Source organism: Lacerta agilis, chromosome 2 (genome assembly GCF_009819535.1).
Source record: "Lacerta agilis isolate rLacAgi1 chromosome 2, rLacAgi1.pri, whole genome shotgun sequence".
NCBI classification, from domain to species: Eukaryota; Metazoa; Chordata; class Lepidosauria; order Squamata; family Lacertidae; genus Lacerta; species Lacerta agilis.
Window position 1 is genome coordinate 14,702,742 of NC_046313.1, and position 144,179 is coordinate 14,846,920.

Sequence of the window (144,179 nt, forward strand, 5' to 3'; positions counted from 1 at the left end):
TCACTTTTTAAAAAATCAAATCAAAACAAAGTAAAGCCTCATACAACAGACAAGGAGACTGGTGCGTGGGTGTGATTCCCCTAATAACCTGTGAGTTTGTAGAAACACAATAATAATGATACAAAATTGTTTTGATCTTAAACACCTGGCAACCGGGGAGTCATAGCTAGCGGATGAAGGAAAGGTGTTGCATCTCAGCCCTTTAAATTGAAAGATTTAAAAGTGGGGGCGGGGAGAGAGAAATGTACAAGCAGCTGATTGGAAAAAATAATTTAAAGTGCAAAGCGTAGGCATACTATTACTTTTGTGCAGTGGATGGATTCAGAACTGCTATAAGCCAAGGAGTGGCTTTCCACTGACCTATGTGCAGCTAAAGCCCTAGCACATACTGTTTATGCAGAGACCGTTACAGGTATGCAAGAGACGGCAAAAGGAGGAGAGGACATGGAACACACAGGACCACAGAGCTACCCATTTCCTGTACCAAGGCAAGTGCAATATCAACCTGAGAACCTTCTGGCTTGGAAGGAGTAATAACATACATAGCAGAAGAAGGCCAAGGTTGCAGACGGGACATGATTGAGAGTGCTTACCTGCAATCCCCAGGTAAGGGCCTTTTCATGCTGGTGCATAGTCTTGAAACTGAAGCCCTCAACATGGTGATGGAGCCCAGAGGGTTTCAAACTACCATCTATCTATGGTCTTCATCACCATGATACTTGAGCCCTTCACTTTCATGTCATTCTCCAGTTCATAAGAGCCAGTGCAGGGCTATTTTCCCCATTCATCTCCCCAGAGGTGCATGTGAACTTTCATACATGTTTAGACAGGCTTTTTCGAACCAGCTGGTGCTTAGGAGACTTTGAGCAATGCTTCGGAGCCACACCGGCACCGCAACCTTGCATGTGTGCCAGCAAACACGTAAGAGGTCACATATGCCTCATTGTCAAACATGGCTACGTTCATACTGAAAGTACTTTACAATATGAAATATGAAGCGCCCCCTCGGTCCTGTACAGGAAGCCACCTTTTCGTTCATTGACGACAAGTATCAGTTCACGCTGTTGCCCTGTATTGGTTGCCACGAGGCAGCCAATTTCAAACACCAGACTCTTGGCCCAAGGAAACATTCTCACTGGGCCAAATTTGGGCCTGTTCATTGTACCTGAATGTACCCTGTATGACAGGGGATTTTGTAGCAGAGTAAAAAATAAAATAAAAATAAAGCCGAATCTCTATTTTTCAATGCTCAGGCTGGAGTCTTAACTAAAAATTATTGGCAAGATCACTCCCGGATGCCCAAGCTATCAAGACTTGTCCTTTGCTTCCTGAACTTTGAATTACAAAGTTTTGGAGGATAGCACTAGGTCAACAGTATTTTGCTTCAGAGAATCACCAAAGGTTTTCACGCAGTCTATCAGTGCAAGAAAGAAATGTCAACCATAATTGACGATTTCTGGATGGCCAGACCCTGCTTTTTTGATAATTGCCACAACTACCCATAATTACATGCTAATTCTCAACCTAGGAGGCCCAGTTCCCTTACATTCTTAAGAGTTAACATGATTGCTACAGAAACTTTTTTAACCAGAACACACACATCAAACCAACTTTCCCATGTGCAGTCAAACTAGAAATGTTCATTTCATGTTCTTTGGCCAGCAGCGGCAGCAACATAGGTCATTAAAGTGTGTATAATGACCACAATGAGCCATCAAGCTATCTAATAAGGAGCAGCCAATTTATACGAGGTCAGACTATTTTCTCATTTAGCTCAGTGTTTACTAGTTGGGCTGGCAGTAGCTCTCCAAGACTTTAGGCAGAGGGTCTTTTACAACACATCTTACCTGATCCTTTTATGTGGAGATGTCTAGAACTGAACTTGTAACCTTTACCACTGAATAATGGCTTCTCCCCAAGGATAATTCACTACTGGCAATCTGCAAGAGGGATTACAACAGATATGCAAATCCTAACGGGTCTATGAAAACTTTATGTTATGATCCCTCAGCATTTCCCCTTTATCTTAAAAGTTTAAATAGGACGGTTTAGGGTGAAACTGGGGCAATATCATTTTTGGCCTATGTCTTTACAAAATAGAGAGACACAAACAGGGATATACATATGTATCTTGATGCAACTTCCCACCTGAAGAGCAAAACATTTCCTGCTTTCTAACTTTATGAAAAGCTCCTGATTCCTCCTGGTGAAACAATAATATAGAGATTGGATTGCACATTTTTGCACTGTTAGAAATACTTGAAATTAGGAGTAATATTTATTCTAAACTCTCAATAATAAAAGTGTCGAGTAAAAGAAGCAGGATTTCCTTACATAATACCCTCCAGAAAAATTCCACAGATAAAAGTGACAACATTGATCAGAACGATACTTCCTGTAACACTGGTATTGAATTCTGGATTTCCCCCTTCATGCACAAGTCAGTTTTGATTATCTTCTCAATTACATAGTTTTACTAAGCATTTCCACATCATAAAGTTGTCTGTTGGTTAAGGAAAACTTTAATTCTTGGAGTCTTCGTAAAAACAATCCAAGTAGTTGAAGAAGGAAAACAAAGGAAGTCGGTCATATTATTTTAAAATATCCAGCATTTTCGATATAGGAACTTGTCACGACCTGACCACTGTTCTAAAGAATATTGTCAGAATTATACGTGTCCAAAAAATAAATAAATGCAGTCTTGAAATTATGTTTTCTTCCAAGGCCTATTGCATTTATACCATTCAATTGTATTAACAATAATATCCTCATGTTCTGGTTTTGCTTTTTGTGAGGGAGAGGATGGTTAGAGTGGCATGAGTTTGTGAGAAGCTGCAAGCCCAGCCATAGTATTTATGCCAAATGACTTGATGTATGAGTGTTTTTCCCCCTGGTTGTGACTTGATTGAAGATTTTCCATGTCAATTTCACAAAGCACCTGTCATTCATTGTTGGCTGATTAGAAATCTCCACTACCCATTTAATCAGACAGCCCAGAAAACCAGATTGCTTTTTCTTACTAATTCTACCACTCCAAATAAATAAATAAGAACATAAAAGCAAAAACTAATTTAAATATTCTCAGAAAAATATTTCAACAGAATTCTATACAGCACCTTTTCTGGTGGTGGTGGCAAGTACAAAATGTTGAGCTTAAAAACCAGCACTATCAAAATTAAATGTACATTTTCTAACTGTCCTCAATGATTTTGAGATTTCTTTGATTTCTAATTTTCTAATGCTTTCTCGAAAAAGCATTGGCTATGCCTGTCAAACTAATAGGCTCCTTTCTTTATTGCCAAATTCTTTGATTCTATATAGGTATCTTTATATGCTGTCTGTATGTCTCAAACTACCTTTTTGTGATGGTTCATTTTTGAGTGAGATTTCCCTAATATTCTACGCTTTGCTTAAATTTACGATGCATATAAAAAATACGGAGCAAGTTCCACAATATCTGTGAAGTTTGGCCGGTTGTTTGTTTAAACAATTGTCCCCAAAAAAGAAATGGAAAAAAAATATGTAGTGTAGCAACTAGAAAAAGCAAAAGTATTCACTTTAGTAGGACATAGCCCTCAGCTCTGAAGCTGTTTGTTAATAACTTTTATTTGTTAGTAAAGCTAGTGTAACGTAAGAAAGTTCAAGTATCGCTAAATAATGACCCAATGTAAATATAGATTGCAGGGCATTTTTACTAAAAATTGCTTAGTAAAATTTGACAGCAGAAACACTACATGTACCAAGCTTTCCATATGGAACAATAGTCCAGCTAAAGAACAATTATGACAGTTCGCCAAATCTTGCATAGAAGTGGTCAAAATATATTGCACCTCAGAAACCAAAATATAGTCTAAATATTTCCGTTGTTGTAAAGGTAACTTTGCAATAAAGCTTTGCTCTGTGTCTGTTTGGGAGGCTTTATCTCCTCTCCCTGTGGGGATGTACATAAGTTGACATTGTCTCAAAAGTGGAAAAAAGAAAGAGAGAAAAAAATGTATTATATATAGATATAAAATTAAACATGGACAGTGGCATATGCCAGAAGCCATTCTATTTAATTTTTTGTAGTCCTTTGTTATTTACAAAAAGGCATGCCAATAAAATAAAATGATATATTACAGTATTTATAATATTCTTTTAAAAAGTTCAACCACATTTTTCAGCTTTTGTTGTTGTTGTGCTGTTTACAATGTTGCCTGTACATATGCATGTTTTTTTATTTTTATTTTATTATACACATTGTAGGAGTAAGTGGGGTAAGTCTAACAGGATAGAAATGTTTTGTTCCTTGTGGTATCTGGTACAGCAGAATTCTTCCACTGATTTCACGATAGCTAGACTATGCATTTAAAAAGTCCAACTTGGCACAGATGTCTACCGAATGGCTTGCTTTCTACATGACCCTTGTTGCGGGCATCTAGGCTGCGAGATTCTATAGGTCAAGCCTCTGCCAGCTATCTAAAAGGCATTGCTATTTGTCTGTTTTGCTTTTGGAATATTTTGAGTGATTATTTTGTGTGTGTGTTTTTGCCCTTTTATAGATACAATTTATTTGGTCCACATTCAAACAGCTTGTTTTCTTTCATCGTGCCCTATAAAAAAATTCAGTACACCTCCCTTTTTGCAACCAGGCGTTCTAAACGATTCATAGCAGCCTATGCCTTCTCTTTTCAGCTGCATGATGGAACAGAGTCTTGATTATAGTGCAATACAACCTTTGGCCCATCAGCGAGAAACTACTCCACAAGCCTGTGCCCTTAAAAAACAAAGAAAAAACCCACACAACTGAATTCTCAGTATGATCGACTTGTTGAAGGTGACACAATGAAACATTTCAAAATATTGAGATGCCCAGGTACTAACTAGAAACACAAAACTTAGTTCCCACCCCACCCCCAACCCCCCCGGGGTGAGAATCCCGTCAATTTAGAGTTAAGACTAGTTGAGAGGTAGCTCTTTCATCCCTACCTGAATTTTGCAGGACTGGTTAAAATTATGACAACAATGTGGGATGAAATGCAAAGTTGGTGAAGGCACACGACATATAGGACACTTTCTCTCTCAGCGCTGCACCCATGTCACACGGCTACTTTGCTCATCAAATGTGAGATGTTTCTACTAAACGTTGGTTTTTAACATTATGGTTATTGTTGCTAGCATTTTGGTTTGCTTTTCCTGTAAAAAAATAAACAAACAAATGCAAAAAGCAAAGAAAACCGTGCAAAGTCAAGACTGCAAGCTGCAGGAAATCTGTCAATGGAAGAACACTTAAGTAGAGGCAACTTTTCTGGGAATCTGCTCGTGCCCCGTTGTTGAGTTCCTTGCATCAGAACGATCCCAAAGGACGCAACCGTCGGCATGTAGATACGGCACACAGTGCTGTAAACTTCCCTGTCGTAACCCTACCCTCCTCGATAAAATTGCTTTATAGATCTGCTGAAAATTGCACCTTTGAAAGATAACGTGCTGTTTCCGATAGCACTTTTTCATCTCTAACAGGGGAGGGGGGAAAGTTACCTACGCTGCAGAATGGAGGCTAAAGAGTAATTGCGAGTATTGCAGGAAACAAAACTACCGGGTGGGTTTTCCTGAAGCCCTAAAGCACTCTTTGACAGCAACATTGTATTAAGAAACCATGGCTGCATGGTATTTTTTTTCCATCAGAAGGCTTTTAAGAGCAGCATTTTCTGTTTTTGCCGTGTTTCTTTTAAAAAGTGCAAAACAATATATGGCTGCATGGTTAATAAACATACACATAAACAGGTCTCCGTCGGTTGGTTTCACATTTTTGTTCTTCCTAGAGGAGGTGCATGGAAAGATCTAAGGATTGGTAACTTGGCAGAAGGGCATAGCTAAGAGTAACTCTCCCAATACAGTGTGCCGTAGTCAGTGGAGTGCCTCGAACATATGGCTTAACGCAAGGCCTGGACAGCATATTGAGTGTCTTGTGATTTTATGATTCCTCATGCATGATTCCTGATCACAGCATGCCATCATGCAAATCATTTCTATGCATTGAAACGAGCACAATTTTATTTAATTTTATTTTTGGAATCAGCCTGAGCGAGTTTTGGCAGGCTGAAAACACCTGATTATCCCCATCTCCCAAACCATGGTGAAGCCCATATAATAAAGAAGTATGCAGATAATAAATACCAAAGGAACTATGATGATTAAATGACATGGGCTAAATATGTGTCGTTTCATTTCAGCTTTTTGTCGTTGCTCAATTTGTTTCCCCCCCTTGTTCTAATTTTTTTGTTTTTTTTGTTTTTTTTGGTGCTTAAACTAAATGTCAAGTATGAAAATCTAGTTTTGCATGAGCAACCCAACCCTTCAAAGTGATTTTTGTTTTTTGTTTTTGTTCTGGGTTTCCTTTCAATAAAATGAGAAAAATAAAATCCATTTTGGCTGCTTCAGAAAAAATATATACGAATCCTAAAGCAGCAGGTTTGTTTGTTTTTCCTTAAGTGTGTGTGTGTGTTTGTGTGTGTTTTATTTTGCTTGTTTGTCCTAAGTTGCATTGACTGATGTGGAACATGCAGTATCCACCTGCCCAAACAGTATAAAATCCTTTTTTTTTTACCCCGCCTTTGCATTGTTTCCTGTTTTTTTAAATATATTTGCCTAGATGGGTCCGTTAAACAGGTGGTAGATCACTGCTTTGAGATGCAACATGGTCACACAGTAAGCAGACTATGTTTGGTATAGGATCTTCAGGTAAAGTGTCTCCACAGCTGTTCACTATTGATATATATTTTATCGGGATGTTTGTAAACAATCTTTTCCGTTCATACTTTTTTCCCTAGAGTTATTAATGTTACGGATCATCTCAATATTTGGGTTCCCTGGTGTCTCTTTGCCTTTTCGCTCTTTCCCGTCTCCCTTCCTCGGCTCGCTGTTTCTCCTTTTCAGGCTTAGTCACACTGTCATAGGATGGGAGGGACGCTGTGGACGGGGTACCTTCTTTTTTCTCCCTGTTTGTCCCTCCGTTTTCCATCTTATTGGAGACGTTCTTTCGGTAAATAAAGCCCCTCCTTACTAAGCGAGCCCGGTACGCCCTCTGGATGACCAATGCAGAGACCTCTTCCTGCTTGCGCCGCAGTGTGGTTGTGATAGGTTCGTAAGACACTTTGGATGGATTGGAAGCCACAAACCTCTCCTCCATCTGCTGCCTCAGGATGTCCAGTTCGCCGCTATCGCCCAGCACCCGTTTGGTAAAGGCAAACAGGATGTCCAAGCAGTGGATTCTATCCCCGCTCACCATCGGCAAGTCCATGGCAATGAGTTCAATAGTGTTGGGCTTAGGGACGCGAAGAGGGTGCTCCAAAGCGTCGGCAAAGTCTGCCAGCTTGCAGTACTCAATGAATTGTGTGGCGTCGGGGTCAAACTTCTCCCAGATCTCGTAGAAGGTCTCAAAGTCGTCTTCACTCAGCGGGTCGGCGCTCTCCTCTGTAGCTACACTGAAGTTCTCCAGAATGATGGCAATGTACATATTCACCACAATCAGAAAGGAGATGATGATGTAGCTAACAAAGAAGAAGATCCCCACTGAGGGATTCCCGCAGTCGCCTTTGAAACCACTCCCGGGATGTTCCTTAGTCAAATCACAGTCCGGTGGCCTGTTGAGGATGGGCAAAAGCAAACCATCCCACCCAGCTGAGGTAGTGATCTGGAACAAGCAAATCATACTGTTGCCAAAAGTCTCAAAGTTGAACATGTCATCGATGCCAGCCTCGTGTTTGACGTAGGCAAAGTTGGACATCCCAAAGATGGAAAAGATGAACATAACTAGGAAGAGCAGGAGACCAATGTTGAACAAGGCAGGCAAAGACATCATTAAGGCAAAAAGCAGGGTGCGGATCCCTTTGGCTCCTTTGATCAGGCGCAGGATGCGGCCAATACGGGCCAGGCGGATGACTCTGAAGAGAGTAGGTGACACAAAGTATTTCTCTATGATTTCAGCCAAGAACATACCTTAAATGAGATTGGGGGAAAGAAGAAAAAATAGTGTTACAATTCTTTTAAGCAATCACGTACCATTTCCCCAGAAGCAGGTAGTACTGGCCATATTTGAGAGGAAAATGCCATACTAGGTTCGTTGAGACTGGCAGCCTTCCTATTTCCATATCCTTAGTATTTGAGTCTTTGCAAAATGCCCATGAGCCATATCAGCAAATTTCCTTTTACAAGGGCACCTCGTCTTTTTTATTATGACCATTATAAAATGATAGGCAGTGCTTGTTGTCTCGTTATACCCCATGAATCATAAAATAGTATGATCTCTCTTCCCTTCTGTTTACTTTGCTCTGTTGTTTAGGATCAGGCTAGATGTAACATCCCATTGTGTGTGTGTGTGTGTGTGTGTGTGTACATTTCCCCCTGTGTAACAACAACTTTTATACCTTGCTTTTCTATTCAACAATCCTCTAAATCGCTAAGACAAAAAACAAAATGTTAAAAACGGCAACAATCCAAATTGCATGTTCAAAGTGGGCACCAGGGCTTTCAGCAAATGCCAGCAGCAGCAGAAAATATTGAACAAAACTAGGTCATCCAGAGAACTCCAAAAGCTCAAGAGAACTACCGGCCAATTGTCTAAAAGAGAGCAAGGCAATCCCTAGAAAGAGATTTTCACACCTTTGGTGCCACCAATGACAATGCCCTACCCTGCATAAATGCCCACTGCATTAAAAATAGAGCCATCACACTGCGTGGGGCCTCTAAGGGAGCTCTTAATATGACGGTGGGCTCATATGAGAGAAAGCTGTCCTTCAAGAACAAAGAACATTCAGAATCATAAAGTTCAACACCAGCACTTTAAATTGGGCCCAGGAACTATTTCCATGAAGTATGATTAATTGGTGCAATATGCTCCTGATATCACTCTCCAGCAGTGGCGGAGTAAGGCTCCGCGGTACCCGGGGCGGCAAAGGAAACGCCCCGGGGGCGGGGCGTCGTGACATCACATTGTGACGTCATGACGCTCCGCCCCCAGGGCGGTTCCGGGGTGCCGGCGCCGCTTCTGCAGCCCTCTTTTAAGCCGAAGAGCTCGCTTTTAAGCTCTCCGGCTCAAAAGGAGGCTGTGGAAGCGGCGATCCGATGACAGAGTGCGCCTGCGCGTGCAGGCGCACTCCGTCGTTGGGCCGTGCGCTGCCGCTCCCAGGGTGACGGAGGGAGCGGCAGCGCGTGGGAATGGTGGGAGGGGCTGCCTCTTGTCGCCCCCACCCGCCGCTTCTCGCCCCTGTCGCCCGGGGGCGTACCGCCCCCACCGCACCCCCCTAGCGACGCCCCTGCTCTCCAGTTAATAAAAATCATTACCAAGGCCTTGGGTTTCGCAGATGTCTTCCTCCTGCATTGCTGTGCACTGCTAGTTTGTTACTGCTTTGTGGTTTTGTTTTATTATGCTTATGTAATTTGCATTTGCTTTTAATTGTCATATTTTTGTGATCTGGCATAGGACCATTTGTAGAAGGGTAGTTTATGGGTACAAATGCAATTAGTCAAATGAAAGCAGCCTTAGAAAGTTGCAGAGTTAAAGCAGAAGAACAGGGATGGGTGCGTGGGGGGAAGCAGCTATTTCCCCACTCGAACTTCCTTCCCAAACTATTTCCCCACAGAAACCTGACCTGCTCTGATTTTACAAGCTGGGAAGCAGTACAGTGGTACCTCGGTTTTCAAACATAATCTGTTCCGGAAGACTGTTCGACTTCTGAAACATTCGAAAACTGAAAACTCAATACGGAAAACTCAATATGGAAGCCTCAACACAGAAGCCGCGTTTCCTGTTTGACTTCTGAGGCACGTTCAAAAACCGAATCATTTACTTCTGGGTTTACGGCGTTCGAAAACTGAAACTTTCATCAACAGAGACATTTGAAAACCGAGGTACCACTGTATTAATTGCACAATCCTATGCAAGAGTGGCTGGGGAAACCCAGCCAGATGGGCAGGGTATAAATAAATTATTATTATTATAAGTTTACTCGGAATCCGATGCACGTCTACTCATTTTCTCTTCTCGCAAGTGCAGGCCTTTGCGCTGCATGCGCCCCGCAGAAGGCACCCATATACTCACCCACGATGGAGAGAATGACAACCACAAAATCAAAAATGTTCCAGCCAATAGTGAAGTAGTAGTGACGCAAGGCGAACATTTTCAGCACACACTCGCACGTGAAAAAGATAACAAAGACCAGGTTGATCCAGTAGAGGATTTCTTCCATCTGTTTGCTCTGCGTGTCCGTCTCAACCATCATAGTCACCATGTTGAGGCAGATGAGCAGCATGATCAGTATGTCAAACGCTTGCTGGGTGACAAAGTCGAAAACAGCTCCTTGGACTCTATTCTGTTACACCGGACAGGAAGAACGCAGTTAGGGGGATGCATGTATTTGTAGTACTGGGCAATTCACTGCCCACATCCTCTATTGCAGCTGGTTCATGTGTTTACCTCACGTGGGGATGGGGGGTGGTTTGTTAGGTTGTTTTTATTATGTATTGCATGTTTTTATATTGTGTTTTTATGTTGTAGCCGTTCCGAGACATGCGGGTACAGGCTGGTGTGCAAACTGAATAAATGATAGATAATAATAAATGTATCCTGCCTCACAATCCCATGTTGTAGCGAAGGGTGAAACACACAGCACAATCCTGTTCATCATCAGGTACGTGAGGAAAGGTAAAGGTAAAGGGCCCCTGGATGGTTAAGTCCAGTCAAAGGCAGCTATGGGGTGTGGCGCTCATCTCGCTTTCAGGCCAAAGGAGCTGGTGTTTGTCCACAGACAGCTTTCTGGCTCATGTGGTTAGCATGACTAAACCGCTTCTGGCACAATGCAACACTGTGACGAGTGCCAGAGCGCACAAAAACGGCGTTTACCTTCACGCCGCAGTGGTACCTATTTGTCTACTAGCACTGACGTGCTTTCGAACTGCTAGGTTGGCAGGGGCTGGGACAGAGCAACGGGAGCTCACCCCGTCATGTAGATTTGAAGTGCCAACCTTCTGATCGGCAAGCCCAAGAGGCTCAGGGGTTTAGACCACAACACCACCCACATCCGGGATGCAGATTAACGTTAAAAGGCTCTAGCGCATGGGCGTACCGAAGGGGGGGCAGGCGGGGGCAGCTGCCCCCCCTAGAAGCCAGCTGCCCCCCCCCCAGAAGCAAAAATGATCGGCGCCGGGCAAGAGGAGCCGCATCCCGGGCTGCCCGGCGCGTCCATTTAGGCTGAGGAAGAAGCGGGGCAGGAGGAGAGGAGCAGAGAAGGAGGCTGCTGTCCCTGCCACCCAAGTTCCTCCCTTTGCCCCCGCCCCCCTTGCCCAAGGCAGCTCCTGTCCCAGAGGCAAGGAGGAGCGTGCTCACAGCGGCGGGCTGCTGTGGGGTCGGCTCTGCTCACTGTGCTTTTGCCGCTGCGTCAGGCTTTGCTCTTCCCTCTCACGCCTCCCTCCCTCCCGGTGTTCTGGGAATATTAACACGTTTGTGTGTCATTCCTTCACCCCAACTCCTCTGGTTCGCCCCTTTTAAAGTTACTTTATTGCTCTGAAGTTGGTGTTTCCCTCTGTCCCCCTTTTTCTGAGCTGTTTAAAATCCCTGCTTTTCTACCGCTAGCAAAAATATCTCCTGGGTTGGTGTTTCGCAGCGTCCTTTTACCTGCCCTAGCAATTACTGTTGTTCAGCCCCTGCCTTTTGCTTTGTTAAAACCACCTTGTTGTTAAGACCCTCCTTGTTATGGCTTCTCCCTGTTCCTTAGTTGCTGTTTTGCCCAGCAGCATTTAACCCTTTGTTTTCCACTTTCCTGCCTTCAAGTCTTTATCAAGTTTGCATTCAAGTCTGGTGACTTCTTTTTCAGTGTATCTGAAGAAGTGTGCATGCACACGAAAGCTCATACCAAGAACAAACTTAATTGGTCTCTAAGGTGCTACTGGAAGGAATTTTTTAATTTTTTTTTAATGAATTTCTCAATGCATTTAAAAATGTTACTTTCCTGGGAAGGATTTCCCAGGTGGGCTGGCGGTGATAATAAATACTCATATTGTGAAAATAATAAAAGGTGGGCTGGCGATGATAATAAATACTCATATTGTGAAACTGTACAGCCGGAGGCCATTTCAGGCAATTGCCAACTCATAGATCCTTTTGGACCTGGAAAAAGGCAAAACGGGTGGAACAGTGGCGGGGCAGGAACAAGGCATAACAGGGCAGAACGGGGTTTGAAAGATATAAAATCGACTTCAAAATTCCTGTCCATGAACCTCAGCATTGACCAAGATGCTACATAGTGACCTTCATAGGAATCTGTGGCTGAAGGGGCCAGAGAAGGGTTAAAAAGGCAATGCATTGGGGGAAACACCCCCCTCCCAACAACCTGGAATCAAAGAGGGAGGGGAAGGAGGGAAGTAAAGCTCCATCTCATCCCTCCCAGCCCAGGTCCATGCCAGGTGGGGGAAACAAGAGAAGACTAGATGAGCAAACTTGGCTCTGTTGGAAGAGGGTGCCAACCTCTGTCGCATCCCCCCTTGGCAGAGTGAAGCCCACTCCCCAGTCAGCCAGGTAGGGAAGGGGGAATTGGGTAATGTGGGTAGAGAGGCAAATGGCCCTAAGGATGGCTGGAGTGCCCCCGCCCCACCAGCTAGGCTGGGAATAACTGGTTGTTTCATTTTTTTCTAATTCCCAACATTCCAGCTATTTATTTAATCTGCAAATAAAGCAGGGGGCGGAGTCATAGCTCTGTGGCAGAGCATCTGCTTTGATGCAGAAGGTCCCAGGTTCGATCTTTGGCATCTCTAGTTAGGGCTGGGAAGTGGGAAAGACTCCTGAAGAGCCACTGCCAGTCAGTGTGGGCAATACTGAGCTAGATGGACCAAGAGTTTGATTTTGCATAATGTGGCTTCCAATGTATCTATGTCTTAAGGGGAGGGTCATCCCCTTAAGTGGTTAGAACACCTTGCACCCAAGTTTTCCTCCCTGGCATCTGCATGTACGGCTAAGAATCTCCCCTGCCTGAAACCCTGGAGAGCTGCTGCCAGTCAGTGTATGCAGTACTGAGCTAGATGGTTTGACTTGGGGGAAAGTACCTTTCCAGTAACACAGTCCATATTTGTTTGTTTGTTTGTTTGCTTGTTTTCTTTATTTACTACATTTATACTCCTCCATTTCCCCCAAGGTGTCCAAGGAAGTAAACATGATTTTCTTTTCATCTTTGTAACAACTTTGCAAGGTTGGCAAGGTTGAGAGAGGACAACTGGTCCAAGGTCATGCAATGAGCTTCTTGGCTGAGTGGGGATTTGAACCTGGGCCTCCCTCAGGTCCGACCTAGCCCAACATTCTTAACTGCTATACTTCCCTGGCTCTCTTATTTGCTTAATCCAATTTTTTTCATGCTCCTGCCAACCTAGCGGTTCGAAAACACGTCAAAGTGCAAGTAGTTAAATAGGTAAACAGTGTTTCTGTGCACCAGAAGCAGCTGGTTCGCCAGAAGCGGCTTAGTCATGCTGTCCACATGACCCGGAAGCTGTCTGCGGACAAACACTGGCTCCCTCGGCCTATAGAGCGAGATGAGCGCCGCAACCCCATAGTCGCCATTGACTGGACTTAATCTGTCCAGGGGTCCTTTACCTTTTACCTTTTACTTCAAAAATACAAGGAAGACACTTAATTTTCCAGTAAGTGAGGAAGAAGAATGCCAAGCAAACTTGAGTAAATACTACTGGCTCACTTGGGCTTCCTATGGACAGAGGACTCCAAAAAGTTTGAGAAATTATGAAGCCAACCCCTGACAAATCTGTTTCCAAAATGTTTATGTAAACATCAGATACTGTAATTCTGGAATGAAGCTAGGATTACTTTTACTCATAAAACATATCAAGGTAGTTTAAACCAGGAATGGGTAACCTTTTCCATGAAGGGCCATTTCTCAGGGGTGGCATACTAGTGGTGGGCAGGACAGGTGCAAAAAATGGGGGGGGCCCCTCCTTTTCTGCCAGTTTAACAAGGGACACATGACCTGAGGAAATGAAATATTACTTTTATAGAGGGATAACTTAACCAGAGTTGTATCACTGGCCTACCTAGCTCCATGGTGTCTACACTGACTGACAACAGCCCTCTGGGATTTTTATGCAGTCCTATTCCAGCATACCTGGATATGTCAGGGACTGAACCAGGGACCTTCCGCATGTCAAGCAGATGTTCAGCCGCTGACGCCAGTTCTAGAGTAGACCACACATTTAAAGCACGTGACTTCCTCTAGAGAATCCTGGGAACTGTAGCTCTGTGAGTGGGAAGCTACAGTTTCCAGGATTCTCTGGGTGAAATCATGTGCTTTAAATGTGTGTTGAATGTATGATGTGGGAAATGGGAGGCGCCCTCCGGAGGGATCTTTGTACTCCGGCGCCAGATATGCTTAAGATGCCCCTGCACCTAACCTTACTACGCCTCTGGTTATTGCCCCCTTCATCACGGGAGTCCTGGGCCCATGTCATGCCACCCCGCCAGCCAAAAGGTCGACAACTCTGGGAAAACGGGGGGCGACCATGGCTTGCCCCCCCTAGTTTTGATCCTGGGTACGCCCCTGCTCTAGCGCAAGAACATTCTTCCTAAAAACCCAAACATTCTTCCTAAACCACCTTTGAAGAGTAGTTGCAGCCCCGTAATGCTGCTTCAGGAGATCACTTAAATGTAACAGAAACATAATAATACTGAGTATTCTGGGCTGGCAGTGACTTTTTTGCAACGTGCCATGGTCCAAGAGCCCTGCTTGGTGCTGCCATTTGACCCTTCTGCCTGCTGCTGGTCCCTTGATTATGTAACAGTGCCAGGGAAATTATTCACCATTTTTATTTTTCCTCAGTGCCCTGATGTTCTTGATTTTTGTATCCACTCTGTAACACCACAGGGAGATTAAAATGATGGGTGGCTTGAAGCTCATAACCATGTGACAAGGTGCGGTGGGGCAGTTTGAAAGGGGCGCTCTGAAGTAGCAGTGGGGCCTATAACCTGGTTCCAGCTCTGGGTGTTTCATGCTCATTATTATGTGCATTACAACCATGTAAGATAAATGCATGTTGTTATTCCCACCAGCTTGGGAATGGGGAGCTGAGGCTAAGAGATTGCGGCTGGCCCAAGGCTATCTGCTGGCAGGTGAGATTTGAAGCAGGGGCTTCCTGAGGTAGCTTTGTGCCTCAGCCATGACACGCCAGCTCAAAATAAGAAGGGATCAAACCTCAAAGAGCAAGAGCTGGATGCTGGAAAAGTGTGAAGACTTTATTTGAGTGTACAAGGAGCAGCATATTGGGAATAAGCCCGAAAACTCACCAGAGGCCTTGGAATTGGCTTCTGAGGTTTCTTGGAGCCCAGTTTTTTCATGGCGTTGTAGTATTTCTTCTGCTCCTCTGTCATGAAGATATCCTGACCTCCAAAGTAAAGGAAGGAAAAGGAAATAAAGCTGGTTACAATCTGTTCACCTTTGCTTAAAGATGAAGGTACAACTGAAGTGGGGTAGCCATTTCTCCTTACTCTAGGAGGTAAACAAAAAAAAATATGGAGAAAATTACATTGTCACTGGCAGACAATGAGAGAAGATACGCTAGTTCCTGGTAGTTCAGGACTTAGAATATATTTAGTAGTTTTGAAGAAGCTATTGGATCTAAGTTCAAAGTGTGGCACAATAATTGCTTGAAATGGAACTGTATGATGGCAGCTCCAAGTAGCAAGTCCTTTGTGTGAGGCTAGTGTGAATGTTTTGTTCCAGTATGGTGAAAAATCACTGAAAAAGAAACATTCATTTCAGGGGACAAAAAAAAGTCCTCTCTGTGAAGAAGACACATTCACACAACCATGCCACCATGTGGCAATCGTAGTGGCAACTTGCATGTGTGAATCAGTATCTTTCGTAAGCTGCAAGTTTCAGGGAATTCCATGGATTATTTATTGGAAGTTAATTCAGAGAGTATCCAGGATTTGTGTACGCTCTCTTCATCTTAAAAAAAAAAATGGGGGGGGGGGGTTGAGGGTCCTGTCAGTATGAAAAGTTGACCTATCTTTTTCTTCTGCTGATTGAAATTGTCAATGATGACACCGATAAAGAGGTTCAAGGTGAAGAAGGATCCGAAGATGATGAAGATGACAAAGTAGATGTACATATAGATGTTGTCCTCATACTTGGGCTGCTGATCTTGCTGTGTGCATAAGAGAAAACAATACACATATTTCAGAAGCTGCAACCTGTAAGAGGGATTTAACAAAGGGCTTGGAAAAATCTTTGCAATTCATTCATTCATTTTTTTTTATCATCAAATATGCTCTCTGAAGTTATTGTCCCCCCTGAGTGGCGGACTTTGGTAGCCTTTTGTAATATGGTGCCCTGTGCAAGGCCAAACTTGGGTGTCCCAAAATGGATATTCTTAATTGTAGATCTTAATTTTGTGCCCATCAGCTCTATGCCCTTGCCAGGCTGCTGCCAGCGACTCCCGGGTGGTTGCCCAGGAACATACAAAGACAAGGAATGTTCTGACCGTCCCTTTTATCTCATTCTTTACAGAGAGAGGCTATAGAACCCAGCCTCTTGGATAATGGCGTTGTCCCGAGTGAATCTCCACCCCCCGTCTCTCCCACTTCCTCCTTCATCTATCTCATTGTCTCTCCTACGGGTGCTGCTATGTGCCCTCTGTCTTTGAGCTCTTTGCTTTCCTACTTTCAAGGCTTGTCAGGTTCTGGGAGATGGGGGGGCCTGGAATGCTTTCTAAAGACACTGTGTCCATAAACTGTCGCCTCCCCCCCCCAGTGATTCCTCCTCCTCCTCTCCTATTATTTCCCAACTTATCCCCTCATCTGCATCTGAGCTGTGACCTCCCTCAAACCCCTGTCATAAATCTAAACTGTCTTCCTCTTCTCTAGAAGGGTCCGACTGGGAAGGCATTCTCCACCATTCCTCCTCTGCCCAGTCCCTGACAGCCCTGTGTGAGAGAAACCACCCACGCCACCCTAAAATCCGATACTCGTCCCGACCAAAAGTTCCATAGTAACCCAGAGTGAACATAAAGCTCTGGCAAGATTGGGTTACTCCACCCACTTCAGTGTTGCAGGATTCTGCATCATATATTTCGCATATACAGTGGTAACTCAGGTTGCGCACACAATTGGTTCCGGGATGCCATTCGCACCCCGAACAGTGTGCAACCCGGACGGCGCTTCTGCACATGCGCGAACTGTGCAGGATGCTTCTGCGCACGCACGCACCGCGCAGACATGTGTAGAAGCATCTGTGCTCTGTGTTACACTTCCGGGTTTGCAGAGTACGCAACCCAAACGTACGTAACACGGAGTGTTCACAACCCGAGGCATGACTGTACAGTGGCAGTCCTTGGGGTTCTAGGGACAGCTGGATTGGGATGATGGGGCAATTTTTTTTGCAGCTATGACTTTGCAAGGTGCCATTCTTTTAAAATGGCACGGAAAAAACATTGTTTTAAATACCAGCTCTGTGATAACAGGGACAGAAGTGGATGTACTTTACCTTTCTAGAATCTACTGCTGCATACATTATGTCCATCCAGCCTTTAAAGGTTGCCTATAGAGGGAAACACACATTTTTTGATAGGGGAAAATGATTTTTCTCATTAAAAAACAAAACACCTGTACAGGAGGACTATATAAAAGAGCATCTCTTTGTAGGTCATTTGGCACATAAAATATTCAACAATTTGTTTGGATATAGTGACTGGCTCAAAGTCATCTTCTCTTTTCCACCTGCGGTTTGGGTGAAGGCAAATTTATTAATATGGGCCCTCCTGTCGCCTGATGGTTCCTTCGATTGGTTATGCCATTTCTTATGAATCCATGTTGCTCAGATTGTGGTGAAGTTTATTTTCTCCTTAGGGGGAATTTACTAATGTGCTTGGAAACAACTGATTTCATTCTCTTGAACATTCTCTTGGCCACCAGACTCAGTTATTTACAACAAGAGCCTTCTCTGCAACCTGCGTATAATATACCAGAACCGGCCTGCCCATTAGGCACGTACCCCTCTTGCCGAGTTTTGGTGAGAGGGGGTGCATTTTGGTGCATGGCAGAAATGGTAGGGTGCAGTGTGGGGGAGGGGGGAGGGGAGTCCCATTCCTGTTTTGCCTTGGGTGGCGAAACAGGATGGGCTGCCGCTGCGATATACTAACTACAAATGATCAATCTATCTGATGCGTCTCTTCCATAAATCTACACAATTCAAATTGCATTTACAGTGGTACCTCGAGTCACACCCGATCTGTTCCGGGGTGCCATGTGCACCTCAAAAAGTCCGTAACCCAAGCGGCGGTTTTGCGCATGCGCAAAAGCGCGATAGAGCGCTTCTGCGCATGCATGAACTGCATGCTCGCCGGGGGAAACACGGAAGTAAACACTTCCAGGTTTCCCGCATTCGCAACCCGAAAAAAACGCAACCCGAAGTGAACGTAACCCAAGGTATGACTGTACAGTGATTTGTCTGTAGGAAAAAAGAGCAGTAAAAAGGATTTATGCGCAAGGCTAAATCAAAGAAAGCAAAGTTCAAAAGGTTTATACATAAAAATGCTTTTTTGTTTTGGACCATTTTCCTTCAAATAAATATCCAGTAAATTAATACAGCACACACCATCTCGTCTTCTTCACTCCACTGAAGTTATTACCCTCTGCTGTGTTGTACCTCATATATACCGTAGATCAATATTGGGAACCACCCCATGGGAGTCTCCCTAGGCTACACCCCTTTCCCCATGTCACACACAACACACCATTCCTGTTCTGCACCCTCCCTGAGTGCTTCTGCCTGGCTGCAATGAGTGTTTGAACTGTGATAATGCCTCTTGCTTTCCTGGAAGGTGGAGGGAGAGATCAAGATGTATTTGTGGTGTGTGTAGAAGCCTCTGACATTTGCCCCACTGGAGTGTAACAATAAAACAATGAACAGGATGGTGATGCAATGATTACTGCATTGAACCACTGACATATTAGAAGTTAACTCTTCATTTACTGCATTTGCTATTGTTTAAGACAGGCACGGCCAAACTTGGCCCTCCAGCTGTTTTGGGACTACAACTCCCATCACCCCTAGCTAGCAGGACCAGTGGTCAGGGATGATGGGAATTGTAGTCCCAAAACAGCTAGAAGGCATGGCCATGCCTGGTAAGATAAAACTGATTTGGGAAAGAAACCACTTTTGCCATTTTTTAATGGACATTTACAGATAGGTGCCTTGGTGATGTTATCTTGTGTCAATCACTGGAATGTACAAAGGTCACAATCTCTTGCTTTGTCTACTTTTGCCTCTGACAAAGCCCACTGATGGCATGTAGCTCTCGGAAGGTTCTCCACGGCCCTCAAGACAGAGAATATTCCTCACTCCTGATATATATTGGCTGGGAGGTATGAGAATTACTTGTTGGGCAGCACAGAGGGCTGCAGGAAGGTCTCTGCATGTATGCACGAAACTCACTTGATTGGATGGAAGGCATGCAAATGCACTGGAGGAGGAGAAGAAGAAGAGGAAGAAGAAGAAAAGGAGTTTGGATTTGATATCCCACTTTATCACTACCCTAAGGAGTCTCAAAGCGGCTACCAATCTCCTTTCCCTTCCTACCCCACAACAAACACTCTGTGAGGTGAGTGAGGCTGAGAGACTTCAGAGAGAAGTGTGACTAGCCCAATGTCACCGAGCAGCTGCATGCGGAGGAGCAGGGACGTGAACCTGGTTCACCAGATTACGAGTCCACCAGCAAAATGGACTTCCGCCCACACAAGAGGACTTTCCCTTCCTCCTCTGCACTTCCCACACCCCTCCCAAACCTATTTGGTTGACCCTCTGTAGAAGATACCGGGGCCACAGCAAGAAGGACACAAAACCACAGTCTCATTGTGCAAACTGGAAATTCGCTTGCACAATGCTGGACATCAAGCAAAATATCTGGAACAGTACATCTAAAATGGTCGGGGGAAATTATCAACCAACTATTCTCCCATTTCCTTGCTGCCACATTCCTCTCTTCACAAAGTTTCCCAATCACTTAGCTCAGACTTCACCCTGCTCAGGAGACGATAACCTACCACTGGCGACCCCTACAAGTACCGTAAAGAGCAACCCAACCTCTTGAATCCTGACTGGTAAATGGGAGAGAGGTGGTAATAGTTAAGCTTCTCTCCTCTCCTTGAAACCTAACTAGCCTAAATATGAAAATTGGGTCTTGTTCTCTCTCCATAGGTGAGAAGATACTATTTTCTTGATGAATTTGCATGGGACTTCACACGGGGAAGCCAATATTTGCAACCATCAAACACTGAACAGAGATAACCCATTATTTCCAGGAGAAGTCAAGTGACAAAGGCAGAACTTACAATTTGCAGAAGGGCCAGGTACCCTGCACCAACATTGTCAAAGTTAATCTTCACGTTCTTCCATCGGATCTCCGTTTCGTTGGGATTCATGAGCTTCTCGCAGTCTGACTTGTTGTTGACTTCTTCTATCTCGAATCGATACTCGGACGTCTCATTAAAGCAGTAATGATACTTCCCAGCAAAAAGATTAACCCCCATTATGCTGAAAATCAGCCAGAAGATAAGGCAGACCAACAACACATTCATAATGGATGGTATAGCTCCCACCAAGGCATTCACAACCACCTGTATTAGAAGTGGGGAGGAAGGAGGAGAGAGTTTCAGTACAGAAGAGAGGATGACTTAGAAGCAAAACATAGACATGCCTAGTTTTAATGGGGGGAATCAAAAGCAGGGCTGGTTGCAATAAAAAAAGATACTCTCTCTGTCCACTGTCATTTTTTTTTTTAAAAAAGAAAGCCTTTATATTTCAAGAGATTGTTAGGCAACTTATTCTTTTGGTTTTGCCATTCAGTAAAATATGTGGTGGACGAAGAAAGAGACCATACCTTATCTCAATAACAACAGGACTGCTGGCTGACTCCATCAGCTAAGCCAGAGAATGTGAAATTGAATAGGCTTAAAGAATTTCAGCCAGCAAAAATTTCCCCCTTTAAAACCAGACTTATGGATTTTTATGGGCAAGGTATATCCTACTCCCATATAGAAAAGTGAGGGGTTTTGAGCCATTTATTTCAAATGGGAGTAGGAATGGGTATCGAGGTTGCTCTATGGCTTAGCAGTGGCTTAGTGTAAAAACAATCAAGGCTGTATTTATTGTTTGATAAGCAAGGCCAATCATATCTGAAGAGCTGAGCATGCATGTTTGCAAGCTCAAAAAGAAAAGCCATATTCCCTCCCCTGAAACAAAGCAAATGAAACCAATACTTTTTCAACACGGCTTCCCTCCCACTTTTTTCCCCCTTGTCCCTGCCACTACAGATGATATTTGTGAAAATTCGAAGAAAGTCTAATGGAGTTGTCATTTATTTATTTTTATTAGGATTTCCTATGTTGGGAATGAATGAAAAGTTTAGGCTGCGATGCTATACGCACCTGGGAGAAAACCTCATTGAACTGATTGCACTTTTAAAGCCTTAGAAAGCTGCCTTACATTAAGTCAGACAGTTGGTCCATATAGTTCAGAACTGCCTACTGTTGATGGAAGTGACTCTTTTGGGTTTCAGACAAGAAGTCTTTCTCAGTTCTACATGGCATTGCCAGGGATTGCATCTTGGGCACGCAGAGAAAGTGTGTTCTCTACTACTGATCTGCTTCCTCCCTTTCCATTTTTCTTTCAAAACTGTCTTCAGTCTTCTCTGGGTACTTTGGACTCAAGGCTCTTATCCTTTGATTAAGATGTATATATCGCTCCTTCCGGCGTCTTAAACGGGGGATTAAAAACAACAACATGCATGTCTATTCTACAATGTTTGACATGCATTTTGTCACACAGATTCTGAAAGCGTGCCATTCTGAATCTATGATTCCACAGGATATGGAGCTATTAAATGCTCATTTGGGGACCAAAGCAATTTTTAAAAAGTAACTACAACCTCTCCCGTTTGCAGAGGAAGCGTACATAGCACACCATTATTGCTTGCAAAGGGAATGGCGTTGGGACCTCTTGCTTCCTTTCAGTTTTACAGTTTCTGTGCAGTAGCTATCAAGTCCCCATTACCAAGCAATTACAGTTTCTTCCAAAGCCATTCACAGCTCAACCAGCAGTCTCTGAGGCTTCTTTCGCAGTGAATTAGGATTAACTGGATAGCACTGACATTGCGCGAGCACTTATTTCTTTGCCAGCAGGTGCCACTGTTGCTATACATACGGTATGGAAAAGGCAACCGCTTGCAGTGTCACACACCGCAATCTATATGTACCGGTATGTGCAGCAGAAAAATACGTCATGTGTAAGGCAGAATGCGTACAAAAATCATTACACCCAATAGTCAATTGATTTCTCTGCATATACTTGCAAAGTAATAATAATAATACATACGCTTAAATTCAGAACCTTCAGTCTAAATCTCAGATCCTGATATGAGCTTCAGAATTTGTCCCTTCTATAGCCACAATTTATCTGGAACAGGGCAACTAGTGAAAATGTAAAGCAGTGCAATTATTGGCCAGACATTGTGACTTTAAAACTGCTTTGGCATTTGGGGTTGATCTATTAATCATAAAATAGGACCCAAGTTTTCTCGTTCTTCTACTCATTAACTTAAATATATGTAACCAATATATATACTAAACAAATGGTAAAAAATCATCATCAAGTATTATGAGAGGGAACATGGCTTTTTCATGTGACTGTGTATTAGAAATTGTCAAGAGGTACATGCATGTTTCATAGCAATACTATCAACCTCCCTCCCCCAGAAAAATACAGCTGAGTACATTCTTTGAAATGTAAGTTATTAGAGCATAGAAGAAAGCAAAAGACCTACATTTAGTGCTACTTAGCAAGATCATTTCAGTTCTTATTTTCTTTCATTTTGGCTCAGATTGTTCTTTTTTATTGTTTGAGGGGTATAAGATTAAATCAGTGCTAATAACAAGGAAGGGAAAATGATGCAAAATAGCCCAGTAAGTGGATTTTGATTTGCTAAACTAAGAAAATAACACTTTTCCAACTCTAAAGGTAAAGGGACCCCTGACCATTAGGTCCAGTCGTGTCCGACTCTGGGGTTGCGGCGCTCATCTCGTGTTACTGGCCAAGGGAGATGGCGTACAGCTTCCGGGTCATGTGGCCAGCATGACTAAGCTGCTTCTGGTGAACCAGAGCAGCGCACGGAAACGCCGTTTACCTTCCCGCTGGAGTGGTACCTATTTATCTACTTGCACTTTGACGTGCTTTCAAACTGCTAGGTGGGCAGGAGCAGGGACCGAGCAATGGGAGCTCACCCCGTCGCGGGGATTTGAACCGCCGACCTTCTGATCAGCAAGCCCTAGGCTCTGTGGTTTAACCCACAGCGCCACCCGCTTGTGTATGATTTATGGGTGTAAATCTTTTATTGCTATCTTCAGATTATCTGGCAGAAAATGAAAAAAAACTAGCCTTCATCAGATCTGTGATCCATCTAGTTTATTAACCTTTCCTCAAACATGTCAAATATCCAGCAGTTGAAAGGTGACAGTAAACTGAAGGTGTTCTGGGCTCCCTGAAATTTCTCAGATTTTACGTCCCTTCAGACATGGGCTGCATTTGTGCTAAAGATGGGTTCTCCACTAGAGACACCTGGTCATGCCTTGAAACATCTGAGGTAAGTCCCACTAAGGGGTCTTACTCCCTAGTAAATGGCACTGCAATCCTAAATGTGTACTTACTAGGCAGTAAGCCCTATTCAAAACAGCAGGACTTATTTCTGGGTAAACATGTGAAAAATTGCGCTGTAAATCTAGTTCAACTTCATACCTAAGCGGGCATGGGGACTCAAAACCTAAACACAATTGGTTATATTATGGAGAAGCTTTAAGCCATACTGAAATTAATGGCATTTATCCAGCCACAACTTTCTTAGGATTGCCCACAATTCAGTGCATAGTTACATGCACAGATCTCATCTAAATCAATGGGGCTTAGGCACGATTAACCCTCTGCTGAATTATGAAGGCTCAAGAACAATCTATACTAGGAAATAAACCATGTAGCACATAGTTTCTGGAAAGCCACTTCCACTTTAGGAGGAGGTGAAGTTGCAAGCACTCATGACCCCTTCACGTGTGCAGGGGTGTGGTCAGCCCTGAGCGATTGGGGGGGGATTACCGGCTGCGTCACTGCCCAGGCAACCAAGCCGATTGCTCTGGGGTGTGTGGCCTGCTTGATTTAAGCAGGACGCAGCGGGAATCTCACCCCTTTTCGCGCTTCCAGCTGCTCCGGTTTTCCCACCCTTCCTCCCTTTCGGTTTTTTCATCTCTTGACCTTGCCATGGACTTCGGTTGGTCGCTGTTGAGGGGCCTGGTAGGACTTTTTCCACTTGGCAAATTGGCACCGGCCACTTGGTTTTCGCCTACCTCGTAGCAAATCGCCACAACTTTGTAAGGTTTGGCGGTTAGGCATTGGAATACAGTGGTACCTCGGGTTACATACGCTTCAGGTTACATACTTTGCTAACCCAGAAATAACGCTTCAGGTTAAGAACTTTGCTTCAGGATAAGAACAGAAATTGTGCTCTGGCGGCGCAGCGGCAGCGGGAGGCCCCATTAGCTAAAGTGGTGCTTCAGATTAAGAACAGTTTCAGGTTAAGAACGGATCTCTGGAATTAAGTACGTAACCAGAGGTACCACTGTATTGCTGGAGAGGGGGGGGTAGCGCCATTCCCTCCCCTGCACTTTGAAGGGCATTCCGTTAAAGGATTCCGGGGGTGTGGCCCTGTCCGAAGCCTGGGGAGACTAGGGCCTAAGGCACGACCCCTATCAGTGGCCCCGGGGGAGCTCCTAGTTGATGTGTATCAGCAGGACTCCCCCTACTGGTGGTTAACTCTTCCCAGGCTCCGCACAGACGGGTGGAAGTCAGATATAGTGGGTTAGGTCCAATGCCTAAGCCAATACCGCTCACAATCTGTAACCAATAAAGTTGTGGCCTTTTCATCCCATTAACCTAAAATACTGTTGTCAAGTGTCTTATTCAACCTCGGGGGGGGGGGGGTCGGGACCTTGCCACACAACTGCATTACTGCATCACACTGTGGTGTGTAAAAAACAACAACAACACTCCCTGCATTTCTCCCTAAGCAGGGAAGAAAAGGAAGCTAGAACCCTCTCATTGTACCTGGGTTTCCGCAGACAAGAAAGTTCTGATGCATAAGTGTGGGAAAATTCAAACATGCACAGAGCTAAAGACAGAAATTATGTAGTCTTAGCAAATGTCCTGCTTGCAGGCTTCCCATAGGCTTCTGGTTGGCCACTGTGACAATAGGATGCAGTTCCTAGGTCCTGTTTTCTGGTTTCAGTGGGGCCAGCTTCCATCCAGGAAATGTTTTATGTGGGGGGCATAGTACATAATATTTAGGATGAAAAATTCAAATAGAGAATATCTGTGCTTTCTCTGAATGGCCTGAGCTACCTGTTAATAGCTTTTTTTTCTTATAGAAGTTACCTATACTCTTTGAGGCCGCAATCCTATAAACACTTACTTGGGAGAGCAAATATGATTGAAATCAGCAGGACTTAATTTGCAACCCTAACTCCACTTACCTGGGAGTAAGCCCCATCGAATTAAAATAGTACTCACTCCTGAGCAGACATGGTAAAGATTGACACCTTAAACATGCTGAGGATCATGCTAAACATTGCATCTTTCTAACCCCATTTTGGGATGTGTGAATAGCTCAGATCTCAAACTCTGAAATCAAACACTTTTTTAGGTCTTTGCATAGTAGTTGTAGTTCTTCATTATGTCATCTCCCAATTCTCTCCCCACCTGTATCCCATTTCTATTTATAATGATATTCTTGCTTGACTTATAATGCAGCAGACACCCATAATTCAATGCATGTTTACTCAGAAGTAAGTCTCGTGGTGTTCAATGGAGCCTATTCCTTAATAAGTATGTTTAGGTTTGAAACTGTTGCATTATTTCCTTTGCACACAGACCAAGATGGGTAACCCTGGGCTGGTTTTGCATGAGATTATTTCACACACAGACGTTTTGTTTTAACACAGCAACATCAAAATGGCCATTTCCCATTAAAGCCTGGAAATTACCAGATACACTTGGCAGCGGAATCTTCTAACAATTCCAGGAAAATTCAGGTTCTGTGCTTTTACTTGTGATTTGTTGCTAATATCGCCGTGACAGGACAAGGGGACCGTAAAGCATGGTAAAAGGGGAAAGGAGAATAGGGAGGGAAGCTGAACTACCAGTCAAGGCTGCCAGTCATTGAGGACTGGACTGAGAACAACGAGGTGCAAACGAGAGGAATTAAACCAGTACTCTTTTTCTTTTGGGACGGCTAAGCTCCTCCACCAACCACCAGCGCTTTCCTACCGCCATGAATAACCCCATGCAAGAGATAGAAGCTATACGGGTTTTCAACCTCTTTTGATTGATACCTTTGGCAGTAAGCCTTTTCTTTATGGGGAAGGGGAGAAGAAAAACAACAACAAGGGGCGGTTCAAATTCTGCTTCTTTGCACCTAGTGATTCTCCCTGTTTCAAAACTTACAGCCAGAAAATGCCCCCCCCCCCAAGATGCTAGAGGTATCAGAAGCCAGGCTAAATAAGAGCAGCCAAGTGCCAACAGAGAATCTACAAATGACATGTGGTTTGGGCCAGTAATGAGGCAGCTTGATATATCTCCCTTTTTTTTCTTCTTCTTCTCTTCCAATAAACAATTTTAAAAAAAGGGAGAAGTGTGCAGCAGGGGTGAAGGTGAACCATAAACAGAGGGAGGTGATCAAGTCAGCAGCTGCATCATGATTCTGTTTGTCGTTATGTCTTTCTACCAGTTTGATCAGTTCTAGCATGCTTTTAAAATAAAAACCCCGGTAATCCACAGGCATGCAGAAGGATCAGCTCACTAATGGCATCTTACCCTCATCCCCTCAAATCGGGACAACGCTCTTAAAGGCCTCAAAGCTCTGAGTGTCCTAAGGGATTTAATGGCACCTAGTTCCGAGTAGCCAAGGGCATTAGCTACAAGGCTGACTAAAGAGACCTACACAGAAAACAGAAAAAAGAAAGAGAAAAAAAAGGAAAAAAGGAAGGAAAAAAAAGAGGTTCCAGACTGTTAGAATAAATCCCCTAGCACTGAAGGTTTTTTATTTTTTTATTTTTTAAATCCATCCCCCAAAGTGGACTGCAGGCAGGCCCAAAGTCCACCCCCATTTAGATTGATAGCGAAGACATGACCACACCAGCTGCCTACTTCACTTCACTGAAACGACCTGGAAGGAAATAATGCGGTTGAGAGAGGCATAAGAATAAAACAAAAGGGCGGGAAAATGTGTGAGATAGAGAAAGAGAGAGAGGCAGAGACACACAGACGGAAACGGGGTCTGTCGGAAGGTTAGGAGCCCAAACGGATGACAAGAACCTTACCCTCGCCCTCTTAACAGTCTGCAGGATCCCAGCAGCGCCCATTAAATTAAGCCAGACAAATTTTTAAAGGTACCTATGAGAAAGAATACAGATAAATACACACACTGCACAAGCCGCCTTAGTTCTCTCATTCAGACGGGGCAGATAGTGGGCCTGCCTGGCTCATTTCCATTGGCGTGACACGGCAGAGATTTGAGGGGAGAAGGGGAAGCGTCTAGGTTCTCGCCTCCTTTGGGGGGGGGGGAAGCCAACAGCGAAACACACTGAACAGTGTGCAGCGGTTAAGGGGTGAGGGTAAATCATTTTAAGCTCTTTATTGAGATGCTGGATTGCAATTCATCTACGGGGGCCAGTCCTCCCAGTAAAATGCTATACATTATGGTGAATAAGAATTGTGGTGTACAATTAGAGAGACGTATTTCCTTGTGCCCCGAAACCCACTGCTAAAATGGTTGGGACGGAGCAAACCTTTATGCATTATGGAATCGGTAGGCAAAGCCCATGTATCCCTGCTATATCCTCAAACATTATCAGAGGATTGTTTTTGGCGCCCACTTACAACAATTTCGATTAGGCAAGCCTGTCTAGAAATGTAGAAGTTACATGTGTTTTAATCTCCTTTTAGCTATTGTTTATTTTCATCGTCTTTTGAAAGTTTTAAAATACCTGTTTTAGACTGTTTCATTTTTAATGGAGCATTTTAGTGTTATATTTTATACTTCATTAAATTGCCTAGAGAGGGTTTGGGGGGTTTTTTGGCAGTCAAACGGTATATAAATTGTGTTGACTCAATCAATCAATCAATCAATCAATCAATCAAGTAACATAAAATTTTTTTTACTCTGCATACTGTGTGCGTGTCAGTTGGGGGGCAGTGTGTAGATCACCATTTGCAGTGTGGCTGTTGCTTCTGTGTGGTTAATAATAATAATAATAAACTTTATTTGCATAGCCAGCAGCCATTGCAACAAAAGATACACAATGTACAGTTAAAAACAATAGTGGATAAAAAGATCGATCAAATGGTTATGATTGTCGTTCAAATAGTGGCCCTTAATCTCATTGCGCCCTCAATAAATCTAGCAACGTTTGTTGTCAGCTCATTTTGATCAGTGTGGTTCATTCCTAAAAGGTAAAAAGGTAAAGGACCCCTGGACAGTTAAGTCCAGTCAAAGGCGACTATGGGGTTTCAGGCTTTCAGGCTGAGGGAGCCAGTGTTTGTCCACAGACATCTTTCTGGGTCATGTGGCCAGCATGACTAAACTGCTTCTGGTGCAACAGAACACTGTGACGGAAATCAGAGTGCACGGAAACGCTGTTTACCTTCCCACTGCAGTGGTACTTATTTATCTACTTGTGCTGGTGTGCTTTTGAACTGCTGATTGGCAGAAGCTGGGTCAGAGCAATGGGAGCTCACCCCATCGCGGGGATTCGAACCGCTGACCTTCTGACTGGCAAGCCCAAGAGGCTCAGTGGTTTAGACCACAGTGCCACCCACAGTGTTCATTCCTATACTGCTGTGGTTCAGTTTAAATACAGGAATCATGAGGGCTGGACACACAATGGGGCTTCTTCCCGTCTTAGCATTGTCAGGATTCAGCTGCAACCACTGTTGCTGCATATGAGTGTAATCGGGTCGTTCACCTGTCCCATGAGGTTTCTGCATATAGATATTAACAAGTATAGGACCTGATCATGCCGATAGAGTGACTATGTCTATATGTCGTCTATTCCTCGTGGGACTGGAGTGGTTGAAGCTGGCAGAGAGCAGTTCAGACTCACGAGGCAGAATCAGAGGTTGTAGAGGAAGGGGGATAAGGAGGCAGAGATCAGGTGGGCTGATGATGAAGCCAGGGGGGTCTCCCCCTCCTGATGTGACCAGCTCCCACCCCCACCCTGGTCTCCCCAGAACCTGAGGAGGTATAATAAGGGTGGAACAGGCAAGGCAAAGAAGTCTCAGGTTGCTTGGGACAGACCCAGGGGAGGAGGAGACAGGGAGTTGTGGGAAGGCATGGACCTTCAGTCCTCACAACTGGAGCAAGACCTGCTGGGAAGAGTTGCTGTGTGTACTAGGTCTCAGCTCTCTTGTTTCTTTGAATAAAGAGTTAACTTCACTGACACCTTGTGAGTTATTGATGACCAGATCCTGACTCCTGCCTTGACAACAGATATGAGAATAAGGGTGTTATTCTTTTTTTTTTTTATGTAAGTGAATTTAGAATGGAGAAAGGTTGATTTACTAAATTCTGGTTATAGATGTTTTTATGCTGTTCTGTGATAGAAACAATCTTTGCTCTTCCTCTCTCTCGCTCTCTTTTTAAGGTAACATAAAATGGGACTGTGTATGAACTGACACCAATCTTGATCTCCCATGTTTCCCTTTCACGTGTTATGGTGATGCTGCAAGGTACAGGTAATTTACACACTAATTTTATTTCTTTATACAGGTGGTAAACACACTAAGGTTACAATTTTATACAGGTGGTATATACATGCTAATTTTATACAGGTGGTGTACACATTAATTTTATGATTTTATACAGGTGATATAGACACAAATTTTATATGAAGCATCTCTAAGGGGAATATTATTTTTGCTTACTGCCGCCCCCCTACTTTTCTCCTAGTTTGGGGATTGAAATTCAGGAGGCAAGATGTGCTTTATTAGGGAGCTATTTTAAAATCCCACCTGACAATTCTTTAATATTTATGTTGCGTTAACTGGTAGAAGAAGGAAGGAGGCATTGGTTTTCTTCTTGTTTTGTCTCTTGATATATTAAAATAGACCTGTGGCTCTGGGGAGACAACAGTCTTCAGACGGCTGCCAAAGGTTTATGCCTAAAGGCACCAGCTCATTGAGGACATGTAACTAAGTTTGGGTAAGAGTGCTTTGGAACTGAGAGAATAAGAATAATATGGGTTTTATTTAACCAATTAAGAAAAGGAGGAATGGGCTATACAGTGTTTGGGGGGGGGCACGAGTTACTGTAGAACTGTACCGTATAGTGAAGGCTAAAGTACTGGGAATAAAGGAAGGATTTAGTAGAAGTTAAAGCTGTTTTGAGGACCTAATGGTTGAAAAGTGTGTTACATATCTAAATCAATACAAGCCGGTGGGACTTAAGCTTGCATAAGCACGAGTTTAATGCAAATTAAATTAGGAGCAGGCAGTTCAACATGTATATGTGATACAGACAAAAATAGTATTTGTAAGCCAGGGGTTGGCTGGCCTGTGTCCCTCTAAATGCTGTTGGACTCCAACTCCCATCAGCCCCAGAAACCATGATCAATGGTCAAGGATGATGGGACTTATAGTCAAACAAAAAACAAAACAAAAACAAAATATGGAGGGCCATGGGTTAGCCACTCCTGCTTTAAAAATTTCGCCTGAAATTATAAAAGAAGCTCTACTGTTAAAATAGTAAGCTTCCCAGAATTATATTTCAGCAATGTTTTTGCAGTGTCTTTGAAAAAACGATTGAAGCACAATATATTAATAGTCGGCCACATAAAAAATCTTCCCCCCCAAAAAAGGTGTGTTCACATAGGGCACGTTTAAAGCCAAAATTAAGCTCTTTTAAGTTCCATGGAGTTCAGTGAGTGAAGAAAACATACGTTTAACTCTCTCTAGCTGAAACAAATGAGAAGTAAAAGTGCTTAATAAATGGATCATTTTTGTAATTCATGAAAAAATGTGTTTTAGCCAGTCCTGAATAGATATTGGTAGAAAACCAGAACCCCTCCAGAACTAGTATATACAGATTTCATTTATTTAATTATTATTGCTATTATAAATAATAATAATTTCATTGATGAACTGCTTCCTATGAGGCATCTCAAGTGATTTACAGTAGTTGTCCCTACGTACTTGACACTTACTCTCTTAAACAATGAGAAATTAGTTTAAAGGAAAGAATCTCTGCTTGACTTTTAACAGGAATTTTAGTTTTCCACTTGTCTTTTGAGACAAAGAATAGCAAGGGGAAGTGCAGTCGTGCTAGAGATATGAAATTTCCCCCAACATAAAAACAGACAGTCAACATTTATTACTGAAAAAAACCAAAACACTTTGGGGGAAGAAAAGACAAATAGCACTAAATATATCCAAGACATTTCCTTCTAAAATTATGAATGCTAGCAGTAAACTAACAAGAAACAAACAGATCATTTACATTGGCCTATAATGTTAATTTTCAGAATAATAATTTCAGCAAAAAATGCATAATGGTTGGGTTTCTGATATGGAACTGAAAAGTAATCACATTTTCCCAAACGAAACGAAACAGAACAGTAGGAACAGAACGTATCATTGCTCAGAAAAAGAGACGCACAAATATATCCCACAACTTCAGGAATCAGAAAAGAACTACATGGAAGAACTTTCCCCCCAAAACTCAGAAATACCACTTGCACATGGTTTGAAATAATGCAGCCATTTTAGAGATCTTAATATAATACTATTAGCAAAAGTGGGGAACCTCTGGCTCACCAGATTGCTCTGAACTATAACTCCCACCCGTCTCTGAAAGCATTGCCAATGGCCAGGGATGATGGGAGTTGTAGTTCTTCAACATCTGGAGGACCAAAGATTTCACACACCTGCTATTAGGACAGGATGCTCTTTGCAGATTTTTGTTTCACTTCATTTTAGCCAAATATCATCAAAATATTTTAGTAGCTGTCTCTGAAAGTTTCATTTTCTTTCTTTCTAATCACATAACAGTAGCATCCATGAAAAAGGTATGTGCTGTTAAAAATAAAATCACCTCACTTTCAGATCTTCTTTTCCACGAAGAGAGGGAATGAGTTCACAATAACATTTTGCAATCTTGGCCCATGGAGGTTGCCAGGTATGGTCACAGAGACCCCTGCCATCCATTACAAGCAACAAGCAGAGCCAAACTAATTGTTATATTAAATACATATGGGCAGTTGCTTGTGTCCTTGTGTTGTTGAATGGTGCTGTGCTGCAGGTTAACAGTTTTCCTTGTACTGCAGCCCTGAGGGGAAAATCATCCCTGGTAGCTGCTGTTTTCCTAGGAGGGAAGTTGCAATTGATGCCAATCACAGCTTCCCTTCCAGGGAAATAGCAGTGAGAAGGAGGGGGGTTGTGGGAAAGGGGAAAAGGGAAAAGGGTTTAAAAGCCTTCCACCGATGCCTTGGAGGGGAAAATCATCCCTGGTAGCTGCTGTTTTCCTAGGAGAGAAGTTGCAATGGACGCCAATCACACCTTCCCTTCCAGGGAAATAGCAGTGAGAAGGATTGGGGTTGTGGGAAAGAAGACAAGGACATGTTGTTGTTGTTGTTCAGTCGTTCAGTCGTGTCCGACTCTTCGTGACCCCATGGACCAGAGCACGCCAGGCACGCCTATCCTTCACTGCCTCCCGCAGTTTGGCCAAACTCATGTTAGTAGCTTCGAGAACACTGTCCAACCATCTCATCCTCTGTCGTCCCCTTCTCCTTGTGCCCTCCATCTTTCCCAACATCAGGGTCTTTTCTAGGGAGTCTTCTCTTCTCATGAGGTGGCCAAAGTACTGGAGCCTCAACTTCAGGATCTGTCCTTCTAGTGAGCACTCAGGGCTGATTTCTTTGAGAATGGATAGGTTTGATCTTCTTGCAGTCCATGGGATTCTCAAGAGTCTCCTCCAGCACCATAATTCAAAAGCATCAATTCTTCGGCGATCAGCCTTCTTTATGGTCCAGCTCTCACTTTCATACATTACTACTGGAAAAACCATAGCTTTAACTATACGGACCTTTGTCGGCAAGGTGATGTCTTTGCTTTTTAAGATGTTGTCTAGGTTTGTCATTGCTTTTCTCCCAAGAAGCAGGCGTCTTCTAATTTCGTGACTAATTTCGTGACAAGGACATGGCCCAGGGCAATTGAAGACTGGTGCACTCCCCACCCAACCCATCTCCATTGTGTGCTACCTCTGTCTGTAATCTTTGCAAGGATTCACAACTGGACCCTATTACACAGGGGGTATTTGCAAACATTATGGGACACTTAAAGATTAATTGCCAGTTTTTGGTGCTGTCCCCCCAAGTAAGCCTAACGAAAACTCTGTCGCTCAGCCTCATTCAATGTGGGCTGGGCAGGTCAAGCGAACTTGGGTTGCTTGACATTTCTTACAAGGGAGGGAAAGAAATATTCCTTGCAGAAAGGATACCGTTCCTCCACTGCCTCCCACAGTGCAATTAAAATATGGAGGGAGGCACACAGGTGAGCATCTTACAATACTTGAGGCAGATGGGTGGAAAGATGGAGAAGCTTTAGCGCAAGGGGTGCTTATCTAGCACGTACTCACACCTCCTTCGGTAACACTGAAAGAGAATCCTTGCTTTTGAGGAAGGTGGAATATTGAAGACATGCGATTCTGTGGTTCATTCTTGATCAGTACTGGAACTCCAAGCTCAGATTGGGCATTCTGGGGTGAAGCACAACAATATTCCCTGTTCTGGGTCTTTGGTTTGTTAAATGGATCAGATTGGTTAGATTTCAATTTTCTGCATTTTATTCCCTCTTATTCCCCTGAATAATGCAGCATTACTGGGTACTGACGATTCCAAAAGATTCTGTCAACTGCACCATTCACCAATACTTCGATTGTTGGATTTTCTTGCAAAACTATTTTTGTTTGTCTGCTGTTTCTGTGCCCTTTTCTCGGTTTCAGTCAACATTCCGATTCCAATGAAAAAGCAGGCCTGAAAGTGAAAGTATGGAACCGTGCAATTTGAATCACTGGAGTAGAGAGCATAGAACAATTCTATTTTGATGGATCGGTCCTGTTCACACATGTATACACATATTGGTGAACTCCCAACACTTGGTTCAGGAGTGGAGAAACTGTGCCCCTCAAGATTTTGCTGGATTACAACTCCCATCATCCCTGGCCATGGGCCAAACTGGCAGGGGCTGATGTTACTGGAGTCGGGGGGGGGGGATAGGTTCTCCACCCCTGTCGTTATTGGAGCCCAGATTTAGAAAGCTACAGGAACGGTATCGTCGGGCCTCATTTATCTGTGCAAAGGAATGCCCCAGTCCTGCTTAAAAAACAACAAAACAACCAATGCATGGATTGGAAAAAGCAAAATGATACCTACTGCTACAATGAGGAAATCTAGCCAGCACCAGGCGTTAGTGAAGAACTTCACGAATCCATAGGCACACCACTTCAACAACATTTCGAGGATAAAGATGTAAGTGAAGACTTTGTCTGCATACTCCAAGACAGTCCGTATGGTCTTTCTCTGTTCTATGTAAATATCCTCAAAGGCCTAAGGAGTAACAAGGCAACAAGGTTATCACACTCTTTTCCTGGCAGCAGAGTGAGCTAGAAATAAAAAAAACTGGGTCCAAAAACTTGTGGGAGACACGCAGACTTCTCAAGGAACGTATAGTTCACACATGTCTACAGATATCACACATCTCCCAACGCTTGAAGCATTGTTGGAGAGACACAGAAGCTGCTTCCATGTGGGTGGAATGCCATTTCCAGTCTATCTCTAGGAAGGACACCAGCTGGATTATATGGTGTTTTTTTCTTCTCATGTAAGTGTTCCCCAATCCTTGGGGATGAACAATATAGACATTGGAAAGACGCAGGTAATTTGCCTGGACTTCATTGGTAGATATTACCCTGTATGATCTGGCCATGCAAAAGTGGTTCCAATGTTTTTCTGGTTGTGTAGAAACTGGTTGTTGTTAGTATTTTCTTTTTGTTTTTTAAGTATTGTATCCGAGGCAATGCCAAATAAACGAAATATCTGCTGGAGTCACTTGCTCACTGTGCTTGTCAAAGACACCTAGTGTGTTTTGCACAAGTAATATAGTAAGTGACTCCAGAGTTGACGTCAGCACAAAGCATTCTCAGGCAGCTTTGGGGAGACCCAACACCCAATACTTAAACTTGCGTTTCACCCTGTTAAAAGCAAACATGCATACCAGCTCTAGATAGTCACAATTTTAAGTTCTTAACAAATGTTCCAGTAGCTGTGTTTACTTCGAGAACATTCTGGTGGAAAAAACAACACCACGACCACTACAAAAACATGATTGTTACTGGTGACACAAAGGTAAAGTTCATAGGTCCCTTCATGAACACTAAGGGGGCCCCCATAGAAGAAGGGGGGAAGCACTGGATGGTAAGGTTAAATGTAAAGGTAAAGGACCCCGAATGGTTACGTCCAGTCAAAAGGGACTATGGGGTTGCGGCGCTCATCACGCTTTCAGGCCGAGGGAGCTGCCGTTTGTCCACAGACATCTTTCTGGGTCATGTGATGTGGCCAGCATGACTAAACTGCTTCTGGCACAATGGAACACCGTGGCAGAAACCAGAGCGCACAGAAACACCGTTTACCTTCCCGCCGCAGTGGTACCTGCTGTATTTATCTACTTGCACTGGCGTGCTTTCAAACTGCTAGGTTGGCAGGAACTGGGACAGAGCAATGACAGCTCACTCCATTGCGGGGATTCGAACCGCCAACCTTCTGATCGGCAAGCCCAAGAGGCTCAGTGGTTTAGACCACAGCGCCACCCGCGTCCCTACTGGATGGTAGACAATTTCAACTATTGTGCTGGCCAAGTGACTGTAAGAACAACATCTGAATTTCCCGAGTTTGTAAACTGAGCAAATGCACCAATAGAAACTTCCATCCTTGGGTGACCAGCAGCTTTGAGGACAGGTAATCTTCCCCAGCATGCAGACAAAGGGATAACCTCAATGGTCCCAATCCTTTCCCACTCCTGACAGCAGCTCTTTAACTTTGAAAACAAACACACACTTGGCTGTTTGAAATGCTTTTTACACATTTCGTGTATTGTCTAGTTTGACCCCCAAATTGACACTAAGAGATTACATAGAGAAGAGCCAATATAATATAACTCTGCTCACCAAGGCTCCACTGCTTAGCAAGATCATGAAGATAATGAACGTTTCAAACCAGTTATGCTCCACAATAAGAAAGCATGTCTTTCGTAAGTTCCACCAAGACTTGCCCCACCCTTCTTCAATGCCGACTTCGCAGCACTTGAACCGCTGAACACAGCCTGCAAATGTAAAATTAGCACAGGTTTTCCGTGAGCCGTAACATTTTCTTATTTCTTTTATTAAAAAAATAATAATTAATTTGGCTTCATTACAAAAAAATAAAAGGTCAAAATAGATTATTTCCCCAGCACTGTCATAATCATCAAGGACATTGCTTTACAAAATATTTTTAAATTGAGATGTGCATAATATCTTAAATTTTTCATAGCTAAGAGCCCAAGACCCTGTAGAATAGTTTTGCTCAGGGCATAAGATTTAATTCTCTAATAAAAGGTTGCAGCGAAATTTGCTGCAGTCAGAACATGCATTGGCAGCTCCATATCAACTGGTTCAACAGTACCCTTCAAATTTCTTAATAAGACTTTTAAGAGATCGGCTGAAAAATCTAATAATGGTTATTTTCATTATATTCCTTAAGATACTGAGGTCCAGCTCCGAAGGCCTTCTGGCGCTTTCCTCACTGCGAGAAATGAGGTTACAGGGAACCAGGCAGAGGGCCTTCTCGGTGGTGGTGCCCACCCTGTGGAACGCCCTCCCATCAGAGGTCAAGAAAATAAACAACTATCTGACTTTTAGAAGACATCTGAAGGCAGCCCTGCTTAGGGAAGTTTTTAATGTTTGATGCTGTATTGTGTTTTTAATATTCTGGAAACCTAGCCAGATGGGCAGGGTATTATTATTATTATTAATAATAATAATAATAATAATAATAATAATAATAATAAACAACTTCAGTGTAATTAAGCACAGGGGCTCTGCTTAACCCTAGGAGCTTCTTAACTCTGCTGGATCTGCGAGTTGCCATTTATATTTCCTAGAATGTCCCAGAGTGATGCCAAACTGGGGGCACTGTGAGAAATTAAGAGCATATCTCACAGTGGCTGCCTAAACAGCAGAGGTTTTAGGGGGCACTTTGCTGAAGGCCCCCTCAAACCTGAAGTGAGCCCTACCAAGGGAGGCTCCTCCGCAGACGTGTCTTGAGGTAAAATGCCCTGAGTGGACGCCATCTTGTTAAAAGGTCCATTTTGCCCCACTGTGTTCAAAATCACCTTCTGTGAAACATGCGTCAGGATCCAGATACTCTTCTGGTGCTTCCACAGGAACCTCTTCTGCCTCAGGCTTTATATCGATGGTGCTGCCCTCCGACGAACTCGTATCATCCAGTTTCTTGAACAATGGGAAAGACCATCACAAACACATATATTATGAGCCGGGAGAAATGAAGAGCTCAATTTTTAAAACAACACTGACTTCATGCCAATATGCAGCACAGGAAAGAAATAAAATAAGAACAAAACTCTTTCCCAGTCTAACCCCTGCAGAAACAACTGGAAGGAGCAAATATATCCCAGGAACAGCGCTGGATTTAGATTTGATGAGGCCCTAAGCTACTGAAGGTAATGGGGCCCTTTATATGTCCAGCTGTCCTTTGTCAACAACAATTTTTTTTTGTGTTGAATATATGCTATATGGTAATTTATGGACCTAATAGGTATCTAAAGTCATTTGCACATAACAAAATAGGAGCCTACATAACACAAAACACTGTTGCTGTATGTATGTTTTATTTTAGTTGTTTTTTATCTTATATTTTGGAAATCTACATCCAGTTTTGTTTCCTTCAATTTTTTTGGGCCCCCCCAAGAGAGTGGGGCCCTAAGCTATAGCTTCTTTAGCTTATACGTAAATCTGGCACTGCCCAGGAAGATATTTCTCCCTTTTTTAAAGTGGGCAAACATAGGCAGACCGATTGTGGTGTTAAGCCAAGCACACAATACAGAGGGCCTAGCATTCTGCTCTTATGTAGAAAGCCTATGAACACATGAGGAAGTGATACAGAACTAGAAAGAAAGATATTTATCCCTATCCAATCTGGTTCTCCATTACATGACATAGGATGGACCTTTGGGCTGATACAACAGGTTTTTTTTGTATGTTCTTATTATGAATGACTTAGTCATACATATGACCCATGAAAAGTCTGTGCCACCTTTGTTTTCATCTTGCCAAATGAAGTAAAGAGGACCTACTTTATTTGCACCCAGAAATTTGCTGGCTGCAAAGCCTCGCGCTCTGGCCAGAAGGCCAAATTTGCTTCTCTCTTGCAATGCAATGGGCCACCCAAAACAAAGGCACGAGGGTGCCGCCTATGAGTAAGCATGGCTCCATACCTCTTTGCTGCCATCGGGGTCGGTGTCACTGCTGAAATCTTCCGTGTTCAGGTTCTCAAAGTCAGACTCACCCACAGCTATGGGGACACGGACGGTGAGGTTAGGGTTGTTGATGAAAGACATGTGGTCTTCATCAATTATGTACTTTTCCACGCTGCTGCCAATGCCACTGGTGGTGCCATTGCCGTTCTTCTGGTAATCGATCTCCCGGTTGATGTCGGCGCCGGTGTGGTTGGCGATGCAGTTCATCTTCTTGTCATACAGCTCGTCCAGTGGCTTCACCTCATCCGCCTCCGGCTGCTTGAAGTGGGTCTGCACGAACTCGTGCATTCTGATCTTGGCCCAGGCAATGCCTTTCTTGATCCGGATGACAGAGATCTGCAAGTTGTTCATCTCGCCGTCATCATCTGTCGCTGCAAGGTTGTCTGCGCTGAAAGAGCTCAGCAACAAGGCCAAGAACAGGTTCAATACCTGCAGAAGCAGAAAAAGGTCGATAAGATAAGACTCCTTCTAGCCAGTGAACTGGCAATATCTTCCTCAAAGTGCATCATTCTACTTGGTGCCAGCAGAGGGAGAGGCGGTGGCAGTGGGCCTTGCTCCGTTGGCTCCTCCCATCCCAGTTGGCTCCTCCCATCCCAGAACCATTTCCCTCCGCAGCCATTTATGCCACCTGTTTAGCTATTTATTTATGGAATGTGTATAGCACTTAATTGTAAAAACCTCCAAGCAATTTGCATTATACACAATTGCAATCATTAGGTAATAATCGGTACAACAATTTGCTTATTATCTTCCTTTTTCCTTTTGTGTCATCTCTGTTAGATTGCATGCCATTACTTTAAACTGCAAAGCGCTGTGAATGCCTTGGCATGAATGTGATATATAATGTGATATATAAAGTAAATAAATAAAACTTGAGCACACATAGACAGCCCGGAGCTTACAGACAGCCCTGTAGAATTCCCACGTTTGTTACAAAGAAGAAATCTGAAATGTTTTAATTAATTTGAACACACCACACGGGCAAAGCCTTGCAAGTGTTTGTTGTAAATATGGTAGGAAAGGGTACTGGTTAAAGAATCTCAGAAAGCAACAAGGAGAGAAAGCAAACATTGAGGATTTTGACTGAGGAAAGCAGACTTATATTATGAATATCCAAATGCAGCAGGCAAACTGAGCACATTACAAGACAGATTATATGCACACAGTTTTCTGTAAAATAAAAGGAAATTGCACTGCATTTTTAAGTCTTATGGGGGTCAGACTTCATGTCACTCCTTGTTTTAAGGCACATCATATAATCAGATCATTTTATTCTCATGTTTCCTTTGCTTTGTGCACAATTTATTATATAGTTTGTGTGTTTTTTGTTTTGTTTTGAACAGAACCATTAAATTGGCAAACATCAAGTCAAGGTAAAAGATTGACAGGGAAGATATTTGAAAGAGTTAGCCAGACAAAATTAGTTTTTCTAAAGCATTTCAGCAGCATCCTTTTAAATACGGGGGGGGCGGAGAAAGATTTTTGCAAAGCTTGGGAAAAATTGCAATGTGAGCAACAGTAAAGGAAAATTATGCTTGGATTTTCCCCCCCTTTAAAAAAATGCTCTTAACTTTTTGGAAGTTTTATCCCAGTTTGAAAAGAGGCAATTCTTCCAAACATGCCCCTACATTCACCGATGCTATGATCCCAAAAACATGCACTGTAGTTATATGAGGGCCAACAAAGCTACAGGGCCATCCTATGTGAGATACAAAATGCATGTATTTTGCTGTAATGTCAGCTGCAATTCCATTATACTAAGTTTTCTTAGGTGCATCATATATGTGTGCTTGTACCAACATTGTTAAGTCTCTTGTGGCTAAAATACGTGTAAGAGGTGGAACCAAGGCTGGTGTCAGAATATGGTACAGTATCCTCAGGCAGATTCCTGGGGCTCCAACATCCCAGCTGGGTCTACCGCTGACACCTTCCATGAACCTTTTTTTATTTCCCAGAATGCCCTGGAATTATGCTGCTTTGAGGGCATTGTGGGAAGTTAAAACAGTGGTTTGCAGCTGCCTGGCGCTAATTCAGGGCACTGTTGCTGTTTTGTTTATTCATAAGAACCTGACAACTCATAAATAATATTGTCAGCCTGCATAACATAAATGATGGCAGTCTATTCTGCTATGGTGCCAGCCGCAGTCCCATTGTAACAGGTGCTACTGCCTATTGCCATGGCAGAAAGTGCCCCACCAAAGGGGCACCAGAAAGGTTTGACACATCTTATTCTACCCCATCAATTCTGCTAGAACTCATTTTAAAGCCAGGAATGGGGACAAGCGGTGACGTTGGTATGGCAGTCCACAGTCAGCTGGTAATACCAGTGCAATTCCATGGGTTCAGAGACAGTTGTGGGGTGGGTTACAGAGGGCTATGCTTGTGGGCTTCCCACAGACATCTGGCATGTGGGAATAGGAGGCTGGATAAAATGGTTCTTTAATCTGATCCAATGGGGGTGTGTCTGTTCTTACATTATCTTCTAGATTGGGGTAGCCAATACCGTGCACTGTAGAAGCTGTGGACTGGCACCCAATAGCCCTGGTCAATGTGACTAATGGCCAGAGAGGATGGGTGCTGCAGTCCACCTCTGGAGAGCAACAGGTTGACTACCTCTGTTCTAGATCATGATATTGCTCAGGACTGCAATACCTCAAGGACCGCCTCTTTCCATATGAACCTACCCGGACCCTGAGATCATCTTCTGAGGCCCTCCTTTGTGTGCCTCCTCCACCGAGAGGTGTGGAGGGTGGCAACACGAGAATGGGCCTTCTCTGCAGTGGCTTCCCATCTGTGGAATGCTCTCCCCAGGAAGTTCGCCTGGCGCCTTCATTACACAACTTTAGGCACCAGGCAAAAACGTTCCTTTTAAACCAGGCCTTTGGTTGATCCTATACCCTTTTAGAATGTGGCTCTTTCCTGGGGTGTGGGTGTGTTATTGGGTTGTTGTTTTTATTCTGATTATATATGTTGTGATTTTTCTCTGTGAACTGCCCTGAGACCTCCGCGTATAGAGTGGTTAATAATAATAATAATACTACTACTACTACTACTACTAATAATAATAATAATATTGCATTTGTGCTGCAGTCATTATTCTTAATCCTGAATGTTTCTTGAATGTGAGGTAACCCTTAGCATTGGTCTTTAAAACGTCTAAGCATATAGGGAATATTAGCTGCAGAACCTGCCATGGAATAGAAACAGTGAATTCTTGTCCCAGCCCATTACAAGACAGTTATCCACTTCCCACTCAAAAGCAACCAGATAGATATTTACTGACCACCAGATTTCCAATGACCATCACCATCATGAAGACAATAAGGCACATGGCCTGTCCTGCCACTTCCATACAGTCCCACATGGTTTCAATCCACTCCCCACACAGCACACGGAAGACGATAAGGAAAGAGTGGAAGAAGTCGTGCATGTGCCATCGTGGAAGCTCACAGTCGGGGTTGATCTTGCAGACACATTCCTTGTAGCTCTTGCCGAAAAGCTGCATCCCCACCACAGCAAAGATGAAAACAATGATGGCCAGCACCAAGGTCAGATTTCCTAAGGCACCCACTGAGTTGCCAATGATTTTAATCAACATGTTCAGGGTTGGCCAGGATTTTGCCAGCTTGAAGACCCTCAACTTGAAGATGTAAAAAAGAAAGAGAAATAGAGATAAAATAGATTTATGATTAATAAAGCAACAGTCCTGCCAATGGGAACCCAGATTTAAAAAGAGATATTGATCACAACATAATGAAAGGTCATTTTTCATATGTGGTGGAACTGCAAAAAAGCTCAGGGTTTTTGGGAAATGATGCATAATGAAATGAAGAAAATGTTAAAAGTGGTTACTCCTCAAAAACCTGAAGCTTTCCATCTAGGCATAATATGGATGGACATCCCAAAGAAGATGATTAAACTATTTATGTATGTAACAGCAGCAGCCAGAATCCTCTATGCGAAGAAAAGGAAGGAAGGAAGGAAGGAAGGAAGGGAGGGAGGGAGGAAGGACAAGTTCCAATCAAGGAAGAGTGGCTCTTAAAACTAATGAATTATGCAGAAATGGCAAAATGCACAGCAAGAGTAAGAGATCAAAGCGACAAACTTTTTATTGAGGAATGGAAACCCCATTGGGATTATCTGAGGAAGTATTATAGCCAAATGAAGTCGTGATCAGGTTTTGAAATTTAAACAGCGGAAGGGAGACGACAACAGTTGTAATAGAGGAATAAGTATGAGATATACGTATGCTACATAATGCAGCAGAAAAAGGGGAGGGAATAAAAACACCATGGAGGTAAGAGTGGGAAGTCAAATCCGTCAAGGGAAGTATGTATTAAAGTTGAAGTTAATTTGTTAACATTTCTAAAATTTAATAAAAATTCAATATATATAATAAAAGAAATACTGATAATCAACTAAACACTGAATGGGAGATTTCTAGAGGCAGAGCTGTCAATCTATGGATTTTAGCTGGAAAGTCAGGATCTGCAGATTGTCACTAGCTGACTTAGAGCATCAGGCCATTGGTCCACCTTGTACAATATTGTCTATAGTGAATGAATGAATTTATTTTTACGGTCACAGACCAGCTCACTATTGTCTATAGTGACTAGCAGCAGCTTTCCAAAGGTTTCGGGGGGCAGGGGTGTATCCCAGCCCTGGCGGGAGAAGCCAGGGACATTGAACTGGAGATCTGTTGCATGCAGAGCACAACCTCTACTACTCTACTACCCAATACCCACTTTTCAAACAGATAGTCCCTTCATGTCCTCCTGACCAAGGCAGAAACAGTGGCAAGAACCCTGCATGTTCTTGGAAGTGACCACATAAGAGGCATTGGGCAGTTCACCTGCCACAATCACTTCCACATGTTCCAACCCAATAGGATCCTACTGCTAATCCTCAGTGCCGTTTTTTAAGAAAACCATATGCTGAGAGTGCATCTGGGATATTAACTGCTTCCTGAAATGGACTTTTTTGTATTGCTTTGTTGCTAAGGTCTGCATGTAAGCTCTGCAGTCATTGCTTGCAGCCACTAGCCTTCAGATTCTAGCTATTTAGAGGCAATGTTAGGCGGAATAAATGGCAGCTGAAGGGGATAGAAACCAACTCTTGGACATGGAAAAGTCTTCATTTGTAATACTGGCCAGTAAGGATTTGGCAATTATTCCTCCCATGGAACTTTACTGTGGGTTCTGATATATAACCTTATTTTAAAAGTTATATCGGGTGAAAGGAGACGGAAGACAGGAAACTGTAAAAAGTGGAGTAAAATAAGCAAACAGTACCAATCGGAAAGATCGCAACACCGAAAGCCCTTCCACATCTGCCAGCATCAGTTCCAGCAAACTGAGAGAGACAATAAATCCATCAAAAATGTTCCACCCTTCTTGGAAATAATAGTAGGGGTCCATTGCTATGAGCTTCAGGAACATCTCAGCTGTGAAAATTCCAGTGAAAACCTAAAATAAAAAGGGGGGGGATCAGAATGTTCAAAGCTCTCACTGACCTAGACGTAATACTTTTTGCCTTCAAGTGAATTAATGAATGAACAGGCCACAGTATATCAGCAATTTGGATGAAGAGACAATCTATTTTTCTCCCCCCCTTTTTTTTGTATAATCAGAATTTTTGCCCCACTGCTACTTTTTCTTAGCATTTCACTGAATTACCTCAATTTCAAAACTGGCAGTGGCACCAGCTAGAGCCCCCAAACTCTAGATACTTGTGGGCAGCAACAGTTGCCTTCTTTTATTTATTTAAATATTTATAAGTAGGCCCTTCTAAGTCTATCCTGATATTCAAAAGTAGCTGGCAATAATTCAAGTCACTGTTTGACTGGCAGGGGGTCAGCAAACTTTTTCAGCAGGGGGCTGGTCCACTGTCCCTCAGACCTTGTGGAGGGCTGGACTATATTGGAAGGGGGGAATGAACAAATTCCTATGCCCCACAAATAACCCAGAGATGTATTTTAAATAAAAGCACACATTCTACTCATGTAAAAACACCAGGCAGGCCCCACAAATAACCCAGAGGTGCATTTTAAATAAAAGGACACATTCTACTCATGTAAAAACACGCTGATTCCCGGAGTGTCCGGGGGCTGGATTTAGAAAGCAATTGGGCCGGATCCGGCCCCTGGGCCTTAGTTTGCCTACCCATGGACTAGAGTAATCAGTTAGTCATGGTGCGTTGTCTCTTTTTTCACGTTGTGTTTTCTACAGATCCGTTTCATTTGCTGTGAGACATTAGTGTTACATACAGTGTTAGGTTAGGAAGAAAGGAGGGGGGAACGGTGAGTGGGGTGGGGGTTGGGTGGCAATGCTTCTATTCTTCTACTTAGTGCATGTGTGGGGTTTTGTGTCAGCGTCACTTGTGTGGGTTCTCTTACTATTTGCTCATTGTATTTCCTTGGTGGTGAGTGAGGTTGAGGGTGGCCTAGGGCGCGGTTGGTTGTCTTACTTGGCTGTAGTGAGATTTGTTTTTGTGTGCGAGTGTGTGTATTTTGAATCAGGTTAGCCAGATTGATTCGTATGCTGTTGGCGGATTCTTGTTGTTGTCTTGTTGGGCTGTGTATGTGATAAAAGGGAACCATACCAGGGTGAAGGCTTCTTCTTCTATTTATCCCCGTGTCTGTTTCAGTTTATTGGCTAGGTTTTTTTTTTTTAATAAGGCTCTTTCCCATACTATTTGATACTCATTGGGAACATTTCACACTTACCAGGTTCCCTACGGCCAAGACATGCTCAAACGCTGGGGTCATGGGGTGGTGTTCCATTGCCATGAACAGAGTATTCAAAACAATACAGATTGTAATGGCTAAATCCACAAAGGGGTCGAAGACAATCAAGTTGACAATTTCTTTCAGCTTCATCCAGTATGGGTGGCACTCCCAAATAAGGAAGATGTTGGCAAATTTGTACCAGCAGGGAGGGCATTTTCTTTGGGATTCTTCTAGTTCTACAACAAAACAAGAAGGTGGGCAACTTTAACAGATTAATGTAGACATGCCCAATGAAATTTTAAGCAAGCTTTAACTCATTCTCAATTTGTTGAGCCTTGTAGGCTGCTATGTTTGAGTTTTAAGAGGTGGTCACATTTCACAAACAAAGGAATCAGGACATCTGCAACAAGACAGGAAAACAAGCTATGCGTGAATAATTAATCTAAGAATCCATAAATTAATATTTGAGGGTGGAGTGGAATAAAGAAAAAATTCTGTATCTTAAATCAAGAGTATGTTACATTTTATTCCTGCCCTTCTTCCAAGGAGCTCAGGGCAGCATGCAGAGTCTGAAAAGTAGAGTCTACGCAATCTTAAGAAGAACAACAACAACAAAAATGTAAGATGGTTTTTTAAAATTAAAGCATGGGAAAAGGAAAGATGAATACTAACTTCTGAAGTGGGTAATCCCTTGAGCTAGTGGGCACAGAACCACAGCTTTCTACACACATACCTTCTACAAGGGTATTTGTGATTACTGTCATTATACTGTTGGTTCGGTCCTTCCTTCCATAGGATGCATTCAGCTGGTCCATTGATACCAAGAGTGACCCAGTAGCTTTCTTTTTAATCTCCACCTCAGTGGTTCCCTGCAAAATCCATTAACATCCCATTAGTACGGCCTCTTCCATGTCTGCGCAGGGAAATGTGATGGCTCTCAGCTGCAAAGGCAGAATTTGTTTTCCAAGCTTCTGTCAAATCTTTATGTATGTGGAAGATGGTGGTTTTGCCAGATATAATAACTCACTGGCCTCCCCTCCTTAAGGTGAAGAAAGGTTTTGCTGCTATAAAAAATGAGATCTATTCTACTTAACACCTAACTTTTTAAAGTCAGGGATATTCTGAAGTGCATTTCAAAAAACATTGCAGTGGGTGGAATTCTGGTGTAAAAGGAACTTGGATGAAACTAGCTGCAGAAAACTGATTTCACATTAGTGCACTGGATAGAGACACCCTGTATAATATTTTATGAGCTCTTTATTGGATATGTTCATCTACTCTCTGAAATTCTTCAAGTTCTGCTGCTAGTCCAGCCAAATTTGGAGTCCCTGGAAATCACATTAAATGAAAAAGTTGGAAGAACGTGTCTTCTGTGCCTACCTCGATTGTCCCAAAACAGCACTAGCTAATCTTTTAATATGGTTGTCTAAAGCTGACTTTCCCATTGGCTATTTAATCATGACTGGTAAACATAAATAACTGACAATCTACTCCCCTCTATGCTTCTTTGTAAACGGGAGCAGGCACAGACCTATGGAACGACAAATGCTGTTTGCTTCAATCAAGCAAAACTAACTCAGCATTTGCTGCTTTGGGTCTAAGCATATACAGGTGAAACTCGAAAATTAGAATATCGTGGAAAAGTCCATTTATGTAAGGAATTGTTTTCATTAGCTACTAGAGTTTAATATATGAGATAGACTCATGACATGCAAATCGAGATATGTCAAGCCTTTGTTTGTTACAATTGTGATGATTATGGTGTACAGCTGATGAAAACCCCCAAGTTGAAATTGTTAATTTGGGGTTCTCATCAGCTGTATGCCATAATAATCACAATTATAACAAATAAAGGCTTGACATATCTCGCTTTGCATGTCATGAGTCTATCTCATCTATTAGTTTCACATTTTAAGTTGAAATTACTGAAAGAAATGAACCTTTCAACGATATTCTAATTTTTCGAGTTTCACCTGTAGATGTTTGAAACAAAACATTTACTCTTTGAAAAGCCTGCATGGCTCATGTGGTCTTTCAGATGTGATGATGAAGATTAGGTGTTTCTATTGTTTAACAACAGATTATAGCCACTGTCCCAAAGAACTATCAGATGACAGGCATCACACAATAGGGATATGTATCGTAGGCTGTCTTTCATGCATGCGTCATGCTAAGTTAACAGTCTGTAACATCTCCATGCTGTTAGAGGACCAAGTTTGGAAAGAACACAGTAGACTAGCATGCTAACTAGAGAAAGTGGTAGTAATTGAAGCTGAAAGTAACTAGGAAGGGTTTCAAACATTCTTAAGGAGGGGGAAAAGGACTGGGAAGGAGTAGTTTCATTTAGTTTGCAAGAACCTAGACAAAGAGGGGTTTGGGTTTTTTAAGGAAAAAAGCTTGGAATTTAAGGACATGGGAATCAGGCTTCCTATGTGCACTTTGGGCCAAAGATGGTGATGCTATTCATAAATAACACTCACTCTGGAGCAGCTTCCTTTGGCCATAATGGGAGCAAGTGTGTTTAGAATTGGTGGCAATGGTTTTGGCTTACAGGTGACCCTGTACCTTTCGTTTGCCTTCATTCTCTAGCATAGTTCTAACTGATCCAGTAAACCTGAACCTGAAAAATGGGGAGGGTGCAAGATGGGGGTGCAGGAGGATTTGATTGGTCCTGTAGGAAAAAACAAGCCTCGCCAGGGCTCCTGTTCAGCTATTCATATATGGGAAAATTCACCTCAAGTCCTGTCACTCCACACAACAACTATGCCCCATGGAGAAAACTACAGTCTCTTTGACATCCATGGTTTGCTTTTTGGTAGTTAAGGGGTATTCAGTGATCTGAAGTCTCTGAAATGGTGCAGCTCAGTCACAGGTTTAGCCGCCTCTGACTCTGTATGAAGAAAGTCTTGTTTCTCACTGCCCTAGAAATTCCTAAATGAATTGGGTTTTTTTTGTTTTTTTTTGTAACTTTCCTTTTACACTAGAACTTGCCTTATTCATCTCGTTTCTAAAATACAGACTGAGACGTATCGAGCAAGATTTATACAAAATTAATCCTAATTGCATGAGTGGATTAAGAAATTTCTGGTCTAGCCCATTCACGCCCAGGTGTTCCTGCACATTTTGAAAGTTCTGAGGGATTTGATTTAACAAACAGTGTACTTGGATCACTCCTCATTCCTCAAAAAGATACATAATTTTTTTCCAAGCCATTTTTTCTTAGAAGCCAGAAGAGAAAAGAGAAGGAAATACGTGAGTAGGTTAATCTGGGAAAGAAGGGAAAGTGAAGAAGATTAAGAAGCAGAGGAGCCTGGGATAAGGGTTCAGACTATAACATCTGTGGCTAGACAAACCAAGTTTCATTCCGTCAAGGATCCATTTTGGCGGCATACAGGAAAGCAGAGAGAAGGGTGGGCCTCCATGCCTAGACTATCTACTCATTGACTTCCTTACGCTGTCATCAGTAGCTGCCTTATCTATTTTCACCTCAGGCAGAAGCCGTCCGCTTGGGTATGTTGGAGGTTGGCCACCAATCAGGGAGACCACGCCGTTGCAGTCCACGGTGCTGTTCCGCTTCATGTTCCGGCGGATGCTGGGAAAGATGCGAGACGATCTGCTCCCCTGGCTGTAGCCGCTGTAACCGCTGTAGCTGCTTTTCCTCTCGTGGCCCCGGATCGGGATGAAGAGGGAATCCCTCCGGCCCTCGCTCTCCTCCACTGTGCTGTGCTCGTCATCAGCAAATTCGTTTTCTGAACCCGGGTCCCGGAAACCTCTCTTGAAGCTGAAGATGCTGCTTTTGCTGTTGTGCCGGGAGAGGTAGGGGGACCCTGGGATGCTGAGCAGCGACTGGAAGGAGAGAGCAAGCAGGAAGATGGAAGAGAAATGTGGACAGGAAGCTATAAAGCACCAGCAACAGGCGAAAACATAGAATTTACCGCTCAATCGGACGAAGAAAGAAAAAGGGGTGGTGGTGGTGGTGAATTTTCCATCATGAAAATGCTAGAGACTGGTAGCAAAGGAATCAGCTGATTAGTTTCAATTAATATATGAATTGAATAGCGCATGTCATCCTCCACTTCTCCGTGGTCCTCATTTACCCCTTGAATCGCCAAGAGAAACCCAAACTGCCATATACAGTGGTACCTTGGTTTACAACCATAATCCGTTCCGGAGGTCCGGTTGTAAACCAAAACAGGTTGTAACCCAAGGTGCACTGTCACCAATGGGTCTTCCAAAAAAGAGAGAAAAAAGGTTGCAATCCAAAAAAGGGACATGCACTTCAGGGTTTGATGTGGTTGTCATCCAAAATGGTTGTAATCCAAAATGGTTGCAAACCAAGGTAACCACTGTATGTATCTGTACAATTTTAGTTACAGGTAGGTAGCCGTGTTGGTCTGCCATAGTCAAAACAAAATAAAAATAAAAAAAATCCTTCCAGTAGCACCTTAGAGACCAACTAAGTTTGTTCTTGGTATGAGCTTTTGTGTGCATGCTGAAGAAGTGTGCATGCACATGAAAGCTCATACCAAGAACAACTTAGTTGGTCTCTAAGGTGCTACTGGAAGGATTTTTATTTTTATTTTGTTTGTACAATTTTAGATGGATAAAAGTCTTTGGTAGAAATGTATAAAGTTTTGATTGACCTACACATGCCTCTCCTCCATTAAATCAACTCTTTTCAACAACTTTTCAGTCTCACCATGGGAACTAACTGCTCTGAACACATCCCCTTTGGGATATTCATGGATTGTTCATAGAGCAATAGGGACTCTCCAGAGCACTGACTACTTTCTCAAGACAAGTAACTGAATACCTCTCCAGAACGTATTTGCTTTTTAGCAACGGCATGAAAACAAAGAGAATGTCCACGAAGATTTGCAATGACGTGGTCAGTCAGGCAACTGATTGTACCAAAATTGATCTGGAATGCATTTGATAGTTTGCAGTCAAAGTCTTTCAATGGAAGGTAATGGGCAATAGCCAACTAAGTTTTGCTCAGAGTAAACCCATTAGAATTAGCAGAGCAATGTTTGACCTTATGCTTAAGGTGCACTCCTCCATTGTCTCCCGAGACAGATGGATTCAAACAACATTAGCCACGTCCATTAATTTCAGTGCATCTACTCTGAGTATGACTAAAGTTGGATATAACCCAGTGATTTCGGTATTTTGGAGAGACTGGTGCTCTGTTTAAGCAGAGGCAGTACAAATTGAAGTGGAATATGGCATTACTTCCATTCCACTTTATACAAAACCTGTCCTTCCCTGGCATTTGAATTACATCATTCCAACTGCACCCCTTAGTGGGGGGTAGGTATGAAGGCTGGCGGGCGGCTTTAGGTGCAGAGGCAGCTAGGACATATTGCGCCAAACGATGATGTATATACATGGCCGCAATATAGCATGAGAAAAACTGAAAGGAGGAAGATAGTGCTATCAGGGAAGGTGGGGAAAGACTCCAGGCCACCATTCCTCTGACACATTCCACCCACACTAGGTTTCACTGCAGGGCCTGCAAAATTACCTGGTTCATGATGGAAAGTTTCCGCCCCAACCTGTTGTCTGGCAAAACGGAAGACCTTCCTCCTCAGGCCATCTTCGACTCTGACTTAAACACCTTCTCAACATCTCCCTTCTCTTCTCCTTCCGACAGCTCCTTTTGCTTCCGCTTCTTCCTCCTGTTCCCGCCTCTCCTTGGCGCTCTTAGAGCTGAGCTTGGAGATCTCAGAAGAGCTCTGGGACATCCTTCCTCCACCTCTTCTTCCACAGCATCTTCTGAGACTGTCCCTGCTGAAGTGGCCATGGCTGCAGCCTGCATTTGGGGGGGGGGGAGGGGAGGAGTAGGAAGAGCCAAGATAACCAAATTGTAGCACCTTGCATGAATCCTTCCAGCCTCTAAACACTGTGATTACTTAGACTCTAGCTATGGAGAGAACAGCAAACTCTCCAATTTCCAATGGAACACAGATTGGATTAGGTGTTTATTATCAGGATTACATTAGCCTGTGCTCTCTATAAAATGAGGAAAGCACAAGTAATGCTAGTGCATTTTATTTTTACATATATGTGTGTGTGGTGGGGCACGTTAGGGAATAACCTGAGCTTCCTCCTGTTGCTTTTTCAGCTGTTCCAACATGGCCTTGAATTCTGCCTCCTTCTGCTCTGCCTCTTCCAGGTCGCCTGGTTTTGTTCTTCATAGGCCATGGCCACCACAGCCAAAATCAAGTTTACCAGGTAGAACGACCCAACGAAAATAACCACGACGAAAAAGATCATGTAGGTTTTTCCCCGCTGCTCGCAAAGTCTGCGAAGAAAAAGAGGTCATTGTAAGGTTCCTATTTTGATCGCTGAACCCAAGATTGGTTTGTGGCAGTGCTGGGAACCCCATAAAGCAAGCAGAAACCCAGGGGGTGTTGAGAGAACCTTTTACCAAGCAAAGGGTGATTTGAATTAAAGTACCCTCTTCCTCCTAGGTAAATGTAAGGTAAAGGTAAAGGTAAAGGACCCCTGGATGGTTAAGTCCAGACAAATGTGACTATGGGGTTGCAGAGCTCGTCTCACTTTCAGGCAGAGGGAGCGGGTGTTTGTCCACAGGACAGCATTCCGGGTCATGTGGCCAGCATGATTAAACCACTTCTGGTGCAACAGGACCCCATGATGGAAGCTAGAGCACATGGAAATGCCATTTACCTTTCCGCCACAGCGGTACCTATTTATCTACTTGCACTGGTGTGCTTTCAAACTGCTAGGTTAAGCAGAAGCTGGGACAGAGCAATGGGAGCTCACTCCGTCACAGGGATTCGAACCGCTGACCTTCTCATCAGCAAGCCCAAGAGGCTCAGTGGTTTAGACCACAGCACATACATTTTCCTGGTCTTTTTTTCTGAATCCTCTTGTGATTTTGTATACGTTAACCATAACATCTCTCCTGTCATTGCTTTCCTAAGCTGAAAAGACTGCAATAACTTTTGCCTTTCCTAATAGGAATTCTCTCTCTTTGATTCTTTGGAAATATCGGGGTACCAGAATGGCAGTATTTATGATGCTGCTTCTGTATGTATGGGCTGAAATATCTGCCCTAATTATATATTTTGGCCCTTTGGTAGGGTAGCGTGAGGCATAAAGGGTTGGAAAAGAACAAAGTACTTTTGTGGGAGGGTAAAATCTATTCATAATTGGTGGCAAGGGACTCCCATTAAGAGAAGAGCCATAATGGCTGGTACTACTTATCCTCCAACACAATAGGAACAATTTCCTATTTGTTGGTATGTTTGTTGCCTTTATATCCCACCATTCCTCAAGATGGAATACATGTCCTCTTCCTGCCCATTTTATTTTCACAACAATCCCGTGAGGTAGGTCAGGTTCAGAAACTGACTAGCCCAAGCTCACCCAATGAGTTTCATGGCTGAGCGGGGATTTGAACCCTGGTGTTCCAACTCCTAGTCCAATGCTCTAACCACTACACCACACTGACTCTTTACCTTACAACGTAGCATTATTCCCATGGGCCTGAGGGAAGGGGGGGGGGAAGACGGCTGTTCCTTTGGCTAGTTAAAGGGAAATAACTAGAAACCTCTGCCACATCTTCTCAAAATGGTAAGCCTCCCCCCCTGCCCCACCAATCACTGAACATGTAAAAATTACCAAAAACAAAAGCCCTGCAAAATATGGGATTGGTGGTTTATGATCCCAAACTTACAACAAAGCAATGCAAAGCAGTCTCTGGTACAAAGGGAAATACAGTTTCCTGCCTCCTTTCTCCATCTCTGTGTGTCTTTTTTAAAAAAAACCAAACCAAACCAAACAAAACCCACTTGTTCCAATCTACAACAGGAAGGTATCATTTAACCGTTTTCGCTTTGGTGCAAAAATGCCGGAGACCGGATATTTCAACACTGCATATAATATTCTATCCCTCCCCTGAAAACCTTGCTGCCATACCTATAGTCCCTCCCCTTCCACTTATTTGCCCTTTTGTGGGCTGGGCTGGGGAACCATGCGTATGTTTTCTATCCACCAGCACAGAACAAAGGGAATCTACAAAGCTATAGCACATTGGTGTCAGGGACTGGGCAGAGGAGGAATGGTGGAGACCTCCTCCCCATCCTGACCCTTCCAGGGAGGAGGAAGAGGAAGATAGTACAGATTTACAACAGGGGTTAGTTGCAGTTCATAGGCAGATGAGGGGACAAGTTGAGAAATCATGGGAGAGCCAGAACAATCACCTGACACTTTGTCATTAGAAAGCATTCCAGACCCACCATCTCCCAGAACCCGACAAGCCTTAAAAGTAGGAGAGCAAAGAGCTCAAAGACAGAGGGCAGGGCAGGTAGCAGCACCCGTAGAGGAGACAATGAGAATGACGAATGAGGAAGTGGAAGAGATGGGGGTGGGGTGGGGTGGAGATTCACTTGGGACAACTCCATTATCCAAGAGGCTGTATTCTATAGCCTCTCTCTGTAAAGACTGAAATAAAAAAATACGGTAAGAAATTTTCCTTGTCTTTATACTTTCCTGGGCGACTAGCCAGGAGCCGCTGACAGCATCCTGACAATTGGGCTGGGCTGGTGTAGATGGTTCTGCATTCCCTATGTGTATTGGTATTCTTAGTTTAGTCATGGCACACAAATTTGCAGTCTCCTGGAGAAGAGAACAGGGCCGCTTTGCTGCTCCTTCCATTCTGCTGCTGCTGTGTTGCTGTGAGCTAAACCATGGTTTGGCTCAGTGTGTCATCTGAACCTAGGCTCATGGTTTGCCTTGCTCCAGACACCCCACAAGCTGTAACCAAGATTTGTTCTTGGCTTACCGCTTGTGGTTTGTACGAAGGTGACAAACCACAAACCCAGATTCGGATGACATGCAAGCCATGGTTTAGCTCGCAGCAGTGGGACTGGAGGAGCAGAGCTGCTACAGTCTTCTCTCTGGGAGGCCATACGCCTGCGTATTTGTGTTAAGCCATAGTTTGGCTAAGTGTTACATTCAAGCTGAGCCAGTGCAAGGAATGCTTTGTACTCAGCTGAATCACAGCTGCTGTTTTGATGCTAATTCATTTGATGCCAGAAAATGCTTCTGTCATTTTTCACAGGCATAATTACATACAACTGCGCCTTTCATTTTCTTTGCAGACCACTAGGTGGCTCCTGATGCAGGATGAAGGAGACTCATCACACATAGGTAAAGGATAGGAGATGTCATACTTACTAACTGATACAAGTTTTCCCAGAAATCCTGAGTCATGAGGCGAAATAAGGCCAGGAAAGCCCAACTGAAGGTATCAAAGCTGGTGTAGCCATAGTTTGGATTCCTCCCTGCTTTCATGCATGTAAAGCCCTCGGGGCATTGGCTGCAAACAAGATGGAAGAAATGTAAGCTAGTTGGCATGGTAGGAGCTATTAGACCAGAAAGAGGAAGACTCACCGTGAATGCTTTCGCTGCCCCCAATTCAACAGTCTGATTTCAGCAAGCCTGTTGTTATTACTGTATTGTGTTGGTTCCTTACTTGAATTGTAAAAGTTTCTCATTTAAACTCTTTTACCTTCCATCTTTTTTTGGGGGGGTGTTATTGAAGATTTATTGGTTTACAAAAGTATGTGCAGTGACTCTATTTTCAAGTTACATTTTCTGCAGGCCAGTTTCATTTGTTGAGACATTAGGGTTACATTAGGAAGAAAAGGGGGGAAGAGGTGGAGGGAGAGTGGTGAGTGCGGGTGGGGTGGGGTGGCGATGTTTCTAATTTTACTTAATGTATGTGTGGGGTTTTGTGTCAGCGTCGTTTGTGCAGGTTCTCTTTGCTATTCACTTGTGTTCCTTTGGTGGTGAGAGAAGTTGGGGTTGGCCTAGGGTGTGTTTACTTGTTTGTGATTGGCTGTGGTGAACTTTGTTTTCATGTGTGAGTGGGGTGGGTGGGTGTTTTTGAGTCAGGTTAGCCATATTGATTCGTATACTGTTGGTGGATTCTTGTCGTTGTCTTGTTGGGCTTTGTATGTGATAAAGGGGAGCCATACCGGGGTGAAGGCATCTATTTGTCCCCGTGTCAGTTTCAGTTTATTGGTTAATTTTTCTAGTAAGACTGTTTCCCCTACTATTTGGTACCATTGGTCCCTGCTTACTCCTGACAGGTTTCTCCAGTGTCTGGTTATGATGTTTCTGGCTGCTTAGAGTAGGTGGGTTATGAGTTCTTTGTGATGTGAGTGGACATTATTGTCTTGGAAGATGTTTAGTAGGGCCAATTCTGGGGTGATTTCTAATACTTGCTTAGTTTTTTTTTATATTTTCTTGTATGCTGTTGCCTAGAATAGTTGGATTTTTGGGCATTCCCACAACATGTGGAGATATGTGCCTGTGGAGGTGCATCCTCTCCAGCATTTTGGTGAGGTTCCTGGGCATATTAGCGTTAATTTTAAACTCTTTTACCTGATGTTAAATGTATATTATTGTTGGAACTTGCACTGGAAACCTTACAGTGAAGGGCAGGTCAGAAATCTCATATTAAGTAAAACAAATGTGTGATGGAAGAGTAGACTTTCTGTATGACTTTCCTTTACATCCATGGGATAATTCTGTTACAAGAGTGATTACAAGACCCATATACAGTCCCGTCTGTGCGATTCATAGGCAGGTACACAAACGTAGCACACAAATGTGAATTTCTGGAATGCTAAAACAAAACATGAACTTGAATTGAACTGGCAGCTTCCACAGCAAAAGAGTTCACAATAGAAGCAGTTTTGATTCCACTTGCCTCTGCATAAATACTGCATAATTGTTCTGCAACTGTTAACCTGTATATTCTCCAGCAAACAACCATACAGCAAGGCATTCAACCAGTGTGGTTCATATGTAGAATATTGCAGCTTAAGATGCACAGGAACAGGTACATCAGTCAGGTTTGGCTCCTCCGCTGCATCTGTGCAGCCTGACCTTGCATTCTGCCCTGCCCCCTTCCTTTCTGTTGGTTATTGCTGCAGCTCTACCCTACAGGTTGAGCCACTCCTGGTATCAGCACTGATCTATCAATGCAGATATGCTCACATGGTGGAAAATTAGGATTGTAGACACCCCTCCAGCAAGCTTGTAATACACCCTCACATTTTAATAGGGGCACCCGGCTAAAATCAATGCCTGAGTTGAGGCGGTTATAACGATTTGGATCAGGCCTAACATGTGTTGTCCCCTGTTCCAACACGGAAGTCCAATGTGTGGCTCTTAAGTGGGCTTTGGGTGAAAGGAAGAAGGTATGATCCCAGTCCTATATCATGTATAAACTCTGTGCACATCTGCATGTCTGCTTAATGTTTGTTTTAAGTAAGATACAGCAGGCGTCTCCATTAAAAAAAAAGTTAAATATTCGGGAAGACCTAAGGTGACAAGGTACTAGGTAAACCAATTGCTTTGCAAATGAATTTGTTTAAGTGCTTTTGGAGTGTAATCCATGCCTATTGACTTTTTTCTCTTTCAAAAGTAGCTTGTCCAATTGAGAGAGAGAGAGAATCTGAACTGAGAACTTACCCTGCGTCAGAGCTGTTACCGCACAACAAAGGATCAAGAAACCCAGGTAATGTGTAAAAATTGGCTACAGGGGAGGAAGAAGAAGAAGAAGAAGAAACAAGAGCACAGTCATTTAATGTGATCCACAAGCTGGGATATTAGCATTTCACAACCACAGTACCATGAGTGCAAGGTCGTTTGGGACCTTTCACAGCGCAGGTGTTTGGGTAGGGAGGTCAGTTGTCATATGATTGAATTATCCTCCCAGTTTGCAGAGTATAATTCTGACACTCTGTATGCTAGCTCAATGACAGCCTCTTATGTCAATTGCTACATGAGGCATGTTTATTCTCTTACGGGGATATGGAATTCATAAGTATTTCCCCCCCGAGACTTTGTAAAGTCATTATTGAGACTTTAATTTTTTAAACAAACAAACAAACAAACAAACAAACAAACACACTTTGCAAAACTGAACAGAAGATTATAAATATGAGGCCAAATTCATAATAAACACTGGGGAGCAGTCCACTGGGCAGTTTTTTTGAACAGATTATAAAAAGGACTCTACACAGAACCAGCTTTTAAGGACTGTGGCAAAAGCACAGGGGCTTTTCTATGAAAGGAAAAGAGGGAAGCATACAGTGCAAAAGAGAAATACTGGTCAAAATAAACACCTTTCCTCCAGAGAAGAACCATTTCTGGCTTTAGTAACATTTTAAGTCATGACGGTTAACCTAGTGAATCTCACAGCCATAATTATTTAGAGAGAATTGTGCCGGGGGGAGGGGGGAACCCACACACACTTACAAACATTGTTGGTGTATTCTTCCCAGTCAAAGCCCTTGGTGCCATTTTCCAGGTAGGTCTCATTGAGATCAATGGGCCAGATGACACACTTGTTCCTTAGATTCCCCATGAACAGCTGTAGCCCAATTAAAGCAAATACGCTGAGGCAAAACACTGTCAAAATCATCACATCCGACAGCTTCTTCACAGACTGGATCAGGGCTCCCACGATGGTCTTCAGGCCTGGGGAAAGGGAAAGCAGTCATGGAATTCCTGTGGAATCTTGGGAAAAGCAGCCTAGGCAAAGCAATATGGGCTACCTACTACATTTCCCTGACAACAGGGAAATTAAGGAGAATTTTGCTTTATAGTATTGGTCCTATGCCCACCCATTTAACAATAAGTCCAGTGTATTGCCTTCTGAACCTTATTTACCGGATTCATACAGGTATCAGGAATGTAAGTGGTTCATTAAACAGGGACATGTGCAGTTCCCTGGTCTGAGGGGAAGTCTTTCCTAGGTTAAGGTGAAGCTGAAGGTTGGGTTAAGGGGATAGCATACAGTTAATTCACTGTCACTGAACACAAACGTCTAGTGAACGCAGCTAGAGTTTGTGCAACTCGATGATTTCATATGGTACCCTGACATGAAAGGGAAAATAAGTTTTAAGAAAATGTAGAGCAGGGTACACTCAGCCTGCATTGCTGCGTCCCCATTCTTGCAGACTTTTCCTAATATTATATACAGTGGTAGCTCATGTTACAAACACCTCAGGTTACAAACACTTTGGGTTACAGACTCTGCTAACTCGGAAGTAGTACCTCGGGTTAAGAACTTTACCTCAGGATGAGAACCGAAATCGCGCGCTGGTGGTGCGGCAGCGGGAGGCCCCATTAGCTAAAGTGGTACCTCAGGTTAAGAATGGTTTCAGGTTAAGAACGTACCTCCGGAATGAATTAAGTTCATAACCAGAGGTACCACTGCATAGATAAGAACAGCCGATTCAAAATCTTTCTCCCCCCCCCCCACTGTGGAGAAATTAAAAACAAAACAAACCATATCCTTGTTGCAGTTGTGGAAACTTTTAAACTATTCTCTGGTGGGGCATTTTGATTTTTTTTTTGTGTGTGTCTTAAAAAAACAGGGAGGGTAGAACTTAGTAAAAAATAAAAAATCAGCTGTTCCCAGTTCTAACCCTGGACTCCTGATTCAAATCCTTACTTGGCCACCAAAGTTCACTGGAGGACTTTGGGATAGTCACTGCCTCTCAGGGTAACATATCACACATTGCTGTGGGAAGGATAAATTGGATTCATCCATTGAGCTTCATGGCTGAGCAGGGATTTGAACCCTGGTCTCTTAGGTCCCAGTCCAACATTCTAACCACTACACCAAACTAGTTCTCACTTATTCATTATCACTGCTCTATTTCCAGCAAACATTGCTGCGAATCATTAAGGGCGGGGAAAGCATAATCTTCCATAAAGATAAAATCAGTTTATGATAACGAACAAGGAAAATCTTTGAAATACACTCCGTGCTCTGCCTCATCTGTGTGAAGCTTCAAGCGACATCTTTGCAAGATACAGCAAAGCACATCAAATGTACCATCTACTATGAGAGCTTAGATTATAACTCAAAAGTAGAGCGTCTTTTATTGTGGGTCACAAGTTGTGATGAAAGCAAGCTTTGTCTTGTTCATGAATTTACCCAAATAGGCCTGGTACCTTTGATGTTTTCAATGTGGGGATACCAATAGGTTTAAATGATGAAAGTATCACAAAAGATACCATAGCAGCAAGCAAGCATCGGAAGTATGAGGAGGAGATTTCAAAGAACAACATATAACATGACTCCGCAATCTCAGGTACTATGGGAGGTGGGGTGGGGCGGATCAGCCATTCTCCTAAAGTATGTGGTAATAGTTTCTTAACTTATCCTGTTATAAAGCCTTCTTGGCTTAAATGTGCAGAAATTCAGATTATGAAGCTTTGTTCCATTATTTCCCAACAGCATCCAGAGCTTTGGGGAAACCCCTCAGAACAGATTTAAGGGGTGCACAGAGAGAAGGGGGAGTCCAGTTGCTCAAGTGAAAATCATTGTGCTGATGGGACAACTACTTAGTTTTGCATATTACAACTGCTGGTGGCACCAGCATGTGCCTGTATGCTTGGAGTCCCCATAAATTACCAGTGGATGAACTAGACCAGAAACAGCACTGAAGAGCACATGGAACAGCACACCTGCTATAACCTTTCTGAGTGATTTGGTAATAGTGCTAGAAGGTTGAAGTCAGATAATGAATGCACATTTTTTGTTGTTGTTGTGGCCAGGCTTACACAAATTTCCCTGAATTAATCTAATGCATGGTTGATTCCATCAGCAGTGGTTGCTGAAAGAGATGTAAAATTTCTGGAAATTTTGAAACCATGGAGGGAAAACAAATTTTCCCCTCCCTTTTTTCCAGGAGGAAAAAAAAAGCTGAATTTTTGGGGGGGAATGGAAACCAGCAAAATGAACAACAACAGCAACATCTGGAGAACCAAAGGTTCCACGGGCATGCTTTGCCCTTTCATGCCGGTTTATTTCTCGATTTGATGTATTTCCAAACACAGAACAGTTTATTTCAGATGCTGCAGAAGATAAAGGAACGTGAATGGGTGAGAAGCAAGAGGAACCAGAGGGTGTGTTGTGCAAAGGCCTTGCCACCATGTTGCAGGAGGGATAAACTTGGCACAACCCCAGACTGCATTCCTGAGCCAAATACCTAAATATGTTCTGCAAGTACCTTCCAACATCAAGCCATAAGTGTGTTGCTTGGCTGGACTTTGCATCCTCATAGCAAACACTGTCCTGTAGAATCAAAAGTAGCCTAGGAATTTATTATTTTTTTTGTCCAATGCATTCTTGAGCTCCCTCAGACTTCTTGGTTTATTTTGCTTCAAATGCTTTCTATCTATTTTTCAATCTATCCATTTCTCCGAGTCAACATCATCAATGAATACCCCCAATCTTAACTCAACGGTTGTACAACACTGATTTTTAAAGTAACCCTAAAATGCGATACAGCCAGCAACCATCTAAAGTAACCAGCTGCACTGTTTTCCTCCGCAGCTAATACACCAACCCCTTTAACTCGCTCTCCTTTCCTTTAATTTATGCCCATTAGTGGCATCTAATGAGCCATTAAATGTTCTGACTTATTAATTTCTTGCTCCCCTCAATCTACCACTTGATCCAAGCATTTCCAGACAATTTTATTACTCCCAGTTCTGAAATTTCATCCATTTCCTGACTCAGAGCCCTGAGTCTCTTTCCCTCTCCAGCCCCTTGGTGCTTTCATGCAGCTGTAATTGATATTAACATTCCCCTCGCCGCTGCTTTCAAGCGTTCCCAAAGGGCTCCAGGTTACAAAGCTTTGGAAGGGGTGCTCATTCGTTCATTTCGTTCCAAGCTAATGACTCCCCCCCCCCAAAGGCATTCCCACAAGTGACAACAAAGAGCACCTTCTGATCTGTCCGCGGGATTAAGGTTATACAAATAAATATCTTTTGTTGCAGTGTATTTTGCAAGCACACTGTTTTGATGGTCCAGTTCTGTGATGGATGCACATTTATATCAAGTGCTCGGTGCACTATTCCTGTCACTTGTAATATACATGAGGATCTAACTTGGCCCCAGCTGCCATCATCCCCAAAGAGCACCATACTTTATTTTATTGCAGTCTACATATGGGCTCCTCTTTTTTTGGGACGGCTCAGAGCAGCTTACAACAAGCTCCTTGTGAGCCACGACCTAGGTATCGATCAGGTTCCAAAATCCCTTAGCGGCAGCAATGCCACAATATCGGTGCCTCTCAGACCACTCACCCTCTGACCACGCTAGCTGAGACTGGTGGTATTTGGAGCACACCAGCACTCGGAGGGCAGCAGGTTAGGGGTAGGTTGATATACAACAAGGAGACATAAGCAGCTGGATGAAAAGCAACAATTAAACTAAACTAAACCAGTTTGAAACCTATCTTTGTCTGGCATCCAATACATCAATGTTGGTGCCAGCAAACCTCCTTGGGGGAAAGTATTCCATAAGCAAGGCAACCCAATTGAAATGGTTGCCTCTCCAGTTGCTACCATTGGCGGTATGGGTAGAATATCATTAGGCATACATAGAGAAATGGGGAAAGAATTTGTGAAGATGTTGCGGAGAAGTCTTTTGCCACTAGAAGCACACCAAAAGTTTGACAGTCCCAGAGTGTAATGTGTGGCCAGAAGAATAATCCCAAAGGATATACCCTGGTTCTGAAAAAACATACCCATGGCACCTTTTGGCTTGTGTGTGGCGCATCTTTAGAAAGCATTGTCTATCAATTCCTAGGTTTCAGGGAACATGTTGCATGTTATCCGATGGATTTTAGGACACACAAACTCTAACACTGGCCATTTTGAAAGAACAAATCTATACTGTGCCCCTTGAGGAGGAGGTCAATCAATGTGGACTGGCTTTGAATGCAATCTACAACCTAGAGGACAATTGCCTTGGTTATAGCAGCAGTATATGACTCAATATAAATACCGTCAATGGAACAAGAGGGAGAACCTAACCTTTCTAAAAAGCTTTTTTTTCAGTGAAGTGATCATAGAACTATTCACTGTGACTGAAACACTCACTTCTGGAATGGGAAAGGTTGATCTTACAAGTATTCAGCAGGCATTAGACAACGTGAAGCAAGCTGGATTATGTGAGTCCAGGCCCAAGCAAAGGCTGGAAATGTTACATCATGCACAGGATTCATATTCCAAGGCTAAGCAAAGCACATATGCTTCTATCCCAAATGTTTTCCAACATTTCCTCAAGCGACATCGTGATTACATAACCAGAAAAGCCCACTTTTGCCGGCTGTTTGCATGCTCTAGGACCATCGGTTAACCCATTTCAGCAAGACATTAACTTACCAGTGCATTAACACATTTTCTGCATACACCTACCCACCCAAAACTATGTAACCATGAGGCAGAGGGACTGAGCTCACTATTTTTAAACAAAGGAGCTGCTTCATATGTTACATTGGGCTGCCTTTCCATTTCCCATTAATCCATGAAAATGCGTTTTGGACCACAGAAGTCGATGCTGCAAAGATTGGGTTAGGCAGGGTTTTAGCCTGTTCAGTGGGTATCTGCAGAGTTCCCATGAATAGATGAGTTGCACGAGCCTACTTTTTTTTTTGGGGGGGGGGGGGCGCCCACAATGTAACATGTGACACAGTTCAAAATCACATAAAATATCTGGGGCAAAGCAGCCATCTGAAAGGACAATCCTATCCCAAGCAGACATTCTAGTCATTGTGGCAATCATCTTCATGAAAGGTTGCTTCACACAGTAGTGATAAATGCAATGCAGGAAGACGTATGTTTACTGTGTGGAAGTGTGATATGACTGCTTTCATTATATCATAAGAACACAATCTGGAGTGCCAAATCAGGTACTTGGCACAATAAACACTCATGCCTGAATTCAACAAATTATGGCACATGTGGGTTACTCCCTAGATGTAGGCACAACTGTACAGGGGAGAAAAGACATGGGATGTTTTTCAGAGCAGCCGTGATGATGCCATCACTTGCAATGTGAATAAAGTGATAATGAGCCTTTCATGTTTGTTTGTTAGCATAGGTAGGCAAACTAAGGCCTGGGGGCCGGATCCGGCCCAATTGCCTTCTAAATCTGGCCTGCGGATGGTCCGAGAATCAGCATGTTTTTACATGAGTAGAATGTGTCCTTTTATTTGAAATGCATCTCTGGGTTATTTATGGGGCCTGTCTGGTGTTTTTACATGAGTAGAATGTGTGATTTTATTAAAATGCATCTCTGGGTTATTTGTGGGCATAGGAATTCATTCTTTTTTTTTTTTTCAAAATATAGTCCGGCCCCTCACAAGGTCTGAGGATAGTGGAACGGCACCCTGCTGAAAAAGTTTGCTGACCTCTGGATTAGCGGAAATCAAAGAATGCCTAAGATGCTGGATATTTCATTTTTAATGGGTTCCAACTTCACACTAACAGTTTAAATCAGGGGTCAGCAACCTTTTTCAGCTGTGGGCCGGTCCACCGTCCCTCAGACCTTGTGGGGGGGGGGCGGACTATATTTTGAAAAAAACAAATGAACAAATTCCTATGCCCCACAAATAAATCAGAGATGCATTTTAAATAAAAGCACACATTCTACTCATGCAAAAACACCAGGCAGGCCCCACAAATAACCTGGAGATGCATTTTAAATAAAAGAACACATTCTACTCATGTAAAAACACACGGATTCCCGGGCCGTCTGCGGGCCGGATCTAGAAGGCGATTGGGCTGCATCCGGCCCCTGGTTTAAATGGTAACACACTTCTTTGCAAGATTGTTTGCACTTGTAATTTAAAAAGTTGCCCTTCAACTGACTGAAGCTCTTTTGTTTTGAAAACAAAAACACAAAATAGCATGTGTTTTAAGAGGTTGAAGCTATACGGTCAGAGCTAAAGCACCACAGAGTTCAGTGGAGCTCACTTTCAGGAAACTAAGCATAATCACGCTGATCCTAATAAACTGGGCTATGCTGTCTACTGCTGCTATGTGTGTGCGCATGTGTAAAATGGATCAACACAGCTGCATTTTTTGGGGGGATTCTTCTTGGAACTGTCTTATGGGAGCTGTCATGATAAGCTCCCACACTTCAAAATTTACATATCTAAAAACACAAGCAGTTTTGCAATGTCACCTAGTGCCATAACTGGCAACAACTGATACTTTCGTTATATACAGACAAACTTCCCTTCTATAATATATTTATGTATTTAAATAAGTATAATCATGCAAGTTGCACAGCGTGGGTGATGTTGGGAAATATTGTTGCAGAGTCCTCAACTAGTCTGGGTTTGAGATTTCAGTGGCTATGTCCAAGTTCCCAAAAGTCGAAACTACAATGTGTAGGAGTTCTGAAAGGGAAATTCAAGTTCTTCTTTTTGCTCCAGTTATATTACTTAGGGGAATTGACTGAGGTGCATTACTGCTGTATTTTTGGTCTGTCTGTTTACACTGTTGTAAACACCACACTTCATGCAGAATGCAAGGCCTATCAAAAACGTGCCAGAGCCATTTTTGAAAAGGCAAGGGACCAGGAAGGCAAGGGAGGGGAAATGCAAGACGCGGATTTAGAAGCATTTCTCACCTGGAATGACAGAGATAGTTTTCAAAGCTCGGAGAACTCTGAAAGTTCTCAAGGCTGACACATTCCCAAGGTCCACAAACTCTGTGACATATCTGCAACGAGGGAGGTCACACACAAAGAGACACAATGACAATAACACACACGAAAAACGGGAATGGGGGAAATAAAACAACAACTACAGACAGCAATACATCACTCACAGGGAGCTGCAACCCAACACCTAACACCAACAGCCTTACCTGGAATTACAGAAATAGTTTTCAAAGCTCTCAGTACCCTGAAGGTGCGCAGAGCTGAAACATTGCCTAGGTTTACAAACTCTGTTATATACCTGCAGAATTAAACCAGAGTTAATGGCACCGATTGGGGTTACCTAGCTTTCAAAAATAAAAATAAATAAAAGTGTAAAGTTCAGTTGGGGGCGGGGAACAGCATTCACAATGTAAACTGCTTTGGAAGTGGCATGAAAAAACAAAAAACAAATCTAAGGTTGCAAATGAAATAGTTTTAGATGTCTCCATTATCACAGGGCTTCTTCTTCAGCTATGCTTCCCATTTGTGATTTTTCTTGTGGCAAAACAAGGGTAAGGAGGACGAGGTATCCTGAGAGTGGCACATTTTAGAGTTCCATTAAAGGGGAGGAAACTGTCAACTGGGGGGAGATGGCACTTGGACTTTCTGCTTCAATGGTACCAACATGTCCTAGGCCAAACACTGGCCTGCAAGCGCTCCAATTGGGGAACAGCCTTGACCAAAGGTGTCATGGACTTTGAAGATGATCAAACTCAGGACGAAAGGGAGAAACATGCTAAGAGGAAGGCACGTTTGGCAAACCTTCACCATGATCAACTCCCATCCGGAAACCTAAGTCCCCACTGTGAAAGACGTGTGGATCCAGAATTGGCCTCTACAGTCACTTATGGACTCACTGTTAAGACCGTGTTCATGGAAGACAATCTTACTCGGCTACGAGTGATCGCCAAAGAAGAAGGCCATCTCTGTCTGCTGGAAAAGTGCTGCTAAGCTCTGTGATTTACCTTGAACACAGGTGAGCAACCTGCGGTCTGTGGGCTCCATGCAGCCCCCTCTGCCCCATGCAGCCCCCTCCATTTCCTTCTACAGAACTTTGGCTCTATCAGCCACCACTTACATGTGCCCCCCACTTCCCCTACAAAACAATGTGACCCTCAATCCCAAACAGGTTGCCTAACCCAAACCTCCACTTTCTTGTTTCCCCCTTCACTGCCCCATTAGAGTCAGCGCCACAGAAAAGGATACATAAGAAGTTAGTTCACAGTGTTTTAATATTGAAATTGTTAAAAAGGACCTGGCCATAATTTCAAGGTTGACATTTGCCATCTTGGTTAATTTATCCCGAGGCTGTGCAAGGACTGAAAATGACTGGCAGTTTTCAGGGCTCCGACAGATTTAGTATAAAAATGATATTTGTACACCAAAAGATCATTTGCAGAACAACCCAGTTTGTTGCTCCATTTGCCTGTACAAGTGCACATAATCAATCGACTTGTGAACGGCTACCTTTCCTTTCTGCTTACAATGATTCATACTATAGGCAAACACATTGTCCGAAACACTCGCCACGGCAGAGGCTGGAATGTTGCTCAACCCACACCTGGAAGGCTTGTAACAATGACCAGAATGGTGGCTTGAGTTTATGGCTACCTGGGGGAAGTTGTACCAGACCATAAGCAGAGTGCCTGTGGGAGCTGTCCTTTGGTAATAGCATGGAGCACTTGGGGGGGGGGAATTGCCCAAGGAAGAATTAAATGGCTGACTTAAATGATGCCCCATGCCCAAGAATTCAGCCAGAGTTTTGGAAGGGTAGACTATCACTACTGAAATTAGGCACTCTGGACACATTGCAACAATTGTCTCTCGAGTTCCTTTTCAATTTTTTGAGCCAACATCATGGCTGTAAATGTGATAACTGCACCATGCCCAGGGTTTTTTTGTGTGTGTGGAGGGGGGGGAGGATGCTTCTACTGATTTAAGTAAAACATTTGGGGGGGGGGACCACTAGATACACCAGCCAAATGTGATCTATACTTGAAAAGCCATATCTGAATTCTCTCTCTAGCTGGACTGTTCATAGCTTATCAGATCTGAAAAGGCAAACTGTCCCAGTTGAAAGATGTAAATATAGGCTGAACAAGAGGGATCAAACAAACTGCCTTGTGTAGACAAGCCTGCTCATTCATTCCTCCTTGCTGATCAGTTGGAAAACAGTGCCCTGAGGAAGAGCCAGGATTCAAGTTCCTAAGGATATTACTAGCTTTCAATTCTGCGCCGAAACCTTCAGCTCAAGACTAATTTAGAGCAATTACAAAAATGATTATCAATGGAGATCAGTCCAAAAACGTTTAGCCGTTTTGCAGGAAAGGTTTTCGGTCCTGAAGAATTTCATATCCAATGTATGAGTTTGCCAGTATATACTTGCGCATAAGCCGACTTTTTCAGCCCATTTTTTGGGCTGAAAAAGTCGCCCTCGGCTTATGCGCAAGTGAGGCGGGCGGTGGAGAAGGAAAAGCAGAGAGAAAGAGCTTCTCTCTGCTTTCCTCTCCCTCCCCCCACCCCACCGGGAAATGTGCAGGACGGGGGGGGGGGGGCATCTTCTCCGATCCCCTCCTGTGCGTTTGCAGCTGTCTGCGAGGTGGTTGGGAAGGAAAAGCGGAGAGAAAGAGTTTCTCTCCGCTTCCCCCCCCCACCCCACCAGGAAATGCGCAGGATCCGTCCTGTGCGTTTGCAGCTGTCTGCGAGGTGGTTGGGTAGGAAAAGCGGAGAGAAAGAGTTTCTCTCCGCTTCCCTCCCCCCACCCCACCAGAAAATGCGCAGGATGGAGATCTGAGACGTGGAGTCTTCTCTGATCCCGATCCCATCCCGTGCGTTTGCAGCTGTCTGCGAGGTCCTAGCGCCTCCAGACACAAGCTGGAAGGGTAAAGACGCCTCTGCCTCCACTCACCAGCAGAAAGGCACAGAATGGAGGATCGGAGAAGCACTGCACAATGCTTCCCCCTCTGTCAGTTGGGGGGGGGGAGAGAAGTGGAGAGAAGCTCTTTCCTGCAAAAGGCACAGGACAGGCTCAGAGAAGCTGGGGGCACTGGCTTGCCAAGGGTTAAAAAGGATTGAGTGGGATTCCTAGAGAGGTCAGGAAATACCAAGCCCACCTACAAAGGAGGAGGGGGCCTTTGTCTCTCTCTCTGCATGGTGCTGCATCCCTGGCGCCTCCTGAATCCAGTGAGTCTCTGCTCATCTTGCAAAGGGTCCATTGGGGGAGAAGAGGGGGTCCCTGGATGAAGGGGAGGGTGCAGGGAGGACCCCCAAGTCAAGGAACAGAGGCTCTTGCCCCCCTCCTCTCTGCAAAGCCCAGGAGGAGGCAAGGTCACAGGAGCTCTGCAACTCTTATCTTCCTTTGGATCCATTCACAGCTTGGCTGTTTGGGAAGGGAGGGTTCTTTGGGGAGGGAAGAAAAGGGCCTGAAAATAAACCCCCTCACACTCAGGAATCAGTCCCATTTATTGATAGAGGTTGTAGGGGGATGGAAATATTGGACATAAAATACACCAAAGAAATAAAAAGGAAAGCCTAACTGTTGGAAGAGGGGAGGGGGCAAATAAAAGAAAGCGCTTATTCCTGTGGTGCAGAGTCAAGCCTATGGAACTTCTTGCCCCTGTTTTTCTTTGAAATAAATATTCAAAACATTTAATCTACTGATGTCTCAATTAATGTAATTTTATTTATTTTATTTTTGAAATTTACCAGTAGTTGCTGCATTTCCCACCCTCGGCTTATGCGCAAGTCAATAAGTTTTCCCAGTTTTTTGTGGTCAATTAGGTGCCTCGGCTTATATTTGCGTCGGCTTATACTCGCGTATATTCGGTAGTCAGGAATTATCAAAGGGCACAGCTGCTTTGTCACCTTCCTGGACTTCTTTTACAGCTTGTTTCTCCTTCCACTAACATATACAGTTTCTAGACAAGAAAAGGAGCACAATACGTAACTTACGCCATCATGATGACACTGAAGTCTAGCCAGTTCCATGGGTCACGGAGAAAAGTGAAGCCGTCTATGCAGAAGCCTCTTGCAATAATTTTCACAAGTGATTCAAATGTATATATACCAGTGAATGTGTACCTATCAGAATAAGGAAAAGCAGTGGAGGAAAACAGGATACAGTTCAGAATGCGCAGCAATGTCTTCATTAAGAGAGATGGCCAATGTTGCACATTAAAATATTGGATTGGGATTTATTTAAGAGTTGGTGGGATTTCTGCTCACAGTGGCTCAGTGCACAATTCACTGTGATGCATAGTTAATAGCTGGCCTCACATCATGGCTTGCATGGAGTGAAACAAAACACCTGGTTTGGATATAATGCTTGGCCAGGACTTGTAGTTTGTTGCACCCACACGTGCTAGGAGCAGAACAGAGCAGGAGCTATCTACATGCAACACGTCCACAGTAAACCGTTAAAACCGTTAAACTGTTAAAACTATAGTTACCGTGATATGGAAATGCAGTCACAGATATTCTGGCCAACCACAGACTACAGATAGGTTTTCGAATGGACTATTAGATTATGACTATTAGATTATGATTTCTAAACATTCTACTACATAATGTTTTCACAGGTTTGACAGACATTTCAAAGTCTGATTGATCCAAGTTCAATTTTTAAGGAAAAAACTGAGGTGCCAACTTGCAGCAAATTATAACATACTGTGATTTTGCTGCATAGCATACTTCCCCCCCCATAAAAAGGGAAAAAAAGAGAGAGGGGGTGACCATCACTTTAAAGAATTAAGCAAGATTTATACCACCACCCACAAAACAAACAAATGAATTGCTACTTACTCCACCTGTTTCGACCACTCTGGTGGGTTACTAAAAGTCATGAACACACAGTTCGTCAAAATAGTGCACATAATGATCATGCTAAATACTGTAGAATAAAGTCAAGGAAGCATGAAACGTAAGAAATCACATATTCATTTCATCCCATTAAACTCCCGCTGAACCTTACTGAATTAAATCGGAAAACAATATCATCAGCAATTACCACTGCAACAGTTTTTCAGCAGGTGCTTGCGGCTGCAGTGGACTGTCCTGCTGTTCATCTAAATATGAGTGGTATATATACCTGGTTTCACATCCTGATTTGGAGGAAGTTCTTAAACCACAGTTTCTCAATTAGGACATAATGGGAAACTGTGGTTTAAGAAAACAAGAGATTTGCTGAAGCTGTGCATGTGAGGTGAAGAGGGAAGCAGAGAGGGGAGGAAGGAGAAAGTTGGCATATAGCTTGTTCTTCTTGGATGTTGCCCCTGAACTAGGTTCTAACTCTAGTCAAGAGCCACACTGTTCCAAATACTGGGTGCAGATTATGGACTCTCAAGTGTTAATAATAATAATTATAATAATACCTTTATTGTCAATGTACAACCTGTGTTCAATGAAATTAACCAAGCCTCACCCCCCCCCAACGCTCAATGTCATTGCACTCTGTGTGCTTGTCACACAACACACCAACCCCAAAAGTCAGTTGCACTATATTATTTTCCGTTCAAAAGCCTAACTGCCCACTTAGAGAGCCAGTGTGGTGTAGTGGTTAAGAGCGGTTAGACTCGTAATCTGGGGAACTGGGTTCGTGTCTCCACTCCTCCACATGCAGCTGCTGGGTGACCTTGGGCTAGTCACACTTCTTTGAAGTCTCTCAGCCCCACTCACCTCACAGAGTGTTTGTTGTGGGGGAGGAAGGGAAAGGAGAATGTTAGGCGCTTTGAGACTCCTTCGGGTAGTGAAAAGCGGGATATCAAATCCAAACTCCTCCTCCTCTTCTTCTTCTTCTTCTTCTTCTTCTTCTTCTTCTTCTTCTTCTTCTTCTTCTTCTATAGAAACTGTTTTTTAGCCTGTTGGTACGACTGATTATACTTCTTTATCTCCTGCCCGAGGGTAGAAGATTAAAGAGGTGCTGGCAGGGGTGTGAATCATCCCTGAGAATTTTTCTCGCTCTCCTAAGGCATCGATCCCTTGCGATGTCATCTAGCGGGCTCAGGGGACAGCCCATGATATCATGTGCTGTGTTCACCACCCTCTGTAAAGACTTTCTGTCTGTGGCTGTCAAGCCAACATATCACACTGTGATACAATATGAGAATACACTTTCTGTTGTGGACCGGTAGAAGGAGGTCAAAGCAGAGACACCACCTTGCTGACAAAGGTCTGTATAGTTAAAGCTATGGTTTTCCCAGTAGTGATGTATGGAAGTGAGAGCTGGACCATAAAGAAGGCTGATCGCCGAAGAATTGATGCTTTTGAATTATGGTGCTGGAGGAGACTCTAGAGAGTCCCATGGACTGCAAGAAGATCAAACCTATCCGTTCTTAAGGAAATCAGCCCTGAGTGCTTACTGGAAGGACAGATCCTGAAGCTGAGGCGCCAATACTTTGGCCACCTCATGAGAAGAGAAGACTCCCTGGAAAAGACCCTGGTGTTGGGAAAGATTGAAGGCACAAGGAGAAGGGGACGACAGAGGACGAGATGGTTGGACAGTGTTCTTGAAGCTACTAACATGAGTCTGACCAAACTGCGGGAGGCAGTGGAAGACAGGAGTGCCTGGCGTGCTCTGGTCCATGGGGTCACGAAGAGTCAGACACGACTAAACAACTAAACAACAACAAAGAAGGAGGTCCTCAATTGTTATTTAACATTGTTCTTTCGCAAGACCCTGAGGAAATGGAGTCTGTGTTGGGCCTTCGTAACCACCTGAGTTATATTGTTTTTCCAAGTGAGGTCTTCACTAAGGTAAACTCCCAGGAATTTAAAGGAAAAGACTCTCTCTCCACACACACACCCCTGATATACAATGGGGCTAGTTCCCCTCTCCTCCTCCGAAAGTCCAACACCATCATGTAAAGAAAAGATACTACACTTGATCTTAGCCAAAGGCCGAAGAAGCGATCATGTAAAGAAAAAGAAGGAACCTTTTTCCATATGTGGTGGACATGCCCCAAACTAAAGGCTTTCTGGGGGAAAAATTATAATGAAATGAAAAAAAGTGTTTAAATCCACTTTTCTGAAAAACCGGAGGCCTTTCTTTTGGGGATTGTGAGTGATGAGATTCCCAATGACGACAAGAATTTCTTTTTGTATGCCGAAACAACAGCAGCTAGAATTTTAGTTGCAAAGGACTGGAAGACTCAAGAAATACCAATGATACAGGATTGGCAGATGAAGATGATTGACTTTATGGAACTTGCCGAGCTGACATCAAGACTGCAGGACCGGAAGGAAGAAGCGGTGCAGGAAGAGTGGAACAAGTTTAAATTTTACTTAAAGAAATATTGTAATATATGAATTTTGAAATTCTACGGAAGTATTAGGGGTTCCTGGGAAAATTGGGGAGTAAAGAAAATAATGAGATATAGAGGATAATGATATATGAAATAAGTTAAGGATAGTAAGGATATAGGATAAAGTTATTAGAGGTAAAATTCAGAGGTTTAAGTAGCTGAAATAGAGAGTAAAAGGAAGATGAAATTGTGTAAAAGAAAGATTTATATGGGAAACCAGGAGGGAGTGGTTGGAGGAAGTCCAACAAAGATGTGAGAGAGAAATTGAGATAAATCTCAGATTAGTGTAGTGTTCCATTTTTTGTATTGTATTATTGTTGTGATGTGTTGTTTTCTTGTTGTTATGTATGTCTAGTTTTAAAAAAATAAATAAATATATTTTAAAAAGAAAGCCCAACACCATCTCCTTTGTCTTGCTAATATTTAGGTGCAAGTTATTCTCTAGGCACCATGTAGATACTTTTTGAACCTCATAAACTCTCACAGTGGATACAGGAAATGGATATTAATTAAAAGTGATTGCAGTAAAGGAGATCTGAAAGAATCTAATTCAAGTCTCTGGGTGCTTATTGTAAAAGATATGTATACGTTTAAAATGCTTGCATACACAAGGAACAATAAATCATTTTGAGTCTCTATTGAATGTGAATGCATGATTGAACGTAGGTGTGAGGGATTTCGAACTTGATTCTGGCCCATTTTGGTTTCACATTCTCATTCCAAGCTGATTTAAATTTCATGTGAGAATACAGCCTGAATCTACTATTAAAGCATTAAAATGAAAACATCCCCTTTCACCTTTGAACATTAGACACACATCACTACTTAGCACCTAATGTCAAGGCTGTAAAACTGTAATGCAAGCAGGGAAAAGCTGATGTGTAAATAAGAGCCCTCTAGGTTTGCATTTCCTAATATTTTATAGTCAACCTTTCAGTCCAATATCCCAAGGAAGTGAAGGCAGGGGCATTAAAAAGTGCATTGGTTTGTTGAAATAGGGGTGGGGAATCAGCTAAATGTGCTATTTTCAGTGCAGGAGTACAGGGCAGGATTGCTCTGGGTGCCAGAAACCGCCTCTGTGGGCACATAACTTCTGGCACACAAAGAACAACCCTTAGCAATCCAAACTTTTTGTGTCACAAATGCATACACATACACCCACCCCATTAATTCTGTGACAATGTAATTCCAAATAAAGTGTCCTTCTTTAGTGATCTTCCAGGTATCAAGACATTTTTTGGGTGTCCCCTGACTGTTTGGGTAAAAAACAACAACACATTGATGCATCATGGGCCATAAACCCAATCCATATATTTTAGTCAGCACAGCAACCCTACACACCAGGAAACGCGACTACAGAATGGGCAAACGATATTACCATTAAAAAGGATATGAATGTATCAAAATTTTAATAGCTATTCTCCTAAGCAGATTAAAAGGACTTAAAATGTACAAGGCAGGCGTGGCACTAAATCGGAAGAGTGTTTTGCCTCTGTTTAGTACTACAAAGGTCTGCAGAGAAAGAGAGAGAGAGAAAGAAAAAGTTATGCACATATATGTCTCAGCAGAACACACACACACACACACACACACACACACACACACAATCTAACCATAACTTGAAACCAGTATTTTGGGTTAGCTTTAAGACTGTGTTCATTTGTCTGATGTTCATATTGTTCTGTTTCATTGTTTGTCGTAAGCAGCTTTGTGGGCCCTTTTAGAGCTGAAATGTGGCAGATAAATAAATACAGAAAGTTAGTAGTACTTTAAGAACAAATACATAAATGAAGTTTGCAATCATGTACACACTTACCTGGAAGTCAGGCCCATTGATTTCAGTGGGACTTATTTCTGAGTAGATGTGCAGAGAATTGTACTGGTTTTGGTTTTATATCCACGTCTTAATTTTATATTTTATGGTTTGTAGACAAAATTGTACACATCCCAAATAACCTATTTAAAACATTTTGTACATTACCTGGTCATTTATTGTTTCTAGCATTAAAACACCACACACAGTGACACAAACACACACATCTAACATAAAAGCCAAATATTTATCAAATCAACAAAGAGAAAACTTCTTAATAAAGGGTTGCGTTTTCATGCTGTTTTGATTTTTTACAAAGTCAAAAAAAAAAAAAAGAGAATGAAAACCCAAGCCTTTGTTAAGAAGTTGTCCAAAGCGGTTCTACTTGACTTTCATGAAAAATGTGTGACACAACAACCACATGTTCAACAGATAAAGCCCCATTTAAAAATATGCATATGATGCTACCTCTGTAAGATGGACACATGTTAGAGGAAATGAGCACCATCTGGCAAAGGCCTTTTTGCTTAAGTGTCAATGAAATGTAGCATACAAACCTAAGAAGCTGTCTTATACCACATCAGACCATCAGTCCAGAGCTGTTTACACTGACAAGAAAGTGATTCTCCATGAGTTTAGACAGGAGCCTTTCCCCCCAGCCCTATCTGGAAATGATGTAATTTGCATCTGGGACCTCCTGCATGTAAACCACATGTTCTGCCAGTGACTCCAGGCTCCTCCCCTGTCCATTACTTTTTTATATATAGACCACTACCTTTCTTTCCCAAAGGAAACTCAAAAGTACGTAACAGCATCAAAACGGAAATAAAATCAAGGCAACTCATTTCAGCAATTTCAAAACAGGTAAGTGTAAAACAAGTATAGTTCGTATTAACATTTACTATAATAACGTCAAATGCCTGCTTAGATAGAAACTTCGGAAGGAAAACAGATCAGGCACCAATCCTTTGCCCGTTTCCTGAACTCCTGCAGCAAAATAAGGAAGGTAGGAATGTGGTGGAAGAAACCAGACTTTGAAACATCTTGGGATTTCCATGTGGGTTGTTGACTGGTGCCACAGTGCTTCCAACCCCCACCCCCACCCCATTTGTTGGTTCATTTTTTAAAATTTGACTAGTTGTCGGATATCTGTACTTTTTTAAAACGATCACCCGAAAGTCCTGAACATTTTTTTTAAAAATAACTTCCACAATAAAATCAAACAGCTAAACCTAACAAAAGACATGGCATGTAGCAAGCACCCCTGCCTGCTATTAAAAACATCTATTGAAAAAGCAAAAGTCTCAAATGGGCTCCTAAGAGCTAACAGATAGTGGGCCTAAAAGGTTTCCCTATGGAGAGAATTCCAGAAAAAGTCACCAACCCTCAAAGGGCCCTGGTCCTCCTAGTCACCATCCCAGTGAGGAAACTACTGTACTCAGAAGAGAGGCTCCTTAGATTGTCCAGCTCCAAGGGCCTTCTGGCAGTTCCCTCACTGCAAGAAGTGAGGTTACAGGGAACAAGGCAGAGGGCCTTCTCGGTAGTGGCGCCCACCCTGTGGAACGCCCTCCCATCAGATGTCAAGGAAATAAACAACTATCTGACTTTAAATGACACCTGAAATTTAAAGGGAAGTTTTTATGTTTTTAATATTCTGTTGGGAGCCGCCCAGAGTGGCTGGGGGAACCCAGCCAGATGGGCAGGGTATAAATAATAAATTATTATAATTATTATAGCCACTTCTGAAACGAACCAGGCATGGGCAGCATGGAATCCTGCGTAACCACAAAACCAACAAACTAAACACAGAGGATTGCAGCTTGACTTCTGAATAAATATGCATAGGATTGCACTGTGAATCTCTTCTACAACATTTAAGAGACCTTTAAAGTATGGAGACGAAACAAGTTTAAAGCACACAGTTCAGTCCAGTTTCAAAATCGAGCTCACCCATCTCTTAGCTTTCCGTGGCTATAGAAAGCTATCTATAAGGAGGTAATATTCAAATATGCAATTCACTACTTGGGATGTGAAGTGGTCCGATCCAAGGAAGGCTGTACTCCATACAGTTCCTGCTTATTCAGAATAGCGACAGGGAACACCACAATAACGTCCGCCATTTTGTTCAAATGATCAGGCCTCTTGCTTGCTTATTTCTGAAACAAAGCAATTATACTGGCTTCCGTTCCATTCACTCTTGGCGCAGGGTGCAAGGTGTTTCTAAGTCCTCTCCTAGTTGGCTATGCCTTGATGGTTATGCTCAAGCTCCACAAGTGGTAAGAGGGCTGTTGTGCTCAGCTCCTGTTTGTGGGCTTCCCATAAGCACCTGGTTGGCTACTGTGAGAACAGGAAGGAAGCTGACTTGATGAACTATTGGCCTGATCCTGCAGATTTTTTTGTGTTGTGTTGTGTTGTGTTGTGTTGAGATGTTATGTTATTACAGTCTTTCCCAAGTACAGCACAGCTTCCCTTTGACTAGGACAATAAAATTATCCTGTGCCCTAGGGGCATTCTGTAGACACTGGGTGTCAAGATTCACTGTGCTGAGGGATGGTCTCTAGCAAATTCAAAACATGAGAAGAATACAGTGGTGCCAATCATTTACCTGTTGGTATGGCAGGGTGAGTGAACAGCACTAGTACACAGACATTCTCAACAAGACCAAGGGAAAGAATGGCAATCTGAAAATCAAATATCACCCCCCCCCGAGAAAAATGAAACTTGGACTGGGGACACCTGGGTAAATGTTCTCAATGAGCTGGTCTATGTTTAAGACTCACATCTCTATGGCAAGTGTCTCTGTTCCACGTTATATTGAATTAGTACCGTACAGATCACTGTCTAGAGCTGGGGCTGTCATGTAGAGTGTTTCTCTGCCAGTGGTGCATATCGGGGGCATTTGCTTGGCAGGGGCAGCGACTGATGCAGTGAGTTCTAATTAAGTATTTGGCCAGGGGCTGAGGAGCTCCCAATGGGGATTCCAATAACATATAGAGCAGGAGCCCAAGCAAAACCCCTGGGTTTACCAAGATGCCAATTCATCCTACTTACCCAACCTGTAAAATGGAAGTCACAACAAAAGGGAAAGGGAAAGGGGAAAGCCTGGGGGCGGTGGGAGGAACAGGATTCCTTGGAAGGTAGTGACTCCCCCCTTTTAAACAAAAGCTGGGGGACCACCTAACAAGGATGATGTAGTTGTGGGTTTTTGTTTTTCTTGCATCAGCAGGGAAACATTCCAACATGGAGATCTGCATTATAACTAAGTCATGACAATTGGTCCATCTAGATGAAACTGCTGCACTGCTGGCTAAGATAGCTGGCTGGTTTTAGCAAGAGAGCTTTCCTAGGCCTATTGGGGGGGTGTTATTGGGTTGTTGTTTTTTATTCTGATTGTATGTTTCGTGGTTTTATATTTTGACTTTGTTCTGTGAACCGACCTGAGACCTCCTGGTACAGAGTGGTATATAAATTCAATAAATAATAATAATAATCTAGAAATGCTAAACTTTGGCTTGGTTTTGGCCTTCAGTTGATGACTCTGTGTCTTATAGTTGTGATGAGGTTCATTGGAATAAAGAAACACCACCATCTTCCCTAAGTATTGGGGGATAAGGCAGAGACAGGTGCCACCCTCCAATTCTGGTGCCAGTCAGGCCACGCCTCTGCACTTAGCTCTCTGGCTGGCATTAAAAAGAAAGAGCCAGGACTGCTTTTCATACGCTAGAAGCTGGCATTAAATAAAACATGGCAATGTTCCAGTTGTTCAAGCAGAACTGCTGCTTTTGATGATTCAGAGAGGCGTGTGTGTGTGTGTGTGTTTGAATGGATTTGTGGGATGATCTTGAACCACTGGTTATTTGGAGAAGTAATGCACATCCTTTCTGGTGAAACACAATGGAATCAGGAAATGTGCCATTCCAGGGTTTGTGGGAAGATGCACAAGGCCTCACTATACAGAACAGGAAGCTGGGGGAGGAACTGTTCATCAAAAACATTTCCAGTGATGCCTGTAACTCACTATTTCTAAAAAGAAAAGGAAAAAGACCAAACCTTCTATGCAGTCATGTTGTTCTCTGCACAGCACACAAGATGCGCTGCCAGAGGCCTCCCACATATTTCTAAATGGGAAGCCTTCTCTGGGAAACATAAATACAGCCTTTCACACACTGGGGCTTGCACCACTGGATGGGTGGGTGCGGGGCACCTAAAGGTGCCCAGTGCCGTACACAAAAGAAATCCTGCATTTCCTCATATGTGTTTGGCTTTGTACACAGCACCTCTTAGCTCAGTTGACCCCCACACAACTGCCGAAACAGCCTCCAAGGCTTCTGTCAAAGCCACCGTCAGGACAGAGGGTAGGGCACTAAGCTGTGGCTGTGCTGTGTGCAGTAAAACTGTCATGTGGGCAAAAATAAATAAATGCATACCCTCCAACATTGCTCCGATGAAAATAGGCACGTCCTAAGGAAAAGTGGGACATTCTGGGATCAAATCAGAAACTGGAATGGCTTCTGTAAATCCGGGACTATCCCTGGAAAACAGGGGGGTCTGGAAATACCTCCCTGGGTGGGTAGAGAAGGCTGGCTAAAAACTATTTACCCAGCTCATACAAGCATCAGAAGAGCCCCGTTGCAACAGACCCACAACCCATCTCTATCTATCTGCACCCTGTTCTCACAGCGGCCTACCAAATCCAGACATCGGTGCTCAAAAAATCCTCACAGCAGCCATGCCTCCTGCCTCCCCTTGCCACTTGCAGGCCCAACCATTCTAAACCTGAAAGCGCAAGCGTGTGCCATCCCTGAACAGCCGTACAACTGCCGACTCAAGCAGCCTCACCTTCTGCCTGCCTGCTGTTTTCCTCCTGCTCGCTGAAAGGGACATCGCCCCCAGAGGAAATCTCCTTCCTTCCGCTCTACACTGACTGGACTCTGCAAATTCACCTCAGTCCTCAGCTAGCTACCACACAAGGTGCCTCTTCATCTTAAAAGCTCTCTTCCTTGCCAGCAGCTCAGGCATTCTGCTTACTGCCGAAGGCGGATCCAAATAAATCATATTTTCAAAGGGAGAACAGCCACAACGTTTCTGAGTCCCAGAATCCCTTGGTGCACGATGAAATCTATTTTGCACCTAGCCTAATCTAACCTAATTAAAGTCTGCACAATACCTCCTGCACTACCTCCAGTTCCGGGAGAACGGATGCTTTGCATCTACTATGGAGATTGCCTTGCCCTAAATTGCTTTAAGTGCTTTTTAACTTGTACGCTTTTAATTTGGAGTTTTCAAAATAAGGGAGGCAAAATGTGCCTAGGAAGAGAGCAACTGGGGAAAGCAGGTGGCACCCCAACTGCAGTGGTTCTGGGCAAGGGAGAGGTTCTGGGCAAGTGGGTGGGACAGGCCTGGTAAAGGACATGTGGCACAGGCAGTTGGTGACTGTGCCATGTGCCAGAACTCCCTTCAACCTGGGGAATTGTGGTTGTCCTATCAGCCAGCCCTGGGGTCTGCGGCTGTTCAATGCCAGGTTGGTCCTGCCTCACCCATGATGTGATTATGGATGAGGAGGCTGATCTGGCCTGTATTACTGAGAACTGGGTGGGCAAGCAGGGTGGAGTTGGTGCTGGCTCCTTGGTACAGCTCCAGGGCAGACTTGATGGTTGGGGATGGGGAGTTGCTGTAGACCATAGAGATTCCATCTCTGTCTCCAGGCTTTCTGGCCAGTTGTGTGGGGATCCAGAGTGTTTGTTCCTGGTGTTGGGTAAATGGGACATATTAGGGATTCTGCTGGTTTACCACCCACCTAACTGCCCAAATGTCTCCCTGCCTGAGCTGACAGAGCTGGTCTTGGAGGGAGTGTTGAGGACTCCTAGACTGCTGGTGTTGGGGCACTTCAACATCCATGCCAAAGCCATTAGCTCTGGCATGGCTAAGGACTTCACGGCTGCCATGATGACCATGGGGCTGTCCCAACATGTCATCAACCCAACACACGTGGACCTTGTTTTCTCAGCTGGGCAGGAAGAGGGTGATCTCAAAGAGGGGGTTATTGACACCAGTCCCTTGTCATGGTCAGATCACTTCCTGTTGAGATTTAGGCTCTCAGCATCCTTCTCCCTTTGTAGAGGTGGGGGACTTATGAGGATGATCTACCCTCAGAAGCTGATGGCTCCAATTGGTTTTCAAACAACCTTGGGGGATTTCCCTGCTGATATGACTGGTGCTCCTGTTGAAGTCCTGGCCAACTTGTGGAACATCTGGATGGCTTGGGTCGCTGACATGATCATATGAATGCCCTCTCCTGCTTCATGGAGCCCACTTGGCTCCCTGGCTTGCAATAATCATCAGAGACCCTTCTTCATGTTCCCCCTGCATGACAGGTCAAGAGGGACTAGATGGACTCTTGGCCTGATCTAGCAGAGTTCTTCTTATGCTCATTGACAGGGGCTTGATAAAATGCAGTAGGCTCATGCTTTTGTGCAGGCTATTGGTTATCACACAACCACCTCCATTTATGGTACCAAGTTGTACATATAGTTAAAGGAAGCACAACATAGGAGCTGGTTGTGAAACGGGCTCTTTAGCTGTCTTGACTGAGACCATAACAAAACTGTTAAGAGTGTATTTGATAAAGTAAAATGGAAGGGCTTTCAATGTGCATCATTAATTTTCCACGCAAAGCATTACGGCAAAGTTTTAAGATTCCACTTTTAGAGGGAATCGGGCTGCTAAGTCCCACAACCACTTTGAGGCTTATGCTCAATATGTGATGGTGGTGATTGTCTTTTATTAGTCTAAATGATACATTGAGGCAGTGAAAGGATGGAGGAAATGTCCCATCACTACCACAAACCCAGATCCAATAACCTTTCGGGAGCATTTGATGCAATTAACTAAGTCAGGTTCTGGATTATATGGTGGCACGCCACACCTATCTCTTTGTCAGGTCTAGATATATTTCATCTCTGTCCAAGATGAATGTTTTAAAGTCACCATGGATAGAAGAAAAGTCTCCAAATGGTGCGAACTGGCCTGGGAGACAATGGACCTAAAACACCATGGTGTTTCTCCTTCGTGACTGAGATGCACTGACTGCCACTCCTTTTCTCAGCATCTGCTGCCACTTCCCCCTCATATTTATCTGCCTCCTCCCTACTAGACGTGCTGACTTCCAGAATTGCTTAAGCTACGCATCGAGCTGTGTGCAGATTTTGCAGAGCTATCGGCTACCCCAACAAACGATCAGATACATTTCTTCCCCAACCCTGAAAAAAAAAATGAAGAGGAGATTCATATTTGAAAAGCCCACAGAAAAAGGTCCCCTTTCATATGCAGCAAGAGACTCTTGCCACCCCAAACCTGTAATTCCTCCTGGGGACAAAAAAGACTTGGGTTTTTAATAGGCTGGGTCTTGGTGACTCACTTTCTGCGTCAAATAGAAAGGGTCAAAGTCCTCCAGTGGCACAGCAACCAGGCCTTTTGGGATATCCCCATAGATGAAAGGCAAATTCTTCCCTGCCTCCAGGTCACTGTTTGGTTTTGGTTTGCTCTCTTCGTCGTCATCTCTGTGACTGCTGTCTTGCTTAGGGCGCTTCTTCTTCTTATCTTCTGCGATGCGCTTCTCGATGTTAGCCAAAGATTCCGGAGTGAAAGGTCGAAAACTATCAGGGCCTGGTGGTGCAAGCAGCCGCCCTGCCATTTTTTCATCCTGCAGAAACTTATTTAGTTATGATGCGCCCGGGATAGGTCAGCTCTGCAGAGGAGAGAACAGGACAGATGGTCACAAGTCAAATCCTCAACATACTGGTGGGTGAATTGAGTATTTTTGGAGGGAAGAATGAATGGGTCGTGTTGAGCCACATCCCCACTGAGATACCACCAACTGTTGCATTGGTTTTTACCATTCACCATTTGCATCTTCTCAAGGGGAGCGTTAAACAAAACTGCCTGAGACAACGAGCTCAACACATTCCCCTAGCCTCTCGCTTAAACCAGAGCTAGACAACATGGTACCCTCTGGATGTTGTCTAGGGTTGCCGTATTCCGGAGATCAAAAACCCAGACACCCCACCATCACCATCGGGGCACCTTCCCCACCATCCTGTATCTCCCTCACTCACACATCACCACCCCCGCCACTAACCCCTTCCTCGCCCACCTGCTCCCCCCTCCCCCCTCTCTTATCATTGCTGTCTTTGGCTTCCTGCTCACGAGGGGAGGCTGAGCGACCCTGGGAAGGTCACACAAGGCCAGGCAACTGCTGGGCCTGGGACAGAGCCTAGCGCGGTCCTGGGACTCCAACTCCCATCAGCCCCAGCCATCATGGTTAATGCTCAGAGATTATAAGAGCTGTAGTTCAAGAGCATCTTGAGAAGGGCCACAGGTTCCCCATCCCTGTTTTAAACTACTCAAGGTTGTCAAGTTCACTGGTCTATTATAGAACTCATGTAAAATGGCAGGTAATGTGGATGAACTCTCTACTACTTACTGTATTTTATGATACTTAGTACTGCCCTGACAACTCTACCTCTTCTGGAGACAGCTTTTTTAATATTAAGACCGGCCAACCACTCCAGAACTTTTAAATCCTATGGTCCTCCTATTACTATTTTCCTTCTGAGCAGCTTCATTTTGTGATGCCAAAAGTTCACTGGTGTTTCTCTAAAAACCGCTAATGCCTGAAGAGAAACATGGCGAAGTCTGCAACAGCAGGTTCCTTAATAAGAAGATGCCTAATGATGGACAAGTTACCCTGATTTTCCAGGACACTGTCTAGCTACAGGGTAGTATTAGTAATGTTCTGTGTTGTAGTCCCAGTTACATGGGACCTCCAGAGGTCCAACGAGCTTAACCAGAGTTCAACATGAATCAAGCATGCCCCAGAATTCACCACAATGCACTGGAGTTCCATGGCAAATGCCTGTGTGGTCCTTGGCATATAAGTCAATTTGGAAATACTTCACTGAAAGCAGAAAGACTGAGCACCACTGTGTCAGATTTAACCAAAGCTCCGCACAGGAACCATCTCTTTTTAAAGTATATTAAGGTAGGCATATTCAGGTTTGCATGCAACAGTTCAGCAACAACACCAGTGGCCCATCACTGTAAACCACAGTTAATGATTCACTATGAATGCTCCAACATGGGTTGTTTTGCTTCTCCCTGCTAATACACAGAGGAAACAAACCATGACCACTGGCTTAGTGTTATGTTCAAACCAATGACCATGGTTTGGAGTACAACAAAGCACAATCAGTAAGCCAAAACAAGCCTTGGCTTCAGATCACGGTTTGCTGAAAATGAAACAAACCACAATCCCTCTTTCAAAGGTAACTCTAAGTCAAAGACCTTGGTTTGATTCCCTCCAGTGCTAGCAGGATCAACTCATACACGGTAAACCATGGTTCACGGCTTACCATGATGTTTGAACATGGTCAGTACAACATTAGAACAATAACACCCCAACACTATAATTTTGGCACGAATGTATGTCAGTCAATGGTTTAAACATTATTGTTCTTACTTTTATGTTGGAGGATACAATTTTTGGCCCTGACACAAATGCACATGCACCACATGCTAACATCTTCATGTATGGAGCTTTTCTGAAAGCCAATGTTTAAATACATTTCAGGGATTAGTGAGTTTGATGGAGATGGGGACTGAGGAGGAGCCCATATCTATATGAAATATCTTCAAATGTTGGCTGATTTGCTCTAGTATATTTTTCCTCTTCCCTTTCCATCAAGCTGCCTGACTGAAATCCTATAGGGCGTTAGCAAGAAGTCAATCTCTGCCATCCACAGATTCAGCTAGCATTTTAAACTAGCAGATTATATCCTAACTCAGCGCCTTCTTTTTCACTTCTCCCTTGAACAGTACAATACAGGATCAAGCCACACAATCTCTTCATATTACTCACGCTATTGGAAGCCACAAGTATTGGAGTTAAGAACAGATTATACCGATAAAAGAAACCATGTGTCCCTGGTAAAATTTTGACCAGTAATGCTTGGATTTTTAACCTTTAAAGGATTTTATGGGTTTAGTTTGTTGGCTAGGGCAGGCGTGGGGAAACTGTGGTCCTCCAAACATTGTTAAAGACTCCCAACTTCCACCAACTGCAGCCAGCATGGCCAATGGCCAAGAATGCCCAACAACTTCTAGAGGCCACAGATTCCCCAGATCTAGTCTAGGGACCTGCATCTTGCTTTGGGTGCAAGAGGGATCCTGAGTTTACAAGCCTTTGAAATCAGGGAAAGAAGGGCAAATAATACTCACTATTCAGCATCCATACAGTACTAGGCAAAACCTGAACGCAACAACCTCCTGCATGGTTGAAACCTCCTGTATTATGTATTACATGCAAGTATTTGCTGGGGGTGGGGTGGGGGAAGGGGCTAGCTGAATACCTTTTCTAGGGTTGCCATTAAAAATAATGTTTGTTTCTATGCCTTAACAGCAGGCTGATCTTGCAGACATGAGCAGAAGATGATAACCCTTATCTTCATGCAGCAAAAAACTTCATTTGCTGCCGATTAATGCAGATAAGGCTTTTGCTCCAAGGACAAGAGCAGTTCAGGCTTTTTACTGATCAGTTGGCAACCCTGTGTCTGATCTCAATAGGGACCTATGCATATGAAGCCAAAATTAGGTGTTTTTTTTAATCAAAATGAATTTAATGCAAACTTTCTTCCCCCCCTCCCAAAAAAGCTGACCAAATTCCATTGCCAGTAAGAAAATACGTAAGATTTAAAAACAGAGATGCTACTAAGAAACTTCTTCTTTTTGGCAGGCATCATGAAAAGCAAACGAAGACATATTTGTTTGAAGGATGAGTCTAGAGAAATAAGTTTGCATTCTGCAGGGACTGCACAGTGTCCCCAGCAAAGAGGTCGCCAACCAGGTATGACGTGCTGTCAGACTGAATAAATAAGTGTGAGTCAGAAAAACAGAGTTTGTCTGCATCTGGTTCTCCTATGTAGAACAAACACACACAGAGATGCACAAGCAGGAAACCCACCCCCCCTGTAGTTTGACACCTTTGCCGGAGAAACAGGAAGGAGAATGTAACCGTGATTCAGGACTGACGATTCAGAGCTTTTCGCTCCGAAGGAAGGGGAGTGGAATTCTAGAAGCTGTGCACTGATGCAACGGCACTGCAGCACTGCAGACTGAAATACAACAGAGCACACGAGCTTTGGCACTTAAGGGAGCCGTCTAACTGCTGGACGGGCAGAGGGTTTTTTTAGGTGCAGAAATAATCCCGTTGCTTCGTGCACCAGACACAGAGGGACTAATTTGTAGAAACAAACAGAGATGATACAGATATTTTCAGCAAATAAGAGAAAGGCACATACAAATACAAAATGCTTTTTCACGTACAATTCTTACAGCAAAAAACAACTGACTAGTAAGGACCCCTTGAATAAGGAATGATGACTCAACATATTCCTTGAAGCCAATGATCCCCTACAGGGCCAAATCATTACGATGCAGCTATACCCGCATGGAGTCAGTCATCACCATAATTAAGAGGTCTGGTTTGCCTTCTTTACCCCTCTTAGCTCCGGCGCCACTGAAGACACCTAAGATTAACATCACCTTAACAGGAGTTTATTACTGTAGTGTAGCGACCAGACTGCTGAGATAACCCAGGCTCAAATCCACACTCAGCCATGAAGCTCACTGGATGACCTTGGACAAGTCACCATCTTCTAGCCTTCCCTACCTCACGGGGTTGTTGTGAGGAGATGCCACACTGAGGAAGGGTGGAAACCATACAACACCCCCATAAGCAAATGGTCTAATTTGTGTGCTGCATTTTGGACTGTCTGAGGACACACAACTGCAAAACGAGTAAGGCTGCAGCCTTTAACTGGCAGATCAGCTGGCTAAAGTTTTTCTTGATTCATCATAGGGAGTAATTTTATTTGATAAGGCTGCGAAGGCATTACCTGTTTGCTTTAAGGACATTTTAGCTCTGGTTTGTTACTGTAACGGATAACAAAAAAAAAGAGGAAAGATGACCAGTCCCGTCTAACAAAGAATGGCAGGTTTCTTCTTCTTCTTCTTCTTCTTTTCCATTACCTTCTTTGGCATATTAAAAAAGGCATCTGTAATGAGGTTTTGGTAATATGCCCATGTGTTTAAATTTGACTTATTAATAGATTAATCAGTTAAACATCATATGATTAATCAACCAAAACTTCTTTAATTGGCTGAGAGTGCTAAGCATGAGACAGTGAAATATTTACTTATGTGAAGTGACTATTGCAGTTTATCCAGAACAAGCATACAATACCAGTCAGTTGAAGCACGTTTCATCTGCAATTATAGTATCACCGATAAATCTCACCTCCAACCTTATAAAGCCAACAGAACAAGCAATCATAGCGAAAGGCAGAGTGATTTTGCCCAAGGCCACGCTAACAGAACTCTAATCAGGTCAACTATGCCCTGCAGGACCATTCCGCCACCTGAGATTCTCATTGTCTCTCAGGAGATAGGGAGGTTTAATCCTTTAATCAATTTCCAACACTGCACAGATACACAATGCAAGGAAATGAATGGGACAAGCCATTTTAAAAAGTCCAGGGGCTTATGAGAAATTTAATAATAATAATAATAATAATAATAATAATAATAATAATAATAATAATAATAACCCTAACACCCTTCATCCATAGATTTCAGGGCAGAAGAAGAAGAGTTTGGATTTGATATCCCGCTTTTCACTACCCGAAGGAGTCTCAAAGCAGCTAACATTCTCCTTTCCCTTCCTCCCCCACAACAAACACTCTGTGAGGTGAGTGGGGCTGAGAGACTTCAAAGAAGTGTGACTAGCCCAAGGTCACCCAGCAGCTGCATGTGGAGGATTGGAGACACGAACCCGGTTCCCCAGATTACGAGTCTACCACTCTTAACCACTACACCACACTGGCAGTTCACAACATGCTGTAAAATCACAATAAAAAACCACAAAGTAAATAATAAAATTAAGAACAACCACAAACCAATATACCAATGGTAGCCTAGCCATCAAATTCTATGGAGACTTACTCCCACCCTCAAAATCTGCTGTCCCTATTTACTCCCAGCCAGTGGATTGCTTTTGACACTGGGGAAGGACAGGTTTAAAGAGGCCTTTGCCCCCATAGCGGTCAACTTTTTCCTTTTTTTAAGGGAAATTCCCTTATTCCGAAAAGGATTACTCGCAAGAAAAGGGAAAAGTTGGCAGCTATGCTTTGCCCTTGCTGTAATCTGAATACCCCCTCCCTGCAAAAAAAAAAAAAAAACAACCAATCCCAGTCATTGACCAAAGTTTTTATCTTGTACAGTACTTTTATGTTGTGAACTGCCCCTGAGATCTGTGAATGAAGGATGGTATACGAATTTAATAAACACATAAAATAAATCTTGTGTGATATTATGGCACTGCATAGGGCCACTTTATGAGCCTTATAGCTGCAGAAGTCTTCCGTCTACTCCATGGTTATTTTGACTGGCACAAATGAAATGGGAAGCGATGATGGAATTCTTGGGATTCACTCAAGAAAACACCAAGTAAAGGCATAAAGTAAATACTGGAGAAGACTCATGAGGGTCCAGAGGAACTCCTTGGGCACACCCACATCATTTCCTCAATGGAGAGCTGGAATATTCCTTAACCATGGTTCAAAGATCCATCTGAAGCACACAGAGAGATTCTTGCTACAGCCTTTGATAGGGAGGCGGGAGACCCCTCATGCTATGTAAGCGTGGAACCCACACAAGGAGGAGCTACAAATACTTGAACCACAATGCCTCTTGGTTGCTGTGAAGCAAGGGGGAAAGCCTCTTATATGACAGTGTTCTTTGTGCGATTGTGGTGACTGGAGTGAACAGATCAAACAATCCATTGGACTGGAGTGAACAGATCAAACAATCCATTGGACATAAGGAAAACAAAGGGGTTTGACACAAGGAAAATAAACCCACCAACTTCAGGGATTCCAAAACTCCACAGCACCATGGACCACTTGAAAAATTGCTGAGCGACTTGGCAGATCACTTACAGATTTTTCTGCCCGTTGTAGCAATTGTAATGTGCTGTGTGATCTTTAATTCAGTTTTTACAGACATAGTGTAAAGGAAGCTTGCAGGCCCCTGGCAGTCTGTGGGGCACAGTTTGGTACCCCCTGCATTACTATGTTAAAATAAAGAGCCGTTTCCCCTCGTGGTCCAGTCCCAATGACATTTGAACAGCATTTCTTAATTCCAAGCAAAATGTAGCCATTTGGGTGGTGGTGACCAATGCTAGCCAAATAGGGAAGTGGCCCATAGCAATGTTGTAAGCCTGGGTTAGCAACTTTTCCTTACTGTGTCCTTCCTGGTCCTTCTACCCAAACAGCAGCTTTGAAATGGGAAAATTCTGAAAATGTGCTGCTCACAGTTTAATTTATATCACAGCTGTCCTTGCCCTGAGTCGATGGTAAGGTGTTGCATATCTCCTCCTGATCACTACCCCAACAACCAAACTGTTCACCTAGAAAGGAAATAAAACAAACTGAATAATCAGATAATGGGGGACCAGAGAAGAGAGGGAGCTTTGAGGCAAGGTCTGGAAGGCAGGTCCTGTGACAGCAGCCTTAAAGGAACTGGGAATCTAAGGTTTCAGTCTTGCGAAAATAAAATGGCGGAAAGAAGGACATATGCTGACGATACATAAATATTTCAAAGGATGTCAGAAAGAAGGAGGAAAGCAAGTTGTTCACTGTTCCCAAAGAGAGAAAACAATGGATTCAAAAAAGCTTAAGATGGGCTTTAAGAAGAAATGCGGAAAGGAAATTTGCCAGCAATGCTATCCAGCAGGGGAACAAGAATGTTGCATTCCCTGGGGAGCACTGGTAGTATAAGGACAGCACATCTGGGCTAAGAGCACACGTTTCAATGACTCATGGGACCCTTAGAAGATTAGACCAATTCATGGACGATAAAGCTATCAGACCCAATAGCTATATTCCAACTCCACGGTCAGAGGCAGTATGCCTATGGGATGCCTGAAAGCAGGAATGGAGCTGAACAGAAGTGTAATCAACCAGTTGCCTCCAGGAAGCCCAGCAGCAAGACTCAAAGGTGGTGGCCTTCTCCTATTGTTGTGTAGTAGCCACAGCTAGCTTTATGTTCAATTAATTTGTCTTTATTCTCTTTTCAAACAGTCTGAACTAGTGGCCACCACATTGCACAGCTTCAATAGTTAACTAGTGCTTGTTTACACATCACCAAAAAAAGAGAGTGTGTATGTCTGTGTATTTGCATAAAATTAGTATAAAATAGCAATCCAATGCATCTCACTATGGTGCGGAAGCCTGACCAGGCACCCCGTGTGGCTCTTCAATCTGCTGTCTGTTCAGAGGCTGTTGATGGGCAAATTTAAGGTCCTCCCTGCTCTCCCTTCCTATTGCTCTTTATCTTAAAACTGAACTCAAACTAAGCAGCCTTTCAAAGAGGGCTGTCCCCTGATAAGCCCTCCAAACTGAAGGCTTCCTTCTGCAAAGCTGGCCACCCAAACTCCCACATACACAAACATCCACCAGCATGGTTGCCAGGTCATCAGTGGTTATCTTCAATCTTTTAATGGTGGTGCTGTGGGTTAAACCACAGAACCTAGGGCTTGCCGATCAGAAGGTCGGTGGTTCAAATCCCCATGACGGGGTGAGCTCCCATTGCTCGGTCCCAGCTCCTGCCAACCTAGCAGTTCGAAAGCATGTCACAGTGCAAGTAGATAAATAGGTACCGCTCTGGCAGGAAGGTAAACGGTGTTTCTGTGTGCTGCTCTGGTTCACCAGAAGTGGCTTAGTTATGCTGGCCACATGACCCGGAAGCTGTACACCGGCTCCCTCGGCCAAAAAAGCGAGATGAGCGCCGCAACCCCAGAGTCATCCACGACTGGAGCTAATGGTCAGGGGTCCCTTTACCCTTTACCTTTTTTTACCTGCCCCTTGATCTCAAGGATGAAGCCTCTCATCCCTTGCTCCCTGGATTTTTTTTTTTTTTTTACATTCCTCACACACATGAGAAATTGCCTGCTGATATCAGTACCAACATCATTTGCTTCATGGCCTAAGATTTCTCCCTCTCCCCTGCAGATTCCAATAAAAACACTTCTCAGAAAACATAATATCTGGAATGCCAAAGAAATGTTGGTTGATAAAATCAGATTGTTGCAAATGTTTCATTTTGCATTGATTATGGAGGGAATCGATTTATGAAATTGTAGAGCGTGACATTTAAAATTTCACTGCCTAAAGGGTGATTCTCCTTGTGCAAGCAGCTAGCGGAAGGAGCATGAAGGTGCACACTTCTAATTGTGTGAGTGCTTATGCAAAGCTCTGCATACCTGCAAGTGGAACTATGATGTTCCTGCCAATGGATCAACATTTTTGCACTCCCCCCCCCTTGACTCTGTACCACAAGGCACTTTATGTTATTTATTTATTTCAGAAGATTTATAAACTGCTCACACTATAAAATATCTGAGCAATGTACAAAAAGCAAAAAATAAGTATGCAACAGACACCAGAAATAATGCATTTTAAATGGCAGAATAGCCACAGAAAATGATCAGTGGACTATTATTATTATTATTATTATTATTAGTGAGAAAAGCACTGGGCAATTTTTTTAAAAAGTCTGAAAGGGTGCATCTGAACAAAAAGATTGTTGGAGTATGGCCTCTCTCAGAACTTGATCCAGTTCTCTAATTCCTACTCCTGCTACCTTATTCCTTGCTGTGGCCAGTAAAGCAGAGGCTGTTACAGCGCTTAGGCAAAAATAATAAGTGTTCATCTACTGCATCATTGCTCAGGACTTCCCTTCCATCTGTCTTTTGCCCTGTTGCATTTTGGTTATACACAGTACTGTGTGGTCGTGATATATTATGCAGATTAAGGATATTTGCATACATCTCCTCAGTTCTTCATAATATAATCTGTTTCTATCATTCAGGTTTTCAAGTATCACAGGAACTGTCAACAGGGGAAAGGCAGATAAAAAAGGGACAGATATTGGGGGGGGGGGTGCTTTGAGGGGTTACAATGACAAGGACTTGCAACTTGGACATCCAAGATTCTAGAGGTGCTAATCTCTGTGCCCGATAGTACCTGGCCTTTTGCAACAAACCAACAGAGCACATAACCTTCTAGTTATATACGACTCCAATCTGGGTGCATACCTTTGTGCTGTACTTGAACATTTATAAGAATCATAGGAAGCTGCCTTATAGTGAGTCAGATCATCGGTTCAGCTGTCTCAGTGCTGTTTACACTGATTGGGGGATGCCAGGGATTGAACCTGTGACTTCCTGCACACAAAGCCATTTTCAGCATACATCCCTAGTGCAGCAACTCCGGGTGTGATATTGAGAATGCCAGACTTTCCCAGGTATTGCTGAAATCAATGAAACACTACCAATGGCCAGGACCCTCTCGACTACAATGTCTCCTGGTGAGCACGGATTTGCAGGGCCAGCCCTCCCATGAGTCAGAGTGTGAGGCAGCAATTTCTGAGGGGCAAAAAAGGTCTAGAAAGGTGTGTCATGGGGTCTGCCCTGCAGCCCTGAGCTAGCTTGCTGCACTAGCATGGCTGGCACACTAAGGAGGTGACCTGAGTTAACCCACCTCAAGTGGGTTAACTCTTCCAACTCTATGATTCTATGATTCTGTTTCCTGCTTGGCAGGGGTTTGGACTGGGTGGCCCTTGTGGTCTCTTCCAACTCTATGATACTATGACATGCTACACCCACTCCACCGGGGTGTGGGCCTAGATCTGAGGCAGAGGGGAAGCATTGGTGGCACGTCTTGCCTCAGGCACCAAAGGGGCTTGGGCTGGCCCTGTGAATTTGCCACTATCATTCATACCTTGGTAACTTTTCAGTTGATAACTTCTAATCCAGTGTTCGAAATCAGCCAGGCGCATTTTGCACCTGGCTTTCAACCACTTGCGACCAAATGAAGATGCCTAGGTGCCAGGGTGGTGCTGGCCATCTCCACCACCTGTGGATCGTTGGATCTGGACTGTTTTCACACACTAATGCCCCATCCTGTAGAATTCTATCAGTTATATTTTATCTGCACAATCGCACAATGAATTTCTGGAACCCCATTGCTTTTTCTGTGCAGCCTGAACAAGAGCAGACACCATTCAGAAAAAGAGGTCGGAATAGGCCAATATATATGTGGACAGTCGCTGGATCAAGTGACTTTTCTTCTTTAAGTTCTCAAAGTTCCTAACCTAGCTCAAGGTTGTCATTTGAACAAGCCAGACGTTTAACTGAGAATCCATCACATCATATGCAGAACTGGCCAAGATGATGGGGAAGATCCGGAACCAAGGCGACCAGAGGTTCCTGAATGATTGGAGTAAATTTATTGACTATTAAAGAGACAACTGCAAAAGTTTAAAGACACTAACAGGATTGACATAGTTCCTACAACATAAGACATTAGTAGTTTCTGACCATGAACTGGAGGGGACTAAGATATGAGAAGGGACAGAGACGTTCAGCAGAAAGGCGCATACAGCTAATTGGAATTACAAAACCATTTGAAGGGAGGGAGGGAAGTCACGAGCTCGGCGGAGCAAATGCATTTGGTTTATTATTGTAAGGTGGTTATTATAATGTTTGTTTAATTGAAAATAATAAAAATTATTTAAAAAGAGAATCCATCACAGTCAGTCCATCGTTTGAAAAATAAGACTTGAGAGCCATCTTATGCCAAAATGGCAACTGCAACCTTGGTTTAAGGAGTCATGTGGTGCCTAGATGTTATATTTGAGTTTCCAACACCATTAACCATAAAGAAGTGAAAAGTGCCTAGTGAAAAGTGCCACCACACACCCTCTGACGGGAAAGGGGCGCATGCAGCATGTGACATTAGTGCTCAGGGCTGTCCCCAACACATGTTGCTGCCTGAGGCAAAGGACAAGATCCCTGTGGCGTTTACCCTCTTATGCTAGTGACGTCATTCCAGTATGCGAGTGAAAGAGTTAAATATTTGTTAAATGACTGTCCAATGAAGACCCAGAGGGCGGAGTCATCTGTGGTATAAAATTGAAGCACAGGGGTTTTCAGAGTCAGTCAGTCAGAGAGTTGGTCAAGTCTGTGAGTTGAGTGAAACAGTGTGTCAGTTTAGACAGAGAGTCAGTGTAAGAGCTTTAGCTAGTCAGACAGTGTGTGAGAGTCTGAGCTAAGAACCTAGACAGTTCAGCTGGGAACTGGGAGGTGGTTGGTTCGATAGGAAAGTATAGGACGGTATAGGAATCATTCAGCCCGGACACTGAGATCCAGTGCCGAGGGCCTTCTGGCGGTTCCCTCACTGCGAGAAGCAAAGCTACAGGGAACCAGGCAGAGGGCCTTCTCGGTAGTGGCGCCCGCCCTGTGGAACGCCCTCCCATCACAGGTCAAGGAGATAAACAACTACCTGACATTCAGAAAATACCTGAAGGCAGCCCTTTTTAGGGAAGTTTTTAATGTGTGATATTTTTGTATCTGATTTTTGTTGGAAGCCGCCCAGAGTGGCTGGGGAAATCCAGCCAGATGGGCGGGGTACAAATAATAAATATTATTATAGGAAGGTATAGGCCGGTATAGGAATTAGCGAAGAGATATTGACAAGATATTATCTAAGAACTTAAGCAAAGCACTGTAATCGAAACCATAAGCTTGTTACTGTTTGAAAAATAAACTTGTTCTTTTTGGTTCAGTTTTAAAACCCTGACTGGACTCAGTGGTTACCAGGGAGTACCTGGTTGGTGGCAGTGGGACAGTGGGACAGTGGTGGCACAGGGATCAATGGTCCGTTAAACGACTGGGGACCCTGTGTGAATGCCACAATCCCCCTTCCACTATTCCACATACAGTAGTGGACTGGGGTCACCAGGCTAGTTTAGGAGGTGCACGAGAAGCTGTGTGGCACATACAGGTAAGCTCAGCAGCAACGGTTGTAGGCGGGAGGCTTCTGCCATTTCCCCTGACATCTGCCACCTGAGGCAAATCTGCCACTCTGCCTTATGGTAGGGTCAGACCTGCCGGTGCTGTTTGCTTTTCCCTTTCAACCCCAAAAGGGCATTCGGGACAGCTTACAAGAAAAGCGCACACAGGCGCACACGCAACAATCCCTCTCGTTAAAATATCAACACTATAGATTCACCAGTCCAATTAAATCCATTGACAGAATACTCAGCAACCTCACCCAAATAAAATAAAAAGCAGTGTGTGTGCCAGAGGGAGAAACAGGGCGAGAGTGATCCTACATAATTCCAGTTAATCTAAAGATCAACCAGGTAAAAATACCTGTAATATCAATCTCTGAATTTAGTCGAGGACAGGTCTAAATTCTCTCCATGACAATTTCACACACTACTGATATACCACTTTCACATGCAGCTCTAAAAAATAAAAAATAAACAATTCCACACAAAATTCTTTGAAAAAATATACTAACATTTTAGCCTGAGGCTGCCTCTTTCCCTCCCTCCTTCCTATTTTAGCTGGAAAGTGCAGAAACTGTCATATATGTGTAAAAATGTGTTCCCAAATACCTGTGATGACATGTCATCCCTTCCAGGTAAACTGTACAAGGCGGGGAAAGGATGTCTGCTCCCATAGAACACCTTTCCAGCTGTCCCAAGCGGCCTACGACCTGAAAAAACCGAGGCAGGGTTGAAAAGAGTCTAAAAGACAACTCTCAAACCAGATTCCAAAGCAGACCACATTCCAATCCATTTAATCAGGATCTGTGAATTGGGCGAGTTTAGGTTAGAATGCAGACCTGCCCACCCTCACCTTCCTAATTACACTTAAAAAATAATAATAATATTTTTTATTAGTTTCTTGGTTTACAAAAGTGTGTGCATTGTCCTTTTTCAGATTGTAAAGTCTTTTCTACAGCTCAGTTACGCTTGACATATGGTTTCTAGGTTTTGATTGTGTCAGTAGTTGCATGTATTTAACTAGCGGGTGCCTTCCTTGGGTTTATCAGGAGCGACACATTTCACACACAGCTTTATCCAATTTACCTAATCGTGTGTCCTCCAGGAAAGACGGCGCTGCCATTTCTCAAAGTGGTACTGCCATTATTTATCTGCAGGACGTTATTAATCAAGAAGGCCGAAAAGGATAGGTCCATCAATATCTTTCAGTGCTCGTGGAGCAATGGCAAAAGGAGGCTATTGCCGCCATGCCCTGCTTAAAGTCTTCCCAGATGCATCTGGTTGACCAGTGTAGAAAACAGGATGCTGGATTTGATGGAGCTTTCGTCTAATCCAGCAGGGCTCTCCTTAAGTGCTGAGCAAGAATGTAGGAGGCTGAACGTCTCCAAATATCCTGGCTCCACACCGAAGCACTACAGGCTGAAGCTGATCCAAGACGTTATGACAAGAGTAGCTTCCAGCTGCAGTCCTATGCACATTTACTTGCAAGTATGCCCCCACTGAATACTGTGGGGTTTACTTTTGAGTAAACAGGATCAGTTTCATGTTAAGAACGGATCTCCGGACCAAATTAAGTTCTTAACCCGAGGTACCACTGTAATAATAATAATAATAATAATAATAATAATAATAATAATAATAATTATTATTATTATTATTATTATTATTTGTACCCCGCCCATCTGGCTGGATTTCCCCAGCCACTCTGGGCGGCTTCCAACAAAAATCAGATACAAAAATATTACACATTAAAAACTTCCCTGAAAAGGGCTGCCTTCAGGTATTTTCTGAATGTCAGGTAGTTGTTTATCTCCTTGACCTGTGATGGGAGGGCTGTAGATTAGCCATTACTTGGATCTAACAGAAATGAATTTAGAATCTGGATGTTAAGCAAGAATTGAGTCTCACCAAGTAGTGCTTTAACAGAATTTGCCAAAGGACTGTTCCTAAACCCAAACAAAGCTAGTAAAAATGTTCCATTTGCAGCAATCTTTGTACCAGAGTTTGGATTCTGTATGAGTACCTATAGCTGCATACTGGGAAGTAAGTGCCCTTGATTTCAGCAAGACTTACCTCTATATGGGTATTGTCAAGGACCACAACTTATTGTCTTTAAAATGTGGCCTATTGATTTGATTTTGAGAAATTGGATTTTTAGTTATTAGCGGCTAATCCGTATAAAGGTCTATGGCAGGGATGAGGAACCTGCGGTCCACCACATGCTGTTGGATGACAGAATCATAGAATCATAGAGTTGGAAGAGACCACAAGGGCCATCCAGTCCAACCCCCTGCCAAGCAGGAAACACCATCAAAGCATTCCTGACAGGTGGCTGTCAAACCTCCGCTTAAAGACCTCCAAAGAAGGAGACTCCACCACACTCCTTGGCAGCAAATTCCACTGCCGAACAGCTCTTACTGTCAGGAAGTTCTTCCTAATGTTTAGGTGGAATCTTCTTCCTTGTAGTTTGAATCCATTGCCCCATGTCCGCTTCTCTGGAGCAGCAGAAAACAACCTTTCTCCCTCCTCCATATGATATCCTTTTATATATTTGAACATGATCCAACATCCATGACCATTTGCCATGCTGAGGCTAATGGGATTTGGAGTTCAGCAAAAACTGCAGAGCCACAGGTTTCTCACCTCTGGGGTCTATGGCAACAACCAGTGTAGAAAGCCATGCACCGCAGTACGACTGGAGTAAAGGAGATGTGTTAAGAAGCCGAATTAGAAAACCGCTGACTGAGGTTTGATAGCTTACTTAGATGCCTCCAGGATGGAATTGTGGGGTTCAGGAAAGCACTATCCATGAACACATCTGCGTATATCCCTGCTTCAATTATTTAATTTTCCAGGCCTTCCATTACCAACATCACATTATTTTTTCAAGTGTTCCCTACAGTCCATTTAGTGCTGCATTATGAAGTTATTACCATCAATAATTAAAAGTCCATTGTGCAAAATAAATGAACAGATGAAAATTTTGAGGTCGGATCCATGCTTCAGTGAGGACACACATGTGAGTGTCTGTGTATATGTTTTACAATTCTCCCTTGGGGAGAATCTTACATATGCAATGTACATTTCACCACAGAATAAATAACGATAAAATACTCACGTCTCTAAGCTGGTTGTGTGTTTGTGTGTGTCATATTAGATGCTCATTAAACAAAATTAATACATGTAGTTTTTATGTCACCTTTGAGTGGGCAAAGCAATTTATATTCTCAGACAATTTCATTCATTCTCGCAGCATCTCTGTGCGTTGGCCAGGTCCATTTTATTACGTTTCTTCAATGCAAAGACAGAGAATTCCACAAAGAAATGCTAGAATTAGATCCTGTTGCAACCCTAAGCCTCCAAGTATGTAATTATACTTTCTTTTCCTCCTTATTTCTCTCCTTCTGCCATGTATTTCCCCCTTTTAGAAATAGCAGGCATATGATACCCCAAATGATCTCCCCTTGTCCTCACCTGCAGAGGAACAGATGACCCCTGTTGGTTCAGAACAAACACTCGTCTAGGTCAGCATCCGTTCTCGCAGTGGCCAACCAGATGCCTCTTGGAAACCCACAAGCAAGACATGAGCACAACAGCGCTCTCCCCACCTGTGATTCCTCGCATACTGCCTCTGCATACCTAATGCACTAATTAGAAGCAGCACAGTGCTCACAGCTTCCTATCACGTAAGTTCACCTCATGTCGCCCCCACAGTTATCGCCTATTAGTGGACACATTCTTGCTTAGCCAAGTGATTTTCTGATCTGCCTTGCATCCGTGCCTCGAAGACACATCTGCAGCAAGGGCAAGTGAAGGGGCTGGTTGGATGAGAAAATGAACCCTTGCAAAATGGGGGGGGGGAGGTTTCCTACCTTCCGCCTTCTCCTCTCCCCTCTTGCCCAGGGACAGCACACCCAGAAGTAGGCAGTGGCATACCTTGGGTACACAAGGCAGCCAATGTTAGAAACTCAGATATATAAGCTAGGCGCCACATGGCTCCTTAAATCAAGGTTGCAGTTGCCAAAATGGAATGTCTACTTGCCATTTTGGGGCAAGACGGCTCTCAAGTCTTATTTTTCAGATGATGGACTGACTGTGATGGATTACCAGTTAAACGGCTGGCTCGTTCAGATGACAACCTTGAGCTAGGTTAAGAACTTTGAGAACTTAAAGAAGAACTGTCACTTGATCCAGGGACAGTCCACATATATACTGGCCTATTCTGACCTCTTTTTCCGAATGGTGTCTGCTCTTGCTCAGGCTGCACAGAAAAAAGCAATTGGGTTCCAGAAAATCATCCCGATTGTGCACATAAAATACCGCAGATAGAATTCTACAGGATGGGGCATTGGTGTGTGAAAACAGTCCAGATCCATAGATCCACAGATGGTGGAGATGGCAGGCACCATCCTGGAACCCAGGCATCTTCATTTGGTCGCAAGTGGTTGAAAGACAGGAGCAAAATGTGCCTGGCACCTGGCTAATTTCAAACACTGCAAGGCACAGGAGTGACAGTGTGTACTAAAACCTAGTACACTTGCTTCTGTGCTCCGAATGCATGCACTGCATTTTAGATTGAATGGGGACACACATACCCAAAGCCTCAATTATCAGGGTCTTGGTGCCTTCAAGATGGATGTTTACAAGGGAGGGTTTATGCCCAGCTCTATCTTGTGTGGTACAAGCACCCTGCAAACTCAAGCTTGTTGTCCTTGAACTGGAGAAGAGGAGAGGGAATGAAGCTTGCACCTTCTGCCAATCCCACTGAGCTCAGACCAGGCATAGGCAAACTTGGCCCTCCAGATGTTTTGGGACTGCAACTCCCATCATCCCTAGCTAACAGGACCAGTGGTCAGGGATGATGGGAATTGTAATCTCAAAACATCTGGAGGGCCGAGTTTGCCTATGCCTGGCTTAGACTCTCTCCCCCATTTGCATGGGCATGTCTAGGAAGTGAACCCAGGACCTTTGACACCCCAAATGCAAATGATTCCCCTAAGCTAGGGGAACCTGTGGCCCTGCGGGTGCAATTGGGCTACAGTCCCTGTCATTCCTGGCAACTGGCAATGTTGGCTAGGGCTGTGGAGTTTGGAAGCCCAACAACTGGAGGGCTACCCCTAATCTAGTAGAATTATTTTCATGTTGGATGGGAGATGTCCTGGGCTCTCTTCGTAAGCAAGCCCATGCAAATTAGCTGGGGGAACAGAATGAGGGCCATAGCCCTGTGGGATTGGCCATGAGCCCTTGCTTTACATGCAGAATGTCCCAGATTCATTCCCTCTCATCTTCAGTTAAAAGGATCTCATATGATACAAAAGACCTGTTCTTCATACCCTGGAGCATTGCTGCCACTCAGAGCAGACAGAACCAGGCTTAGTGGAAAAAACAAAGAGAAAGGGAGGCAATGGGCCTCCATTCACAAAAGTGGATGCAGCTACTGGTGTCCAGGAAGGGATGCATGCGGGTGTTTAATCAGGAACACTTGGGAGGTGGGGACAACCCTTAACTTCCACTCCAGGCACAGACTGCTCATCTAACAAAAGTAGGGATCCGACATCACTGTTATCACCAATTGTAGCCTGTAGTTGTTGCTGTTGCTGCTGTTAGTCCACCACTTTCACCATAACTGAAAATAATCTTAAAATACTGACACATGTAAGGCAGCTTTCCAAGGGTAACTGATACTGGGAGATCATCTCTTGAAATAATTGTGGTCAGCTCATCAGAAAACCCCATTCATGGTCACTCAAACATGCAAATTATACTGGGAATTTTTAAGGAAAAGAAATGAAATATTGCTGGATATTACAATCCCATTTTTATAACAAAATAAAAAATAAAAAATCCCTTACAGTAGCACCTTAGAGACCAACTAAGTTTGTTCTTGGTATGAACTTTCATGTGCATTCTAGGAATTTTTTAATTTTTAAATTTTGTTTTGACTATGGCAGACCAACATGGCTACCTACCTGTAACTGGAACTATGGAAGGCACCATTTTTATAAGTCTGCATTAAGAAGTATCTAGTGTTATAGAACAAAGCAGAGAAGCAACAATAAAAAGAAAAGATTATTTATAGGCTTCTGCATGAGCAGTGGTACATAACTTGAACCCAGATTCTAAATCATAGTATGCCTTTCCCATGGAATCCCCTACCCACCCCTTCTCCTGTAGGCTATATACAGAGCAAGAATCCCCTAATAATTCTTTTTGATAACCAGGAGCCACTCTCTAGCTTATTCTGCAGCAAGGTTAGAAAGAGCAGAGATAGGGGAGAAAAGAAACCTAGTCACAGCACATGGAGAGGCATTTTCTAGGAATCACATCTGTTTCTCTTGCTTGATCAAGGGATCTACCTCTGACTACGCTAGAGCCCCCTGCCTGCTCCATTGTACAAAGAATGGTTGGGTAACTTTCTTCTGTCCAGGATGCTCCATACCTGTTGTGCTTGGACTTCAGTAGTCATTGGTAAAATGTATTTTCTCCTATCAGCATCTCAATGGAGGAGCCATATCTACAACACACATGTTGTGTGCAAATCTGATATCTCGAGTCAAAAGAATCAGATAGGAGAAGATCAGCAAAAACTGTTTCCAAGACCATCTGAAGAGCTGCTGTGGGACATTCTTGGGCTAGATGAGCTGATGGTCTGACCTAGTCTTAGGCAGCTGAATGTGTTCTCAATGGTTCTTTGGTTCTTCAAAGGTGTGTGTGTGTGTGTGTGTGTGTGTGTGCATTCTCTATAGATAGAAAACAATGTCAGTGGGTTGGATCAAAGCTTAGCAATCAAAAGAACTGAATTAGGTCACTGTCTTGGTCTCACTTATTTCAGTGAGTCTACTCTAAATAACCTGGATCCAACCCATCATACTTACTAGTGTTGTTGAGCCCCTGCATTCTATGGAAGGTGGCAAGTGAGAAGTGTGAGAGGACACCTCCCACAGCCTCAACATCCCTGTGCTTGCCAGACTGGGCTTCTTGTATGCCCTACAGGAGAGGAAAGTCCATGTGAAACCCTGTATTTCTGCAACACACCAGTGAGCAGGTATACCTGTATATAATACATCCACGCTAGGAACTGAATAAGCCTTATCCCTTACCTTTAGGTTCCTATCTTTGTTGGCCAGGCAATGGTCCCACATAAGGTCCCACAACAGTTTACAGTTCTTAGGGACCAACGGTGAGGTTCTTTCTGAAAGGCTCTTCAACAATCCATGCAGAAAAGGTCTGTCTATCAAAAACCACAGGCTCGCCACTATCCATGAGATTGAGAATTCTAAGGAATCGTCAGCAAAGACTGATGAAGCCCAGTTTTCCTTGGCAAAAGTCAAGCTGACTCTCCTTTAGCATGTTTCCTCATGTCTTTTGTGATGGAAATTGCATTGGCCAAGATGTGCAATGGATGTCTCTTTCATGGGAGGCCACAGAGGGAATGTGTGAAATGTGGCAGCTATTTGGGAAAGGCGACTCATCCTTCTCTATTCCTGGAGTGGGGGAGGGGGCATGCTAACTTAAGTTATGTAGGGGAAAGCCATTTGGAACAGAGGCAGAGAAAGGGCAAGTTGAAGGTGAAAGCAGATTGGGGGTGGGGTTGGTAGTGCTGTGTCCCGCTCTCTCTGGGGGCTTGTTGTGAGGCAGCAGATCTGTTGCCTCGTTACTAGGAGTGTTTAATAAGCTGCTTGCCTCCATCTATGCTCTGCTTGTATATTTGTAAATAACCCAAATACTACAAAACAGCCTAAGTTTCCAGTGATTTCTCCTTCCAATGAAACCAAAATCTGGATAGCATTTGCCCCTGCAATATCTCAGTGACTCAGACAAGTTGGGAGCGCATCACTTTTTTGGCCTATCACTTGCACCAACTTGGTGTATATATACTGTATTGGCCTGAATATAAGTCTCACCTTTTTCCAAATTCTGACTGTGAAAAGTTAAAGTGCAGCTTAAATTTGTGACCTTACAAAAACTTGGCTTTTACAATATCACTGCTGAAACAGACATACGGTAAAACGGAACGGGTTGTGAGTACCTGTGGAATTTTAAGGGAGAGGCTTACATTTGGGTCTTGAATTTTAAAGGTGCAGCTTATATTCAGGTGCGGTTTATATTTGGGCCAATACGGTATGTATGTTATACTAAAATAGGACCCCAACATGAGAAGGGAAAACAGATCTCACTTTTAGGAAAGAACGTCATGAAAATGTGTCCCATAGTCTGAGAAACAACAGTAGCTGAATACCTGGGGAGGTATCTAGCAATAACTCCTGTAGCAGTTGGCTATCCAACCACTTCAACAACAAAACCACAAACAAAGCATTTCTAACAGCTCAATCTTAAAAACAATTGCCCTTATCAAAGGAAATCCATATATAGAAGCAACTTTCTGACCCATGTTTTCCCATCTGCATTGTATTGGCCATCCAGGCCTCCCTGACCTTTGGTTAAAGGAAAGCACATCCCCTCTCCCAGGCCACCATTTGTTTTCATGCATTATAAGTTTCCTATGATAAGAACCATAAGATCTAGAATCTTGCTCTCTTACTTTGGCAGGGAGCCCCATTGAGTTCAATGCACCTGGCTTTCAAACAAGCAGCTTAAAAACCACACTTTAAGCCTTATAACGTGCTGGGCGCTATTCTGGATTTCTCCCCCATGAATTCCATACATCACCAGGGTGCCCATCTGCTTCCAAATGAGTATCAAAGCTGAAAGAAACGATGAAAGTAAGGAGAACAAATTCTCTCCGCTCCCACATGGAAAAAGCGCACCAGTTGCTCACGAGCAACCCTCATTGAGGGCAATGTGGGGAGGGAGATTCTCATTGGGAGAGATGCTGAGTTTGTGTGTTTTAAAACTAAACTGGGCTAGATATATTTGGACAGGTCCAGACACATACATGAGTATTAAGATGGCAAATGGGGTGAAAGCTGTAGCTCAGAGCACGAGCCAGTATAAATTAAATCGAAGCCAAATCAGGAAGGAAGGAAATAGACCTGGCACACACGTACCCTGGAATTTGTACTGGTCCCCTGAGACACATTTTGTGCGTGCACAGCTGTCCCTAAAATCAATATTGCCACTGTAGAAGTAGTTATAACGTGCACATACACATCCTAAAGCAGCAATTCTGAAATGGTGTGCAGGGTTGAGCCTTGAGAGAAATGCCAGTATGCTGCAAGAAAGAAATTAATTAAATCAAGGCTCCTGGTAACTCAGAACACCTTGGATGCTCGCTGTGTCTCTGGGTGAGTCACTGGCCTGGCCTGGCCTGGCCTCCTTCAGAATCAACCTCAGCTAGGGCTGAGTAATTCTGCCACATCTTCATTGAGTATGGATGGGACTATTTGGTCACTACCAAGGAGAGGCCCTGACTGTGTGCCCAAGAGAGACCTACCTCACACCTTTCTTACTATCTGTTAGGAACCAGGATAAGACCTTGTCATTCACTTGGGCTTTCGTTGGTTGATTTTGGTAGCTTACAGCAGAATCCCCTCCTTCTCTATTCAAAAGCAAACCCTATTGAGTTCAACAAGGCTTTATTTCCAGATATGTGGGTACAGAACTGCATTCTTAATTTACTGCGGTGTTTGGCTTTAGTCTCAGTCATGCTGCATGCTCAGTCTGGACTGCAGACACGACCTATTGGTTTCTGAAGTTTGTAAATTTGTGGTGCTGTTTTTATTTGTTGCTATGCTCTCTTGTTTGTTGCCGTTTTCTTTTATGATGTTTTTTTTAATGAAACTTTGCTAGGTGGTAGCCTTGAATACCATTATGGCAGCAAAAGTGGCATACAATTCTTTCAAAATGAATGAACGCATATTATTGCCCAATATAATTATTCTTCCTCAGGGAAATTATTCTTTACCAGGGCTGCATGTACTCCTCAATCAATCAATCAATCAATCCCCATTAAAGGCAACCTTAAAAAAACCTCCAAATATTATGCAGTTTGAGCAAATGAGTATAATTTATTTTTACTTTGCCTAGAGTTTTCTGAAATTATTACTGTTTTCATTTGGGTCCAGTGCTCACAGGGCAGAGGCAAGGAGCTATGCAGAGCATTGAATTTTATCAGGAAAATTATTCAGCCCTCCCTCTGGCTTCTGAGATTTTAGCAGGCTTTTCCCACACCATCTTGATACCCCTCAGGGCTACAAACTTTTAAAACAAAACAAAACCCTAAGGATGTGAAAGCTGACACTGTCATTAAGCTAGATTCTGAACACAATCTCACATTCTACACATTTTGCTGTGATTCTGAAGAACTGTGGCGTGTGCATGCACACAGTCCACAATATACTTTTATGCACATATGATGTTGCCCAAGCTGTCTCCTTTTCCTTGTAGACAACCTTTGAAGCACTTGGAAAAGGTTACTCTTTATTCCTGGATACTGGACTAGACAGAGTGTTGCTTAAGCTGCTATGGCAGTGTTGTGTATTCTTAGCACTTTACTTTATTTTGTATGTGGTCCACTACATTATTTGGATGAGAAGAATGCTGTGAATGAGCACCTGCATCCTCTACCCATTCCTGTCCTGCTCCAGGACAGATTTTTCTGCTAAAGGGCCATTGAGGCAGCAACAGGTGATGGCTGGTTTACATACCAATTGCTTTACAAATGATCTCCTCTCTAAATGAGTTTCCCTTGGCTTCCTTAAAATCATAACCATGAGGCATGCCAGACTGGATCATCAAACTGAGATTCTTGACCCTGGCGCTGGTATCATGTAAGGGTTAGACCAGTGTTTCCCAATTAGGGGTCCGCGGAACGCACCCAGGGGGTCCACAGCACCATCCCTTGTCCCCCCCCCCGAACTATTTTTTGTCATTTTTGCATGGTAATATCAAAAAAATTATGGTCTGCGTTTTTTTTATATATAGTATACCTAAACCCTTTGCTTATTAGGGGCTATCCCACATTTTGTTAAAAAAATTGCTTTGCAGAGGTAACTACCATAGAATTATCACCATTTTCAAAAGTAGGGGGTCCCTGGCTTAGCTTTTGAAAAATAGGGGGTCCTCAGTAATTAGCTAATTGGGAACCACTGGGTTAGAGAAAGGTACTAGAACCCCACAGGATACAAATGTAAGATAACATGCCCCTATGAAAGCCTCATCTTAGCACAGATTCTAAAGCATATTATCTCCATTGTCAGAGAAAGTGTGCTTCTGAATATAAGTTGCTGGAAACAGCAGAAGGTGAGAGTGCTATTGTGGTCAGCTCCTGCTTACATGGGCCACTGTGGGAGCAGGATGCTGAACTAGATAGACCACTGGTCTGATGTTCTCTTACGTTCTTATTCTTGATCTGGGCAGCTTTGTCATCCCCAGAGATACAAATCAAACAAAAACTTTCAGTGCACTACATATTAATCTTTAGCTAAGTAGCCACTATACTCAGGAAGTTCTTACCAATGCACAATCAAAGTTGCAAAAAATATGTGTATGTGTCAGAGTGAGTGTGAGAGAGACTTACCCCTTATTTCATTACTGAGGGGTATTTTCCTAAACACCTTTAAGTGGGACATATTTTTTTACTTTAAGAACTGGGCTGGGATCATCAAGCTGTACCATCGGGTGCAGATTAGGCTAGTTTCCTATGCCTTCTGATCCAAGAGAAGGAAGAACTGACTAGCAAGGCCAAAGCAGAAGACAACATGACAGAACCCCAGTTAAATGGGTGAATCAACATAAAGCTCACATTGTAGCAGTAAGGTGGAAAACAAATACTGAAGGAGGCGTTTATTCCAACACTTATGAATAAAGCTCAATGCTTCAGCAAATAAAATGAACCAGGACTGAGGAAATGGCTTTGGAATAGTAACAGCAAGAGGACAATCACTGACATGTGATATGGTGTGAACGTGTGGCAGGTGGGATGGAACTGGTGAATGTTAATCTCTTTAATTATACAGTATTAAAGCTAGCATTTTAAAGGCAGTTTACTTTCTATCTTGACACTAAAACATCTGAACTCCTTCAGACCACCCAAGACCATCGCCATCATCCCTACCATCATCTGAATGCCAATTTATGTTCATGGCCATTTGGACATAAGAACAAATCCTTCATGCTTCAGATTAGCTAATGGCCTCACCGTTTGTCTTGTTTTATCACTTTTTTAGTATTATGCAACATTTTCTAATGCTACAGTAAGTTGGAACTGTATGTTTTGAAGGCATCTGTTCAAAATTGCTTTCTGCTTGTGTCACAACGAGTTTGGGATCATGTGGCTTAATCTACCTACATTGGTGGGATCTTTGATAGTTTTATGGTTCAGAAACGCCATTTATCACAGCATCATTAACCTCACTCCTTACCTTGCAAAACTCCTCTGAGCAAACCACTGGATAAGTTTATTACAGTGTGTTGAATATATTTCAATGGTCAGGGAGTGTAACAGGAAGGTAATAGATAACGCATGGAAATTGCATGACTGGCATGGATTGTGTACTGTTAAAATGAGCCTGGTTAATTAATGGATGATTGCAACTTTAAAGTAACTGGGGGAAAACAATATATATTAGTGCCCATGTTATAGAAAACAATATATTAAAACAAATCAGATCACGGGGATAGAAATTTGGCCAATTCCACAAAACATGGCTTCTCCAGGTGCTTTTGGGCACACTATGGAGGAGTTACATGTCTCACTGAAAGCATCCTTTTCATCTAAATTGGAATGAAAGCAGAACATGTTTGTAAGCCAAATTCTTAGCTACATCAAATCACACTACCTACTTCCAAGCAACTGAAATCCAGTTCTATTTACAATGATGATTAACCATTGACAAAGCTGCCTAAGAGAAGAGGAACCAATTTATCATCATTTCCAATCAGAAATAGATTCTTTGTGAAAGAAAAAAAATTACCGGTAGTCAAACACAAGCCAGTGGATTTCATCTGGCAGTAACTGGAAGAAACTTACTAGTTGATGTTACCAGTGATTTCAGCTTGGAGATTCTTACTGACTAAATATATCCATATAGTATATCATTTAATGTGGGAATCCGGCTCTAAGGAACTGGCTTAAAAGAATGGGTTTTAAAGTCTGAGGGCAGACCAAACAAGTACTGTATTTCATTATCATGTGAGGTTTGGGTTAACCCCACACAGTCAAACATCAACATGTAAGAGAATGTCAGCATCCCGCAAACACTTGCTACTAACCATCTCCTTGACATGTTAACCCATTGGAGAGCCTTGGAAATATTAAGTCCTTGAAATAAATTGCCACTCCCAGAAGTGTGCTTCAGTAACACAAAATGATAGGTGTAAACTTGTAGTGATATCTAGTAACAAAAGATTGGGTGATTGGCTACACATTCCACCCTAAAACCTATTCAATATGAACTGCAAATAACTTTTCAAATAATTAGAAAACTAATAAACTATGTTTACATTGTCTAGAGGGATCAAACACCAGTCTGGTCCACCAAGCAGCATGGACCAACAGACAAAATAGAGCTAAGATACCATTTTAAAGGTTTAGGTCGGATGAAAGAGGAAATCATCTGGCTAGCACCACATGACAGCTGTTGACTTCCAGCTGGACAGATCAGATGCCCAGATGTTTTTTTGTCATGAAATATACTGGTGATGGCTCTTCAGTATGACAATGATGAAGGGTCATTATATCTCTGGGGCTATAACAAGGTGCCGAATGCATCTATTCTACGACAGAAACAGTTCATTTTTCTAGATGCTTAATGCACTCCAATGAGCATTTCTCAATGTGATGGGACCACGGAGGCTATTCTGTGTGGCAGTTAACTCCACGCAGCAAACCAGGTGATGCTGGTTGCTCACTACATAATTCAGCCCTGACTGGGGCTGAAATTGTGCTGCCGCTGCAATTTCCTGGGGTGGCAGCTTGCAGCAACATGGAGAGAAGCTATACAGTGGGGCCTGAGCCATGGGGCAAACCAGTAAATACAGCACAGCTCACCATACAAAGTCACTGCTACCTGGAGGCATCTTCAAGAGGCCCCCACAAGGCATATTGCACATCTATAACAAAGGTACCTGTAATTTCCATGTATTATTAATACTTATATGGAATCTTAGCTTTGCACTGTGATTTCATATCTCACTGGCCCTTACAGTAATTTTGCGAAATGGGTTAGTGAATCATTTCCATTTTGCAGATGGAGTCTTGAGGCAGAGAGAGAGAGAGAGAGAGTTACTTGCTCCACCAGGGCACCCAATGGGCCCATAGCTTTTGAAACCATTTTTCAAGTCCTCCCCTTTCATCTCTACTGGACTTACTGGGCTTCATTATGTTTCATCTTCCCATTGCTGTGATGTAATCATGCAACCGTCTTTTACAAGGGGGGGGGGGATGGGGAGATTCCGATGGACATGCGGGTGGTTCCTTTTGCTACCTCCACGCTAGAATCAAACAGCCTTGAAATTCTTTAATTTGATAAAGACTCTGGGATCGCTTTGAGGAAGCTTTTCGAAACCAACTGCACGCAACCACGTTACAAAATAATTAAATAAAGCCTGGCTTTCTTAAGGGGAATTGCTTCTCGTCTTCCCTCACCACCAGCAGCAAAAGCCTAGATGATTGGCATGAGGTCCTAATGGATAGGCCCAAGCGACACAGAAAAAACGCACAGCCCATTAAAAAAAACAACCCAAACTATAAACACCCGCAAGAAAACCTGTCTTGTAAAATAAATCTGTGCGCTTTGTAACGAAGATCTTTTCCCCTTCCCGTCGGGGTCCAGGGAGCTGTCCGTTTCAGCACCACATTCCTAAACCGCTCTCCCCTTTAGTCCAACGCCGCAGAAAGACAGAGGCGGGGGGGGGGACCTCAAGCAAAAGCGGATACCGAAGGAGGTGATCAATTTATGGGGGCCGGGAGAAGATCTCAAAAATAAAACACCCTAAATAACATTCCTTCTCTTCCATCGCTTCTCTATTTAACCCTTTCCCTGTAAAACACAGTAGACAAGCATTCCCCCCCCCCTCCAATGACGGGGAGACGCCGGCGACAGCAGAGAGCGAAAGCTAATCGCCTCCCTCCCCCCAACCCCATTCAAAAAGAAAGTCTTTTGGGGAAGCCGCTGTAACTCCTCCCTCTCCGCCTCCCATCCCCACACCCGGTAAGGTGTCTCCGATGGAGCGCAGGACGCCAGGGTCATGAGTTCGCACGGCGGAGGAGAACGCTGCAGTGTGACAAGAGGCAGCAGCGCTTCCCTAGGAGTCGGCGCTCAAGAGAAGAGAGCGCGAAGCGGCCACATCTCCAGGCCGTCCACCCCCAACCCCCGCGCCCCACACCTCCCTATCCCACCTAAGAAAGCCAGATGCATCCTACCCATCACCCTGGGCTCTTGCAACACGCTCAGCAGATGTAGATGGGGAAGGCAGGCGGGAGGTCTCTGCCTCCTGCAGTCTCTGCCCCCATCCAGAAGGGCTGCGCCGCCTGCGCTCCTTCTCAGCAACCCCCTGCCCAGCCCTTTGCAATACAATAAAACAAAACCGATGTACCTTTGATCTCCAGCAACCTCTCTCTCCCCCACCGGCATTTCCAACTTCCTCTAGTCCTTCACGCCCCCTATGTCCTCCCCACATCGGCTGAGTGGACACAAGAGGCACAGCGAGGCGGCGGCGGCGGGGGGGGGGAAGGGTGGAGGAAGAGAGAGCGCCTCCCCCACCCCGGCTCCAGCCAAGGAGATTTCCAAATAAGACAACCCCCTGCTCCTCCTCCTCCAAACTCAGGATAAAACTTGCCGTCCTTTCCCTTCGTCTACTGGGAATGCGTTGGGGGGGGGGGAAGAAGTGTGGGGGTGTATAATGACAGTTCTAAGTTAGTCCCCTAATGGGAGGAAGCCTCGTTCTCTGTTCCTTTTCCCCTCCCTGGGACGACGAAGAAGAAAAGCATGGGGGGGGGGAGGCTCTAGACCCGGAGTTTTGCAGAGGATTTGGGAGGGAGGGAGGGCTTTGGGGTTATTTGTTTTTAAATCTGGGGTTGAAATGAGCCCCGTGCGAAGGCCAATGCAGACCAGAGGGCCCGGATTCAAGGATGAGGGAGCCTTGCCAAGAAAAAGGTGGCCTGCTAAGGACAGGAAATTAGATTGGGAGGGGAGAGGGAGAAAATGCACCAGTTCCACCAGCCCCCTCGCCGCCGCCGCCGCCGCCGCCGCCACCTTCACCTCTCTCTCTCTATCTGCCTCCCGCCCCAGATGCTGGCCTGCTTGCCTTGCCTGCAGCAGCGGAAAGTCGGCGCCGCGCTCCTTCTCCCAATGCAGAAAAAAAGACGCTCGGGAGGTTGCTGCTGGGCTATGGGGGAGGCGGGGGGAGGCAAGGATCGGCTTCCCTCGGCTCGGGAAAGGTAGGAGTTGGCCAGCAGCCCTGCAGAAGAGAGCGCAGCAGACCCTCCAGCCACCCTCCAAGTACCCAGGAGGAGCCCGCTCTTTGGAGGGCTTCCCAAGTGGGGAGCAAGAGCAGCACCGCTCTGAAATCCGGGGTGGGGGAGCAAGAAAACGGGGGGAAAGCCTGCTATACGGTGGGGGGATGATGGAAAAGGAATAGCACTAGGAAGCATTCCCCCACCCCCGCGATCTGGTGAACTGCTTGAAAAGGCATGGGGTGGGGAGAGAGAACCATCTCCCACTGTTGGACTTTGAGCCATCAAGGCTCGGGCCCATGAGCCCCCCTCCCCACACTTCTTCCCCCAAGAGTGGGGAGGTGGGAAAGTGTGTTCGTCTGCCTAGGCGGGGTTGGAAGAGAAGCACCGGCCCCTTCTCCGGGACTGGGAAATCGCTCTGCGGCAAAGCCCCTGCCTGGAAGTGGAGGGCGGTGGGGTGGGGTGGGGTGGGGTGAATGAAGAAGGGAGGGAGAGAAGAGGCTGGCTCAGGTTTCTTTTTTTTTCCAATTCAAATCCCAACCAAGGGGAGGAAGATCTGTTGGGGCTGGGATTCCCGCGGGTCCCAGTCCCCCCCCACCGCCCACCCCCGGTCCCTGCGATCACGCTGGAGTGCCCCCCGGGCTGGCGGTGCAACTTACTGTGGCTTCGGCGCTAGCGCGACTCCTGCAAGGCGTTGCTGGACTGCAGAGGTGGGGAGGCTGCAGGAGAAACTGCGGTTGTCGCCATCTTGGTGCGCTGCCTCCCCTGCCTTCCCCCCAGTGCAGCGCGCCGTTCCCTTGCATAATTGATGACTCTCAGCAGAACGCTTAGGGAGCGTGGCAAAACTCCGCGCCCCCGCCTGCCCGCCTCCCACGCAGCCCCGCTCCCTAACCCAGGGTCCCTAACCTAGGGGCCGGGCCGCAGCCCCCAAGCAAAGTTGGCGGGAAGAAAAGTTGGGAGACCTCCGGAAGGAGGCAAGGGTCAGGGTCTCTCTCTCTCTCTCTCTCTCTCTCTCTCCCTCACTCTCCCTCTCTCTCGCGCTCCCTCTCCCCCCCCCCCCCCGCCGCGAGAAGAGAAACTCACTTCGGTGAAGTTATTGGGAGTTAGAGCAGCAGGCCCGACGGCACCGACGATGGGCACAGCGGCAGGGTCCGCGCTGGTGGGGAAAGCCGATCTGCACGCTGGTGGGGGTGGGTGGGCCGGATCTCCCCCCTTCGCCCATGTCGGGCCAAACTCTGAGCAGAATGGAGAGAGGCTCGGGCAAGCCCCACCATGTGCCGGGGGGTGGCGGTGAGTTCCGCTTGCTAAGCAGGTCAGCTATTGTATTGCCGAAGGAGCTGGGGGGGGGGCACCCACATGTGCAGCGGAGGCAGGACCTGCCATCTCTGCCCGGTGCCAAGTGCAGTTGGGGCAGTGTCTGGGGATTCGTAGGTATATATGTTCGGCACAAATTCAAGAGGGCTGATGAGAAGCTATTGATAAAGTCTGCCATGGTTTCGTTATTGTTTTAAAAAACGCACCCTTCCATCACAATTTGTCCACCTGGTTTGGAACGCTCCCCACACACAATACTTCATATATCAGGAAAGTCTTGGGGTGCTGAAGTCATATCGAAGGAGGAGAGCACCAAAGGACAGCACCTATTGCCTCTCAGATGGACAAAATGCTGGAGGAGCCAACACTTCCCTTTCCACTTTTTTATTTTTTTAAAAAATAATGTTAATTATTTCATTAACAATGTTACAGAGAGTTGAAGTAAAAAAAAAGAGAGAAAAAGAATACATTAAAAACATTTTAAAAGGCAGAGGAAAACAAAAATAACAATATGACTATAAAATATAATTAAGATTACAGAACTATATAACATATGTGTATGTAAAAGGATGAACTTACGGTTTCCCCTCAAATATACATTGATTCGTGCGGGACCCGCTTTTTGGGATTGACTCCAGTGTGAATGACCAAAAGAGATCTCCGATGCAAGCAGGTGGGTCACTCGGTCTGAACACTGAAATTTATCAAAGTGATTATTACATAGCAAAAGAAGGGAGGGTGTCTGTGCTAGACGTAGCAGTTCAAATAATTCGTGTGTACCTCTGCCACCAGGAAGCTGGGCCACATGGTCTCCTGGTTCCACTGTGTTTACTCAGCTATAGGTTATCTGCTAGAGCTACAACCTAGTCCCTAATTCCCGATTCCCACATGAAAGGATGAGCTTTTAATGAAAAGGTTTGTTGCTGTGCTCATGCCAAAAAAAGTCAGGGGAGAGGATGTCTATGAGTCTACAAAGGCTCCCTGGATCACAGATTCATCAAAATGAGAAGGGATCCAAAGGCCATCTGTTCCAATCCCTGGTCCCTCTTCTGTACACAATCTCGTTTGTGCATTAACCAGCATTGATATGTTCTGTCGCTACTTGTAATGTCCTCAAAGCATAAGGAAATAACATCAGAGGCGCATATCATAGTGGGGGAAAGATATATGCACCAGGTATGTATCAGAGGATTGCCAAAGCATGTGCCATCATCAAAGCTAGAAGTCAGGTCATTCGTTATTCAGATCTAAAAATTCCCCACATTACTTTCTCATGCAAGGTACGACCCCTGGATGGTTAAGTCCAGTCAAAGGTGACTATGGGGTAGCAGCGTTCATCTCGCTTTCAGGTCAAGGGAGCCGATGTTGTCCACAGACAGCTTTCTGGGTCATGTGGCCAGTATGACAACTGCTTCTGGTGCAATGGAACACCATGACGGAAACCAGACCACACAGAAACTCCATTTACCTTCCCATCACAGCCATACCTATTCATCTACTTGCACTGGCGTACTTTCGAGCTGCGAGGTTGGCAGAAGCTGGAACAGAGCAATGGGAGCTCACTGTTGCAGGGATTGGAACCGCCAACCTTCTGGTTCTCATACATGCACTCTTGGGTTGGGGCAACTGGCTAAAATGTTTTAAAATGTTTTAAGTGGTTCTAATTTTGGTTCCTCTGTTTTGTTTTTGTCGGGTTGATGTTGGTTAAATGTTTAGTTGGGGTTGGCGGTTATTTTAATTTGGATATAACTGTAAACTCTTTATTATTGTTGTTTATTATTATTGTTGTTGTTGTTGTTGTTGTTGTTGTTGGTTTCTATTGATTTATTGGTTTGTTTGTTGCTCGTATAGGATATTTTGTTTTTAAATGTTTGGTACTTTGTTGTAAGCCACCCAGAGTGGCTGGGGAAACTCAGCAAGATGGGCAGGATATAAAATTTAAAATTATTATTGTTGTTGTTGTTGTTGTTGTTACATTAAAGAAGATGATGGATGGCTACCTGTCAGGTGGGTTTCCTGCATTAGCAGGGGGTTGATTAGATGACTTTTGAGTTCCTCTCCAACTCTTAAGATTTGATAAGATCCCAAAAGGTAGAGAAGATACCTTCTGGTGGGCAAGTACCACAGGGATTGTGGGAAGCTTCTGAAGCACACCAGTGGGGGCTGGTCCATTTGGGCAAAGAGCCACCCCCCCAACAAACTTTACAGCCAGTACAAGAGTGGCACTTTCTGTCAGATTCCTCCTCCTTAATTTCAGTGCTGCCCTGGTAGAACTCAGCAAGGAAGAGGATGGGGACAAAACTAGAAGTAGTTGGCTCTGTCGGTGGTTTCGTCTCCACTTATGGTTTAGCTCCCTGACTTCCATCCCATCCCAGCTCCAGCAGACAACAGCCACCGCTGAATCACTCAACATAGTTTCTCAGGTAGGAATGAGAACAAGGGAATTAAGAAAAGGAAATGTAGGAGCTGAGCTGGTTTGGGACAGTTGGTCATTCTGTTTTATCCTAGATATTTAACTGAATGAAAGTCAAAGGATAATCTGAGCATGACTATCCTAGTTGACTGAACAATAATTAGTCCCCTGCAGGGAAAATAATCCTATGTTTCCCACATTTAGTTATAAAGAACACATACTGTTTGGATTACGCAACATGATGATGTAGTGGTTAGTGTGTTATGGCTGGATGATGAAAGCCAAGGTTGAGATCATTGAAGTTTACCAAATTTACTCAAGCAAATCACCACCTGTGTTGAAGGAGCCCATCACACAGGTTTGTTATGGCACCCAAATAAGGGTCTGGCTTTCAAAGGAGAAACTGCTTTGGGAGCTGGCATGCAAATTAACCCATTTAAAGTACCAAATTTAGCACCTTGTGCATGCAAGGATTTCCTACAGAAGAGCAAGTGAAAGCCACAGTGCCAAATCATACCTATTTGTTTATTTATTTATTTATTTGAAGTCCAGCTCAAGTACCTGAAATTATTACCTGGAAAAATGTTCCTAGTGTCACAATTCAAGTAAGATGACAGCAAACTAGAAAAGATCCAAAGGAAACTTCTAAACATAAAGGGATTATGCTTGGTACGGTACAGCCTCCAGGAGAGACAAGAAAAGGCTCTAACGAGCTGTAAGAATTGCAGAAAGGGTAATTGGTGTTAGCTTGCCTTCAATAGAGACAATTTATGCTACCAGAGTTAGGAAGAGAGCAGAGAGAATTGTAGCAGATCCTTTACATCCCGGTCACCATCTGCTTGATTTACTTCCATCTGGACGTCGCTACAGGACTTCATATACAAAACTGGCCAGGCACAAGAATAGTTTTTTCCATTGTGCCATTAAACTGTTAAATTCATAGTTGTATAGCTGAAGGGGAGGTAAATTATGGGTGGGGTTTCTTTGCTTCTTTGAATTGTGAGCGGAACAGTGTCTGTATGTTTACATTGCAATGTAGCTGAAACAAATTCCAAGTATGTTGGAAAATGTACTTGGGCAATAATAAATTATTCCTATTCCTATTCCTATTAGAACGGATGTCTAGAGAAGACAGTTTAGCTAGAATATGCCGACAGTTTTCAAATATTTACAGAATGTCTGGAGGAAACCAAGGAGTAAGAGTTGTTCATCCTGTCCACTGAGGACAGAACTGACTCAATTATTTTAAAGTATAGGAAGGTATAAGATAGTTAGGAACCCCCACAGATAGTTTGGACAGACTCCACTTGTGGGAATTCTCTGGCATTATGGACAGGATATCCTGTCATAGCAGAGAACTGAACTAGTTAATCCACATTAAACCTTATGTGATTTTTGGGTGCATCCTTCAATCACAAGCAGGTGCAGAAATTGTGTGCAATGCTTGTGTAGCACTTCAGCAATGTTTAACATGCTTTCCTCAAAGTACATCAACTGGGTTGTCAAACACTTAACACAGGCTACAATTCAGATTAAAAAACAAACCAACCAAGAGGTTACTTCGGTTCCATTCATTTCAATGGGACTTCCACACACCAGTGGTGTAGCGTGGGTAGCCAGTACCCAGGGCAGGGCAAGTGTTGCACCCCCCGTGGTGGACTGGGCAGCTGGGGTGGGGGCATGCACCAGGGGGGCACGCTTGGAGCGTGCACGGAGGGTGAATGGAGCTCACCTCCAACAGGCTCCTTGCCTGCTGCCTCCACCCACCTGTCCACTAAACTAATCTGCCTGCTGCCATGACTCAGCTGCCAGGGCCCCTTACCTGTCGGGGTGCCTAAAAAAATGTGGGGCCATGGCCCCCTCCTGCCCGCTATGCCTCTGACACACATGTAACATTTTCTGCACTCCAGACTCGATTGTCTGCCAAGACCGAATTGCCTATATTTCTCAAAACGTCTGAAGCATTAGTCTGTACCATCCACTTGCAGGGTGTGGTATGAGTTGGTAGACCATGAGACTCTTAATCTCAGGTTCATGGGTTGCAGGGGGTTGGACTAGATAGCCCTCGTGATCCCTTCCAACTTTACGATTCTATGATTCTATGAATCTGCTATGATGCCAGAGGTGCCTGGCAGATAAGAATGCCCCCAAATAATGACAGGTAGCTCAAGCAAGCAAGATGTGCAACATGGTCCTGTTTAGATGAAATATGCACACACAGAATTCACCACTAATCCGATCCAAAGGAAAAGAGAACAAAGAAATGGCACAGAAGACTGTGAAACGAAACGAAACATTGCCTCTCAGAGTCAGTTACAAAATTCTGACGCAGATGGTACTTCCTAGTGGGATTTAACATGTGCAGGCTGTCACATCTGATGTTCATCCACTCCCAAAGCTGCATGTGGATGTGAGAAACTGAGACTGGCTACTGTTTCCTGTGCTTGCTATCATCACCCCCCTCTCAGTGTTCAAGAAATGATATGCGTGTGGGTTTCATGCCAATTCCTACACAGGAGAACATTCAACATATGCTTTGGGGGGGGGGGGAAATGTGTGAGTCAGTCTTTGCTCAGCATTCTTTCTCCTTATGGGGTCAGCTGAATGAATGTATCACATGCTAGGAAAGATGTATCATTTACCTCCGGCATGTGATGGTGCAAGATATGCAATTTCTGCAAAGGAAGGTTTCACTTGGTGTGTCAGAATAAATCCAGTTAGGACGGTCATTTGTATTAATCCTGTGGCAATTCAGTTCTGTAAAACCAGCAAATGCTTTTCGAAAACAGAACAAAAACCTTAGTTTTAGCGGATGACTCCAGCATCTGTATTATCAGACAGGGTAAGTCTGTAATTTTGAAATTCCAAAGGTCAGTTATATCCAACCCACTTAAGGCCACATTGCACTTGCCTTTAGCTCAGTTCTATCCTTTGACTTCCTGCTGTTAGACAGATGAATGAAGATGAATAGGGCCCGGTGTAGTGGCTAAAATCTGCACACCTGGAGAAGTGATGATAGTATGAAGCTCTTAACAGACACCATTATTCTACCATTTCTGCTGTGCTAGGGATTGTTTCAGCACCAGTCTCTTCCCTATCTCCACCAAATAATTCCACCCCCTCTGGAAAACAAAAGATATAGCCATCTCTGGTGGGACTTATTTGTTTATTAATCACTGAGCTACCAATAGGAATTTGCTTTATGGTCTCCATAGTGCCTTTATCCTGGTTTGTTTTAAAACCCAATAAAGTTCCTATTTACCATTCCATGGAAGTTCAGTCCTTTGGTATGCTATGACAGGAAGAAACCCTAGAAGGGGATTGGTGGTGAGCCCTATGAGCTCCAAAACTCGTGTTGAATTCATACATATCACAGGGGGATTTTCACTGCAAACCTAAGCTGAAGACAAACGATTTCATGTCAACATCAAGCTTTCAGTGGTTGAATTTTAAACGTGTCTCCTCTCTCCCTTCTGCCAATTGACCCCTTTGTCTAATTTCTGACACGCTGCTCATGGCACTTGGAAAGCCCCCCACCCGCCCTGCTCTGGTCACCAAGCTGCTTCCCACTCCTCTTCCAAGTCCCATTGTGCCAACGAAGCTCACTCTGGCCCAGCTTAGCTTGGTCTTAGTTGCCCCTTCATCACCCTTTAAGCCTCCCAACCTCCCCACTACCTGATGTTTCTCCCAGTCTTGCAAACTTCAGCATGTACTCCTAGGCTGTGATCATGTTGTTTCTGTGGGATGTGCATTTAGTACCATCACTGATGCTAAATTGAAATTGCAAAGCAGTAGTAAACCACACATTCATCTTCTTAGCTATCAGGTGGGTTTTGTCATGTAGAGGATCAGCATTTGGGTCCTTAAGGTCCAAGAGCAGATGGTTCAACCTATCAGACGTTTCAGGAGATCTGGCCAGCAACAGACTCTCCTTGCCCTTCAACACCCCTGCAGGCACTTCTCAGGCTCTCACTGGTCCTCAGCCTGGCATTCTGATTGGCTTATAGAAATGTTCTATGTCTGAAGAACCTTTAGGGCTGAACCCTCTGCAGTCAACCTTCAGCCTGCTTCCTGTGAGCTGTCTTGCAGCCTCTCCCAGTGGCCTCAGCTCCCGCTGCCCCCTTCACTTTGTTCTCCTTCAAAATGCGCTGCAGCACAGTTCCTAATGTTTGGATTGATTGCCTAATCATTGCCACTGCTTCAGTTCAGGTCTCCACCCAGGTGAGTTTTGGTTTGTTTGTTTGTTTGTTTGTTTTTTGACCCGAGATTAATTGTAACCTATGCAATCCTGTTCTGAAGCATTGCTTTAACCCTGATTCCTGTTCCAAGAGCAGCCCGACTAGGGTCAGTACTGGATATTTTTGTGCCTTTTGTAATAGCTGTTCATTTATAAATGTATATGTGAAGCACATGGGAAGAAAGCACACATCACTGGCCCCTGATCAGTATCCATTCAGCTTCCTACATCTTACAAACAATGGAAGCCTCTTGGCAACTTACTCTGGCATCCCTCCAAATCCAGATTAATTATCTTTTATCTTTCCACATTCGGATTGAAGATGTGCTACTTTCGGTCCTCGTCCAAGCTGGGAGACACAAATAACAGGGGCCTAGAGTAGCCTTTGGCCCTTAGTCTGGGTCCTAACTGTGCATCAAGCGATAAAGCCATTCAGCATAACCCAGGTACATGCTTGCAGTGTTAGAGCACTAACTGGGTGTCTATTAGACTGACTGAAACTTTCACATGCTCACAAAACCCGCCTATATAATACCTGAACCTTCTGAATTCTCAAACCATGATTACATACAGCCAGTGCTTTTTTCTGGGGGTACACAGGGGTATGCATACCCCTAAACCTTTTGTGAATCTAAGTTTGGCCTCATTGAGGGGCAGTATTTCAATATGAGTAGGAAAATAAGAGTATCCCTAAACATTTTTTTTTATAGAAAAAAGGCACACATTACTGTATGTACACCACTCTTAAGGTATAATTTTGTGATGATGCCTTGCGTTAGACATCACCCACTGGGGACCCTTCAAGGAGAATGTGACTTGCCTAAAGCCATCCACTGTATCCTTTCATACTTCAAACTATTCACTAAGCCCGAACATCGAAGCACGATATGGCATTTATGAAACTTCATATTCTAGTGACCTTATACCCATGTGAACGTGTGTGCATCTGGAAGTCCAGGGCTCAGCTCCCCACTCAGCCAAGAAGTTAACTGGGTGACCCCGGGATAGTCACTTTTTCTTCACCTCACCTATGCCACAATGGGGAGTGGAGAACCATCTACACGACCTTGAGCTCCTGAGTGGAAAAGGTGGTATAAAAATGCAATAAATAAATGAAGTAAAGCACTGAGCCTTTTCATGGCTGGGCTACATGCAGTGGTGTTGTGTGGGGGAGCCACACGGGTGGTTGCCCTGGGTGCAAAATTGTTAGGGGCACAAAATTGCAACACCCAGTGCTGCCTCAATATGGCTTCTCCATGCAAACTAGGAAGTGACCTCTCCCAACAAAGGAATGACTCTTCTTTTCTTATCTCTGTGGCTCCAATCTCCTGGGTGACATGGACGCTGCTAGGCAGTTGAATGTGCATGTATACTCCATCCACTTCCCTCCTCCCCACCCTCCCATCCCCTTCGCGTGGCCCCGGGTACTGGCATCCCATGCTATGCCACTGACTACATGGGGTACAGCCTTCTTCTCTTGCGCATGCTGGGAAGCTGCAGAGATGAAGCTGCTTTATGCTAAGCTAGATCTCTTGTCTATCTAACCTTGGCTATCAGAAGTTTTCCAAATCTCAAGTACATGTCCTCCCCAGCCCAGCTCTCTGGGACCCTTTTAACTGGAGATGGTAGGGATTGCCTTCATGTGAAATGCATGCTCTGCCACTGAGCCACAGCCTCTCCCAATCTCAAATGTCGTGCCTCAAAGATGCTGCAGTCGTTGAGCATTATGCATGCATGCATGAACCACATCTAGGATGTAAATGTGACAACTATGCGGCTAATAATGCCGAGTAATAACCACAGTCAGTGAATCTGGGTACTATTTTCACTGTGTCTCCTGTCATACCTACCACATTTCAAAGAAACAAATGTGGCATACTGTGCACGGCAAGTGGTCCTTTGAGGTTCTCTGTAGCATGAGCACTAAAAGAAGCCCACAGTGAAGAGGGAATAATCAATAACCTAAGCATGCTTTGAAAATGCATATTGGTGGGCAAAGTTTTTTTTGTTTAAATCACCTTGAGCAAACTACACCGAACTCTCTGAGGAAGCATATTCTTTTTGAAATTGCACTTAATTAGACAGCATCATTATGCAATTGGAATTGTGAACCGTTGCCCACAACCACCCATCCAATAACATAAGGCTGGAAGGTATGTAAGAGTTATACATGTTCTCAGCCATAAGCTTCAGGGAAGGAACATTCAGGCTGACCCTTGCCCAGCCAGAGAAGATGGCTTAAAAATAAATCCAGATTGTCATGTGCCATGAGCAATGGGCATGGAAGGCTACGGAGCATCCTACTGTTTGATGCTTGTCAGGGAAGAAACACATTTTAGTTAAGATGAACTCTGGGCTTCTACTGATGGGCCAGCCTAAGACTTGACAAGAATTTGTGGGATGTAAGCAGAGAGCAGTCAAACTCAACATTGCTAGAGTAGACATGAAGGTAACTCAGTCCTCCAGGCATAACTTCCTGCTACCTGGACTGAGTTAACTTCCTCTGTGACCAGAAGTAGGTGTGGTCTCACCTGGGAACAAGATCCCAAGACCAGTCACCATTTTCTCCTCGTCTCTTCAAGGAGCAACAAGCATGTTCTCCTGGCTCTCAGCCAAGAGAACAAAGGGAGCTACTTATCCCTATGGAAGTAGCAACCACATGTAAATACTTTTTACTAAGCAAGCCTGCCTTCTGAGAACGCTGTGTAACTCAGGAAGAATGTGAGTAAACTCTTTTTATTCATTTAAGATACATTGTGTCGTGTGCAGTCTTTCAAGAGGGATATAGGGGAATTATACCAGGAATATATATATTATTTTAGGCTTTAGCAAGCCTGTGCAAACGCATCTGCTGTGTGTGTTTTAAAAGGGAATGAAACTCTGCTAAGTTTGGAGCTTGCTAACACAAGCTGGGATAGGATATATCTGACAATATATCCTCATCCACAAAATTGCCCGTGTTAAATGATCCCTCAGCATCACTAGATCTGTTGACTTATTGTTTATTACTGGAACATGTGAAGCAATCAATGAGAAAATGAGAGAGGGAGGGAGGGAGAGGGAGAGGGAGAGGGAGAGGGAGAGGGAGAGAACCTGCACAAAGGTTATGTCATTGTTCACTGAACATTCATTGTGATTTGCTTGCACAGAGGTTATGGTATAGAACATTGCTCAACATCATTTTTATCTCACACATTCTGGTGTACTGCCCCATCACTTTTCTTGCCACAAAAAATGCCATGGTTTTCTTTTTCTTTTGCAAGCAGGTTTGATATGCAAGAGCACAAGAGCGTCAAACCAACTGTAACTGTGCAACCTAAATTTGCCAATATAAAATTGAACTGCAGCTGCAAAATAGTAACCAGTCAGAGAGACTTTACTGTATATGTATTTTTCCTCCCTTCTCAGTCTAATCATGTGTGTAAATGGCTGGGTTACTCTACACTTTTTGCTACTCTTGGGTCTGATTCATGTGTGCATGGTGTTATAGGTGTAGGTAAAATTATTTGGCACATTTGCCAAGTGGTGAATATGCATATATGAACTGACTCAAAATTACCACAGACAGACACATCTGAGAAATGGGTGTAGGCGCATACGGCAGAATCCGGATATGCTTGAACCCCTGTTCTTGGAAATTAACCACTGAGTGCAAAGCACAATGTGCCTGGGAATTCAAAGGAAAGCACATTTTTGCAAGCTACGGAATTTATTTGGCTATCTATAATTCAGTGCATCTTCCAAACAAGCTCCACACCAATCCAATCCATTATTTACAAATGTGGCTTTCTAGTGAGGCCCAGTTTCCAAAATGTGTCCACAGACAAATGAAAAAGTGTCATCTCACATTGACATTATTTTAAGGAAGATTAGCTTGTGCAAAAGGGAGGAGGAGAGTTGACCTAACTCCTAGTTACCTGTTAAATTAATTCTCATCCTTTTAGGTTAGTGAATTTGATTCATAGTGTGGGCTTTTGCAACGTTTCCATCTTTCCCCTCAAACTCAAGGATCCTATATGGATCCTTCAGTTCCTATATGGATATCACAGCACATGCATGTGCACATACATGTATGTACACAACCACATGAGAAACAAAGCCTAACAGTGCGATCTTAACTCAGAAGTAAGTTGCATTGAGTGGGATTTACCCCCCATTAAGTGTGCTTACGACAGCAGCTTTGGTACTGCAATATTTATACATATTTCTATGTATTATACGTGCTGTTCCCATTACTCTTATTTCTCTCTTTCCTCCTGGTCTGTTGCAATTTAGATTGAGAGTTTCTTCAAAGACCTACAGTTCCCTGAGTGGTTTAATGTTCCCTCTTCCGAGGGAACTCTGGGAATTGTAGCTCTGTGTGGGGAATACAGGCCTCCTAACAATTCTCAGCATTTGTAGCAAACTACAGCTCCCAGAATTCTTTGGCAGAAGCCATGATTGTAAAAGGGCTTTAAATGTATGCTGTGAATGTGGCATAAGATTAAGGAGTAGGAAGCTGACAGGCAGTACAACCCCCTGGACTGGTTCCAAGTAAGGAGGCAGTTTGGGAGCAATGAGGGCAGACTGAGGTTGGTGGGACAGTGCCCCATTCACCACAATGGACCAGCCTCCACTGCAAACGCATACATGAACATGCACCACTCCATAACATCACAGATCCTCCATTTGTGTGGACTGGCATTTTACCCACCAAATGCATCACACCCCAACGCTGATGAACGTGGGAATCAATACGATCAACTCCACTGTGATTATATAGGCCTACTTTAAAAGGTAATGGTAAAGGACCCCTGACAGTTAAGTCCAGTCGCAAACGACTCTGGGGTTGCGGCGCTCATCTCGCTTTACTGGTCGAGGGAGCTGACGTTTGTCTGCAGACAGTTTTTCCAGGTCATGTGGCCAGCATGACTAAGCCGCTTCTGGTGAACCAGAGCAGCGCACGGAAACGCCATTTACCTTCCTGCCGGAGCGGTACCTATTTATCTACTTGCACTTTGATGTGCTTTCGAACTGCTAGGTGGGCAGGAGCTGTGACCGAGTAACGGGAGCTCACCCCATCGCGGGGATTCGAACCGCCAACCTAGGCAAGCCCTAGGCTCTGTGGTTTAGACCACAGCGCCACCCATGTCCCTATATACTTTACAATCACTTAAATGTGGTCCCATTTTCACATGGATATTTAAGAGGTTTGGCGTCATATATTGTAAGTAAAGAAAGGGACGCGGGTGGTGCTGTGGGTTAAACCACAGAGCGTAGGAGTTGCTGATCAGAAGGTCGGCGGTTTGAATCCCCGTGACGGGGTGAGCTCCCATTGCTTGGTCCCAGCTCCTGCTGGGAAAGCACATCAAAGTGCAAGTAGATAAATAGGTACCACTAGCAGTTCGAAAGCACATCAAAGTCCAAGTAGATAAATAGGTACCACTCCGGCGGGAAGGTAAACAGCGTTTCCCTATGCTGCTCTGGTTCGCCAGAAGCGGCTTTGTCATGCTGGCCACATGACCCGGAAGCTGTACACTGGCTCCCTCAGCCAGTAATGCAAAATGAGCGCCACAATCCCAGGGTCGAACATGACTGGACCTAATGGTCAGGGGTCCCTTTACCTTTACTATTGTAAGTAAAATAGGGTTCACATTCAGTTAAATTAAAACATTCATTAAATATATGCATTTCGGTCCTTTAATATCTTCTGTATTGTTGACTCTGTTTTTGACCTTCCAAACAGAATACTAGAAGCTTGATTCTAACACACATTTACTTGGAAATGAGAACATTAATGAATGCTCTGCTGGAATTTATTTCCAGGTAAGTATGTTTACAATCACAGCCTTATATAAAGGTTCGTACAGTTATTTGCCCGCGTATGCATTGAATTTTACATCACATGGTTTTAATGCTCGTATCATCCGTCATAGCCGGAACCCATTCAGACAACCTAGGCATTTTGGCCTGCGATGTTTGCCATGTTGAAAGAAAGGGGGAGGGGGGGAATCAAGTCATTTGAATCCAACCCAAATAATTTCCTACATGGATGGGGAGTGGGGAGGAGCAGTCTGCCACAGAGATGTACATATGTAAGGGTGAGAAATTAGAATCGCATCTCACACAACAGATGGAGCAAGTGTGGGATTTCATCCCGGCGTGGGATGAAAACCAATTTCAGCGATGGATGTATGTGCAATTGGGAAGGTGGAATGAGAGTCAGAGAAGACAGAGCAAGAGTGGAACTCTCCGTGCAAATGTCTAGCACTTGTCAGGCACAAGAACAGCCACTGGAAACCCCTCGTATAGGATAACACTCAATCCAGGCCAGTGAGATGCACATTTGTGTGCAGCAGAGGTGGGGAACCTGTGCTCCTTTGGATGTAGCAGTGTCGGATTTACGTATAAGCTAAACAAGTGGGGGCCCCCCAAAAAAAATTAAAGGGGGAAAAACTGGATGTACATTTCCAAAATATAATACAATTACTTTGATAAAATACATATTTTGTTATGTGCAAATGGCTTTAGATACCTATTAGGTCCATAAATTACCATATAGCATATATTCAACACAAAAAACAGCGAAAATTTGTTGTTGACAAAGGACAGCTGGACATATAAAGGGCCCCATTACCTTCAGTAGCCTTATCAAACCTAAATCCGGCCCTGGGATGTAGTAGAATTCTAGTTCACATCTGCAACAGCCAGCATGGCCAATGGTTAAGGGATTATGGGAGTTGCAATCCGCCAACATCTGGAAGGCCACAAATTCCCAACCCGTGATGTATAGCCCAGTATAGCCGCGAGATGTTGCCTGGTGTGCTGTGGGAAAAATTGAAAAATTCAAGAGAATTACTTTATATATAGTCAATATAGGCACAGAGTTAAATTTTTTAACATTTTCTAATAGTGGTGTGCCTTGTGATTTTTTTCATGAAACAAGTGTGCCTCACTACTTTTACCAGGGATTGCCTAGCGTCAGCCAAATTCTTTCAAATGGCCGGTCTTTTTCCTAAATGGAAGGGTGGTTTTCAGAAGCACTGGAAACCATGTAATGACACAATGAGCTAAGTGGATGGGCGGCTTCTAGATCAAGGGGATTTGGCCATATGCTGGTCTGGAGGGAGAGGAAACTGTATGGGGAAATTCTACCTGGGAAAAGCCGCTGTTTAAATACAGTTGAGAATTGCTGGTTATCACTGGCGTTGATGCTTGAATTTTAGCCACAGGGGTGCCAACTTGAATAAAATATTGGGGAAACAAAATAGAAAATTCTTTCCAGTAGCACCTTAGAGACCAACTGAGTTTGTTCTTGGTACGAGCTTTCGTGTGCATGCACACGAAAGCTCCTACCAAGAACAAACTCAGTTGGTCTCTAAGGTGCTACTGGAAAGAATTTTCTATTTTGTTTCGACTATGGCAGACCAACATGGCTACCCACCTGTAACTGAAAATATTGGGGAGGGGGCTACATAATCAATCACAGGACATGTTGCACATACACCATTTGAATGGCAGTGCCCAACAAAAGCCAAGTGCTTTTATCTGATAAAAAGAATGCAAGTGTGTGTGTGTGTGTGTGTGTGTGTGTGAGAGAGAGAGAGAGAGAGAGAGAGAGAGAGAAAGACAGAGACCGAGAGAGCACACAGTGAGATCTGTGACAGCCCAGGTGAATTTATGAGGTGGTCTGGCCAATATGCTGAGTCAGTGCAGGTAAGGGGCAGGTGGCAGGAGCTTTCGAGGCTAGGAAACTGGGTTACTGCAAGATTTATAGGGGAGGAGAGGTGGGCTGAGCAAATGAGGCACAATATTGACTCCTGCAGGTGTGCTGGGGGGGGGGGGAGAAGAAGAAGCAATCAGCATACTGATAGGTGGATCATCCCTTCTCAACCCCGGGCACTGGGTATTACTTGACTGCTATACTCATTAGGGTTTATGTAATCCATCACAACTGCTGACTAAGAGGCCCGGCACTCTTTGCGTTGTGGTCACGTTTCGCCACCCACAGTTAGTGTGAGGAGCAGAACTTGTGAGTGGTGGACGGAAGGGTGGTTTCAGCTTGTAGGACCTACAGCACAAATCCCATCTGGACTGCAGTCTGTAGCCCAGCAATCTGCACTGCTAAATGAAGAACGCTTGAAGGAGCTGTCAGTACATCTGCTCACCCACTGGAATTTAACAAGTTCTAATTACGCAGGCTGGGCGGCGAGGTGGGGGGGAGGTGGGTGGGTGGGAACAGGACTTTAAAGCAAAATTTATTCACTAGATTCTATTGTCACTCCAGGCAGAATATACTTAAAAAAAAAGATACCCCAGACTGGCTGCTCATCTTCGAGCTTATGGGACGTTGCCAGGTTAGTCTAAATCAGACATTCGCGGACAGAAATTTGCTCGGCTGGCAAAAGGGAAAGTTAGCTCAATGGGAAAGTGCATGATTTGCTTGCAAAACATTGCAGGTTCAATCACCAGTAGGGCTGAGAACGACCCCTGTCTGAAGCTCCGGAGAGCCACTACCAGCCGGTATATTCTGTATACTAACCTGGCGCTTCTTGGAATCCAACTCTCATTGATCCTAGCTGGTATGGCCAATGACCGAAGAGGATGGGAGCTGTAGTCCAAAACAGGTGGAGGACAGCAGGTTAGCAAAGGCTGGTGTAGACAATACTAAGCCAATGGTCTGACTCAGTTTAAGCTAGTAAGGCTGCAATCCTTACATCTTTCTATCCCTGGAGGTAAGTCCCATTGAGTTTCTTCTGAGTAGACGTGTATTAGATTGCCCTGTATGGCCATAACACCTTCACCTGAGCTGAAACAGCACATTTATTCAGCTGGCAGGTCTACAGCTTCCACAGAAATCTGCAATTTTGCTACACAACCGGTATCAAAATACAAGGAATGCTAGGGATGCTGTACACACACACACACACACACACACACACACAACTTCAAATAACTAAATCCACTCATGCTTCTTTAGGGATTTAAAAGGTAAAGGGACCCCTGACCATTAGGTCCAGTCGTGTCCGACTATTTCTCCTCAAATACTAACAATCCTCCCTCATACCATACTGATCAGGTTGTATTCTTCTTCCAATAGTAAACTTTCATTTTTTAAAAAGTTGATTGTTTTTGGATGACTAACTATGCCAGATTTCATGCATTCTTACATGTGACTCTCTCTAGTCACCTCAATTAATAGAAGAATAAAGTCTTCTCTTGCTTTAAGCAGGACATTCCCCTTGGAATTGCTGAATATTTCTTATAAGTATGGAGGGAGGGGAAAAAAAGAATACCACGCCAAGTATTTGCTTTTGAGTTTCAAATATTCAGGGAAGCTTCCCTAATGAGGTGTGGGCAGTTGTGTGGGAGAATAGCAAGCTCATTCTTGACCCAGTTTCTGTGTGTGCATCTTCATTGGTCCAAGAGATGGAGTTCTCACCCTTCCATCCCTCTCTAGTCCTGTGGTAGGTGACATGGTGGCATTCAGATGTTCTGGACTACAACTTGCACCATCCCTGACCATTGGCCATTCTGGATGGGGCTGATGGGACCTGTAGTTTAACAATATCTGGAGAGTGTCATGTTGGCTGCCCCTGCTCTACTCAAGGCAATATGGGCAGCTGTATTTAGGAGCAACCATCTTCATGATGGTACTTGGGTCCATGGTTGTAACTTGTTGTAGCCCTCTCTGAGCCCCCTCAAGCACATTTAAAGTACACACTTTTCTCAGGTGTACTTACTGTCATAGAATAATCAGATTGTAAAGTTGGAAGGGACCCTGAGGATTATCTAGTCCAATCCCCTGCAATGCAGTTTCCCATATGGGGATCGAACCTGCGACCTTGGCATTATCAGCACCACGCTCTAACCGACTGAGCTATCTAGCCATTCCAACTTTCACAGGAGGAAACTCCATACAGAAAGGATTTCCTGGGGCGGAGGTAGCTTTGTGGCACATTGAGGACTGACAAATTTATTAATGTATAATCTGATGAAGTAGATTCTAGTCCATGGGTGCTTATGACATCCAATGCACTTTTAAACGCGTTGTGGGAAGGGGGGATTTGTTTGTTTGTTTTTGTTCTTATTTTTATTATGCATTTTGTGTGTTTTATACTGTATTGTAATTTTATACTGTGACGTGCCCTGAGTTCTACAGATGAAGGGTGATGATGATGATGATGATAGCAGGAGGAGGAGGAGGAGAAAGAAGAGGAAGAGGAAGAGGAAGAGGAAGAGGAAGAAGAAATAATAAGTTTGTTAGACTTTTGATGTCACAACACCATAGCTGTCAACCCACCCTGCTGTTTCCCAATGCTATAGTAAGGGAATTTCCCGCAAAAAGGGGAAAGGTTGACAGCTATGCACAACACCCTTAGTCAGGGCTGGCCCACTTATGGGAGGAGGGTTGTGGCATGTTCACAAGGCTGGCTCAATATATTTTGCTGTCTGAGGCAAAGGAGATGATGGCACCTTCTCCTCATTCCACGTACAAAATTCTGGCAGGCGAATCTTACTTCAACACCAGAAAAGGGATAACATCCTCCACTCCACTAGAAGAAGAAGAAGAGTTTGGATTTGATATCCCGCTTTTCACTACCCGGAGGAGTCTCAAAGCGGCTAACATGCTCCTTTCCCTTCCTCCCCCACAACAAACACTCTGTGAGGTGAGTGGAGCTGAGAGACTTCAAAGAAGTGTGACTAGCCCATGGTCACCCAGCAGCTGCATGTGGAGGAGCGGAGACACGAACCCGGTTCCCCAGATTACGAGTCTACCACTCTTAACCATTGCACCACACTGGCTCCCCAGTATGTGTGGCACATACAGCTCTGTGATCTTGTCAAATGGAGTGGCTGGGGGCCTCAGGAGTAACAGTCCCTGGAATTTGCTGTCTGAGGCAGTTGCCCCACTCTGCCATATGGTGGGTCCAGATGCACCTGTAAAAACAGCTGGCTTCCTAAAAAAGAGAACTGAGAAGGATTTATGCTCCGAGTCTTAGTTTGACCTTCTGGGGAACCTCACTAGCTTGGAATTAGCACTGCCTGTGAGCCCGCTGCTTTGCTCCCATACCTGCGCATTTGCCAAGAATTTTACGAAATCATCTTCTCTTCCAAATGAAGCTGATTTGCTGAACTTCCCTTGGGGAGGGGAGTATCATTTGACTCTCTTAAGTCACACCCCCCCCCCCACAGGCATCAAGCAATGTAGCTCATAGATTCACATTTCCACTGCAGACGCACTCACTCGCAAACAAGGCCAGCTAGCTGGGGAAGGAGGGTTTTAAAAAAAAATAAAATTAAAGGGGGTTAAATCAGTGGAAAGGAACACATGCTGCATGCAGACATAAATAATAGATTAAAGAAAGTGAATTCTGCAAAGCCTCGGGGAGCTTTTATACATCTGAAAACCTCGTTTCCTCAAGAAAAGTGAACTACAAATGATCTGCAAAAAATATATTCAACTTACTAGGTTTAAAACACATGCCTTTTCGGGGGAGGGGGGGAGACTAATGAGAGTTTCTGGCTAAAAAAGCAAAAGCCGCAAGGGCTGTTTGCTTGGAATATTTATGCAACTCTCTTAAGGCTGGATCAGTAGTGATGCTAGCATAACAGTTTATCTCCATCAGTTGTAAAGAGCATCGCTTAACTCTGTTCAGCTGCATCCTAAGCAACTTTGCTTAGAAGTAAGGCCCAGAAATTTAGCAGAGAGCTTCGCATTGCAGGTGTGGCTAAACCAGGGGTCTGCAACCCGCGGCTCCGGAGCTGCATGCGGCTCTTTTGCACCTTTGCTGTGGCTCCGGGCAGGGCCGGTGCGTTTAGTGCCAAAATGTAGGCGCGCTGCTGGCCTGCCTGCGCCCACCCACTTCTCTACCTTTTCTACCTTGCCGGCGGCTGTGCTGCTCATGCGTGCCTCGTTTCGTGCCAGCGCAGGCACAGCAGCAGACCGAGCAGCTTCCCTCCTTGGCGCCTGTCCTGGCACTTGTGTTTGGCTGCTGCTGGTGGAGCTGCTGGCTGATGGGAGTTGTAGTTTAGTAACACCGGGAGGGCAGCAGGGACTTCACCCTTGATTTAGGGGACTGGGGTGGGTGGTACATATGATGTACCATATCTACTTGGCGTAAAACCAAATGCTTCCATTCTGAGGAACTTCCCTATGGTAGTTCTTTCAGTTTTACATAATTTCCTTTACAAATAATTGGCCTAGGGCCAGAAGCTGATTTATATCTCCCTTTTTTTCTCAGTTAAAAAAACATGTGCAATGCCACCCGTTGTGAATGCGCATTTAAAGTCAAAGTTTCCCTGGCAAGGGGACTACATATGATTGAACACACGACTCCCTCTGTGTATTGCTGCTTAGATTATTGCCATACCTTTTAATTGCCAAGACAACTAGAAACCTTTTCCGAGAAAAGACTATTTATGTATGCGACCATGGCTACCCAGATGTTATTGGCCCAGAGATGGAAAGAAGATAAAGTCCCGACCAGAGAAGAATGGCAGATGAAGATGATGGACTATGCCGAAATGGCAAAAATGATCGGAAGAATCAGAAGTCAGGAAGACCAAAATTTTAATAAATGAGGATTTTTTTTAAAAAAATAATTTATCTTAAAAACCATTGTAAACAGTTAAAATTTTTAGTAGGATTAGAATAACACTTGTAGTTTGATGGTGAAGTTTGGATATAATGGAGATGTAAAAGACTTGGATTATTATAAAAGATGCAGGAGGAAACGATTAATAATAGGAACCACAAAGGGGAGGAGGGAAGTCCAGGAGATTCTATGGAATCTTGCCTTTATGTTGTATGTTGGATATGTGATTGTAAAACTATAATTTGAAAAACCAAATAAATATTTTTTTTAACAAAGAAAGTAAGTATGAAACAAAGAAAGTATGAAACAATAAAATTATAAAGAAAAGAAAAGAAACATTTTCCGAGTTAACATCTCACACGATTATAAGCTTTTGTTCAAGAGCAGGGCAGGGGCATATTTGGAATTGTGAGAGAGTGCAACTCACAAACTTTCAGCCTAACCTACCTGTCAGGGACCGGCTGGATGAGGAAGAGGGATGGGGGCTGCCCACACTAGAGCCCCCCCCCCCAGGGAGGGCACAGAAGACGATGACTTAGATCCCAGATCCTGGTGGTAGGACACTGAAGGGCATTCTGCAGAAGGGACGAGCTGGGAGGTGCTAGAAGCAGGGGGCTTGAGCGATCAAGAGGGCATGGTCAGAAGGAGGGCCTTCCAGGGGTTAGCAGGGGTCAGCAAACTTTTTCAGCAGGGGGCCGGTCCACTGTGCCTCAGACTTTGGGGGGGGGCGGACTATATATATATTTTTGGAGGGGGGGAGAACGAATTCCCATGCCCCACAAATAACCCAGAGGTGCATTTTAAATAAAAGGACACATTGTACTCATGTAAAAACACCAGGCAGACCCCACAAATAACCCAGAGATGCATTTTAAATAAAAGCACACATTCTACTCATGTAAAAATACACTGATTCCTGGACCGTCTGTGGGCCAGATTTAGAAGGCGATTGGGCCGGATCCGGCCACCAGGCCTTAGTTTGCCTACCCATGGGTTAGAGGCTGAAAGTAGCAGTGTGAGCGCAGACTCAGACAGAAAGGAGTCAGAGGTTGGCCCTGGTAGGCAGGACTCTTAATCTCAGGGTCATGGGTTACAGCCAGGGCCGGATTTAGGTTTGATGAGGCCCTAAGCTACTGAAGGTAATGGGGCCCTTTATATGTCAAGCTGTCTTTGTCCACAACAAGTTGTCGCTGTTTTTTGTGTTGAATATATGCCATATGGTAATTTATGGACCTAATAGGTATCTAAAGCCATTTGCACATAACAAATAAGAGCTACACAACACAAAACACTGTTGCTGTATGTAGGTTTTATTTTATTTGCTTTTTATCTTATATTTTGGAAATGTACATCCAGTTTCCCCCCCCTTTAATTCTTTGGGGGGGGGCCCCAAGAAAGTGGGCCCCTAAGCTACAGCTTGTTTAGTTTATACATAAATCCGGCACTGGTTAGAGCCCAACACTGGGGGAAAGATGGACTAGATGACCCACGTGGTCCCTCCCAACTCCACAATTCTATGCCTATGTCTATTCCTGGTAAAGGTAAAGGTAAAGGGACCCCTGACCGTTAGGTCCAGTCGCGAACGACTCTGACGTTGCAGTGCTCATCTCGCTTTACTGTCTATTCCTATTCTACGCCTATTGCACAAAGGTTGCACCGAGGTTAGACCATGTCTAGTCCTTACTGAGGATTCATTCTGGTTTGTTTGTGGGGAGGTTATACAATAATGCACATTCATCCTGAATTCATCCTGATTCACTTATGTGGTGGTTATACACAATGCTTTTTGTTTCTTCATGGGGGGAAAAAGTGCTGGTACTCCCCATGAAGGTGTTACAGTGAGTGCCACACTTTAAACATTTTTTTGGGGGGGGGCGGGGGGAGTGCCGGAACTGTGTAGCCTTGAGTACCCCCAGAAAAAAAGCACTGGTTATACATCTTCCTGTTAGTAATTCATTCATCCCACACTTTTCTGTGAATTTCCCTGCTTTTCTTTTTTAGACAAGAAGAGGGGAGGGGGGTTGGATTTGTAGTGACTGCGTGCCCTTAATCTACTTTAATTCCAGAAACCTAAATTTTAAGCATGCGTTTGAATTCCTCTTGCAAAATACTGATGGTCTGGAGGCGGCCATAGTTATTTTTGACCACTGTTATGTCCCTCTCATCTTGATGCTTTGAAGGCCAGATATAGTTCCTAATTTTGCCCTCCTGGGTTTCTGCTGTTAAGCAGGTAGTATTGTAGCAGAAGGTATCCCTGGGCGGGGGCAAAACTAGGCTTTAATTCATCCGGGTCAAAGATCCAGTTTGGCACCCCCCCCCCCACTATGCACATTTGCGTACACACACAAACACAGGCTGGGAGCCTCAATGGCACCCCTCTGGAGCAAAAAAACCTGGCTAGTCCCGCCACGCCCTACATCTATGGCACTGTCCTAGGCAACATGACATGGGATGCCGAGAGTCGTAGCAGGTCAGAGGAGAAATGCCCACTCCTAATTGAAGTGTGTACTGTACATATCTTGCTTCCTGCAGGTCTGATGTGGGCCAGGCACTTCTGAGCCTGCCTTTGCTGCTAGATAATATCATGATGACAGGATAAAAAGGTTACTGCTTACACAACAGAGATATTGGCTTCGTAGAATGTTTGACAGTAGGCAATTGGCAGTACTTGACTGACACTCCAACTCTCATTAGGGAAGAACAATCTACCTCCCAGGAAGGTGCCCCATATTTCCCTAGCAAGGCCCACCTCTTGCTCAGAGAACCCTGGGTCTCAGCCGAGACAGGAAAATGCAATGTCATGATATTACATAAAAAAATAATAGCACACCTTGTAGGTTGAGCACCGTCTCTTGGGATTTTGAAGACTCGTTCTCCGAGCTCAGCTTTAGGGAATTCTAGGCGCCAAATGCTGAGCAGGCAACCTTGTGGCAGAGGGAATGTTACACCTGAGGGCTCGTTTATCATGCCCTGGAAAGCTTTGGGTGCCTACATATGACCTCAGGAAACAAGCAGATGCGAGCAGGGCTGGCATGGCTTTGGGAACTGAGCCTTGAGGCTGTATTTAGCCTACAAAGAGGGTGTATATGTGTATGTTTTCCCATGCCCTCCTATGAAAATGCTCGCAAGGTCACTGCTATTGCACCCATTTTATAGAAGGGAAGACCGAGGCTGAAAATAGCAACCTGGACATCGAAACCTGGTCTCCAAGTTCCAAGTACAGCACTCCGCCAGTGATGTCACGATGAGAACCACCCAATAGGGGACCATCCTCTAAGCAGCCACAATCCATGCAGCGTTCCCAGACACGTTAGCTAGATAGAGAAGCAAAATCACACCTTCCTGTCCGCCAATACGTTCTTGATTTGAGTGCTGGGAGAATACGTCAAGCTTGCCACAGGAGCAATCCCTCACATAAAGGTGCTGGGATCCCCCTAGAGCAAACGAGTGACATAACTGCTAAGTAATTGCACAGACAGGCGAAAGATCATCTGCAACGGCTCTTAATAGCTCTAGAATAGCGTCCTCTTTGCAAAGGATGCCTCCCTCTAAGCAAAAGCTGCACACAAGTGGTCCTCATCTCTCAGGGAGGCTCAGAACCAAGGCAGAGCTGTAACTATTGATCTGGCAGTAACTGGCTGACAGCGCAATGTCTCTTTAAGAGCACACAGCTGTGAGGCTGTGCCAGCAGATATCCACCCATAGTAGCTTCTCTCCCATTTCAAGGGATGTGTTTATATTCCTGCCTTGTTGCTGTGACATAAATCTCATTGGCTTTGTGTTTTATGGTGCTAGGCAAGGATCTGCTGGCTGTCTTTATGTGGGTTGAACTTGAGTTGAATGAGCTGTCATTTCAGGTAGTTTGGTGGTTGCTGGCCAAGGGTCCCATTTCCAGTTACTCCAGATGCCCTGGAAGAAACTGGCCAGAGCTGGCTGAGAGGATTAGCAGGGATGTTATTAGTGGGTGGCCTGGCAGAGGTGGAGGGAGGGGAAGGCAAGTCCCAGGTCTTTTAGACCAAGCCCCACAGCTCTTTATTTATGTATCTATCTTATTTTCATAAAGCCAAATAACCAACGAAGGACCCCGCCACTCCATAGGAGAGCATCTTTCTGGGGGGAACTTCCAGATGACCTGTTCATTGAGCTTTCATCTCGATTTCTTTGCAGACAGATTAGCTGACGTGCCTATTTAGTGCGCATTCGTTCCATTTTGTTTGCAGGGATGTTAGATGCATCAAGGCAAGTGTTACTTTCTAGCACATTTCCCCATCTCTGATCACAAAACCCCTGTGCAAGTCTTTCCCATCAATTGTAATTGTGCAACCTGAATTTCTTGGTATGTGATTGAATCCCACCCTAAAACAGCGGCAGGATGGAAACACCCTGAGACTGCATGGATAGCACCTTGTTTTGCTGTGTGTTAAATAAAAGCTTGCCAAGTGGAACTGAATATGTCCTTTTTTATCTGTACCTCTTGGGCCATTTTCTTCCAGAAACCCAGAAACTGGACTATAGCCGACCCCCAGAAAAGCTCCCTTTAATTACTTCTGGTGAAGTCACAAGAATTCTGGCAGCCATTAAAAGAAAATTAACAATGTTTTCCTGCTTGCTGTCTTTATTCTTGCCACCCCAGATGTTAAGGAGCACCAGTGTGGGCATAGGGCACAGCTGGATGTGCTGAAAACCACAGTACGGGTATGAGAACCCACCCAAAAAACTTGAGCCTGGGCAATAAAACAAATCCTTGGCAGCAAGTTAACTTTTCAGAAGCTGTCCTAAAATTTCATACCTCCATTTAAATTAGTCTTTTTGGTACCTAGCAGATCATGTCATGTTTAATGAACCCATCTCACAACAAAGTAGGCATCAGATTCCTTGCTCTCAGGAAACCCCTTTTACATGCTGAGAAACCCTGCATTTTACAAAGAAGAAGAAGAAGAAGAAGAAGAAGAAGAAGAAGAAGAAGAAGAAGAAGAAGAAGAAGAAGAGGAGGAGGAGGAGGAGGAGGAGGAGGAGGAGGAGGAGGAGGAGGAGGAGGAGGAGTTTGGATTTGATATCCCGCTTTTCACTACCCGAAGGAGTTTCAAAGCGGCTAACATTCTCCTTTCCCTTCCTCCCCCATAACAAACACTCTGTGAGGTGAGTGGGGTTGAGAGACTTCAGAGAAGTGTGACTAGCCCAAGGTCACCCAGCAGCTGCATGTGGAGGAGCGGAGACACGAACCCAGTTCCCCAGATTATGAGTCTGCCGCTGTTAACCACTATACCAAACTGGGATCCTGGGATGCATTCGAAGGCAACTTCTCAGTTTACTCTGGGTCCCTCCCCGGCCTAGAAAGTGACAGACACCCCCCTGATGTTGCACACTGCAAAAGGAAGATCGGTCGCAGTGGACAAGCTGTTTCAGGGAAGCTTGCCTGTCACTGCCGATCTAAACCGGCAAGGAACCCCATTGTCCCCGGGAACACAGTTTGAAAGCCACTGCAATGGCACTAAAATATCTGCTTGGGGCAGGGGGTTACTCTGGGTGTATGGATTTCTCGCTGTCGAAACAATTATACCAAGAGCTGAGCAGTCTGAGGTTTTTTGCACATTCATGGCAGGGTGAAGTTAATGCAAGCTGACTTTGCCATGCAGTTGTTTCTCAACACATCTGCAGATAGCGAGTTGATGTGCCCTCGCTCAAGCTATTCCACATCATCCCACTGCACAGATGCACTCATCTGCAGCTTGTGCATGTTTAGAACTGGGATTCAGAGGTAAAAAGGGACACTTTGTACCTCCTAATCAATGCCACCTGGAAGCGTCTTTTCACCCACCTATAAGAAGTGCAAGAAGAACCTTCATCTAATCCAGCATCTTTTTTGGGATTGTTAGCATCCAAAACACATATGTAAAGGGTTAATTGCAAGAGTTGTAGGACTCTGTGACGCAATACACCCTGCGAGAGTTATGGCAGTTGGTACAGTTATGGCGGGACGCGGGTGGCGCTGTGGGTTAAACCACAGAGCCTAGGGCTTGCCGATCAGAAGGTCGGCGGTTCGAATCCCTGCAACGGGGTGAGCTCCTGTTGCTCGGTCCGTGCTTTCAGCAATTTAGGAAACACCCACCTGCATTGCACATTTAATCTGCAACTGCAAACACACCAAGTAAAAGTTATATGCTCTTTTAAACTTTTTTTTTTAATTGTCATGCATAGTTTTTTTATAGCAGGGTAAAAGAGAACCAATTAAAGGGTCAAACGACCCAGGGCTGTCTTCCGCATATTCCACAAATGGGAACTACAATAGAGTTTAATTTCCACAGTGGCTGACCAGATGTCTCTGGGATGTTACTTGGCAGGGCAGGAAGGCAACACCTTTTCCTGTTACTCCCTCAGTAATTGGTACTCAGATGCCACTAATTATTATTATTATTTTTTAAAAAAATTACTTATATTTTTCATGTTTACACATTTTGTGGTAGTGGCCCTCTGCCTCTGAAAGGGGGAATGTGGTAGTGGCCCAAAGGGCCATAATGAATGTGATAATGTGAATCCCTATAAATCCTTGAATAAGCTTCTAATACAGAAACAAAGTAAAATAAAAAAAATCCTTCCAGTAGCACCTTAGAGACCAACTAAGTTTGTTCTTGGTATGAGCTTTCGTGTGCATTCAGAAGAAGTGTGCATTCAGAAGAAGTGTGCATGCACATGAAAGCTCATACCAAGAACAAACTTAGTTGGTCTCTAAGGTGCTACTGGAAGGAATTTTTTATTTTATTTTGTTTTGACTGTGGCAGACCAACACGGCTACCTACCTGTAACTTCTAATACAGAAGTTATGGTAACCTGTTGCTTTAAGAAACTGATGATTTGGCAAGATGCCGTCCCCCATTGGGACAGAAGGACAGCTAATACGTAAATCACGAAGATACAGCTCATAAGCTAGAACATGTTGATACATGGTACATGTAACACAGGTTCCCAACATGCATACTAACACAATGTAACAGATCACGGTGAGAATCAAAGTTTAGTTAGCAATGCTTATTGCGCATGTGCATTAAACATGAAATGAGGTAATGATGTATATGATTGGTGGAAATTGAAATCCTTTGTTTGAAATGGTATAAATACCCCTGCCTGGACCCTTGGGCGGGGTTGCAGTTTTGCGAAAAGATTCCACTGTAACCTATTACTTTGCAATAAACAACAATGGACTCCTAACTCCTCTTGTCTTTGAGTTTTATTGGCCTAACTCAGAAGATAAGCCATTTTTGGCTTACAACATTTTCACTGATTTTACAATCATTTTGACATTTCAAAACTTGACTTCCTTCCCCCTCTTTCTGGGGGTCCTTAAATATATTTTTAATATCTTCTGCATATGCAAATTAACTTAATTTGCCTATTTATTCATCTTCTTTAAATATATATTCTTATGGAACTGCAGGTTATTACAATAATCCTGCCAATGTTCTTATCTGTTTACAATTTATCTGCAACTATTCAATAAACCATTTCCACGCTTTTATAGAAAGTTTGTTATCTTGATTTCTTATTCTTCCGGTAAGTTTTGCCATTTCTGCATATTCCATAAGTTTTTGTACCCATTCTTCCTTTGCTTGGACTCCTGCTTCTTTCCATTTTGGGGCAAGTAACATTCTTGCTGCTGTAGCCACATACCTGTAGATGAATAAGTTTCTATACAGTTTAGGTTGTTCTGTCCCTATAATTCATAAAAGAAAAGCTTCTGGTCCCAGATGCCACTCATGGCCAGCATGATTAGTAGCCATTGAGAGAATTCTCCTCCGTGATTTTGGCAACACTTAATGCTGCGTCAGTGACCATTGCCACATCTCGTGGCTGTGTTCCATAAGTTAGTCATCCGTCGTGCGGAAAAGCACTTCCTTTTGTCAGTTTGTGGTAGTGGCCCCAAGGGCCATAATGAATGTGATAATGTGAACCCCTATAAATCCTTGAATATGCTTCTAATAGAGAAGTTATGGTAACCTGTTGCTTTAAGAAATTGATGATTTGGCAAGATGCTGTCCCCCACTGGGACAGAAGGACAGCTAATAAATCAATCACAAAGATACAACTCATAAGCGAGAACATAAGTTGATACAGGGGGCAAATGGCTACACATAACACAGGTTCCCAACATGCATACTAACACAATGTAACAGATCACGGTGAGAATCAAAGTTTAGTTAGCAATGCTTATTGTGCATGTGCATTAAACATGAAATGAGGTAATGATGTATATGATTGGTGGAAATTGAAATCCTTCGTTTGAAATGGTATAAATACCCCTGCCTGGACCCTTGGGCGGGGTTGCAGTTTTGCGAAAAGATTCGACTGTAACCTATTGCTTTCAATAAACAACAATGGACTCCTAACTCCTCTTGTCTCTGAGTTTTATTGGCGTAACTCAGAAGATAAGCCATTTTTGGCTTACAACAAGTTCTCTTGGCTCCCCTGCCTATCATGGGATGATCCTTGGTTCTAGCATTATGAGAAGTGATGGGAGGTGGAGAAGTCTACCCGCTTTCTTCTCAATATGTGAATGTACAATCTACACTTCATAAAAATAGAGCAAGAAAGCATGACCCAAGGTTCAGACATCACTGAAATCCAAGGGTAAGCCAATTCTGCGAGGTAGTGAGCTGCCACCACTCCTGATGTTTGTCCGTCTATCCTGAGGTCTCAGGTCATAATCTACACATCCCTAAGATCCCAATGAACAAGAGCTAAAGATGCACTCTCTACTTTCAGGGGGCGTTCAAATTACATGGCAGATGCGACCAGAGAGATTGAAGACACCGGTTTAGACTCAAGGCTTAACCCAAACAAGTCCAGCAAAACAAAGAACATTACTGTAATAAACCCGTTGTCTCCTGCATTTTCCCCTGCCCCCTACCTCCCAGTTCCAAGGCTGAGAAGAAAAGTTGAGAGATGTATACACATGGGAGGCTGAAATGCTTCCTTGATTTATGGAGACCCAGGCGACAGGTTCTTTAAAAACCCTGTTCTAAGCATTCCTGCCCTCTCAGAAAGCAGAATTGCCAATCAATCTCATTTTGCCCTTGCAATCAACTGTAATTCTTCATCCTCTCCAGCCAGGAAGATCACCTCTCCTTCTATTTCAGGGATTTGGTCTATGGTTCTTCAGGTGCTGTTGGACTACAAATCCCATCAGCCCCAGTGAGCATGGCCAATGACCAAAGATGGTGGGGAGCCATAGCCTGGCAACATCTGGAGGGCCACAGTTCCCTTAATCTTGTTGTGCACCCAAACCTAGCTTCCAAACTCAAGAACTGTGCACAGAGCACCATCTAGTGGCAAAATCTTGTGAATGGCTCCATTTCTCTAATTTCTATTAAATCAATTTGTCTTTTCTTTTTTTTAGCCATCATTTCATAAGACAAAAATTTGCTTTATTGACTTCTGTATGGCCAGTACAGGTTAGGAACACAGGTAAAAACCTTTCTCCTGTAGAAATGACTCCAAATTTGCTTGTGACTCACATTGTACCCCTTTTATCACTGCAATTTAACTGGCCCTCTTTTTTATTGTATATGCTGCGGTTTCGTAAAAATAAAATAAAATGCTTACGTTTATCTCCTGCCTATTTCCCCACTAGAGAACCTAAGGAATCATGCATGTGGTTCCTAGGCAGTATCCCATCCAGCCCCAGCCTTGCTTCAGGAAGGTGGGGTCCTCATGGGTCCTCAAACCATACCCTGTGGGTTTAGTTTTTTTAAAATAAAAATATAGATTTTATTTTATTTCCCATTGCTATTAACTACTGTCGGAAAGGGGCAGCACGGAAATGCAAATGTTTCTTTATTTATGGCACTGCTTTTAGCATTTGCATTGTCTGTTATTCCATCCTTAGGTGCTTAACTGGATGGATCTCTTTAGATCACATCTTCCACTCCTTATTTGAGGGTTGAGCTATAGTCTTACTGCAGAAAGCTGCCACATTAGCCTGCCCAAGGAAAAGGTGAAATACAATCGATCAGCTGCTGCTAGGAGGACCCAGAGACATTATGGTTCTGGGAACACAAAGGATGAAGTCAGCGTTCTGGGAAAGTGCTAATGAACCAAAAGCACAGAGAACCTTCTGAGTAATCAGCAAACAAATGTAAACAGGCCTACATACTAAAGCAGGCTTCCTCAAACTCGGCCCTCCAGATGTTTTTTTTTTGCCTACAACTCCCATGATCCCTAGCTAGCAGGACTAGTGGTCAGGGATGATGGGAATTGTAGTCTCAAAACATCTGGAGGGCCGAGTTTGAGGAAGCCTGTACTAAAGAGACACGTGCAGCGTCCACCCTAAGGTGGGGCTCCTGCGGAAAGGGAAGTGCATTATGGGATAAGGAGTCCTCTTCTCTTCCAGAGTTTCTCATTTATTGCCTCTAATGAGAAATCTGGCTGAGTCACCTTTTCATTTTCCTGCCAGCTTTGTTTCTGATGGGAAGTGGGCAGTCGCCACTGGAGACTGTGTCCAGGATGCTACCAGTCAAGTGTTTCAGGTGGAGAGGCTGCTTTTAGCGGACGCATCTCTGGGTTTGTGGCAGCGGCACGGCAAAATGGTGAGAAGGGCGTGCGAGCGTGCATTCGCACGGCTGCACACACAAGCCCTGAACCCAAATCCCATCGCATCGAAATCCTCATGACTGGAACATGTGAATGAAGGGTACAATCCTTTGGAGACATCTGGGAATAATGATCAAACTCAGGGGGATATGCTTCTGAAGAGGTAAGACTGCAGAGGCTTGGTTTTTCCCGCATTGTGATTTTTGCTGACACTTGCTCTTGTGATTCGCTGCCCCCTGCATGAGGCAGGGGAGAGAGGAGCCGGCAGAGGTCACAAGGGCTGCAGCAATTGAGAGAACCATTGGCTGGCTTCACAGTTTCCACCACATTGTGATTTTTGCATGGCGTGCGCGCGCGCACACACACACACAGCATGATTCACAATACAATTTAAGTATAGCATAGCAATGATTTAAATAAATAAACATAAGCATAAGCATAAAAATGCAAACATAATAACCAAAAAGAAAAGAAAGCAATCTATTCAGAATTTGAAATTTAAAGCTGCCAGATCTCAGTTTGGTGACTTTTCCCCATTCTGCATCCTAGGAAAATGGAAAGTGGGGTAGGGAATAGGGCCATGAAGATGAGTAAGACTGAATTAGCTGAGCAATGCCAACAGCAAACACTTCTGTATTAGAAGAGCAGCTCGCACATCTAAACCTACCACATATCTATACCTTGGAAATAGCTGTAGCTCTGTGGTATTTTCACGCCAAAGGTCCAAGGTTCAATCCCTGACGGTTCCAAGTACAGCTGGGAAAGGTTCCCATCTAAAATCCTGGAGAGCCACTGCCAGTCAGTGGTGACAATAATGAGCTAGATGGAACAATAGTCTGACTCGTTTTGGCAGCTTTCTCTGGACTCAGCTACATTAGTAAGGAAACTGCATTTTGAACGCGTTATAAATGCGCAACACCAGATGGCGCCAGAGAATGAAAAGAAATTCGACATGATTTTCCATAGTGTTTTTTTCTTTTGTTTAACCATTTAATTTCTGACTTATTTATTGTGTGTGTGTGTGTGTGTGTGTGTGTGTGTGTGTGTGTCCTCCTATGTGTAGACCCACCCAGAGATTCCTACGAAGTGGAGCACTTGTTTTTAATCTTAGAACCGTAGAGTTGGAAGGGACCTTCAAGACCCTACAATGCAGGAATCTTTTGCCCAATGTGTGGCTCAAACCCATGACCCTGAGATTAAGAGTCTCGTGCTCTACCATCTGAGCTTTTAAACACATTAATATCCTACTTCTCCAGTGTGTAAAAGCAGCCCAAAGTAGCTTACAACTAAAAAAGAATCTGAAGAAGTGTGCATGCACACGAAAGCTCATACCAAGAACAAATTTAGTTGGTCTCTAAGGTGCTACTGGAAGGATTTTGTTGTTGTTGTTGTTTTAACTAAAAAAGAGTTAGGCATAGCAATTTTTGAAAACAAATAACAATAGCACAGCAGGGATAATCAATTTAAAAAAATAATGAAGGAAAAGACCAAAATCATCATACAAGTCATAAGCCTGCTGAAATAAAGATAAAGCTTTTCAGGGGTCACACCTGCAAAATAAAGTAAATAAAAATGCAATCCACTTTCCCTGGACTGAACAGCCCCTCAACTCACCAGGCTCTCAGAAGATTCTTACATTTGAGTTGCAGTGTGATGGCCTGGGAGTCAGACTCTGATGCTGAACCTGAGGGATCCCAACCTGCACAGGATTCCCCGCCTCCAGAACCAGCTGAGCCGGGGCCAGGGCTTGAGCCTGAAGGATCCCCACATGTGCTGGATCCCCAGGTGCAGGCATCAGCAGAGTCTGCTCTGGCTCCTGATGGGAGGGAGGACCCATTGCCTGCAGGTGCTCCACTCCCAGCCTCTTCAGAGGAAGCTGAGGCATCCCCTGGGTCCAGTAACCCACCAGCCTCTCCTGAGCTACAGAGGCTCAGGGCAGAGAGGCGAAGGGAGTTAAGTGTCTGCAGGAGGAGTGCTCGCCTCCAGGCCCGGAGGAGAGGCGAGTCTCCGGAGGATCGGGACCGCCCTAAGCATAGGGCCAGATAAAAGCCAGCCAGACTCAGCCCAAGTTGCGTGAGCAACTTAGTTGCAAGCGTGTGCTCAACCTGCAACCTTGTGCCTGAACCTGCCTTGGACCTTGACCTGCTCCCTGCCTCGCTCCCCGCCGGACTGACCTCCTTTGGACCCCTGGACCCAGGACTGGACTCGGACCTCGCTTCATGGACAAACCCTTGGGGCCAGCACATGCAGCTTTTCATTTGCCTTTCTGCTTATCATCTTAAGCACTGTCTTGAACAGAACAAAATTCTGGATGTCCACCTGTTAATATATACGTCCCATGTCAACCATGAGCCCCACCCAGGAGGCCACAGGAAGAAATGGCTACCCTAGACGGGGCTGTGACTTTTCTTACTAGCACCATGCCAAGTTTTGTGCTTTGATATTTGCAAGCTGGTTAACCCTATGCTCCCCAATGAACAAAAAAGGTAAGATATGCATCTTGCATATAATATGCAACAGCCCATGCAAACGGTTCCCATACTATCAAAATGTGAAATGGTCCATAATAATGGGTCCTAGGTCCAATTTCCTGGCGTTTTCAGTTCAAAGAATCAGGGATGGGAAAG

The 144,179-nt window shown here is 44.0% G+C and overlaps 1 protein-coding gene across 1 annotated transcript; it reads right to left on the reverse strand.

Moving 5' to 3' along the window:
• Nucleotides 1-3,672: 3,672 nt before the first annotated feature.
• LOC117040745 (sodium channel protein type 8 subunit alpha-like) lies at nt 3,673-111,322 on the reverse strand. The gene is given in 31 exon segments (XM_033138716.1): nt 3,673-7,977; nt 10,079-10,349; nt 15,314-15,418; nt 16,039-16,176; nt 17,514-17,567; nt 20,360-20,644; nt 26,937-27,059; nt 34,547-34,720; nt 36,337-36,491; nt 37,542-37,659; nt 38,664-39,134; nt 41,989-42,345; nt 43,997-44,170; nt 45,430-45,668; nt 46,166-46,301; nt 48,886-49,278; nt 50,957-51,115; nt 51,117-51,175; nt 51,178-51,244; nt 51,530-51,606; nt 51,609-51,720; nt 51,722-51,736; nt 54,637-54,778; nt 56,944-57,007; nt 57,733-57,954; nt 64,919-65,010; nt 68,942-69,070; nt 69,791-69,880; nt 73,682-73,800; nt 81,519-81,848; nt 111,086-111,322. Coding segments are annotated over 30 exon segments (5,961 nt in total). The 5' UTR covers nt 81,795-81,848; nt 111,086-111,322; the 3' UTR covers nt 3,673-6,832.
• Nucleotides 111,323-144,179: the final 32,857 nt, after the last annotated feature.